Here is a 112253-nt window from a genome sequence, read left to right as displayed (position 1 = left end):
ATAATTGGCTTAACTAAGTATTGTTGCATTTTTGATCATTATAATGATCATTTTTCCCAGTTTAGAATAAGAAGATTGGGCCTGCAGTGAAATTGATACATGTATTTCTAAAGAAATGAAAGTTCTAAATCACATTGCTTATAAATTAGCAAATTCCAGCAGTAAAATTTCTTAATTTTATATGGCACAAGAACATTTTAAGCAGTACTGCCTGACTTTAGTGTTTTTGTAAGGATGCTGTCAATTGATCCTAAATATTTAAAGCAATTCATTAATATACAGCACCTGACTTGAAGCCCCATATATTCTTATTATAGTCCTCACAGGACAAATGATAAGACTTCATCATAAATACCAATAAGAACAATCCTCTGTGTTCACACATGACTTTATTTTGCATTACTGATGTGCAAAATTTTCTGTTTTGCATCCATCAGTAAGCACTTCCTCCATGATATTTAGGATTAGGATACTGGTTAAACTGCATCCATATACAATTTTGTTCCCTGTGAAAACTGAAGTAGAAATGCAGAAAAAGTTACATGTAATATCTGAAATATGTGAACAATAAATACTTTCTCTTATCTTGAGAAAAATGAACTGGCTTGTTGTAGTTCTTCATAGGGTGGAGTTGAAGGCTGTAGTTCTTCATATAGTGGAGTTGGAGGCTTTGGTTCATAATCTTGTAACCTTGCTTCTTCAATAAACTGGGAATAACTAAGAGCATCACTGCGCTTTCCAGTTCGAGACTTCTGTTCTAAGAACAACCCAATGTTATCTCGAGGTGGGAGAGAGATACTTCTTTCAAAACGGGGCTCCTCAATTTTCAGCAATTCTCGTACATGCTTTGAAATTTCCTGCAAAAAAAAAAAAAAAGGAAAAAAATATGGAAACAATTACTATGTTCATCTTTCTAAATCTACATTGTAGTACCCCACTAGGAGGTGGCTAGCACATAATTCAAAATAATCCAGTGCAGTATACACTGTCTTCTAAATGTACCATTGTTATGTGTAGTTTTGGTTCTTAATTAAACCAAAAGGCTTAAAATGAGTATTGCCACAGTAAAGCAACATGGTCACACAAATCCATTTCATTCTCAGTAAAGAAAGCAGGAAAATATGTCTGTAACATAAGAATAATGTCTTAATATGCATATATTTCTAAGGTTCTAACTTAAGCAACCAGTTTCTAAACAAATACTAAAATACTATACGCTTAACATTTACCAGTTAAACATCTACAGAGAAAGTCAATACAAAAACACAAAATTAATAAAAAGTAAAATCATCAATAGTCAACAGCACCCTGGTAACATCCTACCGGTGTGAACAAAAAATATAATTAATAGATTCTCCCATATAGGATTCTTTCAGTTTAAAATAACTATATGGTTGTTTTTTTCTTCGGTTTAATCACATGCAATTCTCAGAGACTGCCTGGGCAAATCCCTACAGCTTTTTTGGCAAGATTTTCAGAAATGGTTTGCCAATGCTTCCTTCCTAGGGCTGAGGGAAAGGGAGTAGCCTGAAGTCACCTAGCTGGCTTTGTGCCTAGGTAAGGGACTAGAATCCATGGTCTCCTGGTTTTTAGTCTGATGCCTGAAGCACTATTCCACCTATTTTCTCCTATAACAACGACAACCCTGTGAGGAAGGCTGAACTGAGAAAGAGTGACTGACGTAAAGTCACCCAGCTGGCTTTCATATCCAAGGTCGAACTAGAACTGACAGTCTTCTGGTTTGTAGGCTAGTACCTTAACCACTATACCATACTTATGTATTATTATAAGGAGGTGACATACAGCTCTGGCATTATACTATATATTTTGATATAGTATCTGATAATATCTTCAGTCATCACCCATGTAAATATATATGCGCTCTCACCTTCATATGTTCAAAATCAGTAATCCCAATCTGTGGCAGATTTGAACAGTTTACATGTATGAGTTTCCGTCCTGAGATAAAATTTGTAGTAAAACACTCCTATTTAAAACAAAATAAGAAATATTATTATTAATATTAGCTTCAAATGTTCTATTCTTCTAATTAATTAGCTAGCAGCACCTACAAAAATATGAAAACATGATTCATGAATATCCCACAAAATTTTGGACCTCCTTTACATTTTTAAAGTGCCACTGAACTCATCTTTCTATTGCAATAAGTTGATAGACCAAAGAACCTAAACAAGAAAAAAGGAACCAAATTTTAGCTTACTAGTAGTTATACTGACTAATGACTTATTACTGATGTTTTATTTAGCAATGGATGGCACTCTTCATTTATTTAGCAGCTCCAATTTCCCCTTATTGGATCTCTTCTGTTTTTTTCTTTTGCAATACAACACTATAGACCATTACAACACTCAAGTCAGTTCTTCAAACCTTAGAGTTTCCCCCTTTATATATCATAGAGAAAGATGACTGAAATCCTTTGTGAATAATTATTTTGCCATCAAGATAGTATTTCTAGGGATATGATCATGATGTGAAACTAAATTCTACATTTTCCTAAATTCATATATCATTACATTCCTTAAAAAGAGTCTTTTTAATGGGCCACAACTGGCTGATTTCATACAACAAAACCAAATAAACCACATTATAATTAGTGCATATTAGTGCGCTAGTGCATATTTTTCTAAGCCCAGAGTCACTGTAAGTTGGGGGGACCACATAAATGTTCTAAATAAATAAAAAATTAGTGCATCAGTGCATATTTGGGTAAGCCCATAGTCATCATGAATGAATTGGGCAGCCACATAAATTTTCTAAACAAATAAACAAACAAACAAACAATCAATCAAGTGACTGAATAAAACATCTCATTTCTCCTTTGTATCTTTTGTCCTCATCTTGGGTGAAATGCTCCCAGTTCGGACCGGATTGCCCGATCCGGTAGCGATGGCGGCGGGTGGTTCGGAGAACCGGTAGCAAAAATTCTTGCCCCCCCGCATGCCCAGCTGAGCCGCGCGATCATCAGAGGCTTTTTTTTACTTTTGAAAGCATTTTTTTTACAACCTCTTTGGTCAAAGAGGTTGCAGAAAAAATGCTTTTAAAAGCTTAAAAAAAGCCTCTGACAATCACAGCTGAGCAGTGCGATTGTCAGAGGCTTTTTTTTAACTTTTAAAAGTAATGCTTTTAAAAGTAAAAAAGAAAAGATTGCACGCCACAGCTGATCACCCCCCATGCGCTGTTCTTCTTACCACATACCTCTTTTTGGCATGCACTGCGCGCATGCACCTCGCATTTGTGCATGGCGTGCACTGCACATGTGCAGCCAACGAACCGGTAGTAAACAGGTTCAGATTTCACCACTGCCTCATCTCATTTCATTAAAAAAATGAAATGAGTATTATTTATGAAAAAATACTTAAGATTATCACTTCAGATAGATGTACAAAATCTGCAAGAATCCGGATAGCCACAAGGATAGCAGCCAGGAGGCACAGAATACAGGTAGTCCTCAACTTGCACAGGTTGTTTAGTGACAGTTCAAAGTTACAACGGCACTGAAAAAAGTGATTTATGACCGTTTTTCATACTTTAAAAAAAAAAATTATGACTGTTGTAGCATCCCCAAGGACACGTGATTTATATTCTTGACAACTGACTTACATTTATGATAGTTGCAGTGTCCGAGTCATGTGATCCCTTTTTGAGACCTTCTGACAAAGTCAATGAGAAAATGTAATTCACTTAACCACCATGTAACAACTTCAGTCGTTCACTTAACAAATGTGGCAAGAAAAGTTGTAAAATGGGGCAAAACTCACTTAACAAATTTCTCACTTAACAACATAAATTTTGAACTCAATTGTAGTTGTAAGTTGAGGACTACCTGTATTCTAGCTTTTGTTGACATTTACTGATCATCTGGATTTTTGTCCCTCAGTCTTAGCTGCACTGTCACTGGGAAGCGGGATGTATGACAAGAAATCCACTCCTTACATACTTGTTTTATATCACAACACCAGTGCAAAAGGGGGAAGCTTGCATTGTGGTAGTTTTATTGTATTATTGCTGCATTCTGGAACTGAGTAGTGTAGGTTATTTTTTCAAATCGGCAAATCCTGGTCTCAAATAATGCTCTTTTTCCTATGAATGCACACATTATGCCAAGCCATATTGCTTAACTGTAATAAATCACCAGTGGCAGGATTCAGACATATGAACCTACAATCTCTATATATCTACTATGTTTATACAGACCATAAACTATGCATGTAATCTGGATTCACCAAACATGCTAAAGTGGATCAAACGCTGCTTAAATCCAGTTTGAACCCAGTCATTGCAAAGCAACACTGATGACACTCTCTCTGTGTGTGTGTCCTAAATAAACCAGTTTGGGACATACTCTATGTCTACTCAATGTAGACATATGGGTACTCTACATACTCGGGAAACTATGGCTTAATATGAGGTGTGAACTCATTCCAGAATATCCTCCCTTTCTGCTTGCAAGGAAACCCGGTCTTAACTTGTACTGAGGAAAGCCCAAAGCGCCGATCCATTCAGCCACCTCCTCGGGGGTCCAGGATAAATACAAAGGACCAACGATGGTGGGAACTTTGACTTCGGCTTCGTGCAGCGATTCGGCTTCGAGCAGAAGTTCGGATGCAGGCGACGCCCGGCTGCCTTCTTTGACCGAAGACTGAGACTTAAGGGAAGAGGGGCGGCGGCGGCGACGGCGACGGCGACGGCGGGGCGGCGACTCGCCCTCCTCCTCCTCCTCCTCCTCCTCTTCTCCTTCCTCCTCTTCCTCCTCCTCATATTCATCTTCTTCCTCCTCCTCCTCCTCTTCCTCCTCCTCCTCCTCCGCCTTCTCCTCGTCTTCATCGTCCGCGCCATCCCTCGGCAAAGTCGAGTTGCTGTCCATGGCTCCGACCGCAGGGGGAGCAATGAAGAAGGAGGGGGGGGGAGGAAACTCTGCCGGTACTATGACAACGCGTCCTTCCGGGAGAGCGGTCTCCATGGCGACCGGTTCTTCCGGGAAGGGTCGCCGTTTTCCCTTTCCTCGCTTCGCTCTCTGTCATCGGGAAACGCTCCGTCGCAGCCTGACGAAGACCGCTCTCGTTCGCGGCCGGGTTTAGGCGGGAACTCCGTAGGGTGGAGGCCTGAGAAGCGGCCGCTGACAGAGGAAGCAGAGCGCTCGGCTTTTCCCGGCTGTTTCCGGATCGGTTCGCCTCTCCCCGCTTTGACTTCGGGGGCTTCTTTGTCTCGCTTTCCGATGTCGGGCGAACCGGCCGCTCCCGAGGATACCCGGTTCAAAGCCTCCGCGCTCGGAGGCCGGGAAAGCGGAGGCAGCGGGGACCGTTGCTGCCTTAGCGGGGCCGAAGATCAAGAGAAGCGTGTGGCGGCGGCGGCCTCGCCGCTCCCGCCTCCCCCAGGTACTTTCGGGGCGGCTGTTAGAAAGAGGCGGAGGGGGAAACCGTTGTGCCTGTCAGGCCTTAAGCTCCCCCGCCGTTGGGCCGAGGATCCCGCAGAGGGTCAGGCTGGGCTCGAGGGATGCGGGTTGTTTGAGGAGGGGGTTTCCTCGGCCACTAAGTTTCCTCCTTGCGACTTGTGGTTGGGGCCCTGCTGCAAGGCAGGAATTCAACAGGTCAAACCTTCCCGGCAGCAAGGCCACGTGAGATGCTGCAACCCGTACTCGGTTTCCTGTGTTTGGCGGACCCGTTGCCTTGCCTGAGGGAAAGTAAATGAGAAGGGGCCTTAGGGACTGAGGTACGGTGCGGTGTGTGTGTGTGTGTGTGAGAGAGAGAGAGAGAGAAAGGGGGTGAGGAGGGGGAGGGAGGATGAGGGGAGAGGGAGAGGGAGAGAGAGAGAAGGGGAGAGAGAGAGAGGTAGGAAGAAGGAGGGAGAAAGAGGGAGGGAGAGAGAGAGGGAGAGAAAGAGAATTGCCCTTCCAAGAGAGGGAGAGAAGTAGGAAGAGAGAGGGAGAGGGGGAGGGGGGAGGGGGAGAGAGAGAGGGAGAGAGAAGGAGGGGAGAGAGAGGGAAAGAGAGGGAGGGAGGGGTCAGAGGGAGGGAGAGGGGGAGAGAAGTAGGAAGAGAGAGGGAGAGGGGGAGGGGGGAGGGGGAGAGAGAGAGGGAGAGAGAAGGAGGGGAGAGAGAGGGAAAGAGAGGGAGGGAGGGGTCAGAGGGAGGGAGAGGGGGAGAGAAGTAGGAAGAGAGAGGGAGAGGGGGAGGGGGGAGGGGGAGAGAGAGAGGGAGAGAGAAGGAGGGGAGAGAGAGGGAAAGAGAGGGAGGGAGGGGTCAGAGGGAGGGAGAGAGGGGGAGAGAAGTAGGAAGAGAGAGGGAGAGGGGGAGAGAGCAAAAGGGAGAGAGAAGGAGGGGAAAGAGGGGGAAGGAGGGAGGGAGGGGTCAGAGGGAGGGAGAGAGAGGGAAAGAGAGAGGGGGGGTCAGAGGGAGAGAGGGGGAGGAGGGAGGGAGAGGGAGGGAGGGGGAGAGGGAGAGAAGGAGAGGAGAGAGAGGGAAAGAGAGGGAGGGGGAAGGAGGGAGAGAGAGAGAAAGGGAGGGAGGGGGTCAGAGGGAGGGAGAGAGAGAGGGAAAGAGAGGGAGAGAGAGAGGTAGGAAGAGGGAGGGAGAGGGGGGAGAGGGGGAGAGAAGGAGAGAGAGGGAGGGGGAGAGGAGGGAGAGAGGGAGAGGAGGAGGGGAGAGGGGGAGAAGAGAGAGAGAGGGAGGGGGAAAGGATCAGAGGGAGGGAAAGAGAGGGGGAGGGAGAGAGAGGGAGAGAAAGAGAATTGCCCTTCCCCTTCCCCTGCCCTTTTCTCTTTTTCCCTGCCCACCCAATTTGAATGTGTCCCTTTCATGCAATGTTTAGCAGTACATCTTAATAGGCCATGGACTGTATCTGTAAATCACCCTTCTTATTAGAATAATGCTTTTAGTTAATATGGAGCAGGTGTTTCCCTGGAAACTTTGTCACCTGGAGAATCTTTTACTTCCTGGCCCGCATAATTGTCATCTTGCTCTGTGTTAATCTCTACAGAGAAGCCATATACATGTGGGGGAGTTGATTTATTGGAGATGCTTCTTGTATTTGATTGATGAAGTAGAAGAGCACCATTGAAGTATTCTTAGACATGTTCTGTACAAATGATTGTCTATATTTTAATGGAGGGATCGGTGCTTCTTCTATAGTCCCAGAACTTCCCCCTCTCTCTTTAGAAATTCTTGCATTTTGGTAGCCTAATGTTGAACCAAATATAAATTTGCATTATAATGATAAGGTCAATGTCAGAAAATAGGATCTTTGTAGTAAGCAAAGAGCAAAACCATACCCCAATAATGAACAAATTTGGGGGAGAATATCATCATATATCATGTTGTATTTATGAGTGGAATAATAATATGACTGTCATTTTTCTTTCAGTAATGTCTTATATTGTAACATTGATAATTTTGTTTCTGAGAAAATTCTCCCTTGTGGCATTGCATTGTTTATGTTTTTCCCTAACATACCATCTATTTTATAATTAGGCTAATGTAGCTTGGTGCAACTGTTGCATCATGTAATAGTGATAAAACTATTAGTTATTTTCTTTCTTGTTTTATATGCCCAGAAGCTATTGCTCTTTGCCCTGTGTAGTCACAATATGTAGAATTAAGTCAATTAAGTACTGTTTTCACTAATTTGAGGATAGAAGAAACATGAAATTAGTCTAGCCTGAAATTTTATATGCGATTTTCCAAAGCAGTAGTCTCCAACCTTTTTGACAGTGCAATCCAATCAATAAAAAGTTTGAACATGGATTCCAATATGTGCATGTTTAATATATTATTACTGAATGAATATATTACATAATTATAAATAGTATATGTAAAATGTATATAAAATATATACTACAATATTATAGTATTTCTATATCTTAATTTCTTATTTTTCTAGATGTGTGACCAACCATATGCTAAATAAATAAATTTTTCTAGATAATAAATATAAATAGCCTTTGTACTACTACTTCCTTCCTACATTCCAATGGATCAATTTGTGTACTCCCTGTTGTGTATGTGCACTTCATTTTAGAGACCAATGTTCTAGAAGACATTTCTCTGAAATATAGTATATTCACTAGTTTTATTTGACAGCTGTTGTAACCTTGTAGATCCCAGTTGAAGGTTATAATATACAAAATTCGATTGAATCATTTTTGTATTTGAGACAAATTCTCATAATGTCTCTCCTTGGAAATAATAACAATACTAATAAAAAGCAGTTTCTGTTTTTTATGGAATTAAAATCAGCTTCAAGAGATTATTACTCTACCATGAACAAATTAGGCAGATATAGGAAGCCATTGTATTAGCTTTTCATTTAAGGATATGAAAAGGATAAACAATTTGTGGATAATGTCTAATCATTTAAATTATTTTAGTGCAGATTATAACATTGTTTAAAATAATTTTATTGCTTTTAAAATAAGAGAAAATGAAGAAAAACAAAAGATACACAAAAATACATACATAATTTTAAAAAATGCACAATAAATGCATAAAAAATGAGTGAAAAATTACAAGAAAAAAGGGATAATATGCTGTTAGAATAAACAGGTTTCTCTACATAATTATCTAATATAAATACTAGTCATGAATCCTATGTCACAAATGCAAACATATTGTTGACTAATCCCACTAAGAGTAATGCAGTCGATCCATCCTTTTCAATGTCTATTGTAGGTTAAGCTTTATGAGCCTGATTATAAACATAATTGTCTAGCATTGTTTAGGACTAAATTCCTGGAACTAAGTATACTGTCTTAGAATAGAATGTCTCTTCCATTCATGAATGTTATGTTAACTAGTAAATATATTGGCTTGTCTCATATTTCTTTTGGAAATAGGATGCTTTGAACCCTACCCAAAAGCAGTATATAGCATGACCCTACTGGCTGATAAAACATTGTGCCTATAAATGAATGGTAATTAGAAGTTCTAGAAGATGAACTATTACAGTTATCTTTGCTCTTTTCTAGAAAATGAAGATTCAACTAAAAAATCAGTCCAAGAAGCTATTGTTTCAGAAAAGGATATATTACCGTGCAGGTAAGATAATAACTGTAAATATAAAGCATTTAGGTTGATCTTTGTTTTCATTTTTACTTGCTAACATGATGCTAGATAGAATCCAAAGGACTATTCCGTACTCCCAAGGCAAGTCATCTTCTCCCACTGGCTATGATGAGTAGCAATACCTTTGGAATGCTCACTAGAGAGGTCTTCATGTATATTTCCTGTTAACTATTATTGATAATCAAGGCATATGGATAAGTAATAGCAATGTTTTTACCTTTTAAATTGGTTTGGCGTTATATTTATGATTCAAAGCTTAACTGTATGCTGGATTCTAGTGTGAGCTGTAAGGGGAAATTAAATATATAAAAATGAAAACAATCACAGCAAAAATGTTTATGAACATTTTATTTGTTAGCTGTATTTATTGTTAGATTTATATTCCATCTTTCCTCCAGGAGTTCAAGGCAGCCATCATAGCATTCCTGCCTCCAATTTCATCCCCACAACAAGCACCCTGTGAGGTAGGTGAGCTGAGAGAGTAATTGCCCAAATTCATCTAGGCAGCTTTCATGACAGAAGGTAGACTTGGTCATAGGTCTCCTCTGTCTTAGTTCAGCATCTTAATCACTACTCATTAACTCATTACACATGATTAGTTCCAATAAAATCTAATACGCTTACTAAAATAACAAGTAGAATTAGCATTAATATGTTCCTAGGACTAAGAACAGTTTTATAGTATTTTTGTAAAATTAATATTATGCAAAACAGTGTGAACAGTGTGAACAGTCTAAAATAGTTGTTTAAAAATAGGGGTGTCATTCTACAGAAAATCATGGAATATAGAGAGGGATAATAGTGATGAAGCTTTAATCAGTTCCCGATTTCAGATATAATATAAAATATGCATAAAATGGTATAGAGATAAAGGAGCAACAGGTTATCACTGAAGTGCTTTGTAGGGAGTTTCTTAGGGAATACTATACAGGTAAGGCCAAGGCAATAATCTACTTAGTTTTACTTTATATTAACAATAACAATTTATCGAGTGTAGGTGCCACCTAACTCCCAGCAATTCTGGGAAGTGTATATAGTGTTTAAACATTTAAAAACAAAGAACAGTACAAAAATAGGGAATAGCAAAGAAATCAAACCTGGAAAGGGGGGGGGGGAGGAATATCAGTCATCCTTTCCAATTAACAAGTAAATAGTTAACCATTTTTAACCATGTTAAAAACACAAACAATTAAGTAGTTTTGTAACCATGTAACTTTACACAGAAGTCTTCATTCTAATATTTTCATGGTATTCTTTTCAATTTTGTCTATTATTTCTCAACACTGCCAAGTATAGAGAACATTGCAGGTCCATATCATTCAAAGAAAAGTACACCATTTAATAAAATAAATTCATTTTGTAGCTAATTCCACAGTTGGAAATATAGTATTTAAGATGAAAACAAATAATATTGTAGGCCAATTTGGTTAATACAAAGTAACTTATACAAATTTGGTTGAGTTTAACTCTCATTATTTATTTTGCTATTTTACCTTGCCACTGGAATTTGATTCCTTCTTCCAGTTAGTGAAATTTGAGACTGAATGCGGTAGGGAGGCAGACCTTGACTTAAAACCAGTTGTTTAATGACTGTTCGGTTATGGCAGCCTCAGAAATGGTGCGTTAAGGCCTGTAAAGCACTTCTGGCATCATAAAATGTTGCCCTGCTGGCCCTGCAGTTACATGACCACATTTCAGATGCTTGCATCCAGCTCACATTAATAACAGGTTGCCAAGTCCCCACCCCCCAGTCATGTGATTGCCATTTACAACCTTCTCTACTGGCTTCCCCAGAAAGTCAATGGGAATCCAGCAGGGAAGATTGCAAGTGGAAGGGATGGAGAGGAGCTGAAATATTTGCGATATAACTGATATTTTGCTAACAAATGTTGCGGTAGCCCACTGAAGGATTTCAGCTTCCCTCCATGCACAGAGGGGAAATCCTTTGGTAGGCTGCAGAAGTGGACTTGAAATCCTGAAGATTTCCCGTGAAAGATTCCTCCTCTGCACATGGAGGGGAGGTGAAATTGTGAAGGATACAATAATGTTTGAGAGTGAAAGGGGTGCCTGCTGAATGATGACATTTCAGCTCTGTGTGGAGCCGAAATCCTTCAGCAGGCAGCTGTTTTGTTCACCCTGCTTAACAACTGGGAGATTACTTAACAACTGCAACTGGAAGTGCTGGGATTGCGGTTGTTGAATGAAGCAGTCAATGACCACTCAAAGACAGATCCCAGTTCCAATTCTGGTTGTAAATCGAGGACTACTTGTGTGCTTAGATAGTGTCAATGAAGACAAATCAATCACTTGTCACTTCACTAGTTTGGAAACATAACTGTAATGATAAATATATAAATATTTTGTTCTGAGGCAGTCTCTATATATTTTTTTCTATTTGTGAGTTCATTATGTATCAATATGCATAGAAACTTTACAGCAATGGCACCTATACTTTTTGGGCTAGTAGAAATATTTTGAATTTTTGAGAAGATGACATGCATGTACTTTCACAAATGAACCACCGATTTATAAAATGGATGCATTGGACAATGGCCAGCTGCACAAACATTAATTTACCAAGAAAGAATTTGGTGGAAGAGGTCCACCTACTAGCCCGCTCTCCAGAATATTACCCTCCACGCTTGGCTAATCATTTTTTTCCTAGAAAGATGAATTTTCTTCCTGGCAAGTTATTGCACTATATCCCCCAGGGTCTACCCTACATGGATATATATCTACATTAGGGAATTCATGTAGAGAAGAGAACTGCCACTTATTCTACGCTTTTATCCTTTTGTTCGTCTCTTATGTATATAAAACACCTGCTCTCATAAACAACAATACATTTTGACTCTTCCCCTTTACAGTAACAGTCAATACATCACATGTTTTGCATGTACAGCTTCAATCTCCTTCATTTCCATTTGAAAACAGCCTTCATAGCAGACATGAGAAAATCCCTGCCTGCTGTTTTAGAGAGCTTCTTCTTGTTAAATCAGAATAGATGATACTTAATTAGATAGAGAGTGATATGGCAATGTATCAGACCACTTTAAATATTTGCATTAAGCCCTAAGCCGACATGCAATGATTAACCTGTGGAATATTTGACAGGGATAAGAAGTTATTGCTGTAGCTAATTGAACTGTTTTCTATAAAATATATTTTCATACACTGTACATTTTCTTTCTTTACAATGTTTTAAAACTGATTTTTATAGGTAGGTTGTTTGAACTAAGCAGTCAAATTGTTGTGCCTTGTTTGTATGGATACATTATCTATGATAGCTAATCATTTCTTAGTGCTGGATGTAGTTCAAATCCAGTATTTCTGAAAAGGTTCAGCAATAACTCATCCTGGAGAAAATCTACCTATGTGGTCACTTAAGAATCAACACTAACTTGATGGCACGTAACATTCTTTCAGCTGCCTAAAGGAACACAGCACAACACAGCATTTCTCATTTGAATTTTGGCTTAGCTGAGACTCATCTGGATATAAAATGTAAGCCAGAGGAATCCTATTTGACTCCAAGTCACCTTACAAGTCTCTATTTTTCCAGTTGATTGGCGTTTTACCTACCTGTTATACCAGGTTCTTAAAACATCCTGCATTCTTGTGCTATCTTTCTCTGAGAGGCTGCAGAATGGATCACCTGTAAATTCAGATACTACAAAGGATCCTGCAGGTGCTAACGGGAGTCCAGAGGAGCAAAATGTAGTTGGAGAGGAGGAGATTCTAACTGACCAACTTCAGCACCAAAAGGAGGTAGGTGATTTGACTCTTGGTCTATTTCTACTTGCCATCATTACAATCCTTTGTTTCCAAACATATTTATTTATGTTTTTCATTATAGCGGCTGTATGTTTTGAAATGTTTGTCTTGAGATAATAAGAAACACATATGTAGTACAGACGATAAGATTATTGAACTGTATTTTTTTCTGGGATGCAATATATTTTAATTGATTACATTTCTGTGTTGCCTAGAATTAAAGAAATGTGGAGTAGAAAAAAAACTTCAGAAGATATTACGTTGAAATATCTTCTGAAGTTTTTTTTTTCTAGTTAGGATGACATAGTTGCAAATAGGTAATTAAAGAATTCAGATAAAGATATGTAGAGAAAAAACTATTTTTGTTAAAAATTAAGGCACCTTAACACCACTGTATTTTATGTATACTTTATATTCTATACATTTGTCTATATAGGAAGCTATACTGCAAGTGACAAAATTCTCTGCACCACAAGGACCAGGTGATATAATCATGATACAGTCTGAATATACAGGTGCAGTAGACATCCTGTCTGCAGAGCTAGAAACTACAGATCTTCTAAGTGAACAGAAGAAAGGTAAGGATCATGCTTTCACTACTATGTCTTCATATGGATCAGTAGCTAGCATTCTATTGAAGAAATTTGCAAGTTTTGAGCTGTTTTGTGGTAGAGTATACTAAGATTTATAGTCAGTTTTGAAATGTTCATATTTAAGAAAGCAGCATCAAAGATTTTGATTCTTTGCTGTTTAATTTAGTTTTTAGTTTTTCCATTTTTTGTTTTGTTGTATATAACTTCTACCCTTGATTAGATTTTTTTTTAAATTCTTTTTTAGCTCTTATATTATTTCAAATTTTGCTATTACACTGTATTTATTTGGTGAGGGTGAACTCCTCCCTTTGAACTATGTGGGTTTATTTATTTTAGACTTGCCTCCAAGGAGATGGACAGCATACATCTTTAATAATAAATAAATTGGAAATTTTGTTCCAACGTAGTTTTTTGTCACTCCACCTTTACTCTTTTTTGTCTATTGTATTTTTTCTTGTGTTTAAAGTTTTCAATCTGTAATTCCCAAGAGTTGTTGGAGGTTGGGCAGAATATAAATGTAATAAATAATTATTGCTATTATAAAAGAGTATTATGGCAGAAAAAGAAATCCACAGAAATCTGAAATAAGGCAGGACCAAAATAGAGTTGAGATTGTTGTTACATTACTTAATTTTAATGCTTGGGATGAAATGATAGTGATCTCATAGTGAATAGTCGATGGGTTTTTTAAATTTTATGGGAAGATGTTTTAAATTTTAAGTATGGCAATTTTATATGGCCCACATTGTAGTGGTCATTTATACACCTTTATCATCCAATTTGTTCTTAAAAACTTTGCTGTGCCAAGATGTCTAATTAAGTCATTATACAGTGTATGGCAGTATGGGCAAGTCACTTAAAAAGATTCTTAGAAGAAAAACTGTCAGATGAAAGAGGGATTAAAAAACCTAATTCCTTTTGAAAAAAGGAAAATCTTGTAATTAGAATATCCAGTCTTGTTAAAAATTCTATCAGCATCTATGTTATAAAAACATCCTTCTTTCTTCCAGTTCGGCCACCTCCGTTGTTTCCCCCCACTATCTGGACAAATTCTAAGATAAGGGAGTTTAAAACAAAGATGGCAAAGGAGAAGAATGCCCGAATGCTAGTGAAACGGGGTGAGGTATTAACAGTCCGGGTGCCCACCCATCCTGATGGGAAGCGCGTCTGCTGGGAATTTGCTACAGAAGATTATGACATTGGGTTTGGAGTTTATTTTGATTGGACTCCTATTACTAGTACTGCCATTACTGTTCAGGTCAGTGAATCAAGTGATGAAGAAGATGAAGAAGAAGAATTTGAAGGTATGTCATGTCTTCGATAGTGATGTATAAATTTAATAAACAAATATGAAAAACCATTATGTCTCAAATAGTCTCTTAAGCAAGCATAACTTTAACTTGAGTTAAAGAACACAACTTCTTAATTACTTTGAGTTCATTTGAACTGTGCCATTAGTCTTCAAACTATTCCACAGACTATCAAGCAGGACAATTTAATAAATCTTGATAATAAAAGGTGCTTATTTATTCATAAATATGTCCATTTATGGATATAATTGTGGCTCCAAACACTGCCAACTCTGAGCAGCTTGAATGTCAACCTCTGCAAATAAAGTTAAAGTGTACATATCATCAGAGTTTGGGCCATTCAGACTTTAAGGAAGGTGCTGTTCTAAGGAGATTAGTGATGAAAAGGCCTATGCCTGGATTTTTGGCTAAAGTGTTATGCTTGTATGTTTGTCATTGTTGCCCTCTTTTTACTCCTTTTGCTTCATTGTTATATAGCTTTATTGTTATGTTGGGTTTTTTTATTTTGTGAATTGCCTAGACTCACTGGGAATTGGGCAATGTCCAAATTTAAATAATAATATGATTCCAGGACTCCGCTGATGACATTCCTCAGTCATAGGATCTATAGGCACCTTCACAGTCCTCTGAAATTAATAAACTTTACACATCTTCCCATAAAACTAGCAAGAGTTCTTTCCCTGTAACTCAGGGAAGAATTCTATAAATGTAGGATCACTGCAGAAATTGTCTCACTCTTTTCTTGCTTCTATTGCAGTATAATATAGAAAATCCCTCATCTGCTAGAAGTTGGAATGTAAACATTGGAATAAATCAATGCATGGAACATGGAGATCAGTCTGTTCCTTATTCCTCTCTTACACTGATGAACATCACTTATTATTATGGAATAAAATGGGCCACTTAGAAGGCTCATTTGATGAAATGACAAGGGGAGGAAAATCATTCCCATTTTATTTTTTAATCAATCATGCAATGTGCAAAATAATACATATAATTAATAATACATATAAATAATGACAATATTTAGAGATTCAATGTATTTTATATTCTTTAATTATAAAACAGTTTAAGAATTAGGTTGTAGTTTGTTTGTTTTTTTAAATGACACGACTAGAACTTTCTCAGGTTCCAGTATAAATATGAAAAGTCTTATCTCCAGATGATTTGAAACCTGTGATGATGTTCTCTGTATGTAAGCTTCTTTAGTTAGATCCACAATCCTGAATCTCTATGACTTCCTCCTATTGGTTTTTTAGCTGATACATATGTTGTGCATTTCCCTTCTCAGGTCCTATTCCTGTTGGCGATGTGGAAAAAGGAGCCAAAAGCTATTTGCGTAACCGTTATGGGGAGATCATGCCAGTCTACCGAAGGGACAGCCACCAAGAAGTGCAAATAGGCAGCCATGATTATCCAGGGGAGGGCATCTACTTGCTCAAATTTGACAATTCTTATTCTCTCCTACGCAACAAGATTCTTTTTTTTCATGTTTATTATACCACCTAAAAAAGTAAATAGTTTTGTTGCCAAGACTAATATGTATATCTTGTGATGGCCAAATTTTCTTTATATAGCCTTCCTATTTGTCTCATTGTCCAAAATGGAGGAAACAATCATTAGCAGTTCCACTTCATTGTATGCAGACACAAAGTAAAAAAACAAAAATTAATAACAGAAAGCAAGTCACCAGACATAAGATGTCTGTTTTTCTTTTGATTGCACTTACATGAACTGAAGTTAAAACATGCCTTTTCTTTGGAACTATATATATTATCTCCTCCTACTCTTCTGGCTACAAATAGTGACTGGAATCAGCTGCCAAAACAGCCTATAGAACTCTGCCCAGAACTACATTGTTACTGTGATATTGTACACTGCCATTTGCTTTGTAGTGGAGATCTTGTAGAATGGTACGCGCATTGCCTACTCAGGCCACTGGCAAGCTGACTTCTCTCATCTGCCTCCCATAAATGGTCATCTGCTCAGTTGTTTGTATATATTTTAAAGCTTGGCTGGATGGCATCCAAACTGCATCATTCTCTTTCAATAAGAGAACAACATATGGTAACTTTAAAAGAAAAAAGCATACCCTCCCAGTTCTGCTTTTGATGAATTATTCGGGAAGCAGACATCAACAAAGGCTTCTCCAGTTCCAGAATTCATAGTTTTGGGGGCACAATATGCTGTTCTATTGGCAACATTTGGCAACATTTAAGTATAGTAAAAATTGGTGAAATTCCAAATGTTTTTTTTCAAACATGTTCTTGGAGCCTAATTTAAAACCAAACCAAGCCAGGAAATGTCTATTTCATTTATCTAGATACTAAATGGAAGCAATTTATGTATATTTACCATAGTGCTTCCAGATTCCTAGGAGCAAACATTTCCAGGAGCAAGAAGACTTTACACATTTTAAATGTCTTACACAAGCACTTAATAGTTACTATACCAATAGCCAGACAGACACAAAATACCAATGGCAAAAAGCAATCCTGAACTATATTACAATGGACAGGCACAAATTAGTCCTTTGGTCTGTTACAAGTATTGACTTTCAGCGATGAGTTTGTAATTTATATGGAAGAGTGGTCCACAAAAGCCCCCACGCCCATGTAAAATATTACTGAGTCTTTAAACAATCAGAAAGTATTTTTCTTTTACATCAGGGGTGTCAAACTAGCTGAGTCCTGTGATGTATCGGGACTTTTTTCCCCTTCACTAAACCAGGTGGCGTGACCAGCATGTGACACATCTGGTCTATGGGCCATGAGTTTGACAGCCCTGTTTTACACCTTTGTTGTTTATTCAAACTTCAAAATCACTGCCAATATTTAATGTAGCATAAGCATAATATAGCAGAGCTACCTGTTGCAGTTACCAGTTGGCAATCATTATCTTTCATAGCTCAGGTTTTATAGAATGTATATGTACAGCTCATGTTGTCTTTATAGCAGAAGACATAAATATACTTAAGATTTCAGGGGCGGATTTGAGCAGGCCTTTTTAAAGCTGCTATTTCTTGTGATGTTTGTCCAGTATGCTTAACTCTGCATGATTACTTACAACAAATATTTATTGTAAGAAGTAGATCTTGGACAATGTTCCTAAGAGGTGTTTTTGTTGAAGTTTGGCGATTTTCTATTTCTGCCATATTTTTAGTGAGAAATATACATAGAGGAAATGAAATCGACTCCTATCTCAGGCTTTTTTAAAAAATTGGGAAATAAACTCAATGTTTTCAGATTTGAAATGGGAAATGAATAAATATGTACTACTAACTTTAAAGAGGAAATCCAAAATGGCTACTCCTTCCCATTTTTTAATTATTTAAGATGAGATTGGAGAAACAATTACAGCATTTAAAGTACAATAACTTTATTGTACTTTAGAACAGGAAGGACATTTGGTGGAAGAAGGAAAACTATAGTACAAATGGATTTTCTGATTCAGAGTTGCTGATTTTTGAAAACAGACTTGAAGGACCCCCATAGGAAGAGCCACTGAATTGTTTGTTGTAAAACTTATGAGCAACATTTAACATTCTCTCCCTTCCCCCGTTTGTAAATTCATGTTATTGTTGAAATCATTTTCAATTAAAGCTTATCTTTACATGTCCCACACTGTAGAAAAAATGAAGCTCACTGTTTGTCCTCATTTTCAACCCAAAGAGTTTGCTTTGTTTAGAGTTCAGAAAATGAAACAGATTTGTTTGCTTTGGCTAATGTTTTCTTGAAGAAATACAAAAAAAAGAAAAGGTATATATTTTAAATATGCAAATTTGTGTTGACTTTAATTACAGAGCTCTATTTTTAACTCTTGAGTAACATAAACATCTTTCGCAGGAAAGCAACTGCATTTGTTCTTAAGCCCCACAGTATCTTCTAAAAGGTTAGTGGATTGCTGTTGAAATTACAGTATCATTTCTACCTGCAGAGGAATGGATTTTTAGAAAAGAGAAAAAGATTGAAATGTGGAGCAAATTAAAACTCTAGTAGATATCAGCTGAGCGAAAGCCTTCGTGCCTTCCTTTCTGTTCTCTGTTTAATGACAGTGACTTTCAGATTTGTTCCTACTGAACTAATCAGTTTAAAATTGACTGCCCTTTATATGAATACTTTGCTCATTTGACTAAGGAAATTAATTTGTGAAATAATGATGAAATGCTCTTTAAACAGAAGGTTTAACGTTCCAGATAGAGCACATCTTAGAGTTTATACTCTTTTGATGAATCAGGTATAGTGTGTAATATTCCTTCTCCATGTATGAGTTGTATATACACACATATGCACATGAGCTTTACTGTATCTCTTATCCAAAGACTAACTAATCTCAGGCCAAGTCAAAGTATTTCTGTGGTTTGTTTCTCTTTCTACTGTGAAAAATTATAAAGCTGTATGTGCTTTTTGGATTGCAGACGTAAAATTCTGTAACCACATGCTAATGAAATATGTGGAAAATGCTTAGATAAGCAGTTATCCTTGCCTGAAATTGATGCTAGAAAATTTTCAACATTCAACATGCATTGTTGTAGATGAAAATAGAAATATAACTTCACTTGAGGTAAATTACCTATTTTAAATTGAGAGGTTAAAGTGTAATAGAAATGTTATAATAAAATAATAGTATGATTGTCCCATAATGTATGGGAAATATCAGCCTGGCCATGTTCATATGGTAGCGTAAAGAAGTAGCACAAATAAATAATTGTATATGCAGTATATGACAACTTAAAATGGAAAACAGGATCTAGTTGATCCCAATACATAAATTAAGCATTTTAAACTCATTTTAATTCCACTTAAGAGACACTTTAATCATATCAATGTACTCAGCCCATATATTTGTTTTAATTAGGTATAATTTGATGTATTTCCTCTTTAACTACTGACAAGCAAGCTAAAGTGAGAAATTGGAACTAATCTTGGATGGGATTGGAGATAAGATATTATTGATACTGCTTTGTTTGTCTCCTTTTAACTAAGAGATAATTGCCAAAATCCTGGTTCATGAATAATTCTGATATGAAATGATTGCTACAGTCCCAAGTGCACTAAAATCCAATTAAAATTTGGGCCTGTTTCTAAGCAGACCTCCTATACAGCATTGTCCTGTAAGTCTTCTTGCACTATGAGGTCTTGTATTTTCAAGACATATTCCTCTTATTGTCCTCGTAGATCCAGTAGAATTCTATAGATACAGAGCATGAAAGCCATCTTGAGGCAATTTGGGAACAGTTCAAAGAAGAGAGTTCACTGACAACTTCATGGTAAATCTTACTTTAAATAAGAAGCATTTTGTTTTATCCCTTAATCTTCATAACATAAGACCAAAATTCATGCAATCTGAAACTTAAATTGATTACTGAGAAATCAGGGAGACATTGTCTGATCTTAAAACATTTTATAACCACTGTTGATTTGCTTATCATAGAGTTGGGTAACTTTTCTAGTAATAACTGTACTGCAAGCGGGCTATTTTTTTAGAGGACACACAAAGGCTGATTAAGCAAAATCAAGACTAAATTTTTGGAATTGTGGTGGACCAAAAGCATTTACAGTATAGTGAATAGTATTAAAACAATGAATTTGCTTATATTGATTTAAAAGAGTCCATGAGATTTATTTGACTGTAGAATATAGCCTTTTAAAATGGTTTAGTTTCAAAATAATAAGTCTAGAAATGCATAGATGCAATTCTAAATAAATTAATTTGGGAGCAGGTCTCTCAGAGTCTATAAGATTTATTTCTAAGTAATTATGGTTAAAAGTGAGCTCTGTAAAGATGTCAGATTGGTATGTCAGAAAATACATTGTAATTTAATACCAATATATTAACAAGGCCTGCTAGTCCATGGGTATTTCTGATAGTTTGGCATCAAAGGAAAATATTTTAATATTTAGACTTCAATAACATTTTGATTAATTCAATTTATAAAGGTATAACTGTTATTACTTTCCAGAATTTGCTTTCTGCTGGGTTTAATGGAACTAAACTTATACTTAGCAGGTCTAAGCTTTATCAAATATACAATATTGTCCCTGAGAACAAGAATAAAGGATTATTCTGTGCATTTTTATCAGTAACATGAAATCTTTGAAATAAAACAAATAGACTGGTTTGTAGTTTAAAATGATTGGCCTATAATGAAAATATGCCCTTCAGATGAAATTCAGTTCTATTTTGTACTATATAAAATATAGTACATATAAATATAAAATATAAAATTTTTATTCTGTAGTGAACTTCTTTATACAATTTTCTTAACAATTTGGTTTACATTCTCTTACTCTCCCAAACATTTTTTTTTTAAATGGAGAAGGCATTTTACAAGTTATGGCACTGGGTTGATTATTCTAGTACAGGTTAAATAAAGTCTGTCTAATTGTATTGCTATTTCTTTCAGAATTTGATTGATATTCATTACATTGTTTAGAACCATGATTTTGTGACTGCATTTGACTTTTAAAAAGTTATTTCATTAAAGATTTTCATCATTCTGCAAGTGTTTTTCTCCTATTTAAACGATTGGTTGTGGATTACATTCAGCACGAAAGTTTTTCAAACCTTATACCTGTGATGGCGAACCTATGGCACGCGTGCCACAGATGGCTCGCGGAGCCATATCTGTGGGCACCCGAGCGTTGCCCTGGTTCAGCTCCAGTGTGCATGTGTGCACCGGCCAACTGATTTTCAGGCCTTTCGGGCCCACCAGAAGTCAGGAAACGGGCTGTTTCTGGCTTCCAGAGGGGTGGGGGAAGCCGTTTTCACTCTCCCCAGGCTCCAAGAAAGCCACTGGAGCCTGGAGAGGGCGAAAAACGGGCATTCCAGCCCCACCGGTAACATTTTTGCTGTCACGTGCCAAAAGCATGGGGAATCATGGGGTGGGGTCACGCATGTATGTCCAGGGGGCGGGGTGTGGGGGACATTGAATTATGGGTGTGTGCACATGCACGCACAACCTCCCATGCTCCACCCACTTTTGGACGTGACGGCAAAAAGATTAGCCATCACTGCCTTATACAGTTGTTACCTATAAGCTAAAAGCAGGGGTGAGTTCTACTTACTTCTGCTACCGGTTTGCAACGGGCACGTACGTGCTTCTGCACATGCGCAGATCATCCGTGATGATGTCCGGCCAGGTGGGCACAGCCTCCCGATGCCGTTATACCAGTTCGCAAGAACCAGACCGAACCAGGAGCAACGCACCACTGGCTTAAAGGCTGCATCTTTTTGTACTGGTAGATACATCAGCAGTGTTTAGAATATATTACAAGTACACTTGAAAAATAGGCAGCAGATAGCTCTCCATTCAGCAGCGGTTAGAATAACAGAATAGCCAAGTTGGAAGGGACGTTAGAGGTCTTCTAGTCCAACTGCCTGCTCAAGCAGGAAACCATATACCACTTCAGATAAATTGTTATCCAATTTCTTCTTTAAAATCTCCAGTGTTGGAGCACCCACAACTTCTGGAGGCAAGTTGTTCCACTGATTAATAGTTCTCTCAGGAAATTTCTCCTTAGTTCTTGATTGCATCTCTCCTTGATTAATTTCCACCCATTTCTTCTTGTTCTACCTTCAGGTGTTTTGGAGAATAGGTTGACCCCTCTTCTTTATGGCAGCCCCTTAGATATTGGAACACTTATCATGTCACCTCTAGCCCTTCATTTCATTAAACTGGACATATCCAATTCCTGCAACTGTTCTTTGTATGTTTTAGCCGCCAATCCCCTAATCAACTTTGTGGCTTTACTCTGCACTCTTTCTAGAGTCTCAACATCTTTTCTATATCATAGTGATCAAAACTGGATGCAGTATTCCAAGTGTGGTCTTACCAAGGCATTAGAGAGTGGTATTAACACTTCATGTGATCCTGGTTTTATCCTTCTGTTAATGCAACATAAGACTGCATTGGCTTTTTTGGCAACTGCAACACACAGCTGGCTCATATTTAAGTGATTGTCCACTAGGATTCCATAGTAAAACAATTCCATGATAAATACCCTGATAAGCCAAAGGGGGGGGGGGTGGAAAGGTGGTTAGTCTTTTGAATTAACCCCCTGTATTATTCTCGTTGCAGGATACGATCTTCTGAGAGGGGGTGGGGGGCTGTCAGGCCTGGAAGCCATCTTTTGCATTGGGCCTTCAAGCCTGCCACATTTCCTACTGTGGGAAACTGGGAGGGGGGGTTGGATGGAGCATGGATGATATATAGTCATAATAACATTCCTTTCTCAGAGAGTCAAGGGCATCTTGCCCTGGACCTGGAGGGTTGGAATTGGGAGATCTCTCCAGTTGGGACAGTGCTTTGATTGGGCCATGTGATGAACTTGTGGGTGCTGGGCAGGGACTTGGACTTTCTATTGGGTGGGGAAAACCTGAAAGCTTTCAGATTCAGGTTTTTTCCCAGATGTGCCAATATGACATCTCTAATAAAATGGAACTGAGGAACTTCAAGCCTCAGAGTCTTCTTTTGTTGGGGGATGTTACTTGGAACCCTGACATCTATATTGCTTTGTAATAGTTAGATCAGAAAGTATGTGGTTTTATTTAATTATTTATCTAATTTAGCTAATTTATATAGCTGCCCAGCTCACCAAAAGCGACTGTGGACATGTACAACAAAATTAAAAACAATTGATAAATATGTAAAACTGCTATAACTATAAAAACATTAAAATATAAAAAAAACAAAACAAGAAAATAATAGACAAAGGCATGCTAATAGAACCACTTCATTTTACCTACCCCTGTGTGGTTAATCATTTTATAATCTTGCAGAGGTTAGAGGGCTGAGCAGGATATCCTGTGTGGTAGTGATAGTGCAGATGTGGTAGTGAACATGCAAACTTTCAGTATCTTGCATAAGATTTTCCATTCTTACAACTAGCAGGATAATTATTTAATGATAAAGAAATATGCTTAGAACCACAATAACAATTACATTACTTAACCCAACATTATTACATAAATGATGTAAATTGTTACTGTCCTATATTCTTAATGCTATTCTGATGTATCAATAATCCAAATACTATTTCTCTATTTCCTTTCGTATTTCTGCTACACACTATACTATCTATATAAAGCTCTTGTTCCTGTAACCTTTAATTGGGTGAGATGGTGCATCTCACCCAATTAGACAAAAAAATATTGGAGTCTGATAAAGAGTTGATCGGAAGAAATTTTGTTAATAAACATAAAAGTCAAACCGGATTTTTTCCTTTTGGGAATAACAGAGGACAAATACAAGAAAGACATAAATTATCTATTACTGCATATACTTACATCGGCATGGATAGCCTTTGCGCGGAAGTGGAAAGAGAACGATACCCCAACTGAAGAGGAAACAAAATTTTCAACTGCGCAGAAATGGATAGATTCACCTTGGAATTCAAGGATAAAAGCGAAACATTGTACTATAAAATCTGGGCAAAATTCTATGAATGGTTAGATAAAAGGATAGCTGAGACAAATGTGTAGTGTTAGACTAGAATTATATGTAGGTATAGATATGTATATGTATAGGAATAAGGTATAAATTACTATTATACTATGTTTAAATAACGTATAAGGTCTAAGGAATATATTATTATATTATCATTAGTATATTATGTATTAGTTTAAAGTGTTGGAAGATGCTTTGGATCAGTGATAAGTTTAAATTTATTAGATTTCTATACTGCCCTTCTCCCGAAGGACTCAGGGCGGTATACAGCCATATTAAAACACATAGATTTATAAAATTTAAAACCAATTAAAATCGAGTATAAAAATTTGGCCCGCGAATTAAAACATTAAAAGTGAATTAAAAGTGATGTCATATCTATGTCCAATGTTTTTAATTTTGAACTACTAATAAAAATATTAAAAAATTAACATATATATATCATTAAACAGTTTATGACATAACACAAATAAAACATTTTCTATGCTAAAGGTTGACTGTGCTATACACTTCAACTTGGGCTATTTTCAAGGAACATACATCTTTGAATGTGTCCCAGCTTTTCCAGTGAAGGAAGTACAATTAGAACAATGGCCTCCAACCTTTTGGACACCTGGGACAAGTTCCATGGAGAGACTGGAGGGGGCATGGTTTTGCATACTGCCTGCATCCCATGGATGGGGCTTCACTTGTTTGTGCGGCCTGGTTGCTGGCATGCTGCGGCCTGATGCCAGTCCATGGACCACGGGTTGGGACCTCTGCATTAAAATTTCTACTGAAGGCATTGAGGAATCTGGTAAGGAAATATCTCTGAAAGGGTGATTGAAAGAGTCATGGGTTGTCTCCCTGGTTTTTAATAATACCAAACATTTATAGCTGTTTCTGACATAAATAACTCATAAGTGTTCAAGTAATAATTGCTGATAGGTAATAAAATAGGTTTGTATAAATGTTTCTTATGTATAAATATTTCTTATAAGACTCCTTGTCGCAAACTTTTGTGAGAACCTAGAAAATGTTGAGGAAAGAAAAAATTCCCAAGACAAACATATGGATGGCTTAATATGCATTTATAACAATAATTATAAATAAATGCGTACAAAATGCAACAGAGACATTTTATTACAGTGAATGATGGCTGAAAGTACTGTATTTCCAAGCTGGCTCTAAGTACTTTCCAAGGACCTTCCTTGTTTTCAAGTAACTCTACTGGATACAACATTTGAGAGTAACTCAAATAGAAACTAATTGTGCATATTCTTTCCACCTACAAAAAGCAACAGCTCTGGGTTTCAGCTCAAAAGCTGTGGCTACAGTAACCCTGCTGAACAGTGGACTAGGTGACCTTGTGGTTGAGCTGTCCCTCCCAAAAGTGTTTCCAATGAGACACTGCTAAATACTTTCAGTGGAATATTGTTTTCTTCCTTGCAGCCCTTTGAAGCTTGGTCCTAGTGGTGTTCTATTTTTATTTTTGTTCAGCTAAGTAGGAACAACATTTTAGACTCAAAAGTATATCATGGATCACATTCTTAGCTATTAAAAAATCCTAAATGATGCAATTACTCTTTCTTAGCTTAACCTTTTAGAATAACGTCTTATAACCCATTGCCCTCATTTGGCTTAAAAAAAATTACTTTAAGATTAAAAAAAAAAAAGAACCCAAGAAGCTGACATGGTTCCAGATCCTACTAACTCTGAGTTTGCCTTTGGGCCCAATAACTGTTCTTGGAATTGGTAGGAAGTGTGTCCATCTGGCTAGACACACACAAATCCCAAAATAAGGAGGAGCTACAGAGGACTGTCCAAGATTTCTTCTAGTCCAGTGGTTCTCAACCTGTGGGTCGGGACCCCTTTGGGGGTCGAACAACCCTTTCACAGGGGTCGCCTAAGACCATCAGAAAACACATATTTTCAATGGTTTTAGGAATAATTTTATGGTTGGGGGTCACCACAACATGAGGAACTGTATTAAAGGGTTGCAGCATTAGGAAGGTTGAGACCCACTGTTCTAGTCAGTCACACAATAGGATTCATCCTCTAAATCAGTGTTGCTTAACCTTGGTAGCTTGAAGATGGGTGGACTTCCAGAATTCCAGTATTTTTCCTTGCCATAGTATTACCACCTATTTCACTAGAAGCAATAACATAGAATGGAATGGAATGGAATGGAATGGAATGGAATGGAATGGAATGGAATGGAATGGAATGGAATGGAATAGAATAGAATAGAATAGAATAGAATAGAATAGAATAGAATAGAATAGAATAGAGGGACAGAGGTCGACCCCGAGGCCCCTCATATGTGGGGTGCCGCAAGGGTCGGTCCTCTCGCCTCTCCTGTTCAACATTTATGTGAAGCCGCTGGGCGAGATCATCCGTGGTTTCGGGGTGGAGTACCATCAGTACGCTGACGACACCCAGCTGTACATCTCCACCCCGGATCACCCCAACAATGCCCTTGAAGTAATGTCCCGGTGCCTGGAGGCCGTACGGATCTGGATGGGGAGGAACAGGCTCAGGCTCAACCCATCCAAGACCGAGTGGCTGTGGTTTCCGACGTCCCGATATAGTCAGTTGACGCCATCTCTGACTATTGGGGGCGAATCACTGGCCCCCATGGAGAGGGCTCGCAACTTGGGCGTCCTCCTGGATTCACGGCTGTCTTTAGAAGAGCACTTGACGGCCGTGACCGGGAGGATTTTTTATCAGGTTCGCCTGATTCGCCAGTTGCGTCCCTTTCTGGATCGGGACTCGTTACGCACAGTCACTCATGCCCTCGTCACCTCCCACCTGGACTATTGTAATGCTCTCTACATGGGGCTCCCCTTGAGGAGCACCCGGAGGCTCCAACTGGTGCAGAGTGCGGCCGCGCGGGTGGTAATGGGAGCGTCATGGCGCTCCCATGTGACACCTCTCCTGCGCGAGCTGCACTGGCTCCCGGTGGTCTTCCGGGTGCGCTTCAAGGTTTTGGTTACCACCTTTAAAGCGCTCCATGGCTTAGGACCTGGTTATTTACGGGACCGCCTACTACCACCAATAGCCTCCCACCGGCCAGTACGCTCTCATAGAGAGGGACTCCTCCGGGTGCCGTCAGCCAAACAATGTCGGCTGGCGACCCCTAGGGGGAGAGCCTTCTCTGTGGGGGCACCTACCGTCTGGAATGAGCTCCCCCCAGAGATACGGAGGATCCCGGATCTGCGCACCTTCCGCCGCGCTGTGAAGACTCTTTTATTCCATCAAGCAGGCTTGGCCTAATCTCCTCCCTCTTTTAATACATAAATTTTAAATCTGTTCTTAAATTATTGGGGTGTTTTAATTTGTCTGGGCCAAAAAATGATTTAATTCAATTTTAACTGGTTTTTTAAATTTTTGTATTTATGTATCTTATTGCTTGGCTGTTCACCGCCCTGAGTCCTTCGGGAGTAGGGCGGTATACAAATCAAATAAAACAAACAAACAAACAAACAATAGAATTTGTTATTGGCCAAGTGTGATTAGACATGCAAAGGATTTGTCTCCGGGGCATGAGCTCTCAGTGTACATCCAACAATAGTGATAGATCATTATAGAATAGAATAGAATGGAATTTTTTATTGGCCAAGGGTGATTGGACACACAAGGAATTTGTCTTTGGTGCATATGCTCTCAGTGTACATAAAAAAAAAAGGTACGTTCATTAAGAATCATAAGGTACAACACTTAATGATAGTATTAGCTATCATTACAAATAAGCAACCAGGAAACAATATCAATATAAATGGTAAGGATACAAGCAACAAAGTTACAGTCATATCATAGTTATTGTAAAAATACATTCATCATAAAACATTAGATACCACACTTAGTGATAGTCATGATACTACATAAGCAATCAACATAAATCATACTAGGATACTAAGTAAACAATATATATATATAGTAAGATACAAGCAACAAAGGTGAGGTGAGGTTTCTCAAAGCCAAGCGCTGGGCCATTTAATTCTTGGTTTTTGCCTCGTTACTACATAAGCCAGCACAGCCTCTTTAAGCAAAAGAACCGGTGCCGGCTGTGTTACACCTGCAGTTAATAAAGATGTCAGGAAGTTGTGCGATTCTCGAGTTTACCCAGGAACGCGTGAACCAGCAAACACTCGGCAGCCTTCCTTAACGGTCTTGAACCGAATCGGCCCACTGCCGTTTCCCCCAAATCTAGGACCCCCTCCCGCTTCCACTCCCCCCCTAACCCTTTCCCCCATCCAGACCTCAGGCCATGTTTTCTGCTGCCTCCAGTTTCCTGGCTTTCGATGGGTGGAAAACTCCCCTCCGTCGCTGGAGCTGGGCTGCTGGGGGCTTGTGGCATCGAGAAGTTGCCTCGGCCCCCCAGTCTCAACGCGCTGACTTCGCCACGGTGAACAGCAAAGTCGACTTCTACGTGGTGTGGTCTCTGCGCGAGCCGCCCCGGCAGCTGAGTAGGTGAGGTCTCCGGGGCTGCGCGCATTGCCCCGCGCCGAGAAGGTGAATTGGGAAAGGCAATGTTAGGTTGCTGCTGTAACCCTCAAAGCAAGCAACCGAGTTGCCTTTGCAATGTTGACAATTTATTTACGTTGAGCGTTTCCCATTTCTTTTAAAAAACGGTCTCGGTAACTCTGCTTTTGTTACTCTCTTGTACCAAATGATGTTGGATTCAAATTTCAACTTCAGTTTTGGTCGCCACGATATAAAAAAAGGAGGTCGAGTCTCTAGAAAAAATGCAGAGAAAAGCCACAAAGATGATTAGGGGACTAGAGGCTAAAACATACCAAGAACGGTTGCAAGAATTGGGTATGGCTAGTCTGATGAAAAGAAGGACTAGGGGGGCGTGATGCAAGCAGTCCAATAGCTAAGGAGCTGCCACAAAGAAGAGGGAGTCAAGCTATCCTCCAAAGCACCTGAAGGCAGGACAAGAAGCAATGGGTGGAAACAAAGAGAGAACCAACCTAGAACTAAGGAGAAATTTCTTGACAATTAGAACAATTAATCAGTAGAACAACTTGCCTTCAGAAGTTGTGGGTGCTCCAACACTGGAGATTTTTAAGAAGAGATTGGACAACCACTTGTCTGAAATGATATGGGGTTCCTGCTTGAGCAGTGGGTTGGACTAGAATACGGGTGTCAAACTTGCGGTGTCATGTTACCGTCATGTGATGTTTTGCGACATTTCCCTTTGCAGAACTGGGGTTGGCGTGGTCCGCGCATGACGCATCCAGCCCGCTGGCTGCCAGTTTGACACCCCTGGAGAAGGTCCCTTCCCACTCTGTTATTTTGTTATTAAGTAACAGTGTGCTTCATTTGCCTCAGTGTGGTGCATGAATGGTTTATCCAATAATTTATGGTTAATCTGAAAAACTTCTGATAGTTCAGCAGGTCAACCTGATTTTAAAACCTTGCTTCAAAGATGAAAGTAAGCATGCTTGTACTTATTTACCTGCACACATTCTACTGTGTATTGTTAACTCAATTTTGCTTTTCTAGTTATTCTGCAAGCTTGTGTAATACTTTATGAATGTCTTTAAAAAGTCCATTACTATTACTACCATTATTATTTTATAAAAGCAATGTTTTTAATAGGAGTTGCCTCCTTTTTGGTGCTATACAGAGGTGAAGTTAAATATCTGAATATCTGGAAGCTATTAGATGTTCATAGCAGCCAGAAAAGCAGTAGAGACTCTTTTGCTAAAACTTGTGTTCTAACTATGGGATCAGTTGTTTAATTTACTCAGTTCAACTGCTTGTTTTAACTTTTTCTCATATTTGGGAATGGGGAAAACAAGGGATCCTTACAAACAGAATCAATAGAAAAATTGGCTTTGTTACATTAGATTCCTAGGTGTTATCAAATGTTATTGTTGACCTACTTCACTTACGTCTTACCACTTCATTCTTTAGTTTGCCCAGCTATTTCCCTCTTCTAAAGTAATTTTTATATTCTATCCCCTCTAAGCAATTGTCATCGGAAATGCTACCAGACTCGCTTGCCGCTTCCTTTGCCAAAACAGGTTGTGATCTTTGGATTGGGTGACTGGAGCCACTATTCTCAGAAAACTAGCATTACTGTGGATGTATTAATAAATCCAGATATTAAGCCACAAAGAATTGGCAAGCTGGGATCTGAAACCAGGTAAATTCCAGTCAGGTCCCTTTCACTAGGGCCCCAGGCCACAGCTTGGGCCTGAAATAGCATTGGTCACATTTTGGGGTGACCTCTGATGGGAACAGGATGAGGTTAGAACATCCATCTTTGCTTTACCAAAGCATGTTCTCTTGGTAACCTTCAATATCATCCAACCATGGTATCTTTCTGGATCAGTGTTAGGGATTGGGAGTAAGTGGCACTGTCTTGCTCTGCTTCTCTTCCTTCCTCTGTGACAGATTCCAATCATGTGGATTGGGAGGGAGGGGTCGTGCCCCGGGCCTCTACTGTGTGGGATTCTGCAAGTTCAGTAGTCTCTTTATTCTTGTTTAACATCTACATGAAGTTGCTGGCTGAGGTGTCATCAGTATGCTGGTGATAGCCAGCTGTACATCTCCACCATGGTGAAATATGCAATGCTCTTGAAAGTTTCTGTTGGAGATTTGAATGGGTAACAACAGACATCAGCTCAACCCTAGCAAAACTGAGTGGCTTTAGGTTTTGGAGCTTTCTGCATCTGAGAATTTAGTATCTTTGGTGCACTACCCCAGATGGATCCTGTTCACAATCTGGGATCCTTTTGGATTCATAACTTCTGTTCAAGGACCAGTTGGCAGTCATGGCTACTATCACTTTTGCACAAGTTTGTGTTGTGTACCAATTGCACCTGTTCTTTGATCAGAAGGGCTCTACGCTCAACCAGTCATTCCCTGGTCACCACTTGAACAAACTACTCTAAGGTGTTCTACATAGAGCTGCCCTTGAAGTGCATCCAAAAGCTTCAACTGCTGCAAAACACAGCAGCATAGGCTACTGTGTGCCCCTAGCTCTGAACATTTTATACCTCTACTCTGCAAGTTGCATTGACTGCCAGCCTGCTTCTGGGTTAAATTCAAGGTTATGGTTTTGATCTTTAAAGCCCTACATGGCACGGGGCCAGGTTATTTGGGCTCTCCCTGGTTATATCTACCTGTCCCATCTGTTCTGAGTGTTCTGTTTGTCTTTGGTTCCTATTATTTTAATTTTATGCACTGCTCAAAATATGAGATAGGGGTTTATGGATTCAATAAATATATACATCTTAGATTCATGTGTCTGTGTTTGCTTGAGCAGATGTTTGGTTTGGGAAGGTGACTGGAGAGTTGATATTCTCATGGCTTCATTTAAGCAAGCAGAGAATGGCAATCCTATTAAACTTCTGCTGACTGTTAAGGAAGAGGTAAATAGACTTTATGTTTTGATGTCTTGTTTATTTTTTGTCTAGTGACACTTGATCCTTGTAAATTTATTTAAAACTTTTACCATGTTTGCAAAAAAAGTAAAATCCAGTTACATCATTTTTATCCGTGATGTGATCATATTATCTCCTACCCTAAAAGCTTTACCTATTATGTGAAAGCTAGTAGATCTACTCTTTAAACCTCTTCTGATTCTGATGGCTCATTTCCTGAATCCTAATCTATATTAGTATTGCTAAAGTGTGACTGTGCTGTAATCAAAATAGGTATTTCCTGGAATCACCCTATGATGGCAATCATCCAGGAGTGAAAATACCAAGATAGAATGCCACTGACAGCAAGATGAAGCACTGCACCAGTCAGTAGTATTAAAAGCCTTTAGAAAGTCCTGGCAAAGGTCACAGCACAAGCAAAATGACTTTAGTGCTCAAACTCTTGTCCATGAAACCCCAAATAGGCCCGTGTGTTCAGATCCATTCAAAACAATCATCTTGAGAATTCGCAACATTAAAGTTGAGACTACTTCCATTAATTTAGAAAGACAGTTTAGTCTAATGGTTAAGGCGTTGGACTAGAAACCAAGAGATCAGGAGTTCTAGTCCTGCCTTAGCCATGAAAGGTGGCTGGGTGACTTTGAGCCAGTCACTCACTCTCAGCCCAACTCACCTCCCAGGGGGTTGTTGTGAGGAAAATAGGATGTGGGAGGAATATTAGATATGTTTACTGCCTTGAGGTATTTATAAACACAATACAAGCTGGATAAATTAATCTTTAAGAAGATAAAACATGGAGATGATTGATAATACGTAACTGATTTCTCCAAAGACATTTAAAACTGGTTCTCAGATGAAGAAGAAGATGAGAGAGAGAGGTCTTATAGGTGCCCAGTACCCATTTTCTCCAATCCTCAGGCCCATTTTAATGCTTAGCTAGATAGTTTAGAGATAATACTTAACTGGAACCACAACCATGTCTCTATGTCAGTGTTTCTCAACCTCAACCCTGGTAACTTTAAGAATTTTGGGAGTTCAAGTCCATGAATCTTAAAGTTGATAAACACTGCCTTATGCAAATCACAGATATAATGTAAGGTAAGCTGCTTCATCCATTAATGATCCAAGTCATTAGTACTTTATTAAGAACTAAACTTGTGTACATCAGCAATACAAACAGATAAGATGACACCAGCTGCAGTACCTTGTAGTTGGGGAACAGACCCAATAAATTCTAATTTCCTCTTCTTTTATTCAACTCATATGCCTTATTTTTAGCAAAAATTATCACTTCTCCTTTGTACATCAAATGTTGGTAAAGTTATAGCTAATATTCTCATGTTTCTATCTCCTTTTTAACTGTTTTTAACTGTTTCCATCTCCTTTTTAACTGTTCCATAGTACCTCCATTTAATATTTCAGGAACCAAAAACCAACCAGTCACTTGTTCTTCTTCTTTTTTTTTATTAAAAAGTTTTAACAAGTATTACAACAATTTTTTCCATCCCTCCTCCCCACCTTCTCTCCTCCAGTAATAGATGTGTTCCCATATCAAGATGGCTCCAAGCTTAAAGCACCACTTCTTAACATATGTTGATCTTGCAACCCTATTCTTTGCTGCCTCCAGTTTCCTGTCTATAAAAAAAAGAAAAAAACATTTTAAAGCCACTCTTGATTTATAGTGTAGTATAGGTGTGGTTATGCACTTTTCACTTCAGGAAATGTTACTTACTTTTTTATTTCCTACTTTAGAGCTTCGGTAGTTCGTGGAGGTCTAACCTTTATATAGTTTCCTGGCCCAGATAAGGTTGACAAGGTGCTGCCATCTATCAATAAATAAATGGTAAACTTTTCATTGTAGCTGAAATGAAGCTCCCTGAGGTTTGTGTTAGAGAAAGCCTGCCTCAGCTCCAAGACTTTTATTTGAACTTCATATGGAACAAATCTCAGTACTGTGTCCTCTGGTTTTCTGCCCATCAGCTTTTAGTGTGGCCAAACAACATTCAGTTGACTATAGACTTCTGGGTGATATTGTATCAGAATATCATGGTGAGAGAAGGGCCTTGGCTTTTTAGTGCTCTCACTTATAAACATTCCTTGGCATATAAAAGCGAACATGGTAATAAGTTTTTCCAGTGTGCCTGTTCTCATTATTAAGATGCTTGTTTTTAAATGTAGAAAATTTCAGAGAGTAATATCCTTGCACTATCAGTCTGAAACCGTACTTTACAGAATACTTTTATTCTGGCCGCTATAATATATACAGTGGTTTCAGTTTATGGAAAGCTGTTCTAAGTCTGCGGTTCTTGAAGCCCACAGTAATTTTAGGAAATTAATGTCACAAGATGCTTCACTCTATGTGTACCTACCAAATCAGACAAAACATTCAACATGCTTCCTCCCAGAGTGACTGGTTGGGTCTTGCTGAAATCTTCAGAAATCAAAGTTTATGGAGCATTTTTTAAAATAAGGCCATTTATAGGGCCTGGATAATTTATAATGTAATTCTACCTTGTTTTCTGATGAGCAGGATAGAAATCAGAGTTCCGCAATGTGCCATAAAGAACCTGTGCTTGAAAAGAGCTACTCTCCACCCATGGAAAAGCTGCTGATGCTACCTGCCCCTACAGAGCTACAGGCTAAGAGGAGAACTTGTCTATCTAACCTTATTCAATTAAATAAAACCAGAAGGACTCTATTTGAAGTCTCGGCAACCCATAGACAAGATGAATCTGAAGGTAAAAGGTCTTCAGTTACCTGTTTGCAAAGCTAAATAGCCTTATTGCCATAGCATTCCATTGTCCAAGTTTGACTCACAATAATACCTTGTGAAGTAGGTTTGGCTGGGCAACAGTGACCCACCTTAGATTGCTCAGTCATTTTTCATCGCTGAAATTGCAGTACTATCTTTTCCAACACATTACACTCGGTATCACCATGGAAGGATTTATTTGTGCACTATTCTAGTTCATGGTTCAGGTAGAGCGATGGTTCATGTGTTTAGTATAAATATTAATATTTCAGTACTCTGCATCAAAAACTATAGCTATAAAGCTATTAAATTTATGCTAAATTATCCTGAACGTGCATTCTAAAACACATACATCTAAAGTCTCATAATACTGCCATAAGAGACAACTTGGTCCAGGTCATTATTTCTTGATTTTGGCAACTTTAAGATGTATGGACTTCATCTCCCAAAATTCCCAGCCAGCAAGGAGAATTCTGGAGTTAAAGTCCACACATCTTAAAGTTCTCAAAGTTGAGAAACGCAAGTGTTAAAGTGCTGGGCAAGAAGCAAGAAGAATAAAATTCTAGTCTTGTCAGGACCAGTCATTCAGTCTCAGTCCAAATGAAGGAGGAAAGCAATGTAAATTATTTCTGAAAATGATGCCTAGAAAACTGCATGGATTTATCCATACAGTCTCTAGGCATCAAATCTGACTGGGAGTGCATGTGGGTGGAACCTTGCCAACCTCAACTTCAGGAAAATGGAGATTTAGTATTACCGTAGTATTAAGATGCTTTTATATTAAAAAATATTTCTGTGTATTTTCTCTGCAGATTTGGAGGTTAAAGAGTTGCAAGGTAAAGATGCTTTAAAAAAAATCTTTTTGTTGAACTTTGCTTGGTGTGTCTAGATCAGCAATTCTTAGTTGTGTTGAATATCCATCTTGTGTGAATTATAAATGGAATTGTAATTAATATTCCATAATATTCTGGATGAGAAAGTGAAGGTTTTCTGTTTGTCCATTTCATTATACTCTGTCCTTTCTTCAGGAGGAAGAATAGTATAAAAATAGTTAAAACATTAAATTGCTGATTGTTTCACCCCTCAGGGGCAACAAAGATACAACACACAAGGACAGTCTTTTAAAGCAATAATTTAAACTTGCGCTTATTTATTACAGGACCTTCAGAAAGTTTAAAAGAATTAGAAGGTGTGTTCTGGGACACCAAGGATTACCTATAGAAAGACACTAGATATACTTAGGAAATTGTTTTTCATTTTTTAGAATGTTAAATTTTAATATATAATTAAATAATATAAATAACAATATAATTAAACAGTCATAGTAAAAATACAGTATCACAAAATATTAACAATGTATCTCTGATAAAATCTAAAAATGAAACTTACATTGATAACTCCAGGATGAAAGCCCTCAGGGAAAGCCAGGTCTTTTCAACTTTTTGAAAGACCATAAGAATTGAGATCACCAACCTTGTGGGTCAGGAAATAGGAAGGGAGCTTCTACTCCTCCCCCTCATGTTGCATCTCCTAATCCAGGGGTCATTAACCTTTTGGACCTCAGGGACCACTAAATTCATAATTTAAAATCCCGCGGACCACTAATATGATCTGCCTAATGACTGGCTGGGTGGGCGTGGCTAGGTGGGCATGTGACTGGGTGGGTGTGGCCAACTTGATGTCATTCACATCGAGGCACACCTTGCCGGCCTCTACTCGCCCCTCTCCTCCCAGCCACTCCTCGCCTCCCCGCCCGGGCTCCTTAGGGCCCCAACAGGAAGCAGGTGTTGGAGCTAAGCAGCCACCAGGAGAAAGAGTTGGCAAAACAACTGGCTCAGTTCAAATTGGATCTGGCCAAGAAGGAGGCTCAGCAGAAGCACCTCACTGAGGACTAGGAGCATAGACTTTCCAAGCAGAGGGAAGACCTGCAGGAGTGCAAGGCTAGGTGCCAGCACCTGGAGGCTCAGTGAGCTGAGATGGTCAGCCAGTTCCAGGCCATGATGCAGTCCCACTGGAACAAGGCCCTCCGGCTCTTTGCCACCAGCGGTGCTTCCCTCCAGCCTTTGCCCAAAGCCCTGCACTAGGAGGCTGAAGCAGACCCCAAGTTGGAATTTCTGTCTCCCTCCGACCCGCACAAAAAGACCCCGAAGGGGGAGACTCTCTGCAGCAACACAAACATTCATTGCAAGTATCTGGCCCAGGAGCCATAGTTTGAGGACCCCTGATTTAGTGTAATATAAAAAATGCAAATATTTTTTCTGCGGACCACCAAAATTTTCTCGTGGACCATCAGTGGTCCACGGACCACCAGTTGGTGACCGCTGTCCTAATCAGTGGAGTCCCTGGGCAGGCGATTTCTGACTGACTGGATCAGGTCAGCAGATTTGATCAGGAAAAAGTTATCTCTTTCACAGAAGAATTTGATACTGATATTTCAGTAAGAATGAATAAAGAATGGCCATTTCATACAGAGTTAATTATGGTAGCATGCAAGTATCTTTCATGCATTAAGCTTATAGGAATAGACTCTCCTAAATTATTCTTCCACAATTAAATGGTTTCTGTGGCCTGGTTCTGTTGACTGACTTTACTTCTATCTGTTGTACTTAGTGTGTCCAAGTGCTCGATGGTATCATGCTATGTGCTTGTGTGACAGAGATACAGCAGTTTTGATTGGTGGTGAAGGATCTAATCAACAATTCTGCAAAGATGTTCTCTGGAAACTGGAGATCGGTGAGATACTTCTGTGCTTCTAATAATGATATGCCTTGTTGGCAAGTCATGGGAAGAAAACTTTCTAAATCTTCTAAATTGAAGGGACCATTAGCTGTCTTACAATTTGAGCTTAAAGTTACTGGAATCCACTTCCACTGAATAACATTGGGGGATGCCTTAAGAAAAATGAATTTCACAAATACAAGACTATGCATCTTCTCTGTTTACTGTATATCTTCTAATTCACAGATAATGACTTTTGGTTTCCTATGGATTTCCCAACACAAAATTCCATACCACAGTGTTCCCGAGGTCACAGTGCCACTTATGACCCAGATACCAAGCGCATCTACATATTTGGGGGCATAAAAGAGGGGAGACGCTACAACAGCATCTATGTTTTGGATACAACCTCTTGGAAATGGCTTCATGTTTTTGTGAGTATAAACCAAACATTGGGCACTGCAGAAGTGTAGCTTCAACTTGCTTTTTATGTGCCTATTTTTTTTCTTTTTTTGTAAGAAATAAGAGTTCAAATACAATGGCAAAAAGTTGAATAATTCATCGAGGAGACAGAAAAGGGAAGTAAATAGAGCAGGTGAAAATTTTCTGATAGATTATAGTTAGAAACTTCTTCTTCTTTTTCTTGTGTCATATCCGTCATTGGATGTTGACGATCCTATTTTTATTAACAATTGCATGAAAAAGTGCTGCTGAGTTTTGTCCAAACCAGCCCCTTAGATTTAGAAACTGGAGGGATGCTATCCAGTAATAGCAATAGCACTTAGACTTATGCATAGTGCTTTACAGCCCTCTCTAAGCGGTTTACAGTGTCAGCATATTTCTCCCAACAATTTGAGTCCTCATTTTACCGACCTCAGAAGGATGGAAGGCTGAGTCAGCCTTAAGCCTGGTGAGATTTGATCTGCCCAACTGCTGGCAGCCGGTGATCAGCAGAAGTAGCCTACAGTACTGCACTCTAACCACTGTGCCACCGCGGCTCATCAGTAATGCCATTGAGTAATGCCATTGAGAGCAGGAGAGCGCCCACTGCTGCTGATATTAAGTCAGATTGGCCTGCTGACTTGGGTTGTGATAAGATTTTTCTTTCTTCTCAGGCTAAAGGGAAAGTGCCCACTCTGGCCTTTCACAGTGCAACTGTCTATCGCAAGGAATTATTTGTCTTTGGAGGAGCTTTCCCTAAAATGATGTCCTTGGAGATGGGCGCCTGCAGTAATGCACTTTTTATTTTCAACCCCGACTATGAGATTTGGTACCAACCTATTGTGGAGGGGGAGAAGCCTCTGCCAAGGCTTGGGTGAGGCATCTTGTCTTGAACTCAGAGGACTCTGAAATAGGCAAGATTTATTTCCTTGGTCTTTTTCTCTGCTAAAAAGTGAAGCGGGAATTTTTTTCATGCACTTTTATTTTAGCTAGAAGTGAGTGTTTCTTTTTTTATATACTGTTGTATAATATTCCTTCAATAAGTTCAAAATCACGTGGAGAGCGAGCCTTGGATAAACCTACCATTTGAGTTTTTCTACAGAACTCATTTTCATATGCATTTATGTACTTATTCTGATTTCCTTTCTGAAGCCATTTTTTTTCTATCCCACTTATTATTGCTTAGCACACAAAGCAGTTATATCACTTAGCAATAGCAGAAGGAAGTATTTTAAGTAAGATCCATTTATCATGAATGGCAAGACACTGTCACTCATAATGGAAAGTTTGTGATTTCTCTGGTCCCCTTCTCCCCTTCTTTACTGGTGCGTCCATTTATAAATTTAGAAATGTCAGAAAACCAAAAATAGGATCAATAATACAGCAAACACCATTGTGGACTCTTGAATATGCTAGTTAATGTCATTCCCGCTATTGGATTATCCTTCTGATAGTTTGTGTCCTTGATTTTTATTTTAAAGAAACATTCAAGAATCAACACGAGTGGAATATAAAATGTTGGCTAGTTGATGCATTTCTCCTCTCAAGGTGTCAAATAATAATGTATGAACAAGTTTTCTACCTAAGTATGTTTGATTTTTACGTTCTCTGCCCTTATCTCAAAGTCATTCAGCTACTTTGTTGAAGAACAAATTAGTCATATTTGGAGGCCAGAGGACTTCTACATACCTGAATGACATACACATCCTTGATCTAGGTAAGAAGGGTATAATGCTTGCCTTCTTAAATGTCACCTGGATTTGGACAGGGTCAAGAACCCACCTTTATAGGCAGCTCAATTTGATGAAAACAAAAGATTAGCCTGAAATGGAAGCTATCAACACATAAAGAAAACTCATAGAATAGTAAATGGGAGTGCCAAAGGTGCTTTTTCAAGAGGCAACTGGACTTTCTGGTTTTTCTTTAAAGACATTTTGCTTCTCATCCAAGAAGCTCAACCAAGACATGGACACAGATCTGAAGAAGCTTCTTGAATGAGAAGTGAAATGTCTTCAAAAAAACTCCCAGAATATCCAGTTGCCTCTTGAAAAAAACGAGACTCTCCATAGACAGTAAATGGGAGTAATTTCACTTCAGGGGAAAGGCAATAATAATGATCTGACAATAGCATTTGTAGGATTGTAGGTCTTGAAACAGGATTGATGCCTAGGATAATAAAATAAAACTGCATTCTTGGACTATAAGTTTTTTAAAGAGAGAAAGAGACTCAATTTTATGGCAATAAACACAACAAAAAGGTGTTGTAATAATTGCAGTTTTTGTGGAACAGAATAATTTAGTTGTCAGATGATGTATCAATGCATTCTCTGCCCATTTCACTTTTTGTGATTGCTGCTACAGTAGAGTCTAATCTATGCAAATATGCACTTTAGCTCGGTCTTTTTGAGGTACTACAAAACTCTGAGACAGATTTTTTTTTGTGTAGGTCCAAAACATCTAATTATTTTATCTCATACTTCTAGGTTTTATGGAGTATAAAACAGTTCCATCTCTCTCTGGACAGCCTTCTCCTCGCAGGTCTGCTCATGATGTTACTGTATATGTGTTCACTTTCATTAACTGTGGTGTGCTAGCAAATAAGTTTGAAACAGATTTTTTAAAATCAAATTTATATGGCCGCCCATCTTGGCATCTCTAGCTTTAAAGGAATGAATTTTAAACTCTTAACTCTTTGGAAGTTTGTAAGGAAACTCAGTCCTGAAGCATTTATTATGAAACTTTGCAGATGCTAATCCTTCTGCCCCCCTGCTTCTCTAAGAGAGATGGCCAGTTAAGAAATACGAAATATAAATAAATAAAATTATGTTTTATGGGTGATCTCAAATTATGAGCGTTTATTTAATGACCATTAGAATGTAGAGTGGGGCTGAAAAAAAAATCACAAATCACAACCATTTATGACACTTGCGGCATCCCTGTGGTCATGTGATCAAAATTTGGGTGGTCAGCAAAGGGCACATATTTATGACAATTGCAGCATCCTGGGTGTGTGTGTGTGTGTGTGAGAGAGAGAGAGGGGGGGTGGTGTTTCAGCAGGTTCTGACCAGTTCTGGAGAACCGGTAGCGGAAATTTTGAGTAGTTCGAAGAAGCGGTAATGAAAATTCTGACTGGCCCTGCCCCCATCTATTTTCTGCCTCCCAAGTCCCAGCTGATTGGAAGGAAATGGGGATTTTGCAGTATTCTTCCCCTGGAGTGGGATGGGAATGGAGATTTTGCAGTATTTTTCCCCTACCATGCCCACCAAGCCACACCCACAGACCAGTAGTAAATTTTTTTGAAACCCACCACTGGTGTGTGCGTGTGTATGTGTGTGACGTAATTGTCATTTGCTACTTTCCCAGGGGACTTCCAGCAAGCAAAATCAATGGAGGAAGCTAGACTCACTTAACAACCACGATTCTGTTAATGACTGCTGCAAAAATAGTTGTAAAATCAGGTGTAACTCAGTTAATGACTGCATCATTCAGCAATAGTTTCTTCCCAGTTATGATTGCAAGTCAAGTCAATTACTCCAGTCTAATACGATTTTTCATATAAAAGGATAGAGTTTCAGAGGATCTGGGGGTAAGCATATAGTACTTTTGGAAAAAAGAAAGGATTGGGCATACCTGACTAGAAAAGTTCATAACTCCTAGGCATGGAATGTAAATCTGATATATGAATATAGGTAGTCCTTGACTTACAACAGGTCATTTAGTGACCATTCAAAGTTACAACAGCACAGAAAAAAGTGACCATTTTCCCCCGACTGTTGCAGAATCCCCAGTCACATGACCAAAATCCAGACGCTTGGCAATTGACTCATATTTAGGATGGTTACATCATCCTGGGATCATGTGATCCTCTTTTGTGACCTTCTGACAAGCAAAGTCAATGGGAAAGCCAGATTCACTTAACAACCATTTTACTAATTTAACAACAACGATTCACTTAACAACTGGGGCAAGAAAGCTCGCAAAATGGGGCAAAACTGACTTTAACAAATGTGTCACTTAGCAACAAAAATTCTGGGCTCAATTGTATGTCAAGGACTACCTATATCTTTGTGTTCAAGGCTTATCAAGGCTAATTAGAAATGGCTAATTTTCAGATGATCTATTTGGCTTCTAGTTTCCATGCTGCTATCCCAATCTCTGATCAAAAAATGTTGATAAGTGGTGGCTGTAATGCCAGAGCAGCTTTTCAGGATGCATTTATCTTCCATTTAGGTAAGTGATAAAATTCAACCATAAAACTGCCCCTTAACCCTAGGAAACAGTTGCCAGGGCTCATCCTTTTCTTTCCTTTGCAGATACCTTGATTTGGACTGCTATTAAGCATAGTGATCTTTGCGCTGTGCCCCGGGCAGGCCACACACTGCTCAATTTAACTTGTACTAACCTGACAAACACGGATAAGCAGAAGCAGAGGAAACACAACCTATGCACAGTGCTTGTCTTTGGAGGTTCAGACCATGCCGGCAAGTTCTACAACTGTACAAACAAATTCCAGCTTGACTTTCAGAACTAAATAAGTGCCTGCTAAGAGCCTACCTGAACTGTTTTGACTCCATAACAAGATCAAGAAACAAAAGAACATAAATAACTAGACATCAGAATAATAAAAATGAATTGATAACTATGTTAAAAAGAACAGGGCTGTTGAGGCTGTATCAGAGATTGCTTTAAGGTTTGATTTCTTAGATCAATGTTTCTCCAACTTGGCAACTTTTAAAATACGTGGACTGAGGGCTGAACTTCTGGGAGCTGAAGTTCACACATATTAAGGTTACCAAGTCTGAGAAACACCGTCTTAGATCTTACTCCAGATTTAAAGTGTGTCACAAAGATGTCATCCCCTGCCTTTATTTTTAACGTGGATAGGTGTGAGGCAGGTGGGCAGCTTCTCAGTTTGTGGTCATTATCTCAGCTATTTCTTTTTAACCCCTACAACGTTATGTGTGATGGCATAAAGGAAAGCTGAGCAGTTAATGTCTCAGCTGAATTCAGTAGCTCCACATCTTCATTTTTAGCTTGTTAGCAGTTGAGATGGCAAAGGAGAGGGAGCACCACCAAAATAGGTATTTTGGAGATGGCTCAGTACTTCCATGGAAAGATTGATCAATGATTTTTTAATATTGCTCTGAAATATGTTGGTTTGGATTTCCCAATGTGTTTTATACATATGGTTTGTCCTTGTTCTCTCCTTCCCCTAACCCATTTTATTTATCTTTTTTCTTCATGCCTCAGATGAGTGTTGTTTACATTTTGCCAAATCTAATAAAGCAAGCATAAGAATTTGAACTTGAACATATAGATCTTGGCCATTGATAAGAAGACAAACATCTTATTTTCAAAATCCTTTTGAAGCTTCTATATGCTTTTTGCAGATCATAGGATTTTGTTTGAGATGCACAGCTCTAATTAACTCGTTAGAAATCTGTGTACTTTTTTCTGGGAAATCTACAATCCCTGTGAGAATCAGAAAACTTCCAACTCCTGCCAATTTATTGCATGAACTTCTGTTGTTACTACCATACTTACTATACTAAAGGAAAAAGTTAGAAGTTCCCTAACTTTCAATATTTCTGAAATGCTGGTATATGCTGACTAATGATGGACACTGTAAGGCAAGACCAGGCAACTTATGGCTCTAAAGCAACTCCAACTGCATCACCAAATTTTGCCAAAAAGTAGTGATACAGTTTGCTGCTGCTTAGATAACAAAAAAGCTGTTATGAAAGTTCTTAAATCAGTTCTTAGTAACACTAAAAAGGACATACGAATTGAATAACATGCTATTACACTAAAAGCTGGCAAACATTTGACATGTGACTGTTCTTTTTCAGGCCCAATCATTATTTGCTTGCCGGTATCTAGACTACTGCCTTTTCATGTTCTTTATCTTTGTATACGGTCTAATTATAGATCAATACCGTTGCTACTTACACAAAGCAACACTGCCTTTTTTGAACTTCACAAGGAACACCCACCAGCTCTTATCTTTTGATCTGCTTCATGACTGCATTACAATTGTCACACATGATCAAAGGTTTATTTTACTCCAGCTATGTACTATAGAATTATACTGCCTTTTTTTTCTTCTTCTTTTAGTCTTAGATTTATCAGACTCTTCCAGACGAAACCCTCAAGTTTCCCCCCGCCCAGAAAATCTTAAAATGGAGAGTCCCATTTAATTTTGGATCAATTTCCCAACAGTGAAGCAAGCAGTTGAAGAACTTTAGGATCTTAGTTCTGGAGGTGTATCTGGCTGCCGGGAAGGATGGCTGCTTTGAAATGCTTCTAATTCTAGGAGAGCTTTGTTGATTCTGCTTATTGTGGGGTATGGAGTCAGATCCACTTTAAATCTGCTAAGAGAAATTAAGCATTAGGCACATCTCTGTTACTCTAAGACCAAGTCATTGTGTCTTAGATACATTTAAATCAATAGGATGCAAAACAAAAATCTGTTACAATCTGTTCACAAGAACATATTTTGCATTAAGTGGTAATTGGCAAAGAAGAAAAGTGAAGAGATCAATGAAGGGAGACAACATACATACAATTCATATAATTGATTTCTCTATTATGTGAACAGTTCGTATAATTGAATTCTCTATTATATGAACACAAGAACAGGAATGGATGTTTCCAAAATACTGCAGAAAAAGAACAGATGGGTATTCCTATCACACTTCCAAAAGCAGGGGTGTCAAACTGGCAGCCTGCGGGCCAGGTGCGTCATGTGCAGGCCACACCCACCCCAGCTCCATGAAGGAGGAAAATGTTACAAAACATCACATGACGGCAACATGATGTCACGAGTTTGACACCCGTGTCATAAAGGGTAACAATCTGTCTCCTAAATATTCTGAGAATTAGATGAGCAAAGGCAAAAAGGAGCTCCTCCTTTAATACACTCAATTTATCTTTTTCCAAATTTCTGTAATGGAAGCCATTTTTCCTTTGCAATAAACTAGACTAACACAACTTTTAGAATCTAGCCTTCTTCCTTGTAACTGTTGTTAGTGGCTTAACATTCTGGATTTAGAAGAATTCAGGCAGTGAAAAAAAAACAAAAAAAGAACTGGAGGAGAAGATGAGGAAGTTGTGGACAGAGGTGTAACGAGAAGATCAATATCATGGGATTGCCAATAAAAATGGAAGTCCAGGTAAAAAGAAGCGGGTCTTTGTTTTAAAAAAATGGACATTTTGGAAGAAAGAGGAATTGTGGATAGGGTATAGAATAGACTTTCTTTTTCTGTGCACTGTGAGGAGAAATGTAATGTTCTTATTTTCTATCAATTTGGAAAATTAGGTTTTAGACCAGTTTTGAATCAAACCTCTGGTAATTAATCGAAAGGTATTTTTATAACTCTTGTTATTATGTATCACTTGTCTAAACAAGGTAGGGGTGCGCGTGCATGCAAATACTGAAACAAGCATTGTAATATCACACGCTGTATGAAATAGGAGTAGCACATAGTACAATGCTCATTTAGTCATTTCGACAAACGCACCAGATCCTGCAGATGCTGATCTGAATCCTATCTTTTTATAGAAGAACTTTCTACTGTGGTCTGCCTGGAGCATTTGTTTTGTATTTTTTTCTAAATTTTCTATTTAGTTGCTGAACCTGATCCAGACAACTCTCTAATTCCTTTCTACAGCACTGAAAGTATTCACTTTAAAGTTAATAGTTAAAAGTGGGGTATATTTTACCTTTTGTTTTTAAAATAAAATTTGATTTTGGTTAGGAACAAACCCCTAGTTACACAAAGGTGTTTTTTCCCCAAAATGCAACTGGACTTTCATGGATTTTTCTTCCTTTCAAAACGTTTCGCTTCTCATCCATGAAGCTTCTTCAGTTCTAACTAATTGATGGGGAATGGAAAGATTTATATTCTTTGCAGTCATTTGATTGTTAAGACTCTAGCACCTCTAGTTACATACTTATGTACTATATGGCACTAAGGTAGCATTATTGAAATTATTTCTATTTTTTTTCTTTACTTTTTAATTATCAGAAAGGGCAATATGTGGAGAATAAAGATGATGATCTTGATGGAAATATGCAGGAACTGTCACCTAAATAGAGATGCTGAAACATTTTTTAAAGTCCTGAACAAGACAAAATTCAGAAGTGGCTCAGGCAGACTTCTCCTAATTTAAAAGAGTATATAAGGAGGAGAGGTGGGATAGGACAATCAAATGCTGTTATTATTGCCAATCTTAATAAACGTAAGTTTAACTTCCATGCAGAGTTGATTTTCTGGTCTGGTTTACCTAATGGAGCTGAGAGGAAGACATGAAACATTCCTTGGAATGGTGGTGGCAACAGGAATTGCCAAGCTGCTACCCCAAATCAGGAATTGAGATCAGGGTAGGAAGACTCTGAAGACTTCTGGGAGTGAAATGTTGAGATTCCACAGTCTTCTACTCTATGGGCTTAGCAACTGAATGCTAAGTAGTAGTCTAGAGTCTCTATACCAGTGGTCACCAACTGGTGGTCCGTGGACCACTGGTGGTCCGTAAGAAAATTTTGGTGGTCCCCAGAAAAATTATTTGCATTTTTATATTACACTAAATCAGGGGTCCTCAAACTATGTCCCCTGGGCTGGATATGTGCAATGAATGTTTGTGTTGCTGCAGAGAGTCTCCCCCTTCAGGGTCTTCTTGTGTGGGGCAGAGGGGGGCAGAAATTCCAACTTGGGGTCTGCTTCAGCCTCTCGGTGTGGGGCTTTGGATGAAGGCCGGAGGGAAGTGCTGGTGGCGGCGAAGACTGGAGGGCCTTGTTCCAGTGGGGCTGCATCATGGCCTGGAACTGACTGACCATCTCAGCCCACTGAGCCTCCAGGCACCAGTACCTGGCCTTGCACTCCCACAGGTCTTCCCTCTGCTTGGAAAGCCTATGCTCACAGTCCTCAGTGAAGTGTTTCTGCTGAGTCTCCTTCTTGGTCAGATCCAATTTGAACTTAACCAGCTGTTTTGCCAACCCTTTCTCATGGTGGCTGCTTAGCTCCGACAACTGCTTCCTGTTGGGGCTCTAAGGAGCCTGGGCGGGGAGGCGAGGAGTGGGTGGCAGGGGAGGGGTAAGTAGAGACCGGCGAGGTGCTCCTCAACATGAATGATATCAAGTTGGCCACACCCACTCAGTCACATGACCACCTAGCCATGCCCACCCAGCTGGTCATTAGGCAGATCATATTAGTCGTCCGCAGGATTTAAAATTATGAATTTAGTGGTCCCTGAGGTCCGAAAGGTTGGTGACCCTGCTCTATACAGTCAGATGCCTCACTGGATTATAGTTTAAGCCTTCAGTGATACAAAAGTTATCTGACTACAAATTAGGCAGTCATCCCCCTTACAGCTTGTGGAACTTCTTTTTCCTTACCTCTCAGCATTGTATACTTGGGGGACCAAGCAAAGGTCTGCCATGGTCACCTAAAAGAGAAAAGCACAGATAAATACCAATTCAAGATTTGGAGCTAAAGTCTTGTTATAAGGCATTAATCCAGTATAACTTTGTGATGTAGAAGTTAAAAAAAAGTGGTGATTTTTGATAGTTTTGCCTTAGGACTAGTAGTCTGGCTTTGGACAAGTTTTTCTACATCTTTTTCCAATATCTTATATTAAGTAGTGATCCTAGTTCTCAACTTACAACTGGTAGCTTAGAGAGTTACAATGGGGGTACTCCCTGGGGGGTACTTGTGACCTGCTTCTGAAGGATGCCTCCCCTGTAGTCATGTGACCATATGTTGGGTGCTTGGCAATCAGCCCGCATTTACAGCTGATTGCAGCATCTTGATCTAATTTTATGACGTTTCTGCTGAAAACCGGCATTTACTTTTGGTTTTTGGTAAAAATGGCCCATTGATTGTTAAATGACCATGGCATTTGCTTAGCACCCATCACAACTTAAGTTGGTGACCTGTTTTATGGTTGTCACAACTTAAGATCACTATGGTCATACTACCTGCGTATGGCATTTGCTTGTGAATTTTTTGTTGGGCCGTTTCATGCTGGAACTATTCATTGCTGCCAGGATACAGACTAATTATTTCTGCCTTTCTTAGACTAATGGATTTTGGAATGCTCCCCAACACACTGATTAATGAAACATTACTAATTATAGGTTTCTGAGGCTCCTTTATGATCAGAAGCCTATAACCTCAGCTTGTGATACCTCATCCCCAACACAGTAGCAGCCAGCTGTTTCTTTCAGGATCTGTTCCAAAGCTGTAGGAAGAGAAAACAGAACCATTGTGGAAAATCAGGAATGATGTTGAACTGCCATTTACAATATTCTGAGTACAAATTAACAGTATAAAAGAATGAAATAATTCTTACATATTTTGTTTAATTTGTTGTACATGTAAAAGCAGGACTTGGGCTGAAACATTTACTTGGGTGGGAAAAACATACTGCCAACTTATTCAAGATAAAAATGTAACATAATTATCTTTTTGATTAGAGTCACAACCAAAAATGTCTGTCTAATTCATCATCCTACACTTTTCCATCTCTTTTCCCAGCCTGTGTTACTGAGTAGCTTCTAATGTTAACCCTGGAGCCATCTCTGAGCGTCTTCAGGTTGCCACAACAAAGCTGGATGGAGCTGTGGGAAAGGGAGTGGGAAACAGAGATAGCTGGGGGAATATGTAGCCAAAATAACATTCTTTCTTCTGGGAACCAAGAACACTCTCATCAGCACCTGGAGGTGTGTGGATAGGAAGCATCTAGGATGAGGAGAAAGACTTGATTGGGGCATGTAATGGTTGTGTGTGATGGGGGGGGGGAGGGAGAATTTTGGATTTTGAACTGGGTGGGGAAAACCCGGGGAACTTCAGAGTCAGGTTTTTACCAGTTGTGCCAATATGACATGCCTAATAAATCTATACTTTCAGGAACCCTGCCTTAGAGTTTTGGGCTGTTACTTGGAACCCTGACATCTAATACTGGAGACAACCAATACACTTTACTATAAATAAGAGCTACTGGTACCTTCCATGAATTTATCCTGTGTTTCAAACCTACCCAATTTAGTGGTCATCAGTACATTATGTGGATAGTAAGTTAAGCATAATTTAATTATAGGCTTATAAGGAAGTATTTGCTTTTGTCAACTTTAACAATTCCACTTCATTAGAGAAATGCTGATTTGAGCAGAGAGAAAACTATTCAAGGGACCTGATAACTATTTTTCTCTCATACATAAAATGGTTTGGCACTGAAAAAATATTTAAACTTTTTAACATTAAGATTTTTTTCTCCCTTGTTTTCATTCAACCAGCAAGAAGACTTTTATAGTATTCTCCATGAGTTTTGCAAACCATCATTCATACTTGGATTTGACAGTGCATTTTAAAGGTTGACTATAAAGATAAACTATAAAACATTATGTGAAAAATTTCCTGGAGATCTATTCCCATTAGATGGTTTCTCTAGGAAAACGGAATATTCTATTTAAAGTTCCCAGAAACACCCTGAAATAGTGCATTAGGTTAGTTGTTCTGCAGGGTCTCCCAGTACAAGACAGGCAAAAGGAAAGGCTTCTTTGAAAAAAAGCCTTTGTTACATTTGGAAATGACTTAAATCCAGACAAACATTTCATACTGAAACTTGCCTTTGAAGCCTTGAGAAATGATGCGTTGTGCCCAATCTAGTTTTTTCTCTCCCATCTGCTGCAGGACAGCAAGATTCTGAAAAACATAAGGAATGTCTGAAATATACTACCTAAACATAGATTTAGGATATTGTTTGTCACTGAACAATAGTCAGATCTTACTCTAGATCAGTGGTTCTCAACCTTCCTAATGCTGCGACCGTTTAATATAGTTCCTCATGTTGTGGTGACCCCCAACCAGAAAATTATTCCTAAAACCATTGAAAATATGTGTTTTCCGATGGTCTTAGGCCTGTGAAAGGGTCGTTTGACTCCCAAAGGGGTCGCGACCCACAGGTTGAGAACCACTGCTCTAGATAACTCTAACTTGCAGCATCAAAAGGACAGAAAATACTATTGTTAAGCAAGCAGTAATCCATATTTCAATCTATATTACAAATGGAGAACCTATGACCTTCTAGATGTTGTTGAATTCCAACCCTAACCAGCATGCCTAATCACCAGGGTCAATACCTAAAAAGTCCCTAGTTTCTCGGAACTGTGCTTTATAACAGTGGAAATTATTCTACAAGAACATATGAAACTGAGTGGAATAAAACTGTCCCACAATCGGATTTCAGTGTCATTTTCTCTTGTTCTCTTATGGCCTTCCTTTTTGAAAAAGATATTGACATGGATGGTATTACAACAAAACAAAAATAAGGGTATCAATCGATGTTGAAGGTCAGAAAGGTTACTAACCCTGCAAAAATCAAGATGTACATTATGTAACCATTTCCTTATCACTCCATCCAGTAGGAACATAAGTGAGCCTTTATTCATTTATTTGTATCTCACCTGTATTATTTTTACAAGTAATTCAAGGCAGCGAATGTATCCGACACGCCTTTCTTCTCCTATTTTCCTCACAACAATCTTGTGAAGTGAGTTGGGCTGAGAGAGAGTGACTGGCCCAAAGTCGCCCAGGTGGCTTTCATGGCTATGGCAGGACTTGAACTCATGGCTTCCTGCTTTTCTAACCGGGTGCCTTAACTACTAGACAGCTACATGCTAACTAAGAGTTGTTGGATACAAGTGTTGTGGTCTGCCAGCAGCCTGCGGAGCTGGCAGCGGAGTCGGACAGTGAGGAGGCTGAGGAAGAACATGGGCCAGTCCTGGAGGCTGGGGAAGACCCGGATGAGGGCTCTGCGCTGGAGGCAGAGATGGGGCCAGGGCCATCGGGAAGTGCTGTGTGGACTCCGGAGCCTCCAGAGGCTGACAGTAGAGAGGCAGAGGAACAGGAGGAGCCTGTTCCTAGGGCATGTATGAGAAGAGCTGCCAGAAGGCAAGAGCAGCTACAGCAAAGAGGACGACTCGGGAGTAGGGCCAAGAGATGATTGGCCCCTCCCATAAGGCTTAAAAGACCAGCAATGGCTCTTGGGCTCTTTGTCAGAAAACAACTTGTTCTTGACTTGCTGCACTTATCTCTAGTCAGCATCTTCTGCTTCTGAACTTTTGCCAAGAGAAGCCTTTGGCAGTTTGCCTAATTATACCAAGGTTGGTGATTAGACTGAGGAATTTGTGTTATGAAGAATTTGTTTTAATTTAGTTTGGACTACGCTGAGAATGAGTTAATTCTCAGCTGTTCTAATAAAGTCTGTTTATTTTGGAACTGTTTGCGTCTAATACTACCTACTTGGGCTTGGGTCAGAACAACAAGATGGGCAGCAAATAAAATTTAAAAATAAATAAGTGCTTGTTGTATAAATCAGACCCCAGGTTTGCTTTTTGCAGCAATTACCGCAGGGAAAGGATTGTTTTCTTCACTTAAAAGAAAATGAAGCTTTCATACAAAGTTCCTGTAACACATACAGGAATAACACTCTTCCAATGCTCTTTCTCTGCATCATTTCTGGTTGAACACTATACATACTATTGAGTATGAGTACTGATGTCAAAGTATTCTTGTTTACATCCTTTCCATTTCACACATACAGAGCTGATTCCTTATGCTGGTTACGGCTATGGTCCTGTAGGTATAGCTAAGACAAGAGTCAGGTCATATTTTCCTTCAACAACAGAACCACTTCCATGCAATAGGACTCATCTTGTGGCCACATGTTAACAGCGCTTGCCAATGAGATTCTACTTCCCAATCATGTCATAATTTAAAACATAATTTCCTGTTTGTAGACTATTTGAAAACTCAGGAGTTTGGAGCCAGCAGGCATGCTTGCTTTGGAAATCAAAACCCCAAGTGTCCTTTCTTGTGTACAAAATAGAGTCCTAAAGAAATTTCCATGTCTTGTGTGCTCAATTAGCACTCCACACCAGGCACAACAGACCCAGCATTTTCTGGGACAACATTCTCTATATTAAAGAAATGTCAGAAATGTAGTTGAAGTCAACAATGTTAGAAAGAAAGGCAGCCAAGGTAAGAAGATGCCTACCTGCAGTGGTTGAATTCCAGAAGCAATATGATTTGAGATCATTCGAACCGCAGCTCTCTTCTTTGGATCCTGCGGAAGGAGCCTTGGGAGTGGCCGGCTGTCCTCCAGATACTCTATGATGGCTAGCTGAAATAGAGAGAGATTGATTGATTGATTGATTGATTGATTCATTCATTCAATCATTCCTAAGGCTGATCAACTGCCAATGGTACTGGGCAGTTTTCAGAGAATTAAAATTGTTTGTTGATTCGCAGGGCCTATAGTTCACTCTAAGCTACCAACCCAGAGCAACCATAGCAACTCAATTCACCCACTGTCCCAGCTGTAGCCTGTGAGAAAAGCAGGATTTGTAAGGCTCTCTAAACGATGCTGGGGGAAATGCTACTGCAAAGGGCAGATGTGGAAAGAAAAAATGTATAGGTCTGTAAAATGACACTGTGCCAACCTGGAGAATGGCAGTCCTACAAATATTTGGTTCCTGTGCCACGGAGGGCCTGCCCCCAGGATCTGCATAAGTAGTGCTGCTCACATAATGGAGGAATTGCTTGGGTATATTGAAATGATCTATAACTGCTGCATTCTGGATCAGCTACAATTTCTGAGTCTTCTTCAAGAGCAGCCCCTTAAAGAATACTCTTCATCATTAGGCAGCAATGATCCTAGGGATCTGATCAAAGAAAAAAGCCTGAGGAATTCCCATCTGGAATTGCAGTCCAAAATATCTGGTTAAGTGCCTTCAGCCTGTCTTAGGCCTGTGTCTGTATATTAGGGGTTCTCATAGTTAGTTATGTTGTGGCCTTCCTACTAGTCTAATACTTATTAGGATACCAGATGCCACATTGGAAATACTCAGCCAACATAGCCCTAGGAAACTTTAAATGATCCTTCCCAAAAGAAGACTTCAAGGTAAGTAGGGCAGGAGAACCACAAGCAAAAATCTTGGGCAATGTCCATCATGTCCAGTTAAAACCAGTCACTTTCTTCTTTCCCAATAACTGTGTGTACATAATACACTAATGAAATCCCTGTTGCAAGAAACCACAAGCCCAGGACTGCAAAGGGCAACCTGTCCCTCCCAGCTCTGTGGAGCCCAAGTAGGTCAAATGACAAAACCAAATGTGTTATTTGAAAGGCAGCAGAATTGGAAGAAAATGAGCTTAGCTGTCCGCAGGGAACAGTAACATGAGAGCATACCAGAGCTTGTGAGTCAATGGAATAACACTCACAAAATGCCGTATATTTCCAACAGTGTTCTGTTACAGAGTATGCAAGCAAAATACATTATTATGTTAATATTTGTTGATAACAACATACGCACACGATGGGGATGATAAAATAACAAAAAGTACATATCAATTTGCTTATTCTCTCTAGGATACTTAAAACATTTTTCATGTCCCTTTGGGTAGAGGAACATCACTCTCCACCCCTGTCACTGTCCCCCAATAATACTAGTGTGGAGTTTGTTGACAGTCAGACTACAGATGCATTGTTTTGCAACATCTCATAATGCACTGACCACAAGAAATTAAATATAGATAATTAGGAATTCCTTCTGTGTTCCCTCTTTATCTTATACTCTGCCTTCTCTCTGTTTGCCCAACTGCTAACCTCAAGGTCTTCCTCCTTTCCTTTCACTCCTAGGCATGTATCAAAGGGCATGTATCAAATTTCTCCTCTTGGATCTCCATCTAAGAGGATGTAGCCTATTGGATACCGTTTTTTTCTGGCCACTTCATTTCCTGTATTTTCTGTAAATGAAGGTTTTTTTCCTGTTAGAATTACAAAACCTGTTTCAGTAATCTTTGCACAGGTTGGGTCTTGTATTACAGGAATACAAAAAGCTTCCTCCAACATAAACCACTTAAATGCTTAGGGTTAAACAAAAGGAAAACTCTTTCAGGGTTGTCTTTCTTTCAAACTTAGTTCTTTAGACTGTACTGTCTAATTAATCTAGCAAGATTCCCTTCTTGCTATTGTCCTTGTCTTTACCCAAGCTTCCCTTCTGGAATTTTACCAGAATGAATGCTAGGGCAATTACAAGAAAACCTAGTGTAGTATAAGATCTAGCACAACTCCCGTGCCCTGCCCCTTTAGATTCACCCTTCATTGCCTGTTTCTATTGGAGGTCTTGGATGCAACCAAGAGCATCCATACAAGCCATGTGGAGGGAGGGTGAGCAGGGCATGAGTATGGACTACTGCAGGCAGAGAGGACCTGCATCCTCTCCGAGTTGAAGAAAGATGAAGGGTGTTCAGCTCAAATCCCAGGGTGACTGTTACTCCCCTCAAATTTGCTCATACCCTTCCAGAATCCTATTCCATATTAGTTCTGTGTTCATACCACATTGTAAACCATATTAAAACAAACAAATACCCTGTTCCCCGAAAATAAGACATCCCCTGATAATAAGCCTAATTGGACTTTTGAGTGCATGCGCTAAAATAAGCCTCCTTCCCAAAAATAAGTCCTCCCCGAAAGTATTTAAACACAGAGCTGGAAATCAGGTAAGAAGGCAAGAGGAGCCTCATCTTGCTCCACGTGCCCCAAAATAATAAGACCTCCCTGAAAATAAGGCCAAGCGCTTAGTTTGAGGTTCAAAAAAATATAAGACAGGGTCTTATTTTTGGGAAAACATGGTAAGTTTTGTGCAACACACTAAGAACTTTTGCCCACTTTGGCATCATCTTTATTCTGCAACTTCCCTATAATATTGCCTTCATCTTGTCATCAGATCATGCATGAAACAGCCTTAAATCATGGTTAGCTGTACCAGTGATACATGTGTTTTCTTTTTAGGTCAAGAACAACCAATGACAGTTTAAGGGTGAAGAGAACTTGTCATGCTTCCTTTTTCTGTGGGTAGTGGTATACTGAGGTGATCCATAAGGAACAGGACAAACCTATCCCCTGTTGATATCTTTGGACTAGTGCTGGGACATGCCCCTTCTTCTAGGGTTCAGGATACCCTCCAAGGCCACATTCCTTTTTTCCCCTGGGGGGAGGGGAGAAGCAGGGTACTATTTCTGGCTGCTATGGTATTAGAAGGATGAAGGCAAATCATGATAAAGGACAGCTTGTGGATTCTGAGACAGCCACCACTCCTCCTTTATCATAGATTTCCATTGTTCTGCTAGGCAGTTGATCAGCCAAGTAAAGTAATGGAAGCTTTACTGTTTGCTAGGCACAATGGGAGCCCCTGATCAGCATGTAGGGATAGTAGTAAAGCTTCTTTAGCAGTATCATCAACTCCCTTTAGATCAGCTGTCTTGTGCTCAAAGCAAGCCTGCCAAACAGATAATCAGCAACAGGGTTGCCCACTAAATCAATACATTCTCTCCTGCTTTACCAGACTGACAGGTGGGACAGCATATTTTATGTTGGTTTAGGTTTCTGCTGGCTGAAGGACAGGTGGAGAGCACTTTATCTGAATCATGAAAATATTTGCTGGGCAGATTTCTACCAGTCGGGAATAAATTTCTAAAAAGTTTGATTTTTGTGGCTTGGCTTCCAAGGGTTCAAGGACAGTAGCTCTAATGCAGGGGTGTCAAACTCATGTTGTCATGGTGGCATCACGTGATGTATCAGGACTTTCCCCAACTGGGTGTGGGCGTGGCCAGCACGTGACGTATCCAGCCCGCAGACCGGGAGTTTGGCAGCCCTGCTCTAATGCAATGACAGCATCAGAGTGAGTGATCAAAATGTTTGCCTTTTGTTTGGATGGGGGGGGGGGAGGGAGGCAGGTTACATTAGGAAAATGCATTTTGCCCTAACATTTGAGGGAAATAAGCCAGTAGCAAGCAAGATTGTGCCACTAAAATTAGTGCTTCTCCCACACCCCCATCCCATTCCTATAATTGGGGAACACTCTTAATTGCTACAAAATACTTGTGGGAACCACATGTTGTCATTCAATCACAGTTTTCAAATGCAGTTGCTAGATTCACAGTAAGTTAGAAACTGCATCATTACCTATGGTGTCAGGTGAACTCATTCTAAAACACAAGTTCCATTTCTGGAAACCATCCACAGAGAATCTTGTAATTTGTCTCATGCTGGAAGCCATACTAAATTGGATAAAATCTGCAAGCAGGATTAGCATGGGCTTTATTCACATGGCTAAGATGACCTTTCTTGTCAAAAAACAGCAGTCTTGCATGGGGTGCAAAGTCCTTAGTGCAAGTAAATAATTAACAGAATTGGCTTACTTACAGACTGGGAGAGAGTGATGCCATCGATTTTGATGGCAGGGACTTGCTGCATTGGATTCACTGCTTGAAAGTCTGAAGTCATCTGGAGAAACAAGATAATTCCTCAAGGCCTTGGATTCTTCAAATTAAGCCAAACATATTCAAGGAAGGTCTTCCAAAGATGAAAGTTTAGGGGACCATGGGGTATAGGCTTGTCACTCCATTCACAAAACTAAATGTCTCCCCTCTCAGGATCACACTTACACACAATATCTTCCATACACCGATTTACACTGATACGTATATTCTGCTGCATTCCACAGGGAAAGATAAAGACAAGCTCAATTACTGGTGACTTCATGAACCCTCCATGTAATTTTCTTGCTAACAGCACTGAAGTGGTTTGTGCTACTTTCTCCTGAGATGTTTTACAACTTCCTCGTTCAGGCCACAGCTGCCATCAGCTTCAACCATAGTGCTAGACTCTCAAACATTCTTTGTAATGCAACACTCACATACTATACACAGATAAAAACTTGCATACCAGTTAATGGCTACATTTCTAATTTTGAGTGCTATGGATTTTATTTTATTTCTTATAATGAAGCCTTTTACCTATTGGCCAATAGCAATTACATTGGGCATTATATATAATAATTTTTATCTCAAAAAATAAACTGATGAGGATCAGGGATTTGACTAGAAGACAAGAAATGGCTTCGGAACTCCAAATGCCAAATCAATTTGCTTTCAAAGACTTGCCTTTGAAATCCAGAACAAAATACCAATTTTGTTCTGGATACAGCTTAACAGAAGTTAAGCTGTAATCCTCATGGAAATATGTACAGTATATAATACAAACTGCAAATAAGATATCATTTCATATACAATCTGTGTACAATTTCCATTCCCACTAGTACTAAGTTTTGAACAGAATATCAGAAACCACGTTCCGATAATCAAAGAAGCAGATCCAGAAGTGGTCAATTTGGGAGAATAGTTTTAGGATGATAAGGAATAGGTGATTTAAGTACCCACAGAATTTTAGACTCCCATTTTATTTTTTAAGTTTTGTGAACTATTTCCCACAAATGCCGGAAGGACTTAAATGTTGATTTACCTCCTGGGGAGGCACGAAACAAATGCAAGTGGGCCATCTTTTTTACACCTTTATCTTATGCTTGCACACACAAATTCAGGCAATCCTCTTTTCACCTCCTGATCCCTTTGACATGGTCTTCAGCATGTAATGCAGCATGTCATCAGCATGAAACAGTCAATCAAGAATGGAGTATCACTGATTTATATTCCTGGCTCAGTTAAAGACCTGAGTTATTGAAAAGCACCACAGGGGGACATTTAGTTTGCACTAGTAATTATAATGAGCAAAAATCAGGCTTCTGATTAAGATAAGAAGAAGAATGGTGCTGGATTAGAACAAACTCCATCTTGTATCTTCCTTCTCACAGTGGCTAGTCAGATGCCTCAGAGAAGCCCATGAATAGGACATGAGAATAATTAAACGAACTGCTCCAAAGCACACGGGGAAGGGTCATTTTAATCCTCTTTAAAGAACTTGAGATTTTACAGGAGACAGTCAGTTCTTAAACAACAAAACTGCCATGGATAAAATGAGTGCTGTTCTCAGTGAACTGCCTGCAGGAAGAACTTGCCCATGTGAAACAGAATATTGAAATCCAACCTCATTTTCTTTTGTACTGTAGAATGTGTAATGATATTTAAGAACCCTGGAACTCTCTTTTACAGTCAATGTCCCAGGACATTCAGATCTATTTCATCTTCAATTGCCTAAAGAAAATCAAGGACCTTTTTTCAGCTAAAGCATTTTATTAAATTAATGTTTTATTAAAATCTGTAGCAGTAAAGGTGTTACCATGTTTCTGATTTTTTGTTATCATAGACAAACACGGTTCTCCTGCTACAATGGCTGATATTACCTGCTGTTAGCTCAAAGTGCCTTGGTTTTAAATGTCTCTAAATTCTGTTACAATATTTATATAACTTGTACAGAGCAAACGGGCAAGTAATAGAGTTATCTGCTAATTGATGTTATTTTCCTTTTTTGTTTTACAGTAATTTTATAACTTTATAATGCACTAAATTACAGGTGTTCTTTTAATATTCAATATTTTTTGATTACTTCTAATTACCATAGCTTTAACTTTACTTTTATATTATTACATTTGCATAGTTTTCATATTAATTGTATCTTGTTTTTACTGTTTTTATAATATTTTGTCTAATCACGTTTTACAGCTAAGGCTGTCCTTATCGTATTGGTTCCAGATTTTGTTATATATTGTTTTTGCTTTGGTCAAGGAACATAATAATAAGAGATTTCCTTACCTGCTGCCCTCCATCCTTTATAAGATTTATGGATACTTGTTCATAGGCAATTCCCTTCAGAGCCAAAGCTACCAAGAGAAAATGTAATACAATTACCTACTGTAATACAGAATTGTTTAGACTTTTAAACTTTTGTGAAATGTTCTAACTTGTAACCGGACAAAATCAGTAAAATATTGCAATAATTCTTAATAAATGTATAGCAATGAAAACAGTTTGTTTCTGAGTAAAATGGATGGTGCAATAATTAAAACAATAGTTGTTCCTTCTGATTCTTTCTTACCAGTTTGCTAAACTAATGAACTAATCTGCACCCTATACTAAACACAATTTAATTACAGGTATTTAATAAACAGCCAGGCCAGGTTTTTTTTAAAAAAATCACCCATGTTTTACAAAACTGTAATGGCTGCATTTATATAACATACTGTAGTGGTCTGATAAAAGACCTTAGGAGTCTGCGCAAAGAGAAGCTGCCAAGGGAACAGTAAAGTAAGAAATTGCACAGTCCATTGTTGGATAGTGAGTGGAAAAGTGACTCAGAAGAGACTCACCCTGGTCTCTATACTTTCAGACTTGCAAAATTCTGCTAATGTAGCTTTACAATAAAGCAGAATTAGCTGATCTGATCGTGTTTCCTAACTGATCTAACTTGTAAGGCTGGCATATACTGGGAGATAAATTGCTCCTTGGTTCAGTAAGTGAGCAGAATGTTTTCCCTATTTACTCAGTAAGTACAGAACGTGATCTTATTCCATCTTATTCTAGCTATTCCATCTTATTCTTATAGCAAAACATAGATGAGGTGACACTCTGTCTTGTTGGCTTCTTTTCCCCATTGCCATCTCACTCCAGTGACTGAAATGAATGAAGGCTGGGAATGAAAATGGCTACACCATCAAAGGCTGGGTGGGTACGGCGGATTGAGGTAGCATTTGGCTACCTTTTACCTTTTTTTTTTTTAAACACACTGGACTTCAGCGATTAGCCATCAGAGAACCATCATTTTTCAGAGATACCAGCATCAACATTGACTCAAAGGTACAAAATATATATTGGTTGAGTTTAAACTGGCTAAATGGAGTAGCAATCCTACAATTGCTTATCTTTCTCAATACACTGACCAAGTATGTTATATATCCTGTCTGCCGAGGTGCTACATTCGATAAGATCCCTCAGATGGGTCTTTTCTGCCATGGCACTTGCTTATGAAACATCATTTTAGATGAGGGTGGCTCCTTCCCTGTTAATTTTTTGAAAGTCCCTCAAAACCAGACCTGGGGGCCACAAGGGACTGCTGAGTTGCTGAGCTGGCTCAATTGCATTTAATATTTGCTCCCCTGACTTTGCCTTTTAATCATAATTTTTCATTCTCTGAATTTGGTAACTGTTTTATAGCTTTATTCTACAGTGTCCAGTCTCATTTTTTGATGAGACAGCCAAATTATATAAATCAGTGGTGAAATCTAAAATTTGTTACTACTGATTCTGTGGGCGTGGCTTGGTGTGGGGGGTAATGTGACTGGGTGGGCGTGGCCAATATTTTTTTTTTTAACTTTTAAAACTATTTTTTCTACAACCTCTTTGGTGACAATCGTCAGGATAAAGGTTTTTTAAATTGGGTTTTGATAGGGGTTTTAAAATGATCTTAGTTGGATGTTTTAAATTTGGCCAAATGATTAAATTATTTTAATAAGCTTTTAATTTTTGTTGTACATTGTTTTCACCATGGTTGTTCACCGCCCTGAGTCCCTTGGGAGAAGGGCGGTATACAAATATAATAAACTAAACTAAACTTATGTGCTGCTCATCTCTTTCATTTCATTATTCCATTGAACATTCCCATTTGTGTATTTACATAAATCCATGGCACATGGTAAAATATTCCTCCCCCCTTCCCCACTGGGTTCCAAGCATCTTCTACATTCTCTTTTCTTACATCTGCTTTCCATTTAGTCTGCTGGAAGAATAATAATCTGTTTTTCACACAAGACTATGTGGTCTGTCTGTAAATTGTTCTCTTCCTGAAGTAGTTCTTTCTTCAACTTTTTTACACCATTTGACTTTCTTTTCATAAAAATCTACTGTCAGTACTATGAAATGTTCTCACATTCAAAGCTCTAATCATTTTTGCATCCTTCGCTAATTCGCTTTCATCATAAAGTAGCAAATCAATAAAACATTTAGGTTTATTCCTTTGCTATGTAAACCCAAATTACGTATTCCAAAATAAAATAAAATAAATAAATAAAAACAGATCATTGCTTTTTCCATATATCCTGTAATATTAAGTAATCAATTTTTGAATTTTGTTCATTTTGGTCATCTAAACCCTACTAGCTAGCTAAAACCATTCTTGTTTATTGTACTTCAGTTGTTACAACTTTTATTATTTACTAGTATGCCTTTAACATGAGGATATAAGAAGGAAAATGTAGCATCTACATTGTGTTATTTTTTTTATGCTCAAACTGTAATTCTAATTAATTTCCTTTTTTTTGAAAAAGGACTACCCAAAGAGAGAAGGATTAACCACCCACAAATCCTTCTGAAAGATTCCACTTCAATATCATTAGAGATTGCATATATATTAAAACAAAGGAGTAAATATCACAAAACCTTTTTCTGCTTTATGAACCTATCACATAGTTAAACATATTTACATATTTTGTGCATATGGGATACTGCGTTCTCCATTGCTTACACATGCTGAGAAAATGTGGAATATACAACAGTTTGCATTTGAATCACATGCGACTCCTAACTGTTAACAGACTTTTCCAGTTGTTTTGGACAACAGCTTCTAAAGTCCTTTGCTATTAGCCATTCAGGTCAGAACTAAAGTTGAAAGTTGAAGAGTAAAACATCTAATAGATAATGAATTAGGTTCTTTATTTCTGTCCCAATGTAAAGAAGAGACTTCTTCCAATCCACCCAAAACAGTAATTTGCTTGCTGCCACTACTGCCGTTACTCAATCACTTGAGTAATTGTTAAATACAGTTAACAATTAGCTGCATTTCAGTAACTAAAAATCTCTACTAGATGTTAACAATATTAAAATATTAACAATAGGAATTAACAATATTATTATAAATAGAATTCAACCATTATTCTTACCGATTCGCACTCTCCAGGAGCAGGAGCTTCTGAAATAAGTGTAAAGAACTGGCTGTAGGAAAAACAATAAAGTTGAAAGCTACAACTGTAAGCTCATTCATTTCAAGCTTCGAATTGCATATAATGTAAAAATCTTTTTGAAGGTTAAGCTGTAGAGACTAACAGTTCTAAATAGCAAAAATCCAAAGTAGCACTGACTTTTAGCAAAGAGATCAGTAAACCAATAGCAAGCCCAGAACTGTAATACCATTAAGATGGAATTGCCACTTTCATGCTGACTGTCTGAAGTTGAATTAACTCACAAAGGGCAATTGAAATACTACATTTTTGAAGAATCTTCCACCATTGTTATCTGTGTCGTGAAATTTTGAAAGATCATACACAAACAAGATTGTTGACAGAGTTGCAGCTACTGCTTTAAAACGGATCAGACTCTGAGTCTGAAGCCAAAAGATGAAGATTAGAGCAGCTACTGCTCCAGAAGAGAGAAGTATGAAAGTATATGAAGAAAAACATTCCACGAATGCAATGGTATCATGACAGCTCGTGAACTGCATATATATATATAGAAAAATCCCACTTTATTCTCACCTTTTTGGAAGTCTCCATGCTAAGTACAGAGTGCAAATAGAGTACAGTAATTCCTCAAAATGAAAGCTAGCTGAGATAGTCTTGGCTGGGGCGGGGAACAGGAGCTTCACTTGCAGCCAATCACAGCTGTCTGAATGCAGAGGAGCAAAGAAATTACAACAGCTCATTCCTCCGCAGATTTAATCTAATTTACTTTAAAAAAAAAAGAGACAAGTGACAAAGCCCTGTCTATTCTGCTCAACAGAAATGCATTTTTATTTTACAGAATTGGCTAACAGTGCCTGCGTTCCTAAGTTACCTGCATTTCCTTCAATTCCATAATTCAATTCTTACAACCAGGATTCAAAGCATTCCGAAAGGCCCAGAAAATGCAAAACAGACGGCATAAGGAATGAATTGCTGGAAGAGAATAGTATTTATTTGCTCCATCATTGTCCTTCTGCACTGACCTCCAGAAGCAGAACTTGTGGCCGGTAGCCCCTTTCTCTATTTCCCAGCCCTTCTTACTGAGATGCATCAGGACCTGCACATGAGGCAGCATAAAGACACTTCTTTAAAAGGAAAATAGAAAGAAGCTCAAGTTATTGCTGTGAGTGAATTTCCTATAGAGGTAGTCCTTGACTTACGACTGCAATTGAGCCCAGATTTTGGTGGCTAAGTGAAACATTTGTTAAGTGAATTTTGCTCCATTTTACCACCTTTTGTGCAGCAGTTATTAAGGGAATCACTGCAATTCTTAAATTAGTGACACCATTGTTAAGCGAATCTGGCTTCCCCATTGACTTTGCTTGTAAGAAGGTCACAAAAGGGGATCACATGATTCTGGGACACGGCAACCGTTATAAATATGAGTCAGTTGCCAAGCACCTGAATGTTGATCACATGACCACAGGATTGCTGCAACAGTTGTAGGTGTGAAAAACAGTCATAAGGCACTTTTTTTCAGTGCTGTTGTAGCTTTGAACGGTCATTAAATGAACTGCTGTAAGTCAGGGACTACCTGTACGCTGTTGACTTTATGATATTCTTACTGGAAAATATAGCCTCTGGATACACTTGTTTAGAAATCAAAATGATTTGCTAGCCACAATGTTGAAACATTTATATTGCTTGTTTATTAGACAAAAAACCAATTGGCTTGAGAAAGGATCTCTTGCCAGTGACCCTAACAGGAAACTGATAAAAAGGATACTAGAAGCCCTAGTATGAATTACAGTTACCTTTTTTCAGCCAAAGAAAAACAAAAATAGATCAAGATCCTTCAAGGCGATTTTCAGTCACATCTACATTAACTGTTTATCATTGTTACGGAAATACATCATCTCCCCAATCAAGTAGTTTACAAATTACTACATCTAAATCTTGTCTTAAAACCGTGGGATGGACGATGGCTCAGAATTGTGGGAATCTTCATCATTTGGCTTCAAAGCCTGCTCCTTCAAATACACACTTCACTAAAAATCATGTATCAAACAACGTGCTAGACGCCTCTGGATCCAAATATTTTACATTAGTTGTTACCCTGCAATCATCGCAGACAACTAGCAATTAACATAATAAAACTCCATTAAAAAACCAGAAAAACAGAATATAACCAGCAGTCTCTTGGGCAAAGGGGAGTCAGAGTGATGCAAGCAACATTGCAATACAAGTCCTACTCCTTTTCTACATGCATTGTGACACTGAATGTATGCTTCAAGGATTTTTTTGCCATTTTAATGAAAGCAGTGAGAGCCAAGAGATTTCATTCAATACCTTTGATTCATTATGTGCCATCAAGCCGCTGTAGGCTTCTAATGGCCACATAAATTTTTCTCCATGATATTCCATGAAGTACAATAAACATGTATTTATCATGCACAAGTTAACTATTTGTAGGTTTAAACAAGGTTATGGGCCTTGGTTTTTTTTTTTTTTTTTTTAAATGGCTATACATTTAATTTTATAAATTTATATCTATGATGCATTGCTTTTTGTTTTCATATTTATTCATTCCAGTCAACACAATACATAGCTTGATTCATATGGGCCTATCACTACTTGTATGTTATTAGCACATTCACAAGCGTGTACAGGTAGTAACATCGAATGGTCACTAAAAGAACTGTTGTAAGTCGAGGACTACCTGTATCTAATTGCACAACCATAACAGGATCTGCTTTCCTCTTTTGTAGTTATGTCGGCCCTAATAACTTTCTCTTTTTTCTTTTCTTTTTTCTTTGTCTTCTTATGCCCAAATTGTCTTTCGGAGAGGCAGTCAAGAGTCCTGAAAAGGACTGATCTAATTTGTGTTTCATTGATCCACTGAGAGAGGTTTTCTCTGCTGCTGTAGATATAATAAAGGAGGAGGGCTGGGAAGCCACAGAAAACAATAATCATCTTTCTATATTGCAGGGTGCTCACAAACCAGGGATACGGGACATGAATGTCAATAGGTAAGATGGGTAATACGGATTTGTGCCAACTCAAGGAGAGGGTAGCCCCTACAGTGGAGAAGAACTGGATTCTAGGAATTCTAAGAATTGCATTTCCTAGAAGTTTATTTATGGCCCCAAATATGCTCCAACCTCTAACTCTGGCTTCACATTTCAAACCCTCATTCAACTGCATGCAAAGATTGGTCACAGTCCTAAAAGACTTCAGAATCTGCATAAACCTCGTCTGAACGGTTTAACACTTTAAATATTTAAGTTAACTATTAACTATTAAACTCTTTAACTTAAACTCTTTTAAGTTGGATAACCAAACTGGAATCAGGTTGTTAGAAGATGTATTCAGAATGTATTCACGAAACCAACTACATCGTGATCTTTTATCCGCGCAGCTGCCGGGGGAAGGAAGGCGGTAGTAACAAATACCTTTGCTAACGCGGCACACATCTCGCACTCTCCCCCATTGACACGTTTCTCGTTGGGAGAAGGGTCCTTTAACAATGGGCGTGGCCTCGGCCGCCTCACGTTCCGCGCTGTAATATTAATATAAGCTAGCAACGGACTCGATGAATTACGCCATTCCGGCGAATTTTTGGGATTGTGGGAGTTGTAGTTTCATTTCTTCCCCAAGCTTTTCTCTGTAATTTTGAAGAGCAACATGAATACCGTAATATGCCAGGACCTTTTTAATAGCTTTATTTGTTCAGTTTCTAAGACCATCCATCTTAGTCAGTGACTCATATGCTTTGGACAGAAGCATTATGTATTTTAGTATAGTATAGCTTAAATTAAATTAGTGAATATATTATTTAGAAAGTGAATATGTTACCCATTGAGAGTGAATGCAACCTTGTTCATTAGGTTCACTGTAATTTGAGTGCTTTTATTTTTCTTGATTCTCTCCAGTGTTATTTTTATCATTGTCCTTTTTCACTGTTAAGAAATGCACTTGATTTCATTACACAGAATAAAGCTTGAGAGTCTTATAGAAGAAACTGGCTGATTGCTTTGGCTCTTGGGACTGAGATGGGCAAAGGTTCCTAATCAGTAGATACTTCAAACAATACCTTAGCTATATCCTTGTGAAATAGTAATTATGTTATTAGATTTCTTTCATATGAGGAAGATTAAGGGCACAAAAAAATTGATGGTCAAATACAAATTTAAAAGTTGCTTCTATCAAATTTACTTGAAATCTTCCCTTCACTTTGCATACACGCGCACACACACTTTATTATACTGTAACCATGTAGTAGCAGGCAATATCGTACTAGGCAAGGGACAAAGAACTGGCAGGAGACTCAAACTGTTAAAGGATTTTAAGGAATTTGCAAACACTTTTTTAGTGTTTTTAAAAATAAATTTTATTTATTCAGATTGTTAGCATACTGAAAAGGTGCGTCCAGAATCCTGATTTTGGGCTACATTTGGGCTATATTAATTACATAGACTAATATGGCTGTCTTACAATAATTTAAAGGACAACAATAAAAAAATAATTGACTAAGCATCCAGGAATATTCAAGTAAGCAGCCTGAAAAAATTCTAACTAAATTATGTTGTCAGAAATGTTTGTGTGTGTGTTGAAACTTTGAAGACAGGAGCTATTATATCAATCTACAAAATACTAAAAAACATTATGCCTTGGATATTAACTCTTAAATTTCAAGTTCCATTTAGGTGACAATCCAACTGAAGCTCTTACTCAAATGACAGCTCATAAAATCTTGGCATGGCCTTTCAGATCTTCCTGATTATATGAAGTGAGCACATTATTTTTTTATAAGAGGATTTTTTTTAATGAAAGTCCATCAGACTGAATTGTGATTAAAAGCAAACTTAGGTCAAGCCATTTCACTGAATACAAAGTGGCAAGATCTAAATTACAGCCAGGAAAGAGATGTCACTGGCCCACTTTGAGCACAGCAAAAAAAGGTTTTGAGGGTTTTGTTGAGTCCAGCAAAATTAAGGCACAAGGCTATAATCCTAATAGTATAAGGAGTAAGCTCATTGATGCCGATGGGAATGAGTTCTGAGGTTTAACTTCATAGGAGTACATAACCATATTTCAAGAACTACATTTCCCACAATGCTGTAAAAAAAAGTCAGCTTTTCTGTTTCCCTCACGTGGGTGCAAATATCCGACCCTTTTGCCCAACATGCCTCTCCAAGTGGACTCTACTTCCCGTGATGCGCTGCGCCCGGTTACGGGCGCCGACAGGAGGCGCCTCCCATCAGGGCGCGAATGCCACTAGCCACGAACAAGAATTGCCCGGCCGTGCTGGGCCTCCGGCAGCGAAAAACACTCAGACTGGCGAGTGTTCCTGTCTTGGCTCCCACCGCCCGCGCGAGTCCAAGGCGGTCCTGGAGCCCCCTCGCCTTCGTTACTTTCCTAAGCTTTGCTACGCGTTTCTACCGGCTGCGGGAGCCGCCGCACATCTGGTATTGGGTTGCGGGATGCCATGGCGACGGGGGCGGGGCTTTGGTTTAGAGGCGGGACCTGTCGGTGTAACAGAAAGTTTTTAAAAAAACTTTGGCATTAGAGCTCACTTCAGATAGGAGAGTGGTTGTTTCCAGGTGACTGCCTTGGGGTCGTTTGTCCTGAAAGGCAGAATATAAGCAAAAGTCACATTTTTGGTCTCTTCTTTCCTCATGTGCATACATGAGGATGTAAATGTAAATACATCTTGCATTTCTGTCCTAACAACCTTATGAGTTATGTTAGGCTGGACTGGAGTAATTAGTCCAAAGGTAGCTTTATTTGAGTGATCTGGCTGTAGGTCTGAATACGTGGTGTAATGTAGAGGATAGAACAACCAACACAACTGATGAAAATACAAGAATCTGACCTGGTTAAGCAAAATTCAAATATATCAGGGTTCAGAATAGCACTTTTGACACAAAGAAATGACCAAGCTCCTTGCACTTCTGTTTTATCTTTCAATATTGTACATTTTTAAGCCACATTGTTGCAGTCTTAGAAACATCACAAAAGAAAATTGGAAAGTACAGAGACATTGAACTGAATTTGTTTCAGTAATCAAGCATTGTTTGTTGCAGTGGTCAAGCATTGGCTTTGTAGTAAAAGAAGTGTTAATATGTTAAATGTGATAAATATCTGTGCAAGTCCATCCTATTTTTTTTTATTGAGGGTACTTTGTGTAGAGAATTTTGAGGTATGGCATTTAAACCTACCCAGCAATGGTCCTGTTTCTTGCGGTCATTAAATGGCATGCTGCTGATTATTATAAATAGTCCTGCAATTTAGTCCATCTCTGATTGTTACTTACTGCAGGTGGCATAGGGCCTGGTAATATATGGTATTGTCTTTTGCCCCATAGTATCTGCCTGGTTAATTCAATCCTGCAGAGTTTTTCAATTCCTTTAATTACACAGTGTCATTTCAGGCCTTCAGAAGCATGCCTTCTCTGTAGTAGCACCTGCCCCCTGGAATGAGGTTCTCCCTTAGATCTGGACAGCCCTTGCCCTGAAGGGCTTTTTAAGGCGTTTGGCAAGGGAGAATAATGCCTTTGCTTGGTTCCTGTCCACTTTGTTATTCTTCCCATACAAAAACGATACTTGCAACCTTGTAATGTTTACAAATTTCTTGTAAGCATTATAATGAAGTAAACAAAAGTAAAATAAGAGTGATCTAATCATGCACAGCTATTCATACCAAAGCCTAGGCCTTAACACGAACTTAGGTTTGTCTAATTATAAATAGGATCCAATGGCTGGGACATAATTTCTTGATTTATTTCTAGCAGGATGAATTGGAGAGTGCACTTTTCCAAAATAGACACTATACTTTTACAGCAAGCTATGATTAGTTTTCAGTTTTCATGCATATCCTGGTTATAAGACTTGCTTGCGAAAGCTATGACCACAATTCTCAGTTTTTAATTTTTGTGAGAGTGTCAGCCCACAAAAGTTTGTACATTTTAGAGATGCTTAATTATGTACCTTATTTTGAAGGAAATGAAGATATGGGGTGAAAGTCAATGTAATGGAGTGGCATAATTATAGAATTAAAGAACCATATAAATTAATATGACCAAAGAGAATTCTTTACCTAGCCTTAGTAGAAACTAATTTGGAAAGCTCAGCTGCTTTTTTTCATGAACTATATGCAGAACTATTAAGAATTCATCATTCTAATAAACTAGAAGTAAAACAAGACTAAAAAATATAAGTAAGTATTAAGTTAAAACCCTGATAATAAACTGACATTACTTTTGTCTTTTTATAGCTGGGATGAAACACATTTTGGAAAGATGGGGAGTTATTATATTAACCGGACATTTTTCTTTGATGTCCATCCACCTTTGGGGAAGGTAAAAAGCTACCATAGTATTTAACTTTTTTGAGATTTAGTTAATACTTTTGAAGATTCTTGATGGAACATTGTTACTTCGTGTAAGCATTATAAACATTTCAGTGGATATTCTTTAAAATTACAGTAATTGTTTTAGCTTTATAACTTGGATCTTGCTATCTGGTTGCTCTTTCATCCTTAGCTTGAACATGAGAAACAATCTGATTGGTTTTAGAGTTACATGGTGAACTATTATTTAAAAATGCTTACCTTTAAATTTATAATACAGTTCCAATTTAATGGAAGCTTGCTTTTAAATTTCAATTTATAATGTGGCAAAAGGAGAGGTGCAGTGGCCTAGAGGTAGAGCTCTTGCCTCACAATCAGGAGTCTGTGAGTTCGATCCTAGGTAGAGGCAGATATTTCTTTCTCTGGGCACAATGAGAATATATCTGTTGAACAAAACTCTGCATTGGCGACAGAAAGGGCATCCGGCCAGTGAACTCTCAGACTCCACCCCACAAGGGATTATGGATCATTAAAAGAAAAGATGAATGTGACAAAAGGAGGAAAGTACGGTATTCAGTAACTGACTAGAGAGTAATCATACAAAATTCTGAATTTTAAAAGTAAATATGAATCTAAATTTAAATTTTTGACCTGCCTTCACCCATTATATTTTGAAGTTCAACTTCCAGACTTGAAAATATATGCCTTTTAAAAACATTTTGCTTAATGATTAGAATTTCCAGAATTTTGTCATGCATAAAATTTTATAATGTAAGGAAGTTTGAGATATCACTATTGCTAACACTAACTATTTTTTGAGGGCCAGTATTTATAGTGTTATCATTATTCGTTAACATAGTTAAGCACAAGGTTCATTTTTGAAAGTGATGAGCTGTAGGCAATACTTTTTATTTACTTATCAAATGACGTTTGCTTTGATCTGGTAAACTTTTGAATTGTCTTCTGCTTTACTAATATTGTTCCTTTTCATCACTAGATGTTAATAGGACTTGCTGGCTATCTGAGTGGTTATGATGGGACTTTTCCTTTCCAGAAGCCTGGGGATAAATATGAGCAACATAACTATATAGGAATGAGGATGGTAAGGTTATAAATATATCTTTGGAGACTAGTAGCAGGTTTCTCTTTTTAGTTCTCGTGTTAGAATCAGAATTTATTCTGTCTGAGACTCCTGTCTGTGGAAAACCTCTTAATTCATTCAGCTTTTTTCTATCAGTTCTTTCTTCTTGCAGACCTGTTCTAGAAGACTGGTATGATGGTATCATCTATCATTGGGAGCTTCTTGATGATGAAAGAAAATGTTAGATCCACTTTAGATTTTAAGAAGATCTTTTGAAATAGTTTGAAATAGCTTGTAATATAAGCCTCATTTTTAAAAGAAATATTTCTTAAATAGTTTTCTGTGTGTTAAAATGAAATATAGTTTATAGCTAAAGTTTGAAAATGTATAGGAATAAATAAGGGAGCTGATCAGAGGTGGGTTTTAACAGGTTCTGACCAATTCTGGAGAACTGATAGTGGAAATTTTGAGTAGTTCGGAGAACCAATAGTAAAAATTCTGACTGCCCCCACCCCCATCTATTCTCTGCCTCCCAAATCCCAGAAGATCAGGAGGAAATGGGGATTTTGCAGTAACCTTCCCCTAGAGTGGGGTGGGAATGGAGATTTTATAGTATTCTTCACCTGCCACACCCACCAAACCATGCCACGCCCACCAAGCCACACCCACAGAACTGGTAGTATGATATCTTTATTTTATTTATGTACTGCTGCTTCTGAGAGAAATCTAAAAAGGTTACTTCAATTTTTTTTAGCAAATTCTTAATTTGTGATGCCCATATTCTGTTAATATGGATTAAATCTACCTGCGACGAAGCTTTCTTTAGCTGAAGTAAATATGCCATCCTTTACTTGTGACTTTTCCTGTGCAAATAGTAACAATATAGCTGATTAATCTGTAAGCAGTTTGACTACTTTGGGACACACATATTAATGATGTTAGAGTGGAGTGAATAGAATGAAGGAATGGATTTAGTATTTGAAGAACTGATTATGTATAAGGTAAAGGAAATGAAGAAGAGTAATTGAAGAATTGTATCTAAGGTGTGCGGTGCCTAGCAGAATAAATTCCGTCCTTTGAATATTTTTTAAATACAGAGACTCTATTCACATTCACTATCCACATTAATTGGATAGTGCATTTGGCTTGGATCAATAATAGAGCCCTGGTGGCACAAGACTTAGAATGCAGTATTGCAGGCTAACTCTGCCCACAGCCAGGAATTAGATCCTAACGGGCTCAAGGTTGACTCAGCTATTCGTCCTTACGAGGTCGGTAAAATGAGGACCCAGATTATTGGAGGCAATATGCTGACATTGTAAACTGCCCAGAGAGTGCTGTAAAGCACTATGGAGTGTTATATAAGTTTTATTGCTATTGCTATCAACAATGTTTTCTCACTTTATGAAATTAGAAAGCTATAGCATTAGCAGAGTTTAAAGAAGATATCAGTGAAGAGTGATTGGGGGGGGTGGGGGGCGGGGAACAGAACATAAATTGGAATTTCAGTATCTGAATTCCTGGGAAATAACAGGCTAACAGTATATGTAGTCCTTGATTTACAACCATTTGCTTAGTGAATGTTCAAAGTTACAGTAGCACTGAAAAAAGTGACTTCCTTGCACTTACAACTCTCACAACATCTTCATGGTCACATGATCAAAAATTGGGTGTTTGGCAACCAGCATGTGTTTACCATAGTTGCTATATCCTGAGGTCATGTGATTGCCATTTGGGACTTTCCCAACCAGGTTCCCACAATCAAAGTCAGTGAGAGAACCTGGATTATTTTAACAACCTTGTGAAGCATGCTTTTCTTCTCTTTTATTCAGTTCTGCGCCTTCCTTGGTTCATGTCTGATCCCCTTCTGCTACCTCACAGTGCTGGAGCTGTCCAGATCATTGCCTGCAGCAGTGCTCACTGCTACCATCCTGATTTTTGGTAAGCAGCTGTTTTGTATGGCTTGGTCTGTGTTTGATCTTCTCTATTGCAAAAGATTCAATGAGATTAATTGGCCAAGACTGCATACATCTTGTTCATACTTTATCTTATGCCAAACCTTTGCAACCTGTTTGCTGATAACAGGCTATTATTATGAAGGATTCTCAATGGTGGCACTTCAGTTATGGAAAATTTTGTGCAGAGAGGTTTTGCCTCGCAACTATATTATGGATTTTGCAGAAAATCTGATTGATATTTATCCATGTGATCAAACTTTAACTTGTTGTTTAAGAAGTCAGTATTGTGTTTTATATCTACTTAACATGCATTTGTTTCTTTTTTCTTCTTCTTTTCTTTGGTTTACTTTTGAGTTTTTCTGTTTCTCTTATTTTTTCCTATTAATGTTTTTATTCTGTTTGTTCATAACATTGAAATCTATAAAGATTATAGCATGCAAAAACACAGAAAGAAAAATATCAAAAAAATAGCATCAATGTCTAAAAAGACAAAAACCCAGCTAAACAGGGCAGATGTAAAATATGAAAAGTAAAAAAGCAGTTAAACAAACATACATTTCCCCCCCAAAAATCCATAGTCTGGTATATAATCTGAGGGTTCTCCTGGATTTGTGACTTTTGCCCGAGTAGCAGGTGGCAGTTGTAGCCAGGAGAGCCTTTGAGCAACTTTGTGTTCTGTGCAAGTTGTGCCAATTCCTGGATCAACATGCTGTTCTCACAGTCACTCAGGCCCTGGTCATCTCCCATCTGGACTATTGTAATGCACTCTATATGGGCTGCCCTTGAAGAATATTCAGAAACTTCAGTTAGTTTAGAAAACAGCGGCCTTAACAGTTTTACAGAAGCCTAGATACAAGGCTTATCAGTGATGGCCCCTTCTTTATGGTCCATCATTTCCCCCTGAGATATGGTTGGCCCCCACATTGTTGCTTTTCCAAAATGTTGTTTTGTTAACAGGCCTGGGAATTACAAAGACACAGTCAATCAAGTGGCTGATTTGTTAGTGTTGTAGTTGTCATGGGAGGTGGGGTGAGATTTTTTAAAAATGGGTGTTTATTATATGGTGGATTTTTAAAATGTTGTAAGCTCCCCAGAATCACGTATGTATGAATTGGCCAATTTTGTAAATTTGTTCAATAAATAATGAATATTTCCCCTCAAGGAAAGCCAGGTTTTTCACAAAACAATTCACCTTTGAAATAACAGGTTTATTTTAGATTCATTGAGAAGCAGCCATCTTTTTTCTGTCTTGTCTTTGTGTATGCAAGCGTGTGAGAGAGAGTGAGTGAGAGTGATCATCTTAGGCTCAGAATCATCTTTCTAAGTACAGTAATGTCTCTGAAAATGAAAATGTTGGGATGACAATTTACTTTTAGAATTCAGTATGGTTACGTTCGACTAAGCATTGATAAATAATTTGAATGACAAAGCTAGTATATGTTTCTCATTTTTTTCAGACACTGGCTTCATTACAATCTCACAGTACATTCTTCTTGACCCCATTTTGATGTTCTTCCTCATGGGAGCTGTACTCAGTATGGTTAAATATAATTCTTACTCAGATAGGTAAGATGGCAGTGGTTGATCATCTTAGGAATTAGACATGCGCCTCTTATCTCTATTATAGAGCATTCATATTTATTTATGTTGTAACCTTTAACCCGGCCTCATGACCCCAAAGAGCTCTGTGGAATACTTACAGTATAAAATGTAAAGCAACTATAAGACCAAAATTTCATAAAAAAAAATAAAGAGTTTTATAACATTATAAACATTATATGGTTAAAATGTAACAAAGAAGGGAAACAAATGAGAAAATAGAATATGAAATAGACCACTTTCAAATTGTAAGCATTTGGTGTCCCATAATACAATTGCTGAAACTAGCAGCTCATAGGACTGGCAAATAAATTTTTATTTCAAAAGGAAAAGTTGCTTTAATGTAGTTATTAGTGTTGCTGTCCTACCATTTCCTGCTATTTCACTATTGTTTTATTAAAAACACTTCATAAAAGTGGCCATGTGATACTGATAAGGTTGTGAAAGTTGAGGGCAGTCTCTGCTTCCTGTTGTAGAAGCTGGACCCTGTCTTACTTTCCCCTGCCAAGTAAAGTGAAAAGGATAGCTAGTAGGAAGAGGATGTTCGTGGTGATACAGAATTATCTGTTAAGGTTATTGGAACACTGGTTTGTCTATTTATTGGATATTAGATCACAGCTTTTTAGCACTGTTTAAAACCATTATATTTTATGATTTGAACTACTGTACATTTCTCATCTACTTTCATTCCCTCTGAATTTTTTTTATTACCAAAATACATCATTGTACAGCATCTTTTATTATTTGCATTTATCACCCAATGCTGTCAACAATGCAACAACACTGCGCAATGCTTATGTATTTTATAGTATATTGGTAAATATACTATAAATAAAACCATGAAAGTTGTTAGGATAGTTTATCTGACAATTTTACCTTCTTTGGCAGCCTCAAGTTGTGGGAGTGTGATTTACTTATTTTTTTGCTATTGCAGATGAATAAATTAATCTTAAATCTTAAGCATGCTTGTTTGGAAAAAAGACTGTGACAAAAAGGAAAAAAAAGGTTTAGAAAATATATGGAATAAAATGTCCTGCATTAGAAGTATAATTAAACAGTGAAATGATTTTTAAGAGGATCTCAGAAAAAATTAATATGTTTGTTTTGATAAGTTCCGTTTCTGTAGATGAGATTTTCTACATTAATTAGGTTTGTGTCGCTCCTTTCCTTCAGGAATACAAAATGGCAATCAGTAGTTTCTCCTTGTTTGTTTTTTCACAACAGTTCTGTGAGAGTGACAGTGGCTCACAGATACCATGAGCTTATGTGATAAACTGGGTACTTGAATCTGAGCCTTCTTCCTGTATACTGAAATATTACTTTTTAGTTATAGCTATGTTTTGTGTGTATACATAGAAAAGACTCTGATCCTTTAACAAGTATATTCCTGGTTACTTTCTTTGGCAACCTGAAACCACTATAGCAGTGATGGCTAACCTTTTCTGGACTGAATGCCAAAAGCGCGCGCCTGAACTCCCAAATGCAATGCACGCATGCCCCTTGCACATGTTCCCTGCCCCCTGCGTGCACGTGCTCCCCCAAATGTGCCCCACATATGTGGCAGAGACCCGAAGACCAGCTGGTTAGCAGGAGGCATGCGCAGATGCACGGCAGAGCTGAATTGCCCTGTGTGAACAAGCGACGGCTTGTGTGCCCACAGAGAGGGTGTTGTGTGCCACCTTTGGCATGCGTGCCATAGGTTTGCCATCACGGCACTATAGTAAATTGTTGCTTAGATAATCTCTAGATCAGATTTTGAATGGATATTTTTATTATGGTTACTTTATTATTGTCATGGACAGAATTACAAACAAAAATACATGAAATATAAAACAAAACAAAATATTACAATTGGTGATGGATTTGTCAGTGGATAATCAAAGTCTGCCTAATTTTACAGGTAGTACAAAAAAAAATTAGCCATGTTGAACGACACTTAATCATATTGATCTGATAACAGTATTTGATCAGATTGCTTTATATATAATTATGGAGAAATTTTAATTCCCCCCAAGAAAAGATCACTGTTTTACCCAAAATGGTGTCCTCTGTGTTTAGTGGAACTGCAATTCCTACATTTTCCAGTGGAAATTTGGAAAATACCTGGTTTTAGAAGGCTGTTGTAGAACAAGCTTCTTGAATATGTACTTCAAGTCCTGTAATTTTGCTCCAACACCTAAGATTCATGGCCTTATTTTTGCTGTACTAACAAGGTTGTTGAGAACTGTCCAAAATACCTGGGTGGACTAGGGCTAGGAAAGAACAATTGTAGAGCCAGGTTCTATTTTTATGAGTTTTTGATACCACCCTCCTTTTCTCTAGATTAAATATGTATCTATAATGCAATTTATATGCCGCCCTATCTCCAAGGACTCAGGGCGGCTCACAACGGTAAAGATGCACAGTTCCTCATTAAAAGACAATATAAAATTAGAATTCCAATTTAAACAATTTAAAATTCTTTAAGAAACCCCCCATCAGTCCAGGCTGCAGAACAACCAGGTCTTCAAATCGCGGTGGAACGAGCAAAGGTCAGGGGCCATCTGGAGCTCCAAAGGAAGTTGATTCCAGAGGGTGGGTGCGCCCACAGAGAAAGCTCTCCCCCTGGGGGTCGCCAGCCGACACTGGCCGACTGCACCCTGAGGAGGCCCTGTCTGTGGGAACACACCGGGCGATTGGGAATTGTCGCTGGCTGCAGGGGGTCTGACAAATATCCCGGGCCTAGGCCATGAAGGGACTTGTAGGTAATAACCACACTATATCTCAGTGTGTCACTATTAGTCTGTTTTCAGCATTATTTTCTTCCATTTATAAATGGAATATATTTTGATCTAGATTGTTGAACAAAACATTTTTTTCCAAAAATATGAATTTTGAACAGAAAACTTTAAACTCTATATTTTACAGGTCCTTTACTGCTCCCTGGTGGTTCTGGCTGTGTTTGACTGGGGTGAACCTCGCTGGTGCAATGGGGGTGAAATTTGTTGGTCTTTTTGTTGTTCTTCTGGTTGGCCTGAATACTATCTGTGAACTTTGGGAGTTATTAGGAGACCTAAGTCTATCACTGGTGAGCATGTAAAACTCATTAGTTTTTTAACATTTGTATGAAAAAGATAGTATTCTTAACAACAGATCACAAAATTGTAAGGTATCAATTAGGTTACTGAATTCAGGTTAAAACATCCTCAAACTATACAGTTGGCTGAACTGTATAAGCTTTCTACTTGCATTACATATTGAAATATTGTTGTAGTTCATTCCAAGACAACATGGGAAGGAGCACACTGCTTCCTTTCGCCTTTCAGCCCCAATCCAGGAGCCCTCAGGCAGTTGCTATCACGACAAACTATTTTGTATTAAATTTATATTAAATTTTATTTCTTTGTCAGTAAATATAAATTTTATATTTTTACCATATTTTTCGGAGTATAAGACGCACCGGATTTATAAAACTCACCTTAGTTTTTGGGGAGGAAAATAAGAAAAAAGCTGATTGGCAGATGGATCCGCCTCCCGGAATACCCCCAATCAGCTGTTCCCAGAGGTGAATTTTAGCAACAGGTTCCTTGGTTGTGAGCTCTGTGCCTTGCTTTTTTTTTTGCTTTTTTTTTCTGCCTCTGAAACATTTGAAACCCTGTTTCAGAAAACACTTTTTTTTCTGCCTCTGAAAGCCTCCGAAACAGCTTCAGAAAAAAAGCCTCTGAAGCTCTGTTTGGGGGCTTCTTTTCTGAAGCTTCCTTTCTGATGGTTTTTTTCAGCTTCTGAAACCTCCGTTTGAGAAGCTGGGCGGGGCTACATTCGGAGTATAAACCGCACCCAGATTTTCACCCCTTTTTTGGGAAAAAACGTGCGTCTTATATGTTGGTACTCCAACACTGGGTATTTTAAAGAAGTGATTGGACAACCATTTGTCTGAAATGGTATGGAGTTTCCTTCTTAAGCAGGGGGTTGGATTAGAAGAACTCAAAGGTCCCTTTCAACTCTGTTATTCTGTATACATACATATCTAGCATTGTTACTGAGTACCCAAATTTACGGACGTGTGTAAAGTTCTAGAAGTGATTTTATATGATAAATTTTACTGCTGAAATGCCTTAAATTTAATAAGCTATGATTTGTGTTGGGGAGCTGGGGAGGAAGCCTGGAAATTGTTTGAACTTTAGTGAAGCAATAAATGTAGCCTACAAATTGGATTTTTTACCCAATAAATTACTGGTTTATAGCTATGCCTGATGGATTTAATGGCCTTTACATATTGAGTTACTTTTTTAAAAATGAAAAAAACTGCAAGTCATTCATCACTAAGAGTTTATTTTCTGGACATAAATAGCTTGCCATGGTAGAAAGAACTTAAATTATTTCTGGATAGTAAATTATTTCTATGCAATGCTTAGGAGAAATTAAATATGAAATATACTGACATTGAAATAGACATTATTAAATTGGCAGCTCATTAACAGCAAGAAAAGTGGCTTTCTGGCATACAGTATATAAATTACCGAAAGCCTGTCTTTTCTGGATGATGTTTTAGTTTAAAGTTATTTTATCAATTGTTTCTATTTCTTTTATATGTGAAAATGTGATCTTTTTTATTTCTGTGTGATTTATTTTCTTGATTAAAATACATATAGTGCAAGGATGTGAGTTTCAGCTTTTGAAAAGAACCACTCCAAAAATTATTAATCAATTGCAAATGAAATAAAGCAAATTCATGTTGCTTAAACTTCCTTTTGCAGATGGCTGCTCAGAAATTTAAGCCGCACCGTTGCCAACACAGTTCTTTGAATCTTAAACTATGCAAAGCAGCGTATAATTCTAGATCAGGATTGACAGAATAACTGTTTTTAGCCCTTCCCCACTTAAACTGAAAAAGCATTACATCGAGAGTATTAATTATCTCCCTCCAACAGGATATTCAATTTACTCAGTAATCCTTTTCTGCCATTTGCATTCTTCTTAGATAACCCAAGAAGAAACTCTTGCAATAACAATATAAGTTGACAGAGTTGAAGGATGAGTGGAAAATAGTGGATTTGGACAGCATTTCATGCATGGTTATTTGAAAATATGTACTATAATATTGAATAGTTGGATGACGTTTTAGCCAGCATATGTAGTAGTTTACTCCAACTTTTTTCCCTGTATGGCATATAGATGAATGGCTAAACAGAAGCAAATACTGCATGTCACAGTATTTGGAGTTTTGAAGTTGAAAATAAGTAATTTCAGAAGCCTGTCTTGAACTTGATTGGAATTATCTGTTTTGTTCAGAATTGTTTTCAGTTAGGTATGTAAGCAAACAATTCTAGAAATAATTTTGCCTGTGAGAGCTATTCTTCTACATGTACATAAGATAAAAGCCCCAAAATACAATCTTTTATATCTTTATTTAGAAATAACAGTGCGAATCTGTACTCAGGGATAAGATATACTGAATGAACATGGAAAATTGCAGTCCAATTCATTCTCCCATCAGAAAATCTTATTTTGAGAAAAGTTGAAGCTTGAATGAGTAACAAATTTTGGATTAATTAATATGTTTATTTTTTAGGTACCGTATTTTTCCGAGTATAAGATGCACCTTTTTCCCCCAAAAAAGAGGGTGAAAATCTGGGTATGTTTTATACTCCAAATATAGCCCCACCCAGCTTCTCAAACGGAGGTTTCAGAGGCTGAAAAAAGCATCAGAAACGAAGCTTCAGAAAAAAAAGCCCCCAAACAGAGCTTCAGAAAAGAAGTCCCCAAACAGAGCTTCAGAGGCTTTTTTCTGAAGCTCTGTTTCGGAGGCTTTCAGAGGCAGGAAAAAAAGTTTTTTTCTGAAACAGAGTTTCAGATGTTTCAGAGGCAGGAAAAAAAGCAAAAAAAAAGCAAGGTACAGAGCTCACAACCAAGGAACCTTTGCTAAAATTCACCTCTGGGAACAGGTGATTGGGGGTATTCTGGGAGGTGGATCCACCTGCCAATCAGCTTTTTTCTTATTTTCCTCCCCAAAAACTAAGGTGTGTCTTATACTCCGATGCGTCTTATACTCTGAAAAATATGGTTGATGCCATGTGATTTTTTTGGGGGGGGGTACATACAGTTCATATATACAGTTCCAAAAATTTTTTTGTTTATTTTCAATCAAATTGTTTTTCAAATGACATACGACTTTTCTGTTGCCATATTGAGGTACTCACGGCATAATTTACTATGGGAAGATAATACATCAGATGAAGCTTTTTTAAAAAATTGAGTATGCTTTGTTCCAGTCTAATTTTAAGTTTGTAAGCGTACAAATTTGCAGCTTTGTTGCTTCAGCACTGGAAATATATAGAGACAACTTGTTTTGATAAAGAAAAAATCTTGCCTAAAAGTTAATGCATCTTGTCTTATTTTTATTTTCATTTTTTAAATTTCAGGTCACACTGGGAAAGCACTTCTTGGCTCGTGCACTTTGCCTCATTGTACTGCCTCTTGTCCTCTATACAGCTCTTTTTGCAGTGCATTTTGCAGTGTTAAACAGAAGGTATCTCATCTCATTCTGTCAGAGAGGAAATACACAGTTGAGAAACCCTGCACTGTAATTGCTGCAGTGTTTATTTGGACCCTAACCTTTCTTAAAGACATTTAATTGGATTCAGTGTAGTGTTTACATTGACTAATTGCAGCACCAGACCAAAGCTAAGCAGGATTAGAAACCTCAAGGATGCAGAGTAGTCTGAAAAGTAAAAACAACAACAACAACATACACACATCCAAGAAAAAGGGAATAGTGAACTACTTATTTATTGCTGCCAAGAAAACCTCATGAACTGTTGAGCTTGATTTCAGTGAGTTTTCATTTATTTTTAAACTGGCTAAACATGATTTTTAGTGAATAGTGAAGCATAGCCAACCAGGCTTTGATATTACTGCCGATTATGGCTGGAGACAATAACTGATGTGATCATTCACAATTTTGGCTGTTGCTTTGCCTCTGGAAATGAGAGGTTGTAAAGATTTGTAAAGTCTAATCCATGGCTTGATCTGATAGTATGTCTAAGCTAAACGATAGTTCTAATGGTTCAGGACATTAGATCCTTGTAGACATCTAAAAGAAGTGGAAAGCATTTTTCTTTCGCTGTTACATTGGCTCCTTATTTAATCATACTGTGTACTGAAAGCCCAAGTCCTTTTTTTTCTCAGTGGACCTGGTGATGGTTTTTTCAGCTCTGGATTTCAATCCCGGCTCATTGGAAACAATCTTCATAATGTTTCTGTTCCAGAATGTGAGTATCTGGGTTATTGCAGGGACAAATGCTCTAGCCAACATTGTAACTCTACAATGTAGAAAATGTTGTAAACAAAATTTTTCTATATTTCCTATATAAATGTCTCCTATATTTAGAAACATTTTAGATAGTTTAAAGCAAAGGAAATTAATAGTTTTTAAGAAAAAGGTTTTTAAAAGGCAATTTTTGCTTTTGTTAATGTTTTATATAAAATTGTGTACTTCATAGTGAGTCTGGGAGGGCAATATATTGATAATATAGTTGAATTTCACACATCTGTATTAGATTAAACATACTGAGGACCCAGATTGTTGGGGGCAATATGCTGATTCTGTAAACCATTTAGAGAAGGCTGTGAAGCATTGTGAAGCGGTATAAAAAGTCTTAAGTGCTATTGCTATTTGTGAGCATCATCCTGACAAAAGTCATATATTATTATAGAGCAGATTAAGTCCAAAACCACTGGTACAAATGTCTATGACTCTGAGTAAGTAGCAATAAACTATTGATAGTAGTCTCCCAAGTTGTACAGCAGTGTGATTGTACATATTGTACAACTGTTTGACTTAGTTATCACTTGTTTAATAATTTATAATAGTCTAGGTTGCTAAATAACTTGCTAGCTAAATTTTAAACTCTATACACTTAAGTCAGATGAATTACATTATATAAACAGCATGTTCGTGAGAAAGCAGCCAGTTACTGCTTATTCAACAAGCCATAATTGTAGCTTAGTATGATACATGAATCAGGTTGATGAGTCTCATGAAGTTGTTGTCAAACAGCATTATGTTTACATGAAAGATACTCAAATGGGGCTGAATTATCTAGACAGATTGATCTGTTTTATATCTATTTAGCAGTTTTCTGAACAAGGAACACTAGGAAGGAGGCAGTGGTAAACCACTTCTGAAAAATCTTGCCAAGAAAACTGCAAGAAGTTGTTCAGACACAATTGAGTGGAAGGGGGGAAAAAGCAGTAATCTATGGTTACAAATTCAACCCTTGTTTCTCTTTTAGATGTAGCATATGGCTCTGTGATAACACTGAAGAACCTTCGCATGGCAGGAGGATACCTTCACTCCCACTGGCACCTGTATCCTGAAGGAGTGGGAGCAAGGCAGCAGCAGGTCAGTCAAGTGTGAAAATATCATTTTCAATCATTCTACTGATATTTCCATAAGTCATTCAGCTGACTAAAACATGTGGACATTAATTATTTTTTCACTATGTACGATGGCCTTCAAGACTTGTTTTTCCTGGGATGGAAAATGGCTACTAGTCATGCTGTCTAAATCAGGAATCTCAAACTTAGAGCCTGAAGAGTACATACAATCTTCCAAATCATTTTCTCCACTCCATATTGGCACCTGTATTGGTAATACCTGTATTACCAAACTAATATTTATTAATTTGTCAGGACCAATTATTGGTCTTGACAAATTATTAAATATTAGTTTGCTAATAAAACATAATATTAAAGTTTTAATCAACTAAAAATGTCACTGACTAAGTAACCAGTATGAAATGGCTCTGATTGCAGTTTTGTTTTACAATAAAAAAATATTTAATAAATATTTAATGGCATACTATAATATTACTAATTTTTCACTCTTTATAGACCAAATATATGTATTTATCTATAAATATAGATGTTAAAGGCTTCAGTGTTGCATTGCTTAGGTTCATGAACTAATCTTCATGAGACTATTGTGATGATTTAAGTTTAAGTTCCTTGGTAGCTTAAGATCCTTACGACTATCAAAATCAACATGACTTTGAATGATGATGATGATTTATTTAATATAATTTAATATAATTTATATGCCGCCCTATCTCCATAGGACTCAGGGCGGCTCACAACAATTATGGAATAATAGTGGGATAAATTCATTTTTATTTTATATAATCCTATATGTAAGATATCACATTTGTTAGTAATGAGTAAAGAAGCGTAGCTTCATTAACTTACTTAAGAAATTAAGTCTAATAACTCTTATGTATTCCTAGGTCACTGCATACTTACACAAAGACGTGAATAATTTATGGATTATAAGGAAACATAACTTCAATAGAGGTAAATTGAAAATCACCCAAATGGATTATATTATTCATTTTACTTTTCTTCAATGAAAACGTTTCTTTTCTCAGGATTATGTCCAATCATACTTGTAACAATGGTATTTCCCAGGTTGTATTAAATACTTGCTATATTTAAATCTTGGCTTTCTTTAAAAAAAAAGTATAGTTGTAAAGTGGAATGTGCTTGTATCACTTGAGAAGGTATCTAGTTTTGGACATCTCATTTGGGGGACATTAATAAAAGGAAGTGTAGCAGAAGGACAGTGAAAAGGTCTTCTTAGATAAAGTTAATATAAATTATATTTATATAAATATAAATACATTTAAAAATATAAATACATTTTTTTACTTAGAAAAATAGATTTGAATTAAAATATGACAGTCTTTCAATTAATTTTAAATACACAAAAGTTGAAATGGAGTGTTTTTCCTATATTTCAGATAGTATAACCAGAAAAAGTGATAGGACATTTCAGTGAAGTAGATCTTGATTAAGGTTTTGAACAAATGTTCTCTCTTAAAATCTCTCAGACAATGGAGCAAACTACTTTTGGAAGTATGAGATGATGATTGCTGATCTTACATAAAGGAAGATTTTTTTTAAAACCTCCAGACTTTAGAACAGCAAAACCAATTCTTTGTTTGAAGACTATTGTTTACTTTTTTATGAGTTGGAAAATATGCACCAGTTTTGCTGGATTTTACTACAAGAGCTCACAGATTCCACCAATCTTTTTTTTTCTTTTCTTTGTTTTAAAGAATTCAATAATGGCAAGAGGGAGGCACATAGAAGTGTACCCTTTACTCTGCCAAGCAAAGCATTTTGATACAAAAAGCATGAATGAAATATTGGATCCAATAAAAGCTTGCCAAAGAAAACTTCTCATTTCATTTTGGTGATATGTGACAAAATTTACAATTTTGCATGTATTATATGTTATCTGCTTTAGTTTTAAGTCTGTTTATTTTACATTGCAATTTTACTGTTGCCCATTGTACCTTATAGCATTAACTGCTGTTTTAACTGCTGTCTGTAGGTGTACTTCATTATAGGCACATAATAAATAAATGTATTAATCCAACTATTTTTTGTTATCAGCTGTATTAACTTTTGAAACTAATGTTAACATTTCTAAATGTTTACGTTAATAATGTTTCTCTTTAACCATGGTATTTTATAGTACCCCTCCTTTGTCCCGATGCAAGTATACTTCATTCAGTATTACATTAAATAAGTTGCTTATTACAATTATTCTATCACAGTGCATTCATGAATGTGTTCTGAAATTCTTGTGTTGCTGACAAACTTAGTATTTGCAGGATGAATACTGAAGAAGTGTCAGGATCAAAACAAAACAAACTGTTGTATATGTACAAACTGAATATATGAAAAAAGGGTGGAATAAAAATATAAAGAAAAACCATGTTTCTTTAAATTATCCTCATTAATTATCTCACTAAATTATCCTCACTAACTATAGATCCAAGGGTCCTTTCCTAATTGCCACATGTGCCACAGTGAGCCCAAGTGGCAGAGACAGTTTCCAGGATTCGAAATGGGTGACTTTCATTGGGCAATTGTTCTCTCTCTCCCTCCCTCCCTCCCTCCCTCCCAAGTTGCTTAGTTTAGATATCAGCAAGGAATAAGTACATATAAATGAGGATTAAATGTCTAGCAGATACTGGGTACCTGTTATAATAAAAGAGAGAAATAATTAACTGATTTGAATTAGGACAAAAAAATGTAGTTATTTTGAAACTTGCAACTTAGCCTTTCTAAGCAGCTTCTCTAATTAATTGAAAAAGTGTAGATTAGTCACAGGGCAATGAAATAAATACATATCCAGTGTTCCTACAGTTGAATTAAATCATAGAGCTTGGAAGTATGCTTCCCCTCTTTATATTAATTTGGTAATATATTTAGGTATCAGTGTTCTAATGTCTTTGTCCATTCTCCTCAAATTCATGCTGAAACCCCTTATTTTCATCAGATTATTCAGACTCTTCCTTTCCTGTGGAGTTTGTGAAACATGGAGATATTATTCGTCTGGAGCACAAAGAGTAAGTTGCACAGGAATTTGGAAAAAAAAGTTGGAAGATTTTTTCCTGTGCGCTGCTCCCACTATCCATGCATGGGTTAATCCTTCAGTGCTTGGCAAACAACTGAGTGAAAACAAAAGGCTTTTGTTCCCCTTTCCGGCTCCCAAGCCACGCCTCTGGTCCCATGATCCCCCAGTCTTCACTCAGTTGCTGGCAAACACTGTAGTGATTTTTGGAGCTCCACAGATTCTAAGGTATTGTGTGTCTGTGGGGGTTTTTCTTCTCCCTTTTTTATTTAAAATTTCTCTAGTTCTTGGCTTTCTCCTTTCCTTTAAGCGTCTAGGATTTTGTGTTATTTTTGAGTAGCTCCCCTTCGCGATTTCTATTTGTTTTGCTTTCGTGCAGAGCGAATTTGAGCGGAGGAGGGGGAGTGGAGCAGGGTGCTCACACGCTCGCTCGCTAGCCCCTCAGCCTCATACCGGCCAGCTCTCTGCAACCGCGGCGTTACCGGCACGATCTGCGCCCTTCCCAGCTGGCAAGGGGCTCAAAGCATCGCCCCCACGCCGGAGCCTCCAAATAGCGGCAGCGCGCTCATCAGCTGGCCGGCGGAGCCGGAAGCGCCGGCCGCCCACGCAGCGAGGATCCCAAGCCTGATCCAAGGCTGAGCCTCGCAGAACTGCAGCGGAACGAGGGCGCGAGGCAGGACAAGCGCCGAAGGAGACAGCCCTCCCTGCACTACGGAATAACCCCTCGTTAGGGGATTGCGCGGCGTCTGGTCGGACCCTCGGGCCGCCATTGTAAGCCCACTGCCAAGTCTGCCCCACGTGGAGGAGCGCACCACGTGGCAGCCCCATATTGGCGGACCTTCGGGCCGCCATTTTGGGCAAGATTGTCAGCTTGTGCCTCCCCTCCCATCAGGGAGCCAGCTGCAAACCGGCACCACCTCCCCCCCACTGCCGGAAGGGGCATCAAACCTCCTCCACCACCAACGTCTAAAGAGGTTTGGGGGGCCCCCTGGGCGCTCAGGCATCGAGCACCCGCGAGCTTCAGGGCAAGGTTCCACTTCAAATTTCAAGCCGCCTCAGCCATGTCTCACTCCCCCCCCATCGTCAGACATGGAACTGGAACTAAGCCCCCCACGTATTAGTGAAAAAAGGGGGAAAAAGAAGTCAAAAAAGAGGCACGTGAGCTCGGCCAGCAGGGCTGCCTCTGAAGGTTCCCTACCCTTCCAGGATAGGGATGCCCTATGGAGACACAACGCCCTGGAGCGACAGTGGGAGAGGGCGCACAAGGCGGCTTCAGGAGACCCGGCCAGGGATCCTGCACCTGGGGTGCCTACACCCATCTCCCCAAGAGAGGAGGAACGGGGGCTTATGTCGGTGGGCGACATCACAGTCACTCCCAGAACCCCCGAGGGGGCTGGGCCGACTCGCACAACACCCCGCATCGAGACAGCGTCAGGGCCCGGGCTGGAGGCCTCTAATTCTCCCGCACCAAACCAGCATCGCCGGGCTAGGGAGGCAAGTGCCACACCGTCAAGGGCAGACCCACAGGGTCAAGGCAGACTGGGGTTGGCACCCCCAGTGGACTTCCAGGCCATGTTTTCAGCGGCCCTGTCATCTTTCTTCACGGCAACAATGCAGCAGGCGTCCCAGGTTCCCGTACAAACCGCACCGGGCCAGGCACGACCATTTCAACCCCAGACCCATCCCCTCCCAGAACAAGGTCGAGACTCTTCATCAGACGAATCAGACCAAGCGGAGGAGGGCCCAGAGGAGATGGAGCTATCGGAGGATGAGGGTCTAACACCGGACACCCCGGCCTTTACAGGCCTCTTCCGCCCGGCTCTATTCAAGTCGCTCCTCCACAAGGCACGACTCACAACCAACCTTGGAATGCCAGGAGACATCACAACACCCTCCACGTCAACGGCGGGTCCTCACGACGCCCTTTTCAAGTCGTCAAAGCCGCAGAAGGACTACATCCCTTGCCCGCAGCTCTTCACAGACGTGATTCAGAACCCCTGGGTGCAGCCGGCCTCCCTGGCAACACCCAGCAACCTCGATAAGAAACTCTACTGTTCAGCCCCAGAGTTAGAGGACCTCCTGGTGCTCCCCTCAGTAGACCAGCCGGTGGCAGCCTTATCTTCCAGCTCCCTGATCTCTACCGACCCTCTAGACACGCTCAAGGCGGAGGAGAAGAGGATGGAATGGGCCTTCCGCAAAGCGCACCAGGCCGTTGGCTGGGCAATCAGATCCGCGACAGCTTCGTCCTTCTTCAACAGAGCCTCGCTCATTTGGCTTCGTCACCTGCAGGACAGACTCCCGCCTGAGGACACTAGACTGCATCAAGATCTAAATAAGATAATAGCTGCCACCGAATACACTGCCGACAGCTCCCTGAACTCAGCCAAGTTCGCCTCAAGGGCGCTGGCCTCTACTCTTACTGCTAGGAGGCTATTCTGGCTTCGGCCATGGAAAGCCGACTTCAAGGCCAAGTGGAAGTTGGCGGCTTCCCCATATAAAGCACCAGAGCTGTTTGGTGCCTCGCTGGACCCCTACTGATTGAAGGGAAGGACAAGAGGAAGATCCTCCCATCAACCTACAGGCGCCAGGAACGCAGGTACACGCCTTACCCGCTCCAACAGCCCTTTCGTGCAGGCGCCGGACCCAGGGGGTCCTCCTCACACCGCTCCCATTACCAGGGAGGAGACAGATTTAACGACAGACAACAGTTCCAAGACCGAGGAAGACACCAGCAGCCTAAACGCAACTTCCGCGGAGCCGGCCCTAAGCCCGCCAGAAGGGAGAAATGACTCCAGGCCCACGGGGCCCATAGGGGGACGGCTCATCCTCTTTCATCAACTGTGGGCCAGATCGACTTCGGACTCCTGGGTAAGGCGTACGAGCTCTTCCGGACTGTCCATCGAATTCTCCGGCCAGCCGCCCCACCCGTTTGTCCGTTGTCCAACCCCTCGATCCTCGGAACTTCAGGAGCTGATGTCGCAGGAGATTGCCCACCTCCTGGAGGTCGAGGCCATAGAGCCGGTCCCGCACAGCCAGCGGGGCTCAGGATTCTACTCGACCCTCTTCTTGGTTCCCAAGAATTCCGGGGGCTGGAGGGGCATACTGAATCTAAAGCGCCTGAACCTGTCGGTACAATACCGCAGGTTCAAGATGCACTCCCTCAAGTCCATCTTAGCGGGAGTGAGACAGGGCGACTTCCTTCAATCAGTCGACCTCCGGGAGGCTTATCTGCACGTGCCGATTCACCCGCATCACCGTCAGTACCTGAGGTTCGAATACGCGGTCCGTCACTACCAATATCGCGCGATGCCATTCGGACTTTCCTTGGCCCCCCGCACCTTTACCAAGCTGGTAGCGGTGGTGGCGGCCAAGCTCCGAGCCGTCCCGATCCGGGTGCTCTGTTATCTGGACGACATTCTGGTCCTGTCGTCCACGCCCGGCCAAGCTTGCAGAGACATGAAGATGGTGATCAAGGTCTTCCAGGATCACGGCTTCACCATAAACTTCGCAAAGAGTCAGCTCCTGCCCACCACCAGGCTTCTTCACCTGGGGGCACTGATAGATTCGGCCAGCGGCCAGGTATTTTTATCACCGGACAGAGTCCAAAGCATCCGAACTTTAACTCTGCAGACCCTGACGAGGAGGAGAGTTGCCCTGATCCACCTCTCAACCCTCCTCGGGAAGATGGTATCCTGCTTCGGCATCGTACCATGGGCACGCAGACATTCGAGACCCCTGCAGTGGTTCCTCCTTCCATTCCAGCGAACGGGAAGGGCCAACTCCAAGAAGGAAGTACACCTCACCCTGCAGGCCCGCAGGTCCCTCAGGTGGTGGACATCACAGTCGCTCCTAAAGGGTTCCAGCTTTCTAGAGCCAGACGGTCTGATACTCACCACCGACGCCAGCCTTCGGGGGTGGGGAGCCCATCTCCACAACCTAGTCATGCAAGGACAGTGGTCGCAGGAAGAACAGCAATGCAGCATCAACCTCCTAGAGCTTCGGGCGATCAGACTGGCACTGCGCAACTTCCAGCCGACGGTGCAGGGGCATCACATCTTAATCCTGACCGACAACATCTCGGCCAAGGCGCACGTCAACAGGGAGGGGGGCACGAGGTCCCGTACACTGATGAAGGAGGCCGCGGAGCTGTTCAGCTGGGCAGAGAGACACCTGCTCTCGATCAGAGCAGATCACATTTCCGGAGCAACCAATGTGAGGGCGGACTGGCTCAGCCACGAAACAATAGATCAAGCAGAATGGCAGCTCCACCCTCAGCTGTTCCAAGAACTCGCTTCTCGCTTCGGAAACCCGGTCGTAGATCTCTTCGCAACCCCGACCAATGCTCAGCTCCCCCGCTTCATATCACGCTACCCGACACCACAAGCGGAGGACCACGATGCGCTGCGTTGCAGATGGCCCGAGGGTCTCCTGTACGCATTCCCACCGGTCCCGCTGCTCCCGCGACTCATTCGGAAGCTACTGGCAGAAAAAGCCGACCTACTCCTGGTAGCCCCGAACTGGCCCCGGAGACCATGGTTCGCCGACCTAGTAGCACTGTCCGTAGAACAGCGATGGGTGATCCCACCACAGCAGCTCGTCCTGTGCCAAGGAGCAGTCACGCACCCAGAGCCCCAGTGGCTGCAATTAGCCGTCTGGCATTTGAACGGGTCATCCTGAAGAAGGACAGCCTACCAGACGAGGTGGTTGCCACTATCCAGGCGGCCAGACGTCCGGCTACGTCCCGCATCTACGAGTCATCATGGCAGGCGTTCTGTCGCTGGAGCGCCCACCAGCACATCGACCCCACGTCAGCCGCTATTCGGGACATTCTGCGGTTCCTACAAGCTGGCCTAGACAAGGGCCTGGCCCTCGCAACCCTACGGAGACAGACGGCAGCGTTGTCAACAGTCATTACGTGCCCTCCGTACCAATCCCTCGCACACCACCCGCGCATCAAGGGGTTTCTTCATGGGGCCACCAACCTGCGGCCCCCCACAGTTCACCGTTATCTCTCATGGGATTTACCTCTTGTGTTGCGGGCATTGACCGGGCCCCCTTTTGAGCCCCTAGACTCAACATCTCTTAAGTACCTATCGTTTAAGATGACCTTCCTGCTGGCGATCACCTCAGCGAGGAGGGTCTCAGAGCTAGCGGCTCTGTCAGTCCGCAAAGACTTGTGTATTTTCCACGACTCCACGGTGACCCTACGCCTGGATCCTGCCTTTATCCCGAAGGTCAACTCGTGGTTCCACCGAGCCCAGGAGCTCATCCTGCCGGATTTCTGCCCCTCACCTCGTGATCCCAGAGAAACGAGGTGGCACACCCTAGACGTGCGACGCGCCATCCGCACTTACATCCGACGGACTGCTCCTTTCCGCCGTATGGAGGGACTCCTGGTCTCCTTCAACCCGAAGTCCATGGGTCAGAAAATATCAGCAGCCACAGTCAGCAGATGGATCAAGGCCTGCATCGCCCTGGCATATGACCTGAGCGCCAAACCGGCCCCCAGCAAGATCCTACCGCACTCGACTCGCAGCGCGGCCACCACGGCGGCCTGGGCCACCCAAGCCTCGGTCGTGGACATCTGCAGAGCTGCGACGTGGTCATCCCTCACACCGTTCATCCGCCACTACAAGATCGATGCATACAACTCGGCCGAGGCATCCTTTGGCCGCAGAATTCTGCAGAAAGTACTGACAGAGGAGGACTCTGGAGGCAGTCAGCTCCCCACCCAGGGAGTTTAAGCTTGGGTATATCCCATGCATGGATAGTGGGAGCAGCGCACAGGAAAATGGACGTTGTCTTACCTGAACGTCCCTTTTCTGGGCGCTGCGTACACTATCCATATCCCGCCCGTTAGGGCTGCCTGCCACTGTTTATGGCTGAGACTAGTTTATTTTCCTTACGTTAATTTGAGTTAATAAAGTTGAGTTTTATAAGTTACTCTTGGTGTGGTTTCTTGTCTGCTGCGCCTTCGTTCAGACTGGGGGATCATGGGACCAGAGGCGTGGCTTGGGAGCCGGAAAGGGGAACAAAAGCCTTTTGTTTTCACTCAGTTGTTTGCCAAGCACTGAAGGATTAACCCATGCATGGATAGTGTACGCAGCGCCCAGAAAAGGGACGTTCAGGTAAGACAACGTCCATTCTAGATTTGTCTGAATTAACTATTCTAACTGAAAGTGAATGTATAAGTTTTTATCTGCAAGCCATGACTAAAGTAAACTTTTGAAGCCGATGTTGGTTTGTTATCTGTGCTTCAGGTGCATTCTGGGATGTTTTCTATTTGTAAAGTTACACACTTGACTTTTAAATGCTTAGGATCAGCTTCCTTGAGGCAATAGAGATTCTTTGGTTGATTTTATATAGCAGCAATAACAGCTAACTAACATGGCTGCACATTTGAAAATTGTTTCTATGGAAATCAATAGCACCCTATAGAAATTATGATATTTGTATATTGATAGATAAATTGATATTTAACAAAGCATTATATTTCTCTCATTTTGTTTAACATTTGTCATCCTTCAGATTATCCCCAAAATCGGATCAATAAAGTTTAACTTTATTTTAACTTTAGGACATCAAGAAATCTGCACAGTCATCAACATGAAGCCCCCTTGACAAGGAAACATCTTCAGGTCACTGGATATGGGATTGTAAGTGAATAAACAGAATTCTACTTTCCATTTGTAATAAACATTTTGCTAAAGCAAAGGGTTGCATTTTTGTGTTGTAGCTTTCTTGTTTTTAAATTGTTCAAAATCTGTGATATTTCATAGAAGAACAAGGAAAACACAAGATATTTTATGGTTAATAATATATTGCTTTATATAGAATTCCTAAAAGAAAATATGAGGAAAGCAGATCTAACGAATTGAAGCACTGAAATACCACCATAGAATTTACCTATAAGTGTCACCTTATATATACTTTTTTCTTGGGCCTCAAATCATTCAGCTTTTCTAAAGAATTTTATTAATTTTTTTCAATTTGCTATGTGATCATGTGACTCTGTAGTGTGCCAGGAAATTCCACTTCAAGAGGCTCAGGCACTAAAACGTAATTGGGGGATGCAATCAGAACCCCCAAAATACATAACTACTAAAGCCAAGGAGCTAGTCAGGATGCTGAGTTTCCCTTTCTGTGAGGATAAAAAAAAATAGGGAAATGCTGAATAAGCCAGGCATTTTTTCTTTTTTTCCCCCCAACCTATTGTTAAAGTTTTTTTAGTGGGGATAAAAGGAATGGTGGTCTATGCATTTCAATTTCAACTATTTAGAGACAAAGATTTTCTTAATGTCTCTTCCTTGCCCCCACCCTGTAATATATATATATTTCCTAGAATGGATCTGGAGACTCCAATGATTTCTGGCGAATTGAAGTTGTCGGAAGAAAGGATGGGAAACGTATCAAAGTCCTGCGAAGTCAAATACGCTTGATTCATCTAGCAACAACCTGTATCTTGGGTTCGACGGGAAAGACATTGCCCAAATGGTAACTCTTCAAATGTCTAAGCTAACTTTTTCTTAAAACATTGCTTTACAGTTATTTTAAGAGACCATTTTTCATTACTCTTCTAATTACGTTTTCTAATTTTTAATTTAAATTGAACAACAGCTGATTTATGGCCATATATATATTTTAGAGCCATACTCTTCCTTTAGCCTGAATAGCTAATTTAATTCTTTGCTATCCTATATTAATATCATTAAGTGTTGTACCTTATGATTCTTGATGAACGTATCTTCTTTTATATACACTGAGAGCATATGCACCAAGACAAATTCCTTGTGTGTCCAATCACACTCGGCCAATAAAAAATTCCATTCCATTCCATTCCATTCCATTCCATTCCATTCCATTCCATTCCATTCCATTCCATTCCATTCTATTCTATTCTATTCTATTCTATTCTATTCTATATACTTGTAATAGGTTGTGGCCTTAAAAAGAAAAGAGCTCATATCTGCTGTTACATTATAGGAAGCCTCCATTGCTGAAACCTATCTAGAAATAAGCTCCACTGAACACAAGTGACTTTGACCAAATGCTTATATTGTGAACTAGTTTTCTTTCCATTTGAATTTATTCTTCCTGATCATGAGCACCTGGAACGTATTCCCAGTATTACAGATGTAGCCTTTACAGTTATCCTATACAAGAATAACACCATGTGTGTCCTATTATACAAGATGTTACCATGTTTAAATTGGCTTGTTCAACAAATAAGATAAATAATTCCCTTAAATCATCATTTACCTATTTCCTAGCAAAAACAGATCTCTACAAAAAGATGTGTTGAAAAGAGTCAAGAAATATGACTGCAAATTGGAGTGAATTGATTAAAACTATTTGTCTTTCACAGGGGCTGGGAACAAGTGGAAGTCACTTGCACTCCATATCAGAAGGAGACTCCAAATACTCTTTGGAATATTGAAGATCACATTAATTCCAGATGTATGTGATTGTAACATGTCATTAATACACACACACACACACACACACACACACACACACACACACACACACACAGTGTTTCCCTGAAAATAAGACCGGGTCTTATATTAATTTTTTCTCCAAAAGACTCATTAGGGCTTATTTTCTGGTTAGGTTTTATTTTCAGGGAAATACTAAGTACTAAATGCATCTGTCTGGCTGATAATTGTAACTGGGGCTTATTTTTGAGTAGGACTTAAATTACGAGCATCCTGAAAAATCATGCTGGTTTCTTTTTTTGAGGGGGGGGAGTGTTGGGTCTTATTTTCAGGGAAACATGGTTGAACAGAGTGATACCAGAAAAAAGCTGCTTTAAATTATTTGGCACATCAACTCTAGGGTAGCCCTTGTTTCCTCATCTCAGAGACTTAGAAAAATGAAAAGTGGAACATCCTATGATTCAGTTTTAATGTTCCAGAATGTTACTAGAATGAGGTCTTGAGGGAAATTTGACCAGTCACGATTTGGTTGCATATTTTGTTTCGCTTTGCTATTTCAATAATGCTGACCCACTGAATTTAATTGAGTGCCAAGAGAATGATTGTGCGATTTTAATGAATAAGATTCATCTTAAACTGTCTTCTTTTCTACAGTGCCCAATATCAGTTTGGATGTTTTGAAACCTTCCTTTCCAGAAATACTACTGGAATCTCACATTGTTATGATCCGAGTAGGTAGATTGTTTGGGAGTTATTGTTTAACATTCTAATTAAAAACAACAGTTTGGTCCAAAATAGCAGAAGATTCAATCCAATAAGTCTGTCTCTCTGCTAATCAGTAGTTTTCAAGGCACTTTCAGTGATCTGGGAAGATTAAATATTTTAGATAGTAGCATATACCTGTAAAATATGCTGTAGATGTGTCTGTGGAGATTCTCAGTCATCCAGGTCATGGTTGTCCCAAAGGTGCTTTTTCAAGAGGCAACTGGACTTTCTGGGGGGTTTTTTGAAGATGTTTCGCTTCTCATCCAAGAAGCTTCTTCAGCTCTGAGCTTCTTCCCCTCCATCCAGTCAAAGCTGAAGAAGCTTCTTGGATGAGAAGCGAAACGTCTTTAAAAAAAAAAACCCAGAAAGTCCAGTTGCGTCTTGAAAAAACACATTTGGGGTATACTGTAGATACTTAAAGAAAGATAAATTATCTTACATAGTTTATTAATAATATTTTAGCAAGAGGAAATATTTTTTAAAAACTAATCTGAGTTTCTTCGCGTGCAAGAGAATTGCTGATGAATGGAAGAAGTTGGAAACTTAGTATTTTTATCTTCAGACTTTTATAGCTCCTTAGTTGGGCCGTAAAAGGCAGATCATCCTTTTATTCACACTTCTGCCAGCTTGATTTGGACTGAGAATCAAGGTGCTCTGAGTTGCTCATAAGTAGCATTTTCTAATTTCTAAATGTTAATCAGAATTGTTACAAGTAACCAATTTGGTATTAATCCATTTTCATGGTAAACATTATTGGTATGGTACTAGATAAAGCAGTTATTTATATTCCAAAAGCCATCCATATTAGAGAATTAGTATAGTTTTTGGATGATAGTTACAACGATGCCCTTGAAGTGATGTCCCGATGCCTGGAGGCCGTACGGATCTGGATGGGGAGGAACAGGCTCAGGCTCAACCCATCCAAGACCGAGTGGCTGTGGTTTCCGACGTCCCGATATAGTCAGTTGATGCCATCACTGACTATTGGGGGCGAATCATTGGCCCCCACGGAGAGGGCTCGCAACTTGGGCGTCCTCCTGGATTCACGGCTGTCTTTAGAAGAGCACTTGACGGCCGTGACCGGGAGGATTTTTCATCAGGTTCGCCTGATTCGCCAGTTGCGTCCCTTTCTGGATCGGGACTCGTTATGCACGGTCACTCACGCCCTCGTCACCTCCCGCCTGGACTATTGTAATGCTCTCTACATGGGGCTCCCCTTGAGGAGCACCCAGAGGCTCCAACTGGCGCAGAGTGCGGCCGCGCGGGTGGTAATGGGAGCGACATGGCGCTCCCATGTGACACCTCTCCTGCGCGAGCTGCACTGGCTCCCGGTGGTCTTCCGGGTGCGCTTCAAGGTTTTGGTTACCACCTTTAAAGCGCTCCATGGCTTAGGACCTGGTTATCTACGGGACCGCCTACTACCACCAATAGCCTTCCACCGGCCAGTACGCTCTCATAGAGAGGGACTCCTCCGGGTGCCGTCAGCCAAACAATGTCGGCTGGCGACCCCTAGGGGGAGAGCCTTCTCTGTGGGGGCACCTACCATCTGGAATGGGCTTCCCCCAGAGATACGGAGGATCCCGGACCTGCGCACCTTCCGCTGCGCTGTGAAGACCTTTTTATTCCATCAGGCGGGCTTGGCCTAATCTCTTCCCTTTTTAAATATGTAAATTTTAATTTGTTTTTAAATTATTGGGGTGTTTTAATTTGTCTGGGCCAAAATGATTTAATTTGATTTTATCTGGTTTTTAAATCTTTTGTATCTATGTTATTTTATTGTCTGGCTGTTCACCGCCCTGAGTCCTTCGGGAGTAGGGCGGTATACAAATCAAATAAAACAAATAAAACAAAACAAACATTTCTGTGCATTGGAGCTACATTTTTGCTTTTCTTATATTCCTGATTTGTCAGTAAGGAGAAGAGAGTATGTTATCTGCCTAAAATAATTTTCTGTTTTCGTTTCATTTCACTTTGCATGAGCAGCAGGGAGTGAGGAATGTATCAACCCAAGATTGCATTGGGCTCCTTACTACTTACATACCATGATATCATGGTTTAGTGTTATTCATGAACACTCTAACTCACTTTAGGGGAAATAATTCTTTTTGTAAAAGTAAAGATACTTTGGCAGTGTAAAAGCAAAATCTATTTTGGGGATAATTGTTGAGAATAAAGAACAATAATGAAAAAAAATACCCATAGTTTTCACTATGGAGCATCTTCCCAACCCCAAGTGGGCTGGGTTAGGCTATCTCCACCAGAAGGAAAAATAGAATATTTAATAAGAAAGAGCAGTAAAAGGTTGAATATGTGTTGTGTGTGCACGTATGTCTGTATAAACTTTCCAGAGGTGGCTAATGCATTATTATATGAAATCAGTTAGATGGATAGTGCATTGTTAAATATGAGAGGTATAATGACAGGCAGGCAGGCAGGCAGGCAGGCAGGCAGACAGACAGACAGACAGACAGACAGACAGACAAAAGGTAAATGGGAAGTTACAAAGGTTTTGCAATGTAACTGATAACTGTGCCTTTCATGTCATTGGAAGGGAAACAGTGGCCTTAAACCAAAGGAGAATGAAGTCACATCAAAACCCTGGCATTGGCCAATCAATTACCAGGTATGTGATCAGCATCAATATTGTAGAGCTCTGACTTCATCTTGTTTTTAAAAGAATAGCATGAAGAATTGCTCTTAGGTTTTTTTTGCATATTTTCAGGATGCATGTTTAAATGACATCTGCACACCCAAATCTTATTTTTTTTCTTCAGTAGTTCTTATTGCTTAATAGAAATCTTCGGTATTTAGAGGCTGTTATCTAGATAGATGTTTCTGGAATGCTGGTTGGCAAAAACCTATGAAGCTCATGCAAAACTGTTCTTGAAAAATATTTAACTGCATTTAAACCCACATTTTAATTGAAAGTTTGAATTGTTTTATAAATACGAAATACAGGTAGTGCTTGACTTACATCTGGTTATTTAACGACCATTTGAAGTCCCAACAAATCTCTCCAGAGCTATTTGCAACCTGTTTTTGGAGTTACAAACCCTCACTTGAAGATCATATGGTCGTACTTTGGGCCCTTGGCAACTGCCTCACTTTTATGGCAGTTTGCCCCGTCACACAATCGTGACCACAATTTGTGACATTTTTTCCAGTTGCTAGCATTTATTTCTGGTTTCTGGCAAAAAACACTCATTAGGGTAACTGGATATTCTTAATGAACACAATGTTTGCTTAATGACTGCAGCCTTCACTTAACCACCATTGCAGAAAAATGGTCATAACTTCAAATCCATTCAGGTGATGCCTCAACTACAATTGAAATGATTTATGTATATAATTCTGGCCTCAATTATAGTTACAGTATAAGTCAAGAACTACCTTTACTTTTTTCTCTTATAATGGAAGGAAAATTTAGTTAATTAAAAAATGAGGCCTAAAAGTTAAATACTTTGATCACTTCTGATTCATCCATCCATTTCTCCATAGGGTCTGCGTTTTTCTGGTGTCAATGAAACAGACTATAGGGTTTATTTGCTGGGAAACCCGGTAAGTTACATTTTGGTTCTTTATCTTGAAATTGGTTGAGTCATCTTTGTCTTGAGCTCCCTTGAGTGTTTATTCCACTTGAGTGGTTTTCTTTATAATCTTTTTTTCCTAATTGTAATCTTTATCTTTTGCTTCTTTATCATTTATGTTGCAAAAGCCAGTTTGGTGTAGTGGTTAAGGCATCAGCCTTCGGCACAAAGCCAGTTGCATGAACTTGGGCCAGTCAGCTCTAGGAAGGAGGCAATGGCAAACCATTTTGGAAAGTCTTGCTAAGAAAATTACAAGGCAGTCCCCTAGAATAGGACACAATTGAACAGAAGAAAAAGACTGCACTGAATAGGCTTAATTACAATGTTTTTTTTAAAGGTGATTTGGTGGGTGAGTCTAATTGCTATTGGATTATATCTTATGATGATAATATTTATATCCGTGGCTGTGAAGCGAGGAGTTCAGCTAACAGCTGAACACAAAGGTAAGATCAGTTTTCTTCTTGTTATTATAAATTCTTGCTTTGAATTTTAAAACAATAAATGCTATGTAGCCAGTGCTATATTACATTTCCTTCAGAGGGAGTTTATTGGAAAAGGGAGAAAAGGGGGATTATCACTGATGCTGAGATCCAGAAACGCATATACAAAAAACTAAAACTGGAAAGTTGGAGGGCTATTAAGAATTATTATGTGTTTCGGCCGAAATATTTAATAATTTTAAGGGATTTTTAATATTTGTATTGTCTGTATTTTATCTTGGCTGTTCACCGCCCTGAGTCCTTCGGGAGTAGGGCGGTATAGAAATTTGATTAATAAATAAATAAATAATAAATTCACTGTTCCTTGTTTCGTTAATTATGCACTTTATGTTCCTTAATAGTTGGATACATTGATGTCACTAACACTGCACTATTCATAGAAATTCATGTTCAGATGGCTTTAACTAGAGTGTCCCAGCTTTTTAAGTACATAACAATAGCTTTTCCCTTTCCCTTAATTGGATTGGGCTTCAACATATAAGATTCTATGATTTTTGGCCATATGAGTTTGGAATTATGGGAACACAAAATATATGTGTGTGACACAAAACTGGAGAAGACTTATCCAGATGCAGATAATCCTCGGTTTATAACAGTAATGGAGTCTGCCATTTTATTTTATTTTATTTTATTTTATTTTATTTTATTTTATTTTATTTTATTTTATTTTATTTTATTTTATTTTATTTTATTATTTTATTTTATTTTATTTTATTTTATTTTATTTTATTTTATTTTATTTTATTATTTTATTTTATTTTATTTTATTTTATTTTATTATTTTATTTTATTTTATTTTATTTTATTTTATTTTATTTTATTATTTTATTTTATTTATTTTATTTTATTTTATTTTATTTTATTTTATTTTATTATTTTATTTTATTATTATTTCTTATATGCCTTCTTTATTATTTTTACAAATTACTCAAGGCTTCCAACAAACCTTCCACCTCTTATTTCCCCCACCACCACCACAACAGACCTCTGAGGTTGGTTGGGCTGAGTGGAAGACAGTGACCCAAGGTCACCTGGCTGATTTTCTGGGCTAAGGTGGGACTTGAGCACATGATCTCCAGCCTTCTAGTCTGGTGCCTTAAGCACTAAAACAAAATGGTCATAAATTCTGATAGTTATTGTAAAGTGGATTATCATGTGCCCGACCCAAATTTATGGCCTTCCTTTTTTGTGATGATTCTTTAGTGAATTACCATGGTCATCAAGTGAATCTGTGGTCGTTAAACTAATGCTACAACCATTAAGCAAACCCGTTATTCGCTAAAGGGCAGTTTTACTGAAAACATGATGTAAATGCTGCTTTTAGGGGGGAGGGAATCCCAAATCATAGTCAGTGACTACAGGACAGTGCAAACAGCCTTAAATGAGGGCTGGTTGCCAAGTGCACAAAATGGAGTCATGTGATTGTGGGAGGGGGCTGTCTGTTGGACCTTTGTAACCTGGTCATACAAGTGGCCGTAAATCGAGAACTATTTGTAATCATGAAAGTTCATGTGGTTTTTGCTTGGAATCATATCAGCTTTCAAAATGTTCTTTCGTATACTTATTCATAATGGTTGTTGGTGTTCCAGGGGCTTTCTTTAGCTAGCATGATACTGTAATGTTTACTATCATGCCTAAATAAAATAGATCTGATTATTAATAGTGTGGTCTGTTTTGGTATTTTTGAAAGTTTTCCACAAAGCAAGGGTTAGCAGTCATTCTGTCCAATGAACCCTTAATGTGGTAAATATGGCATTTAGTATTTACACATTCCCTAGAATTAGATCTCTCTATAATGTTTCAAAGGATCCAATGCTTGTACTGTATGCAATTTTAAGATTAAATGGCAGTGAAAACATCCTTAGGTATATGCATATATTACAGAGCTTGCTCAAGTTTTGCTGCATGGTGGGGGAAGGATTATCCTAGGATGGTTTCTCCATTATTTTCCTTTCTTCATGATGGGCAGAGTGCTGTATTTCCATCATTACTTCCCTGCCATGCTTTTCTCCATCATGTTGACAGGTAAGATTTATAAATCTTCATATATCAGAAATTAAATGTGGTTATGTATCAGATTACAGAGAGTCTTGAAAAGCATGAGTGTAAGAGATCACACTGTTTACCTTAACACGTTGCATGTTTTCAAAAGTTTCTCAGGAAACAATTTTTTAAATCAGTATTGAGACCACTGTAATCTAGAATTGAATTTAGGAGATTAGGATACAACATACCAGCTGTTATTCAATAGCCCTGTGCAATCTATTGCCCTATTCTCATCATTTCTGTATTGATAATGTGGATATTAGAATGATCATTAGAATGATCAGGAACTGTTTCAAATAGGAGTTTGATAAAGATTCTAAATCAATTTTCCCTCAAATGTGTTGCAGAAATACTTTATTTTTACAATGGTTTCAAGGTGTATTGGTTAAGAATATTGTTAAAAGCTCAGCTTTAAATATTCTTATTTTTGGTCTCAGGATATAAAATCCGACAGGTACTTCTTTTAAAAGTCTTTTTATATCTTGCCAATCATTTGTCCATCATTTGTCCCCAAATGCCCTGCCTAAGGCCTGAATGTTCTTTTCCACAGATTTTTCTCTCCCCATATAAATCTTCCAGAAGTTTCTACCAAATTGTGATTTCTAATGAGATGGGGAAAACTGATTAAATGCATGAATGGTTGTCATATAAACTGTATTAATTTAATTGCAAATCAGATTTAATTTGTTGTTTTTCCCTCAGGGATTACGTGGGATATATTCTTGAAATTCTGTGTTTCGTTTTTTTCAACCAGCATTCAAGCTAGGAAGATTTATAACTATGGAATAGCAGTGTTGGTTGTGCTCAGTATGTACAGGTGAGAATCAGTTCTTGAGCTGTTCAAAAATATATTTAATTAATTATATTTAATTAATTGCCCAAATCTATCCACATGTCACCTCCCAGCAAACTTAATCAACCAATTTATTTCATTTATTTATAATGTTTACTGGCTACCCATCTTACCTCAGGGTAACTCTGGACAGTTTACCATCATAAAAGATAAAAATAGTATAAATTAAAAACATAAATTAATACACAAGCAAACCCAATTAAAGATGGGGAGGAGGGGAGCAGGATGGGGAGAGGGAGGGGGGATTTGTTAATTGATCACTGTGATGTACCCCCATTGGTGCCTCAAGCTAACTGGCAGAGCCAGATCCTTAGGTTCTTATGGAAGGTTGGAAGGCTTGGAGCCAATCTTACTCGGGGGGAGGGGGAATCATGTTCCAGAGGACAGGTGCAACGGCAGAGGAGGCCCTTCTCCTGGACCCCACCAGGCCAATAGGGTCCGCAAGCATGCCTGCTCTGCCAGCACAGTTGGGGCGGGCCAATCTCAATGGCTCTAAAACAGATGACTGAATTCACGGCTCATTTTAAAGGACCTTGTTCTTTTCATTAGAGCAACTGATTCAAACTCTTCCCAGGTAACTGGGCAAGACTATACCTCATGCAGCTCATAGGATCTGTGCAATCAGATTCCAATTCCGAGTGAATCTGAGTAACTCTGTGAGGCAGACACCTAGAACAGAACTTACAGCAGCCTGTAAACATTCACCTGGTGGGAATTTGGGGGACTGAGACTTGGTTATCTTAAAAGGGCCACCAGCCATCTCTCTGCAGATATAATAAGAGTCGAGAAAAGCTACCTTTGCTGCCTTTAATGTCACCAGGTAATTCTCAAGGAAAGCTTTTACTTTTGATTGGGTTCACTCTTCATTTTCTTCCAACAGCACTTTAAAGCATCTCTTATGCTATTTCATCATCTGAATTCCTCTGGAAACCAGGGAACCCTGCATGATCCATGTGCCTAGAGAGTCTACACAGATACAATTAGATCTAAGGCCATTGCCACTCTCTTGTCCCAAGTGGAGATTAAAGCAGGTTCTAGAGCTCCAGGAACAATTCCAAGCTTCCACTGAAACCAAATAGTGTCCATTAGACTGTTTAAATAGATCCTATCTTCCCATAAAGGGTGAAACACCACAGAACTCCAAGTCAACAAGGAATGATCAGTCTATGGCAAGAGACTGATGGTAATATTCCCCAAATCCAGGTCATATTACCCTATTCTGAGATGTTCCCTAAATATTGTAATGTAGACAGCTTTTCTTTCACAATTGCCGTTTTCTCTTTTAATTCAGAATTCAGTGAACAATACAATTGAATGAACTCTCATATGTTATAAATATTATGTACTATTAGTTAGGCCAACCTAGGGGATGCTGAGATACCGTCTGCTTTTATGACCCTGTGTTTTGGGGAATTTAATTTATTATTTATATGTGTATGTGTATTTTCCACAGCTTTTACCTCTTCCATCCTCTATCCTACGGGATGACGGGACCTCTGGCTTCTGATCCTAGCAGCTCAATGGCAGGCCTTAAATGGCTGGAAACATGGGAGTTTTAGATCCAGCTCTTAAAAAAAAAAAAAAGGAATAAAATGGAAGAATAGACGTGGTCAAACATTTCCGTCCATTTGATGATTGATATGAAGAATCTTCTCTTAAACATTTCTGAGTGGAGACAGTGAACTATCGAAGAAGGAGGCAACAGTGTGGGAGAACCTCTGACAGAAAGGTCCATTGCTCCAGTCATTTGAGCCAGCTGCTACTTTAAAGTTTGAACCGTCCAAGCAATATTTAAACACTCATGCTGTCTTATCAAGACAATCTACAGCAATGTCATAATGTGTGATTTTGAGGATGCATGTGTTTCAAAAAGCTGTAGATTATGCAATCTATCTCTGTTCAAATGTGACATGACAACAGGGAATATCAACTGTGCTTTTAAAAAAATGGTCTTTTGCAAATGGGATCATTCAGAACCAATAATTTATGATGTTTTTAAAGGGAAGTTGTCTCTCTGTGTGTACACATATATACCCTCAAGAATCATCTCTTTCTTACTTTGATCTTAAATAATTGGACTTAAATGTTTCAGTTGGTTGAAGCATTACAGGTTTCTGTGCATTCTTTTCTTCTAAGACAAAACACAAGTTATTTCTATTTTTGCATAATACTTCTGTCTCTCAGCACTAGCTACTAGTTGCAGTTAAGCAAGTCGTACAATTACCTAGCAGACTCATAGAGTTATTAAATTATAACATTACACTCATTACACCACTATTCTAAGGATTTTTTAAAGAGAAGTGATGTTAAGTTTTTGGTCTCCAGCTCTAAATTCCTCTGATATGCCTTTTGAGCAAGGCTGCAAAGCTGCATTAGATTACATAATAGCTTAGAGCATTTGCTAACGCTGGCATTGATCTGATTTATCCCATCACCTGAGGGAAAGCTGACATGAATGAATGTAGATTGTGCAAAATAAGTGGTAATACTGGGTTATTCTTTGCTAAAGGCATAATTATTTTGAGAAGTTTTTTCCTCTTGCTATACTACACTATCTGGAGAAAGATTTTGTAGTTTCAGGGCAGCTTGATAATAGAACCAACCTCTTCAGCTGGATAGAGGAAGAATTTTTGTGATTGCATGGGAAAGAAACTCTGAAAAACAATTTGACTGAAAAACATTTCACTCTCAGTTATTGTGCAATGCACCAGGATTTTTTAGAATGAATTTGGCTTCAGCTCTAGTTACATTGATGACCTATGTCCAGGTTACTGAGGTATTCCAGTAATTCGTTTTAGCATGTGTATGAAACTTTGAAGCCTCCCAAATTCTATTCTCCATGCCATCCTTCATTTATTGGCTATCTTGGTTGGCAGGGAGACTGCTAATATCCCCATGATATGATTATGTTGAGTAAAGTTTAGATGTCCCAATCCAAAAAAACCAAAGGAAATACAACTGTATTTATTAGTCTGGCTTAATCTAATAATGTCACAGTGCATTTGAGTTGTGTTTGGTTTCAAATTTTATCATTTGCAGCCTTCCGAAAACTGACACCCTCCAAATATACTGGGATTACAACTGGGATTACACAAACACAGCCAATCTCTATGATATTTGGGATCAATGGGTCAACTGAGAAAGCAAGTTGAGAAATGCTACTTTAGATAATGATAAAAAGTCACAGGTTTCTTTTATGTGTCCTATTGAGCATTGTAGAAAATCATTGTAACAGTTGGTATATTTCCTATGGTAGGAATCCATTTATTATTTGGTGATGAGAGGCTCAGTGATCATATACAGGAGAGTCTTCAAACTTGGCAGCTTTAAGACTTGTGGACTTCAACTCCCAGAATTCTCCAGCCAGCTATGCTGGAGTTGAAGTCCACAAGTCTTAAAGCTGCCAAGTTTGAAGACCTCTGATATACAGGAACGAAATAGAAAAATAGAAATAGCAGGTAGAGATGACTGCTTAGAATCTGCTGTTTCTTCTATCCCCTGATGCAAGGAAACAGGAAGACTTCATGACATCAGTAGCCATTCAGTGGGTTATAGGTAGATAATTTGATAGCAACAGTTGTTATAAATTCTTGATCATTTTTTATTATGTGTTCAAGTGTTACTCTTGATTACATTTCTAAATCAGGTCCCCATAAAATGGTTCTGAACTATTCATGTTATATACTAGTATGTGTGCTGTATAACATGAATAGAATGATTAGAATGTACTTGGCTTTTTAAAGGAGGGCAGCCTTTTTTTATTAAAAATTTTTTGTGCAAAATGGCACAACAATTTAATTTAGTATTTCAACAAGGCTGCTGGACCCTTTTCTTCTGGATACCGCAGTACTCCAGCGGACAATTGTTCAGTGTAGCCTTGCCTGATGTTCTGATCATTCAGCACATACATGCTGTGGCTAAAAGGCAGTATTGCATAGAACATTTTTTTTTAACACAGTAGTTCCTTTTGAATTTGATGCAATAAGACTAGTTTACCACTGTGCAAAGAGGGATATCCAATCTGGCATTAACTGCTGTTCTTCACAGCATAATGTCAATAACTCCAATATTGCAGGCTAGCATTGGGTGGCCTCTTGCCTGTATGAAGATAGTCCCCCTTAGCTCTTCTACCATCACACTGCAAATACTCAGTTTCTGTGGGAAAGAGTAATTCTAAGTGAATGTGCCTTAGCTCAGTATTTTGTACTTGTGATGCATTAATACATGCTTATGTCTCGACTGTAGTGTGCCTTTCCACATATCTGTTATTGGTTTTCTTGTACTTTGAAATCCTACCTTATCGATTTTTCCCCCTTTTACTGCATATAATTAACTAGTTTCATTCATTCCTTGTTTTGAAGCCTTTTTCTTTTTAGAACTCTTGAAATATACTAAAAGAAATATGCAGATCAAAGAATGAGTTGGCTGCAAAATCTCCTTTGAAGTAGGCCTTTGTTATTTTGCAAAATATTTCTATTATCTCGTAGCATTCAATTTCACTGCTCTTTCAATGTTTGGATCATTCACTTTCCTATCAGTTACTAAAACCATATGGCTCCTACAATTGTGTCTCTTCTTCCCCTTTGTGGTCTTGATGGAACACAGACCACTTTACCATGATTGAAGTCATGACTAAATAAAACTTTTTGTTTTGAGTCCTTGAATTGCATAATCCTTGTTTTTCCATACTAGGTTTGGACTGCAGTGATGACACCACAAATGGGATAAGGAAGGAGAAGTCAGCAATGCTGTACATTCTCATTGGGGGTCACTATGGCAGTGCAATAGCATCTCTTGATAGCAAATTTTTAAAAAGCTTTTCATTCCTTGGGTTATTGTTGAAGAAATTCAGGTCTGAAAAAAGTCACATGATTGATAGGAGCCCTTATGCCTTTCTTTATACAATCTGTATTAAAGTAATGTTAACTCTGAGGTTACAAAACAACGAATAAGCTTTTGATTTCTCTAGAATTTTTCATCTATTTAAAAGGTACACAAGAAGGAAAGAAGGAAGAAATAGATGCCACTGAAAGCATAGTCTTAACATGGAGTGTGGGAGGAGGTTGTGCCCATTCAAATGAAGCTCTTCCACTTACTAAATGGTTTTAAGATTTGCAGTCGTACTATCTGGTTTCTATAAGAAATAAACAATTTAAGAAAAAAATTCTAGCTATTATTTCACACACTCTCTGCCCTTAGGTAAAACTTAGTCTCCTACATTATGATTTTCCTTACTGATGCTGCTAATACTGAAGTTGTTAGTGTGCTTGGTTGTAATTTGCATATGATTACTGCCTGTATGTTTAAGTTAATACATGTCATTGCTCTTTAAGTGTACATAGTACTAATATAAGAAAACTGCCTCTGAAGTGGCACTGTTTTTTAAAAGAGGGTTAATTGATAAAAAGATTACCTTTTAATTTTTTAATAAAAATTTTTTTTGTCTCAAACACCTTGTTGAGTTCTGAATATTTTTTTTTCACTCGAATGAAAATGAAGGCTTTGGTTAATACTGTTGAATATTAACATTGGACTTGGAATCACTATATTTTCTGGGGCATTCTTTGTTTTTTTGTTTTGTTTTGTTGTTTGTGAATATCACCACTTTGCCATCAGTTTATTCTTATTCAAGAGACAATATGCATATGCATACATGTGATATAAGTTTGGACCAATACTAGATTTCAGGTTTTCACTGTTTGAAGTTTAATACTGAAGAAACAGCACTTATATTTGGGGGCTCCACATGGCCCGCATTTCAGTATTAAGTTTCCAAGTTGCCATTGAGATGCATATCTTAAACCAATCAGTTATGTTGCTTATATTGCCGAAAGCAGTTACATGCAGAGTAGGAGCCTTTTCATGGAACAAGAAGTTCAACACAAGAATAACTGATGTAATTAAGTAATGTGTGCTCATTATTTATCTAATATCCAGCTGAGGGACCCGGCTGGAAACGGTGGGTGAATGTTCTATAAAGGTGAGTGATAAAAAGGTTTAATGCAATGCAGAATCATGTTGAGAACTTATTTGTAAATTCAGAAGTCACTGATGTGATTAATTTTTTATTACATTGTATGTTATCTAGTTTTACTTACCAACCCTTTATCCATTTAGTCAGTGGTAGTACCATAGTTCAGCAAAAGTTTTGCTTTTTCTTCCATATCCCGTTGATTCAGTGAAGTTAGAAGGAGAGGAAATATATTTAAATGATCAATAGAAAAAGGCTGCCCGAACCCGCGATCCCCTTCCCGATTCCAAACATGGGGTGTGTGCAGAGACAAAAAAAAGGGTACCGTGTTTCAGGCGGCGGATCTGGCCAGGAGGAAAAGAGAAGAGTCTGCTGAGAAGGAGGACGGGAGTGCGCGGCTCTGCAATGTGCAGAAAAACACTTTCAGGGGGCAGCTCTACAATCTCCCCCCCAAATCCAAAGCACTTCCCAGTTCCCCGCTGCACATTGCAGGTGAACTGGCCGCCACCTGAAGCATGACTCTTGAGGTTTACATTTTGGAATCCGGGCAGCGATGGCTGGAAAGGAGGAACGTTTCCCTTTAGGGGCTCCCATTCAGCTCGGCTTGGCTCCTGGGCACAGAGAGGGTTAGGCAGCGGCGGCTCCTCACATTGCTGGGGAGTGAAGTCAGCACAGCCAGAGGGGTGACCAGCCGCAAATCGTGGCACCCACCTTGTTCCCCAAAGCTGCTGGGCAGATTCCCCCCCCCACTGTCCCGAAGAGGGAGGGTTGTTCCTCAGGCTGTGCCCCAATCCAGATCCCTGCTGCTTGGAATTGGCTGAAAATGGCCAAAGGGTGGGGGCTGGTGGGTGGGCGGGGCTACATTCGGCGTATAAGACGCACCCAGATTTTCACCCCCTTTTTGGGGGTAAAAAGGTGCGTCTTATACACCGAAAAATACAGTACCTGATATGAGGGCCCACCTAACACATTTATACATTTAAACAATTTCTGTTTTTAATGGTGATGATTTCTCAAAACGCATGTAATAGAAACAGTAACACAAATATTAATCCAATCAAATGTGCAGATGCAAAAGGCTCTTGCACTCTTAAGACAAAATTGAAGGAATATAGTTTTAAGGCAAATGCCTAATTTGTTTGATCCTTCCCCCTCAAAAGAAAGTCAGACCCTTGCATTCTGCACCCATTCTTCCATTCCTCCGCTATCCAAGTAGGTTTCTTAGCACAAGGTAGTGTATGAACAGGGTTGTGATTGCAGGTTCCATTAGGTACCATACAGCTTGCACGAGTGAAATTATTAACAGCCCAATATGTCAATCAATTGCTACTAGTGCCAAAAAGGAAACCATCTGATTCCCCACCCCAAACTACCACATGCACAAAAGAGATCAGCTCAGGGCAGCATCCTACATAATGAACAATGGAGCAAAAAATGAAATGCTTTTGCATCTAACCCTTTTCTAATTTTCTTGGGCACTCAGACAACTTTACTTCTCTGCGCTCAAATACAGGTAGTGCGTGACTTATTACCGTTAAACAACTACTCAAAGTTATGATGCTAAAAAAAATGAATTATGACCTATCCTCACATAATCAGTGCATCATTCCCACACCTATGTGTCTGGCAACCAGCATGTATGGTTGCTGCATCTTCAGGGCCACATGATTGCCATTTTTGTGATCTTCTCAGGGGCCTTCCAACAAGCAAAATCAATGGGGGAAGCCAGAGTCACTTAACAATTACATAATTCACTTACCCACCAGAACAAACAGGTGATAAAAAGTATGACTCACTTAATGACCACACTGTTTATCAATGGAAGTTCTGATCCCAACTATGGTCATATGTTGAGGACTACCTCAACTTGCTGCAAAAATTTTGCTATTTTACCCATATATATTTCAAACACATAGTAAAACATGCAGAAAGTCTTTGTTCTTTCCTGAATTGTGAAATCTCTTGCAGCTCCCACTAGCATCTGATTAACAACTTGCAGGTTGAAGGAAGTTTACTGGTTCATTGATTCTGTATACAGAGTTAGTTGCCATGGCTGCTCTTGTCTAAGATTCTGGCACTGAAGAACAGATTAGCACTTTTTGACATGCTTACTCAAATATGTTGACTTTAATTCCACTACAGTTAGTAATGCTTGTATTCCATTTAATCAACTGGACAAGCAAGAAATATAAATATAAACTAAGAAGGGGCAACATAAAAAGCAAAGTTTCAAGAGGATACCTAAACAAGTTAACATTGAGCCTTCATGTATTATAAATGGGAAGCCATTCCATAACAGAGGTAACATCATGAAAAAGACTTGTCTTTATGTTGACCCAAAGAGATGATCCACAAACTATTCTCTTCAAGATTATTAAGACCTGGGGTGTTATTGTAATGAAGTCCTCTCCTTTTTCAAGCAATGTCTTGTTTTTAATACAAAAATTAAGATGAGTGAATTAAGAGATCTGAACAAAGAGCTCCCAGCAAAATGAATGGAATGAAAAAACAAAATGATGAAATTATTTAGAATGAAATGACAACTGAAGGGAAGCGGGAAGGAGTAGTGTTTAGATGTGAATGATAGTGGTATGTCAAAGAGTGCAATTCAAACAAGTGTTATAAAAATGCTGTGAGAATGTTGAAAAATGGTAAGACTGCAAGTACAGATAGTGTAACTGGAGAAACATTAAAATATCGGTGTAGTTTCCTTATAGGGTGGCTGTATGAATTAATAAATTTGTGAAGATTTCATAATTACTTGATGCTTTTATTGCTGCCCTATGCAAAGAAAAGGAAGGCAAGAATGATCATTAATTTGGAAAGTGTTTCTGAGAAGATATTTGGCAAATACAGAATGCAAGATATGACAATGAAAGGAATTTACTTCATATTTACCGAGTTATAGAAAGAATACAACATGAATAGGCTTGAAATGTGGAATATAGAATATAAGAAAATATGGCAATTTCACAACAACTGTTGAAAGTTTTTTTTTTTAATGTGATAAGAACAATATAGGATGGAAGTAAAGCATTTTTACAATAAATTGAATGCTTAGTGCTTCAACATGAGAAGCCAACAAGTCAAGAATGTTTGATGTCTCCCTTTGATTGTAAAATGTATTTATGGATAAATTTATAAGGAATATTTGTGATGATTGGTTGGGGATATTTGTGTTGTATTGGTTGGTTGGAGAATATTTGTATTGGTTGGGGATTTCTTTGTAAATTGTTTGATTTTGTTGACTGAGAATCCAAAAGATTTGCAGCAAATGATGGCTCTTATGATGGAATGAGGAATATGAATCTAAAATTAATACAACAAAAATAAAACGATGTTCCCAAGTCTTCTTCCTATCTCCCTGCTTGGGGAAATGCCTATTCAAAACCCTGCTATTTTGGAATGGACACTTCCCAGTGTAGGAAGAAATATCCTTCTGGGTTCAGCTCCAAGACACTGAAAACATGGAGACTGCTTGGAAAGATGGTTTAATGGTTTGAGTTCCTGAACAGAAAAAAGCGGCGAGACGCAGTGAGTCCCTGGGTTTTATGCCCTCTCTGGCTTTGAACTTCCTGGGGCCCAGAAAGAGTATCCTGATTAGTTGTCAGACTCCCAGGGGGTGAGGGTCTTAGCTAGCCTTGCTGGCTGATGTAATTTTCCCAGGTGCCATGTGGTGAGTTTCTGCTGCTAGATGGATCTATTGTGTTGCAGATGATGGTCCATTGACAAAGATGGGAGGGAATTGAGTTTCTGCCTAGGGCCCATTAACAAAGGGTGGGGGGCAGGAAGGTGGGAGCTGCTTTGTCTTTAAAACATACTTCTCCATTTCTCATACAGGAAAACATAATATTCTGCCTTTTTAATATTTCCTTAAATTATTTCATTCTTCTAGGAAAGTGGTGGGTACTAACTTCCTACACCAGATTATCTGGTTTCCTTGTGGAAATATAGAAAAATTATTTGGTATTTTTGTGCAGAAACTATTTCAAAAATACTTCTGTCAGTGGAAGTAAGCTCAAGTCTGTTAGTTTTTCAGGAAAAAGAAACATGTACACACAAACTTTCTCTTTTCTTGTGTGTGTGTGTGTGTGTGTGTGTGTGTATAATTAATTCATGAATCAGATTTATTAGCCAATCAACTTAGAAAGAGTCTAATGTTGTTAAAAACAACATTCAACACAGTGTAAGCCAAAACAAATTGAAAACAATGACAGATAAAATATTGTCACATTGATAAGATCCCTCCCCCTCCCCTCACTCCTGGATGAACCAGGAGACCCAGAGCCATTCCAAGTTCAGCATAAATATTTCTCTTCCAATCCAGATTCTGACAGCTGTCAGTTATTGAGACATGGCTTTAACAGCATTGCTTGTTCAGTTCAGATTCAGATAAATAATTGAGTATCATCAGCTGAAAATGGATAATCTTAAGGCTGCTGTTTGGCTATCTGCAGATAGAATAAAAGTGGGAAAATAGCCATATTTTGTCCCTTTTATCATCATAATGTAATAATTAATATAGGTTCTTACAAGTGTGATGTTCAGTTGGTGTCATCATTTCTTATTCTCCAGTGGCACTAACACATTTCTTCTGTCATTTCACCCCTGAAAGCTCTTCAGAAAACCACAGAGCTCCCATGATTGATGAATTGCCACACAAGGACAGATTAGAGTCCCCAGAAATAAATGTCTCAGAGGCTCCACCTGCCAACCAGCAGCAGAATCAAGGAAGTTGGATAGGGATGTCACTGAGCATCAGAGAAACTATTATACCAACAAGAAACTCAGCTGATCGCTAGAGCCCAACTTTAACCAGTTTTGCATTTGATTCTTTGGTGCAATGCTTATAAAAGTCATGAGGACTTTCCTGATGACCACAGCAACCTCACCCCACTTCCCTGGCTGCTCAAATGTAGCCATTCAAAACATAAGTGAGTAGATTCCTGTAAGAAAACACCATCTCTGGTCCCTCCCAGGTCTCAATCATACATAGCAGGGAGACCTTTTCCAGAATAAGATCATAGATGAGGACAGCATTATTACTATACAAACTGATTTGACAGTTAATAGTAGCCGTTTCCAGAGGTCAGCGCCACTGAAGATCTGGGGTTCTGGTCTCAGGGGTGAATATTGGGGGTGAAAGATAGAATGCATTTTCATCTTTTCTGCTTTGTCTGAGAGCAGATTGCCTCCAGATTCTCACTATATCTCACCCTGCTTGTTATAAGCAAGATCTCTGCTGCCATCTCATCCCCAGCCATCCCTCTTCCAGGAAATAGGAACCATCAAATAACTAACTTGTTACAAGTAAATGCCTTATTCTCCATTATGTAAATAATACATGAACAGTATGTCAGGGGTTAACTTATTCTTCACTTCTTAATGTATTCATACTTTACCACTCCCATACTTAGCTCCACCCATTGTATATATAAGGAGCTGCATACGTTGATTCTGTGCTTCTATCTGTGAATATTCAGTGAAT

At 39.0% G+C, this 112253-nt stretch overlaps 3 protein-coding genes across 5 annotated transcripts; 2 read left to right on the top strand and 1 right to left on the bottom strand.

Moving 5' to 3' along the window:
* The first annotated feature begins 5071 nt into the window (after window positions 1-5071).
* Window positions 5072-16262, top strand: TMED8 (transmembrane p24 trafficking protein family member 8). Its single transcript, XM_070931431.1, has 6 exons — window positions 5072-5396; window positions 8980-9049; window positions 12715-12844; window positions 13287-13428; window positions 14454-14747; window positions 16045-16262. The coding sequence occupies exons 1-6, from the start codon at window positions 5237-5239 to the stop codon at window positions 16260-16262; spliced, it is 1014 nt and encodes a 337-aa protein (XP_070787532.1). The 5' UTR covers window positions 5072-5236.
* Window positions 16263-43524: 27262 nt separating this feature from the next.
* On the bottom strand, window positions 43525-64757 carry GSTZ1 (glutathione S-transferase zeta 1). Of its 3 annotated transcripts, XM_070931430.1 has the most exons (10): window positions 64672-64757; window positions 61814-61943; window positions 61223-61274; window positions 58104-58171; window positions 55759-55839; window positions 51547-51672; window positions 49118-49193; window positions 47678-47730; window positions 46886-46935; window positions 43525-43862 (listed from the first exon to the last, which is right to left on the bottom strand). In XM_070931430.1, the coding sequence occupies exons 2-10, from the start codon at window positions 61829-61831 to the stop codon at window positions 43733-43735; spliced, it is 654 nt and encodes a 217-aa protein (XP_070787531.1). In that variant the 5' UTR covers window positions 61832-61943; window positions 64672-64757; the 3' UTR covers window positions 43525-43732. The 3 variants fall into 3 exon arrangements, with proteins under 3 accessions (XP_070787531.1, XP_070787529.1, XP_070787530.1); XM_070931428.1 differs by lacking the exon at window positions 61814-61943 and having other exon boundaries at window positions 64672-64748; XM_070931429.1 differs by lacking the exon at window positions 61814-61943 and having other exon boundaries at window positions 43525-43859; window positions 64672-64748.
* A 1733-nt stretch (window positions 64758-66490) lies between these two features.
* On the top strand, window positions 66491-102639 carry POMT2 (protein O-mannosyltransferase 2). Its single transcript, XM_070931427.1, has 21 exons — window positions 66491-66687; window positions 68495-68579; window positions 69567-69671; window positions 71483-71591; window positions 73066-73174; window positions 76115-76274; window positions 79609-79715; window positions 80375-80457; window positions 81481-81590; window positions 82471-82537; window positions 84534-84603; window positions 91186-91264; window positions 91951-92102; window positions 92974-93065; window positions 93698-93774; window positions 96360-96431; window positions 97307-97366; window positions 97733-97838; window positions 99780-99920; window positions 100644-100758; window positions 102248-102639. Exons 1-21 carry the CDS (start codon window positions 66491-66493, stop codon window positions 102351-102353), a joined length of 2202 nt encoding a protein of 733 aa, XP_070787528.1. The 3' UTR covers window positions 102354-102639.
* Window positions 102640-112253: the final 9614 nt, after the last annotated feature.

Source organism: Pituophis catenifer, unplaced genomic scaffold, assembly GCF_029215685.1.
Source record: "Pituophis catenifer annectens isolate HBS135680 unplaced genomic scaffold, rPitCat1.0.hap2 SCAF_1, whole genome shotgun sequence".
In the NCBI taxonomy this organism is placed as follows: domain Eukaryota; kingdom Metazoa; phylum Chordata; class Lepidosauria; order Squamata; family Colubridae; genus Pituophis; species Pituophis catenifer.
This window is presented reverse-complemented; position numbering and strand designations above follow the sequence as displayed.

Bases quoted from the DNA above. Each gene is read 5' to 3' on its own strand.
- TMED8 (XM_070931431.1), top strand. From the start codon at position 5,237: ATGTCGGGCGAACCGGCCGCTCCCGAGGATACCCGGTTCAAAGCCTCC. The intron at 5,397-8,979 runs GTACTTTCGGGG...GCTCTTTTCTAG, and splicing joins GCCGCTCCCGCCTCCCCCAG to AAAATGAAGATTCAACTAAA. The intron at 13,429-14,453 runs GTAAGGATCATG...TCTTTCTTCCAG, and splicing joins TCTAAGTGAACAGAAGAAAG to TTCGGCCACCTCCGTTGTTT.
- GSTZ1 (XM_070931428.1), bottom strand. From the start codon at position 64,692: ATGTGTGCCGCGTTAGCAAAG. The intron at 58,172-61,222 runs GTAAGAATAATG...TTCTCTTGGTAG, and splicing joins CTCCTGGAGAGTGCGAATCG to CTTTGGCTCTGAAGGGAATT. The intron at 43,863-46,885 runs GTAAGGAAAAAG...AATTTCTCTTAG, and splicing joins CAAGTATACAATGCTGAGAG to CAGATTTAAAGTGGATCTGA.
- POMT2 (XM_070931427.1), top strand. From the start codon at position 66,491: ATGCCACTAGCCACGAACAAGAATTGCCCGGCCGTGCTGGGCCTCCGG. The intron at 68,580-69,566 runs GTAAAAAGCTAC...TTTCATCACTAG, and splicing joins TCCATCCACCTTTGGGGAAG to ATGTTAATAGGACTTGCTGG. The intron at 81,591-82,470 runs GTCAGTCAAGTG...ATGTATTCCTAG, and splicing joins TGGGAGCAAGGCAGCAGCAG to GTCACTGCATACTTACACAA.